The 144,179-nt window shown below is 41.7% G+C and overlaps 2 protein-coding genes and 4 long non-coding RNA genes across 10 annotated transcripts; 2 read left to right on the forward strand and 4 right to left on the reverse strand.

Moving 5' to 3' along the window:
* The first annotated feature begins 28,574 nt into the window (after nt 1–28,574).
* On the forward strand, nt 28,575–64,080 carry TDRP (testis development related protein). 3 transcript variants are annotated; one of them, XM_083495780.1, is made up of 4 exons: nt 28,575–28,595; nt 30,157–30,363; nt 58,762–58,865; nt 59,653–64,080. In XM_083495780.1, the coding sequence occupies exons 2-4, from the start codon at nt 30,256–30,258 to the stop codon at nt 59,996–59,998; spliced, it is 558 nt and encodes a 185-aa protein (XP_083351906.1). In that variant the 5' UTR covers nt 28,575–28,595; nt 30,157–30,255; the 3' UTR covers nt 59,999–64,080. The 3 variants fall into 3 exon arrangements, with proteins under 3 accessions (XP_083351906.1, XP_083351904.1, XP_083351905.1); XM_083495778.1 differs by lacking the exon at nt 28,575–28,595 and adding an exon at nt 29,271–29,456; XM_083495779.1 differs by lacking the exon at nt 28,575–28,595 and adding an exon at nt 29,649–29,764.
* LOC310703514 lies at nt 62,036–67,929 on the reverse strand. Its single transcript, XR_014524210.1, has 2 exons — nt 66,531–67,929; nt 62,036–64,259 (listed from the first exon to the last, which is right to left on the reverse strand). It is a non-coding gene; the product is annotated as an uncharacterized lncRNA (long non-coding RNA).
* A 3,595-nt stretch (nt 67,930–71,524) lies between these two features.
* Nucleotides 71,525–89,218, reverse strand: FBXO25 (F-box protein 25). 3 transcript variants are annotated; one of them, XM_083495692.1, is made up of 11 exons: nt 89,044–89,218; nt 87,465–87,607; nt 82,716–82,816; nt 81,570–81,619; nt 80,953–81,045; nt 79,447–79,540; nt 78,795–78,979; nt 76,721–76,903; nt 76,059–76,202; nt 74,229–74,255; nt 71,525–72,660 (listed from the first exon to the last, which is right to left on the reverse strand). In XM_083495692.1, exons 2-11 carry the CDS (start codon nt 87,599–87,601, stop codon nt 72,571–72,573), a joined length of 1,104 nt encoding a protein of 367 aa, XP_083351818.1. In that variant the 5' UTR covers nt 87,602–87,607; nt 89,044–89,218; the 3' UTR covers nt 71,525–72,570. The 3 variants fall into 3 exon arrangements, with proteins under 3 accessions (XP_083351818.1, XP_083351819.1, XP_083351820.1); XM_083495693.1 differs by having other exon boundaries at nt 89,027–89,104; XM_083495694.1 differs by lacking the exon at nt 74,229–74,255.
* On the reverse strand, nt 76,999–78,562 carry LOC310703493. The gene is made up of 2 exons (XR_014524190.1): nt 78,483–78,562; nt 76,999–77,869 (listed from the first exon to the last, which is right to left on the reverse strand). It is a non-coding gene; the product is annotated as an uncharacterized lncRNA (long non-coding RNA).
* Nucleotides 89,219–112,907: 23,689 nt separating the features above from the next.
* On the reverse strand, nt 112,908–137,066 carry LOC310703437. The gene is made up of 4 exons (XR_014524112.1): nt 136,972–137,066; nt 115,570–115,707; nt 114,610–114,728; nt 112,908–113,666 (listed from the first exon to the last, which is right to left on the reverse strand). It is a non-coding gene; the product is annotated as an uncharacterized lncRNA (long non-coding RNA).
* LOC310703478 lies at nt 118,825–129,880 on the forward strand. Its single transcript, XR_014524172.1, has 2 exons — nt 118,825–118,883; nt 128,823–129,880. It is a non-coding gene; the product is annotated as an uncharacterized lncRNA (long non-coding RNA).
* Nucleotides 137,067–144,179: the final 7,113 nt, after the last annotated feature.

Genomic DNA, 144,179 nt, shown 5'->3' on the forward strand with positions numbered 1-144,179 from the left:
GAGGTGCTTTGTCTCTCTTTTCTGTATTTGATTGCCTTTCCATTAAAAGGTATATGGTGCTGTGCAAAAGGCACACTCCTCCTTTTCCCCCCTTAAGGCTTTGCCATCTATAATCTTTTCTGTGTCTCTATTCTGGGTGTTCAAAAGCCACTTCCTCTACAGTGATTGCTCCTTAAATGCAGTTCCTCAAAGGCTCTCTATAAAAATTATTCCCACCCACCCCAATTTCTTTTTGACTTCTGCTTCTCTGTGTACCTCCAGGTACAGTACATTTGTAGGAGCAAGGCCTCCGGTTCTGTATGGCATTACAAAAAAGCATTGTGCCTTTTATGGATCAGACGTTCAGGGCTGCGACTTAGGGAGGGCGCAAGCACCCCCTCTACCTTCTTCCCAGTGTTTGATGATCTATTATTTGTTAGGACCGTGTATAATTCTGGCTAGCTAAGGGGTTCTTTCCACTAAGATAGCGCCTTCATATTAGAGTGCTTCTATAAGTGAGCACAACAAACACTTGCTCAAAATCTTAAAACACAGTGGGGCTTCCCACATTTTTTTTTCCTTTGCAACTTTGTCCATTTTCAATAGAGGGAACTTTTGGACACAAATAAATATTGGCTTTCCCCCTCCAACACAGAAATTTATTTGCTTCTTCCCTACTGCCTCTGAAATGGCACCCCTGGAGACGACAAGAATACCGAAGGACAGAACAGCCTCCTAGCGAAGCTTGGAGAATGAAACATCACAGAATAGTCCTCAGGTTTTCTATTCGGTTTTTGGTTTTTTTAATCGTAGCCCTTGTTACAATAAGTGTTAAGTTTAAGGTTACCAGATTTTTTTTCAATGAATCCGGAGACACTTTTCAACTTCAGCAGGAATGATGGGATTTTGTATGGGGACTGATTTGTAAATCCGGGGACTGTCCCCAGGAAACGGGGACATCTGGTAACCTTAGTTAAGTTACAACATGAGAGCGAGCAGAAGGGGTGAGCACACTGTGCCCAAACGTCATCACCATTCTCGTCACCATCCAACTCATGGAAAGCAATCTTTTGAAATAGGGAACATCCTTTACTCACGGAGGCTCTCCCCCCCCCCCCAATTAATGGCCCCTGGAGAATCAGGGTTGCAAAATACATTGAAATACCCTCCAAGTGTCCCGATGTTCCAGGGACAGTCCTGGAATTACAAAAGCCATCCCGACTTCTGATTTGATCCCAGATTCTACCTCTTTCCTCCACCAGTGCTGCCTCAGCTGAACTCGGGGAGGAGGAGCTGACACATGTCCTGAGTGACAGGAGCTGTGAGAGGGCATCCTGTTGCCTCTCCATGGCCTTTCTGCTGCTGGTGGTCTCTTCCCATGGGAAGCTCATAGTGGCAGCTGGAGAGCAGGTTGAGGAGGAAGAGAAGCAGACACTGCCAAGGGCCAGCCCCCCGTGATGTGCCAGCTCTGAGAGACAGGCAGGAGGCAGGGCCGCCCTGGGGAGCAGAAAGGGGAATGATGATGATAATAATAATAATAATAATAATAATAATACCCCACCCATCTGGCTGAGTTTCCTCAGCCACTCTGGGCAGCTCCCAATCATGTGTTAAAAACAATACAGCATTAAATATTAAAAACTTCCCTAAACAGGGCTGCCTTCAGATGTCTTTTAAAGATAGGATAGCTGCTTATTTCCTTCACGTCTGATGGGAGGGAGGGAAGAAGAGTGGAGCACAAGAAGTCTTGATTATTTATTTTTTGAAAAAAATGCTTTGTGCACCCATATCTAATCTTGCCCCTTTCTAAAATTTATTTATTGGCTTTTTTATAAATATTTTTAATTAATTTTTTATTAATAATACTCCAATTAATACAATACCGAATCATACCACAGCATAATGCAAATAATGAAGCCAATTATACATTCCAAACTATAAATTTTAAGAAGACTTTCCATGTTCTGGGAAAGCTGCCAAACGCCATGGCGGACGCACTCTGTGTGTTTTACTTATTGTAAATCTACCAAAGACTAAAATAAAACAAAATCAGGATTAAGGGGTTTTCTCAGGATGGCGGAGGGTGTGCTCGCTGTATTTCATTGGTGAGCTGGTGGTGGCAGTTGCTCTTCTTCTGATAGGAAATGCTCAGGGGGGGGACACAAAAAACGGGGTGTCAAAGAGGGTCAGTTGTGGGGGAGTGAGAAATGTCCCTATTTTCATCTGAGGAATGTTGGAAGGAATGATAGAAGACCTATACAAGTAGACAGTACTCCTTGTTTTACAAGATGGGAGTGATTGTCACTGTCCCTCTCATGTGGTGACACCATTTGGTAAATCCTGAAGCAACCTTGTGCATCCAGGAGGAAATGCCTAACTTCATTTATATTTTCGAAACAGACATAATGCCGCTTTCAGCCCTAGAGAAACATGTTTCACTGAAGTATTGCTGCTGACGGAAGCATGCTCACTTGTTAATCAGCCTGTTATCAGCACAGACTCGTAGTTCCAAGTCATTCAGTGGTTTGCATATCAGAAAATGAACTGGAGCTTTTGTCAAGGTCCTCCTGCGCTGCCAAGTCAAGATCATGAATGATTCAGGGAGACCATCTGGTTCTATGGAATTTCATGCATCTTGGCTAAGTGACTGTAGCGCTCGTTTTTACGGTTACGAGATATTCTAAACGGAGAGATTTGGAGGATGCCTTCGGGCATGGGGTTCCTGTGTGAATGTAATTGAGGCACCTGATGCTTCATCTTTAAGAGAGTCACACAAACAAATATTTTAATCTTCCCAGATCTTCTGAATTAACACCGAGCAAAACTGCTTGAGAAAAAACAAGCAGCGGAAGATCAAGTGTCTGCAGCCAGCAGCTCCTTTTCTGGAAGAAAATATATGAAGGATCAGCCTTGAGGCCTCTGTTCAGAACTTTGATGACATTGCTTCCAACAAAATTATGGCTTCAGCTTACTTTACTTCCCTTTAGCTGGCAAAGGATGCACTTAAAAATAAAAACAATCAATGCAAGTGCCCAGTGCATCTGGCACCTGTTCTAGAAAAATGCTTTTTTATTATTTCTATTTTCTATTTTTACACAATGGCTTCTTTCCACATCTCAATGCACTATCAAAGCAGGATCTCACTAGACTATTCCTTAGGGATGTTGAAGAAAGACAGTTGGGAATCGTATGACAATGGCAACCACCGCCAAATATTGGCTTACCCTTTGAAAACAGATCAGCAAAGTGGTATCCACTTTGCTTGTTTAGCAGCCTGACTCGTCAATTCCTCCTGGCTACTACTTTTTCAATGCACACACAGAACTTCCTTGAGTGAAAGGATTTCTCTATTCGCTTGTTAGAGGACACAAGTGCACAAAGTCACAAAGAGATGCAAAAGTACAGCTACCCCTTCCATTGAAGGGAAGTGTGCTTTAATTCAGCGGTAGAGCATCTGCTTTGCATCTCCCTGTAGGGCTGGCAGAGACCCTTGTCCGAAATCCAGGAGAGCCACTGCTACACAATACTGGGCAAGATAGACTTGTTGTCTGATTCAGAGAAAGGCAGCTTCCTCTGTTCACTGAAGTTCAGCACTGAAGTTTGTGATAGGGACCTGAGAGATCCATAACTGGAAATGGAAATTTTTCTCCCTCCCCCCCTTTTTTTGTCAGAAAAACCCCATAGAGAATGTTTTTGTTGGGTTCAGAGGACCTGAGACTCTTGCGTCACATCCACACCAGACCTTCATAGCACCCTTATACAGTGGTACCTCGGGTTACAGATGCTTTAGGTTACAGACACTTCAGGTTACAGACTCTGCTAACCCAGAAATAGTACCTTGGGTTAAGAACTTTGCTTCAGGATAAGAACAGAAATTGTGTGGTGGTGGCGTGGCAGCAGTGGGAGGCCCCATTAGCTAAAGTGGTACCTTGGGTTGAGAACAGTTTTAGCTTAAGAACAGATCTCCAGAACGAATTAAGTTCTTAACCTGAGGTACCACTGTACCTCTTTAACAGTCATGGAGAATTCTGGGAACTGTAGTTTAAGGGTGCTGACCTCACAGAACCCCCATTCCCAGCACCCTTAGAAAACTACATTTCCCATAATTCTCCCATGACTGTTCAAGTGGCATAAGAATGTTCTTAATGCCTGGTATGTGAGAAATAAGAAGAAGGATGCAGAATAAGCTTAACGGCTGTAGGGATTAATGTCTGGATTCTTCTCTTCTTCACTACTGGCCCAAAGAAGAATCCATTTCAGAATCGCTTTGGCTAGCTCAAAGTAAGGGTTGTTCAAATAGTTTTAAACAAATAAAATAACCATTTTCCTTAAACCTCAGGGTGGGTGGGTGAGGAATGCTACCATCCTCAATATTGACTGACACATCCAGACTATAATTGCCAATATTGACACCACATTCTTGTTACCACTGAGGGTTATTGCTCCATATCTAGACACAGGGAAGGTCATAACACCAATGTAAATTCCAATTGAAATGTCAAGTTGTTATAAGCTGGTTATTTAAATTAATATTTTTTTAAAAATAGTGGGTGTCAACTGCTGGAAGGAAGGAAGGTTCCAGAGTTACATAATCGCTTTTTGACACTCGCTCTGGCAGTGGATACATAAAGGAGGTATCAACATAAAGAACAGAACATTTAGATTTCCAGGAGAGAGAGAGAGAAAAGGTTTGCTCTTGCTACTCAGAGTGGGCGGGGTGTCACCCAGATAGAATGAAAAAAGTGAAATAAATGCAAGCTGAAGTCCTTTAAATCTTATTTTATTTTTTATTTTTATTAGCTAGGCCCCTAGGGCATTGACTGAACAGTTAGAATATTGCAGAATGCATCGATCTAATGAGCATTTTAATTGAATGGTTCAGGTGTTCAACCTGTAAGCACAACGGACCTAAAGACAGCTGGGGTTGCATGCTATTGACGGAGAGGTATGCAGGGAAGGGATACTGATCGCCATGGTATTATTCCATTATTTCATGCTGCTTACTGCTGCATTCCAGTTTTCCCATACATTCAGAAACAAACCTGAATGTTGCTATATGCCAGTAAAAAATGGATGCTCAGACCTTTGAGTAGCTTCTGTGCTTCTGTTCCCAAATGGAACTGAACACCACCCTTGCGCATATATTTCTTCAGAATACACATATTTCCTCTCTGCTGATCCCACATATCACTACATTTTTAAAAATAAATTTTATTTAACATAATTGTTTCAAAATATAAGCAAAACACAGCAAATACGTACACACATATACACTTCAAATAAGCACATATACATGAAAAAAGAACAAAAGAGAAAAAAGAAGAAAAGAAAGAAGAAGAAGAAATAAAGAGAAAAGCAGAAAAGTTGGAAGAATTTCTTCCAAATGTATTCTACAAATATCTCGATATGAAAATAATAATAAAGTTTCATTGATTGACTTCCATTGCTTACACTGCACTTCCTATATACATTTTTTGATGTTACACAGAACATCCACACAAATACCACAACTCATAGAATTTAAGAAGTAAGAACATAAGAAGAGCTCTGCAGGATTAGTCCAAAGACCTATCACAGTCTGGCATCCTGATGTCACACTGAGGCCATTTTAAGCTTCCTGTACCTGGCAGAGATAATATTGCTGCCCCACTCTTAAGCATTTCCTAGCTAGGTATTTGGATCTAATACTGGCATTCTTTCAGCTAATTAGCTATGGAGATAAACACTAATGTTATTTTGCACTCTGATGCTATGACTGAATAGGTTTAGGCTTCCAAACATGCATATGGAGAAAGCATTCAAAATAGTCCTCTGCTTTCTATCATGCATAAGGGAGAACTAAAAAAATTAAAATACAGAATTTCCATAGTCTATGGCTATAGGAATCTCTTCTGATTTTAGCATCTAGCAATTTGATTCCTGAAAATCCCAGCTTTCACTAAAATGTTTTTTTAATGCTTTATTGAAGTTAAAGAAAAGCAATGAACAGAAATTCATCTAGAAAGAAAACAGTAATAAATGTTACATCAAACTACAATAAATTCTTCTTACATCTATGACTACAGTGGTATCTCGGGTTAAGTAATTAATTTGTTCCGGAGGTCCGTTCTTAACCTGAAACTGTTCTTAACCTGAGGTACCACTTTAGCTAATGGGGCCTCCTGCTGCTGCCGCGTGCACAATTTCTGTTCTCATCCTGAAGCAAAGTTCTTAACCCGAGGTACTATTTCTGGGTTAGCGGAGTCTGTAACCTGAAGCGCCTGTAACCCGAGGTACCACTGTACTTCCCGTGACTCCATCATGCATCTACCACTTATTTTTTTCTAACACACTATCCATTTTCCTTTATTAATTTCCATTAAAGACTTATTCTCCTATAAGTATCCTCAATATCGCAGAAGTCATTCAAGACCTGCCATTGACGTCATATTATTACGATGTTCCTTAAGGTATTTTCTGTACATGTCCCATTCTTTAATAAATGTCTGTTCACTATGACCTCTCAGTTTCCCTGTCATTTTTGCCAACACGGCGTATTCTAGCAGTTTACTTTGCCACTCCAGTTTATTCAGGATTTTTTCCCCTTTCCAATTTGTAGCAATTAATAATCTTGCAGCTACCGTGGCACACAAGAATATTTCCCTCACTTTTTTTGGTATATCTATGCCTAGTATTCCCAGGAGGAAGGCTTCCATGTTTTTTTTTAATAAAGGAGATCTTAAACATTCTTTTGAGCTCGTTACAGATTACATCCCAAAATTCTTTATTTTCTTACAGGTCCACCACATATGTAGGATTGAACCTTCCTCTTCCCCACATCTCCAACATTTACTTGAAGTGTTTTTATATATTTTAGATAATTTTAATGGCATCAGGTACCAGCGGAATTGCATCTTCATAAAATTTTCTTTCTTGGCATAGCATGCGGTGAACTTCATATCTACCTTCCATAGCTTTTCCCCAGGCATCATCCAGTCAAGGAGGAGTCGGTACATTTTAGAGAAAACTCCCTCTAAAATGATTTCCCCCCAAGATCTCATAATTGTGGAGATAGGTGTGAGGAACAGAATGTGTGCAAAATGACCAAATTATTTCCCAGTGTGACCTTATCACACATAATTACCTTCCTGCAAGGATCTGACACTATTAATTAATCTCCTCATCAAACTCCAGAATATGAGGGGATGTTCATCTGTAATTTAATAATAGTTCCACTGAAATATTAAAAATGTGTTCACATACTTGTCCGCCTGTTCAAATTCTTGCTGTTCCATAAACAGGCAGATTTTGTTATGAATCACACTTTGCATTTGTGGTGACTGTCAGAAGTTGCAGTTGCAAACGAAACACAGGGCTCTTACTCAGTGAATTCCTTCCATGTGTGTTTACATGACAAAGGAAGCAAGTGAGAGAAAGAGTAAGCAAGCCATGCACATAAAATAAACCAGCGAGTAGGATTTAGCAGTCTGGTTGATTTCTTATTTCAAAAAGTGTGATACACTCAGTTAAATGGTCCTCAGGGTTTTGCTCATGCTCATAGGTCATAGATTAGATGATCACCATATATGACAGGGTATAGCCAATGTGCTACTCTCCAAATACTGTTGGAATCCAACTCTCATAATTCTTGACCATTGGCCATGCTAGCTGGGTCTGATAGGAGTTGGAGTCCAATGATATTTGGAGGGTACTGCATTGTAGCCAGTGGGATGGGGCAGGAATATGGCAGCAACTCTTAAGATTTGGCCTCTGAACTATTTGTTATCTATGTGTTTTCGTCAGAGGACTCGCACTCTCAGTTTCATTGCTTGAAATGACACAGGATGATAGAGGAATATTCATGGTGGCTGGGGGCAGCCGCCAAGACCACCAGTCTTGAAAGACCTACATTGGCTCCCATAATGTTTCCGAGCACAATTCAAAGTGTTGGCATTGACTTTTAAAGCCCTAAACAGCCTTGGCCCGGTATACCTGAAGGAGCGTCTCCACCCCCATCGTTCTGCCTTGACACTGAGGTCCAGTGCCGAGGGCCTTCTGGCGGTTCCCTCACTGCTATAAGCAAAGTTACAGGGAACCAGGAAGAGGTCTTTCTTGGTAGAGGCACCCGCCTTGTGGAACGCCCTCCCACCAGATATCAAAGAGATAAACAACTACCTGACATTCAGAAGACATCTGAAGGCAGCCCTGTTCAGGGAAGTTTTTAATGTGTGACATTTTAATGTATTTTTGGTCTTTGTTGGAAGCCGCCCAGAGTGGCAGGGGAAACCCAGCCAGATGGGTGGGGTACAAATAATAAATTATTATTATTATTATTATTATTAAGGTCAGGGTTAAACTAAATGGCCTTTAAAAAAAACCCAAACCCCTTCCTATCTTGCAATTCTAAAACCTTGCATTGTTTTTTTCTCACAAGCACCTAGTTGTCCACTGTGGGAACTGGATGCTGGACTAAATGGGCTGTTGGTCTCATCCAACTGGGCTCTTCCATTTTTATGGTGCAGAGCTAACCTTCTTTAATAGAATGCTGCACGTAGGAAGCTAACTTCTACCAGGTCCATCAATGATGATGATGATGATGATGATGATGATATTTATACCCCACCCATCTGACTGGGTTGCCCCAACCACTCTCGGCAGCTTCCAACATATATAAAGATATAATAAAACATTACACATTAAAAAGCTTCCCTATACGGGGCTGCCTTCAGATGTCTTCTAAAGGTTACATAGTTACCAATCTCCTTGACATCTGATGGGAGGGCATTCTAGCTCACTCTGACAGGCTGTGGCTATTCAGGGTTTCAGAAAGGGGTCTTTACCATCAGCTGTGCAGGCCTATTTTAGAAACACTTTCAGATTTAATTGCATAATTCCAAGTGATGAGGAATCCATTGATTGTTGGTAACTTGCAGGTGCAAGGCAATATCCATATGCTGAACACACTCAGCTCTATTTCTCCATAACCTCTGAATCAAGGGAGGCCATTTTGCTTGCTTTCTGCTTTGCTGCACAACTATTCAGTTCTGGCATAACAATGGTGTTATGCATAGCAGCTGCTGGACAACGAGGACCACAGTATTGTTAGTGATGGTTATGATATAAATGCTATTGATGGTTTTGAACTGCTCTTCTAGAAAAATCTGAATAGTGTTGGCTGTTCCTTTTAGACTCCAAATATTATCAGTTCCTAGAAAATAGCATAATGCATTCTCTGTAAAAGAGCCATCATAGAATAATTATGCCTGGTATTTAATCTCTGTGTTATTGCCTGAGAAATTAATACATTTGCCAAAGAAAGAGATAAACAGTGAAACAAAAATGTCAGAGGCAGTGATTCACAGAAGTATGTCATTAAAGGAAACTGAAATTTTATATTCTGTCATATCCTTTTATTACTCCAATAACAGCATGTTGCACATCAATTTATCATAAATCATACTACAGATTTTAGAGTGAGGATGCAGTTTTATGAAAATGAGAGTCTAGTAGCCTCATATCAACCCAAAAAACAAAACAAAAAACCCATACACTATGGCAGGTGAATTATATATGCAATTCTGTTAAAATAGAGAGATTTATCATCACAGATTTTTTTAAAAAACAAAACACCTAGAACAACTGAGACACTTATATGGGAGTAAAAGTAGGAACACCATATTTATTTAATAGAGTCTAGCAAATCAATGAGCTCTCTCACAGGTAGGGATATATGGGTTCCATCTCATTCTGTGTTCATTGCAATCAGTGCTGATTTCGTTCTGCTACAGTTCAGCTTTGACTAAAACCTATGTTATTTTTCTCACTACCCCTAATGGCCAAAATGAATGCACTCACTGTTCTGGTTAGCTTATTAAGGGCAGGCTGTAGGTTGGGAAGTAACACTCATCACAGAAACACCAAGAGAAGCAGCTGCAGCCATTGCAAACATCATTTCCCAGAGCGGTTCCAGGGTGGTGCTGGTGGGGAAGTCCGGGAGGGCAACTTGCCATGGCCTCCTCAAACCTCGTGATGGGCCTGCTTACAGTGCAATTCTACATAGAAGTATGCCCCATTGAGTTCAGTGGGCCTTCCCCCAAGGAAAATGTGTTTAGAATTGCAGCCTCATGCTGATTCAAAATGGTATCCAGTTGTATCCAAATATAGACAAAAACCAGCTCCTTAATCTCAGGAACCATCATGAGGAATCTTAAGAGGTGACCAAACTGAAACGTTCAAAAATTTATAGCAGATAAATGGATCTTCAGGCTGACATTCAGAGGAGACAATTCTGGCTCTTTCTGTTAGGGCTTGAGGTATGGAGTGGTGCCAACATTATTCTCTGGACCACTAGGCCTTCTGTTTTACTTATAATAAATTGGCAAGACCTGCTGCTTATGTACCATTTACCTTAACCCCTATGCCTCTCTAGGACACGCACACATCCCTCATCCTCCAGCCTATTCAACTACAGTGGTACCTCAGTTCAAGAACAGTCCTGTTTACGAACAAATCGGTTTACAAACTCCGCAAAACCGGAAGTAGTGCCCCGGTTTGCAAACTTTACCTCGGTCCACAAACAGAAACCGAATGGTGGAAGTGTAGCACCCTGCTTGTGGTTAACGCTTAGCTGGAATGAAATATTCAACGCAGCAACAGAGAAATTAAAATAATAATTTATTTGTCAGACAAATAAATGAGAGGCACAGTGGTATATGGTTACCAAGCTCTGGCCTGGCCTCCTGCCATTATGGCCAGCCCTTATATTCCCTTAATCCAGCCCCCTTTGCTCCTCCTGTGGCTGCCTCTGTCCAATCAGCCTGGTTGGATTTCCTATTGGCTGATTGCTAGAACCAATCACAAAAGATACACCCATATCCTCCTGTCCTTATATGGAGGACAAAGAGCTATATATTGTTACATCTATAAATGACAAATAAGTAGTAATATATCTTACATGTGTCTCAACAAGGAATCTTAATTACCAGCTCACCTCTTGCCCTCCTTGCCCTATTGCCTTCTAAAACAAATGGTTAATCTTAAATTTTTATCTTAAACATATGTCAAGGATCTTGAGTTTCACATCAACATTGAAAGATCTCCTTCATTTGAAGGTTTCCAAACAAATGTCTGACAGCCATATATCAGGACCGCCCGGATGGCGTCTTCCTGTCTGGCAAGAGGGCTGGGCTGGTGGCTGACTTAATTTCAAGATAAATACAACTCTTCTAGCATTTGTTAAATCCTTTGCATAATTACATTTAAGACAATATATTTAATACACAACACAGGTAGCCTCTTAAAAGGAATAAGGCCTTTGTAAAGTAGAAGTAGAAAAGGGAACTCAGTAAAAAAGGAACACAGTAAAAAACCGCTTTAAAAGAAGCCTCTTCAGTTTACATCCCCCCCCTTCAGCCAGCTGTTTCAGCCAGCTGCTTTGTTTTCATTAGCTCTTCCTCAAACTCTCTCAGTTTAAGAAAGAAACAGCTTTAAAAAGACTTCCCAAAAATGCTTTAAAAAGACTTCCCAAAAAGCCTCTCTTTCTGCCAGCTAGATGCTTCTCCATTTGGTCTTGGCCTTTTTAACCTTGGAAAGAAGATCTGGCTCATTTTACTGGGAGGCACATTGGCATTATTTTACTATTTACTCATTCCTAATCATGTTTATCTCTGCCTTTTTTATCTTCTATAACATGTAGGGTCAGTGTCCTTACTCAGTCTGTAATTTCAGCTTTTACGACTTTGAGAATTGTTTTCTGCTATCAATCAAGGGGCCCCTTGTCTAGGAAGAAAACACTGTCAGTGTTTTCTTAAGCAGCTAGCCTTCTTGCCTGGCATGAAACTTTTAAAAGTCTAAGCCCTCTTTAATATACAAGTCCTGATCAAACATTAATAAAATGCAGGCTTATGCCTGATGCCTCATTCCCCCCTTTCAAGCTCAAGGACCTTCATCCCAAGTGTCCTTGATAGCTTGACCTTCATCATGTTCCTGAGGTAAAGCTCTGTATAGGGCCATGATATGAGGTAGAGTTTCATTTGAAACCATCTTGCTAATTGTACTTCTAAAACATGAAATGATACATGGCATCATACATAAAACCATTACCACTACTGTCAAGAAAAACAAGCAAGACAATAGTATCCCTTTGAGTCCTGTGACATTAGGTAACCAATTGGTGAGCCATCCCATATCCCATCCTTCCCATGTTTGTACTGGGACATGTGCTATATTCTCCATCTTTGTGGCCAACACACGGATTGCCTCACCATTATCAGAAATGTTAAAGCAACAGGCATTCCCTGTCAAGTTCAAGACTCCACATAGGCCTCCCTGCTTGGCAAGTACATAATCCATTCCCATTTTCAGCTGCAAAATGGGGCTCTACTTTCATCCAACTGTTGTGCAATAAGTCTCAAACTCTGGGCCGTTACATTGGTTACAAGTTCCACTACTGCTTGCAATCGAATTATTCTGTTTAGATTATAAATAGGATCCCGTGCCCCTTGTATGAGCTCACCAGGATTCCAGGAGGCAGGATCATAATAGGCTATAATGCGCTCTGGTGGCCAATCATCAGTATCGCTCCAACTTTGGGTACTTCCTCCTGCTATATGAGAAATATCAGCGTTTCTTCGTATTCGCTTAGCTGAACTAGTGGGCAAAATCCACATTGGTGGTAATACCCATCCCAGGAAACAAGTCCCACTCCATTTGGAAGGGAGTTTCTTGTATGCCCATTCTCCACATATCCACCACAACCATCGGGTCTGAGGGTTTTGGTATGTGGAGTGCATAAGGCGAAATATCAAAAGGGGTATAGAGTTCACAGTGCAGTATGTTAGATTGCCTTTCTCTGTCACAGTTATGTTCCATACCACTTTCCATGCATGAATAAAAGGAGGTGCACAGGGCAAGGCATTCCGAGTTCGATAGGTAGTATCGTGTGCCCAGGTATTCTTAATATTATCCCAAGTATAGTGACAATGAGAAGAGCCTATCATGGTAGAATCAGCTGCATCTGATGATTTATGTACACAGAATTCCCCTTGTACAGGTATAACTCGTAATGGTTTAGTTGAGTTCCATCCGGGGAAATTCTGTATTTCTATTTGGTGTGGTATTTCGCTTACCATACCAATGGCATCTAATGGTATCGGTAATAAGGGCATACCTCCCTCTGAATCATCTGGCCCAAGAGAGCAAACAAGGCAATTGGTCCTATTTGCAACACTGGCTACCATTTCAGCTAAACCTACCCACATATTGTGGTCATAGCGGAATCCATATTTAGCAAATTTGGTCAGATTCAAGGACCCTTCCCCTTCCCAAGGGATCAGGATTAATAATAAAATCATGTTGATGTCTAGCATATGCATTCCTTCCACAAAAGATTACCTTATTGTGATAGCATAAATATTAGTCCCAATATAATTCCCCCAGTGACAGGAATGGGGAACCACCAAGACCAAAACATATCCCAAGGATCCCCAATGTGTAATATCCCTGATAATTGTTCCACAAGGGGGCAGTCAATCAATTGTATAAGAGAATCTTCCCTCTCACAGTCGCTGGTTCAGACGCTCCTCAAGCTTCAGGCGTGCGCAGGTCAGCCAGCTTCCAGGTTTGTGGCTGCAGCAGGCCGGTCGTCTAATGTTGCCCGTGACCTAGCCCGTTCCCCGTAGGGCTAGATACAGGGGTTTTTGGAGAGAGTCAGTTTTAAAGGATTAGAGGGGTCACCTTTGCACGTCCAACTGCCTTCGGACTTCTTCAAACGGGAGTGATGAATCCAGGGGGTCACCTCAGCTACCTTCACCGCTGTTGGAGTAGAGAGCAAGACGGTGTAAGGTCCACGCCACTTAGGTGCAAGTGGATCACGTTTCCACTCTTTCACCCATATGCTATGCCAGCCTGGAGCTGATGAATCGGCTTGGCAATGCTGCACGGCGTGCGCTCGAGGGCCCACCTGTTAAGATAAAAAAACAAACAAACAAACACGGGAGAGAGACAAAAACACGGGAGAGAGATTGCACTTGTCCCTGTGTCACATGGTCTCTTATTTGTTTGAGGTCAGTTGGACTATCCTGAACAAAGGAGGGCGGCCTCCCATACAGGAGCTCAAAAGGTGACAACTTAAGTCTTTTTGTGGGTGTGCACCGAACACGAAACAGTGTTATGGGTAACACGTCTACCCTCCTGAGACTTTAGACATATTAGTGGGCTTCTGGCATGCCCTGCAGATACCTTGCACAAGCGTCTGGCGATAGGTGGTAAGCCTGGCCAGGTGAATTGCATTGTTTGGATCCCAATTAGGATCTTCCAAGGGAAAGTTTTCCTGGAGATGACGGTCAATATTATAAATATTTCCCACTCTGGCCTGCTCACGCAAATATATCTGTGCCTTTTCAATTATGTCTCTCCTTTCCTCAGTGGTGAAGAGAGTATTCAGGAGCTGGCGACAATCTGTCCAAGTAGGACTATGAGTATTTACTATTGAGGTCACCAAGTCCATCATAGCCTGAGGTTTTTCTGCGAAAGATGGGGTGTTTTCCAATTCATCAGATCCGTAGTTGTGAATGGAATATACTGGAGGATCGAAGTTCGAGGTGGCCGTGGTCCGGGTTGCCCGTTAACCAGCACAGGCTCCTCAAGTGCATCAAATACTCTTCTGAGAGGGGCTACCACGTGATCTTTCTCTTCGCTTTGCTCTAGGGGCCTCAAATCATAGGGGATGGTATTTGTCCCAAGGCGTTCTTTTAGCAGCTCTATACGCCTGGCTGTATTGCTTGCTGACCGATTAAGGTCTCCCTGTAACTTCTGTAATAATTCTCTAGGACTTAGATGTACAGGGGTTTGGGGTAGGCAATCAGTTGTTCCACTAAAGGAGACTGTAGATGGAGTTCTACTGGGACTCACAGATGGAATAACCACTTCTGCTTGGGCTTCATTATAGGCCTCCAATGCCTCCTGAAGATATTTATCATAATCTATCAAGGAATCAAGTTCTGTGACTCCAGCCCCATTATTCATTCCACTTTCTTGCCTTGGGGTTACAACTGGTGGAGTGTTTGGATTAGGCTCCCTTCGATGTGGAGCATAGGGTGGAGGTGGAAGCAGCTCTTCCTCTGGTCCCTCAAAAATGGGTTTGAGTTTATTTGGCAAGATTCCTTTCCTAGCTTTGGCTTTTACAGCCAATAATTTGCATCGTTGAACTTTGCATTCCCTTATCCATGGAGGATTTTTATTTAATGTGCTCAGCCAAGAATCTATATATGAAAATTGTTCTGGGCACCCTCCAGTTTCTTTGGCGATGTTAGACCAAAGTTTGCTTACTAAATTTATATCAAAGGTTCCTTGAGATGGCCATTCAGTATTTTCTTTTGGCCACTCTAGTTCACATAACGTTCTCAAGCGTTCTGGCGTCATTTTGACTCCATATGCCCCTGAGAAGGCTTTCTTAAAATTATTTAACATACATTCAAGAGGTGTATTTCCCCCCTTTGAACCCCCAACTCCCATTGTATGGCCCTGTGAAGTATCCACTCAGTCACTCACACACACACCTTACTGGTAAATGAAGTAGTACTCACTCCACACTTAGGTCAGCTACACATTGTACTTTCTCACACATGCAATGCGCTAGATACTTTACCACACACTACCTCCCAATTTTCCTTTTCCCTACACCAGATCACCATCTGATGTACCCAGCCACCTAGCGTACTCAGTTCCCCTTTACTGAGACGCAGAAGTTTGATCAGGACTTCTCTTCCTCCCAATTAATTGGAGGGCCAAAACCCCTTAGTGCACTTACCCTTAGCTGGTTCCCTGTTTATTTCTCTGGTCCCCCCGGTCCGTCGCCGTCAGTGGGCAGGGTATCAGACAGACGAGACTGCTGCGTTCCCCTGGAAAAAATTCTTCCAGTGCGCGATGGGTAGGCACAGTTGTCCTCTCTCTTGTACCCCGCCCAGTGAGGCGAAGGGGCTGCATTCCAGCAGACCACTTATCCGAGTCGCAGGCACCATAAAATGTATCACCCTGCTTGTGGTTAACGCTTAGCTGGAATGAAATATTCAACGCAGCAACAGAGAAATTAAAATAATAATTTATTTGTCAGACAAATAAATGAGAGGCACAGTGGTATATGGTTACCAAGCTCTGGCCTGGCCTCCTGCCATTATGGCCAGCCCTTATATTCCCTTAATCCAGCCCCCTTTGCTCCTCCTGTGGCTGCCTCTGTCCAATCAGCCTGGTTGGATTTCCTATTGGCTGATTGCTAGAACCAATCACAAAAGATACACCCATATCCTTGGCCTTTTTAACCTTAGAAGATCTGGCTCATTTTACTGGGAGGCACATTGGCATTATTTTACTATTTACTCATTCCTAATCATGTTTATCTCTGCCTTTTTTATCTTCTATAACATGTAGGGTCAGTGTCCTTACTCAGTCTGTAATTTCAGCTTTTACGACTTTGAGAATTGTTTTCTGCTATCAATCAAGGGGCCCCTTGTCTAGGAAGAAAACACTGTCAGTGTTTTCTTAAGCAGCTAGCCTTCTTGCCTGGCATGAAACTTTTAAAAGTCTAAGCCCTCTTTAATATACAAGTCCTGATCAAACATTAATAAAATGCAGGCTTATGCCTGATGCCTCAGAAGGGCACTGGTGGCGAGAGGCCTCATGAGGGAAAGCGCACCTCAGTTTAAGAACGGATTCGGTTTAGGAACGGACTTCCAGAACGGATTAAGTTCATAAACCGAGGTACCACTGTATAGATCACACCCTCCAACTCCTTGAAGACAAAATCTAGGACACCACCTTCCTGTTTTTTATTATGAGAGGACAGTGGCCATTTGGGTTGGTGTGATCTCACATGATTTTGCACTGCAGTCCCCCCCCAAAAAAAGTGCTTTTTCAGGCACCCCAAAAGTGCACACTTTGCAGCACTACGTGAGATCGCAGCCCCCTGAGAACACTTTTTTCAAGTGCAAAATTGCACGAGATCATAGCAATCCAAATGGCCATTCTCTTGTGATAAAAAACAAGATGTCCCAGTTTTTCCAGGACACTTGCAGGGTATGCTATATCTGCCTCTGAGCAGATTAAGACGGTAAGTGTCTGGATGTCAATACCACTGTGATAGATGCAGGGCTCAGCACAAAAGACCAAGGGCTCAGGCACCATGGGCTACCCTCTGACATTGCCCCTGAAGTTCAGCATCCTTAGCTATCCATCAAAATATCAGGCAATTTGGAGAGGACGCCTGCATTCAGATCTGCAGAGGAGAACAGAGGTTTCATCGCACAAACAATGTGTGACCATTCAGTTCTGAGACCTTCCAGCAACTCTTGGAATGTTCTGTTTTGTACACAGTGCCGTGTGTTCTCAATAATACGTATGAGGGTAAATGTGGTTAAAAAGAAAATACTGTTGCAGTACATTCTGTCATCTTTCTTAATGCAGTTAGAGAAGGGCGCAGCTGGAAGGAAGCTTGACAGATTTCCAAGCTCCAGGGTTGCCAGGTCAAAATATCTAAGTTAAGTGAAACGGCAGTGCAGTTGTCTTTGTTCAGCACAGCTTTGCAGAGCCAGAATGTACTGAAACAAGAGTTGGTCATTCTGTCCAGCGCAAGGGATGTCTCTTACAAACAGGCTCTTTTCTTGTGGTCTCAAGCAGCCCCAGCTACAAATTCTAAAGCAATGCTTCCTAACCATTTTGGTATGATGACTCACAAGTTTGTTGTCACATTGATTTTTATAAAGTCAGTGACCCACTTGTGGGTTGCAGCACACAGATTGGGAACACACTGATCGGAAGCACAATTACTGCAGGAGAAACAAAAGCTAACATATGGGGACCTATGTACCCTCCCAAATTGCTCCAGGAAACTCTCCTACAACCTATCAATCACAATGACACTCACTGAGAGTGACTTCACATGGAAAGCAGAGAATGACAGAAGGCAATGGCCAAATTCTCTGTGAATCCACCTTATTTGGGACACAATGTATACCTGTCACCCATTGCATTAAGACTTTGTCGCTGAAATGTTATTGTTTGATTGCTGTTTTGTGGTTTGACATTTAACATATGTTTTATTAACTGCTTTGTGGGCCTGAGGGTCAAAGATTTAGGATATAAATGAATCTATAAATAAATAAAATAACACTGTCGAGACACAGTGCATCGCCTCCTTTGTTGCAGTGTAAATAGCTAACTAATAATACCAAAGAGTAGCAAAGAGTAACATTCCAAAACCTAGAGAACTTTGCCCCCAATTTGACTTTTGTTATTCTTTCCTTCATGGCAGCTCCTGCATGTTTGGTAAATTATAGCTCAAAGCACTTTAGTAATTTATTAATTTTCATCTATTATTTATTGCTAGTGTTATTTTTCATCGGTGAGGAGAGATGCTCTTTCAAGTAAAGATGTTTAGGTCAAGGCCCTTTAATTATTTCAAGATTAATGATGCTATCTTAATCCCAAACTGCCATTTGAATATTGGAGAGGGGCACAGGCATCTGGAGAAGTAGTCTTTATTGCAAGCTAAAGTAAACAAAGCGGAACCCAGATGATCTGACTTGCAGTGAAAGTGTCTGACTGCTAGCTAAAGCCAGCACAGAATTAGACTCACTAATTCCACATAGTCATGTGATGGTGGCATCTTAATCCTCTTCTCAACTAAGAGGTTAACCTTCTTCAAACTCTTCTGAAAGTATTATAAGAAGCTAATTTATGTGATGTGCTTTCCCATCTTTGTGCCAAAGTATTATCGGGGAGAATGCTTTTTCCAGTCTGGAAGTGGGGCAAATTATTATGTTTGTGAGAACTCATCATTGCATGTGAAAAGCCTGATGTTGTGTGTGTGTGTGAAGGAAGAGTCCTGTCAGCATGGCATTTTTAAAGACTAGGCTCTGTATTTGATAATGAGAAAATATGCATGTTTCACGATATACATTATGTTTTCTTACCGGGTAAATTATATTGAATGGATGTTTCATCATCACAATCAACAACAACAACAACTAGTATTATACATAAAAGTACTTTAGATTAGTTGAATAATCTACAATGAAGGATTAGAATTCAATTAGTCTTCCCTCAACCTGGAATCCCACTGAACTGAAGGAGGGAGCCCTTGTACAGTTGAGAGCTCTGTGTGCACATTGGAATATTAACAACACCAATAGCAAGATCTCAGCATCCCTGTTCCATAGCCTCCCATAATATTACAAATTCTGCCAGAAACTGGGGGTGACGACAGTGGCAAACAGCAGGGCAAAGTAAACCTTCAGTCACCTTATGTACCCATCTCCATTTCAGCCTGTCTAACCCATCTTAATTCTGTCACTGTAATCTGAGGTTCTGTGAGATGGTTTGGCACAAAGTTTAGAAACTAAGATATCCTTTTAAACACTGTCATACGTAAGGCTGCGAGATTACAATGCTGCTCTCACATCTTTAAACTATTCCATTATCAGTATGATGCAAATGTCTTAAAATATCTTTGTTCATTAGCCAACCTGTTATTGTGCAATAAAAAAAAAACGTTCTGTAGCATCTTAAAGACATAAACAGATGAATGGATTTTTGTGGACCTAGAAACTGTGCTGGGAGAGAAAAAGAGAAAAGATAAGAAAAATACAGAAGATGCAGTACTCTGATCTAATCAGAGTTAGTTATGCCCCTAGACGCTTGACATTGTGTAGGGTGCTCTTTCTGAAGATATCTTAGAGATGCAGTGAAGGGGAAAGTGAAAAATGTCAAAGCATTGCCATGCCCTTCAGTAAGCAAAAGAAGAAAAGAAGCACATGAGCTGTTGATGATTGTTGACATGGTATCCTACCCTTCCTCTTGAAGGAGCCCAGGGTAAAAGAAGAAGAAGAGTTTGGATTTGATATCCCACTTTATCACTACCCGAAAGAGTCTCAAAGCGGCTAACATTCTCCTTTCCCATCCTCCCCCGCAACAAACACTCTGTGAGGTGAGTGAGGCTGAGAGACTTCAGAGAAGTGTGACTGGCCCAAGGTCACTCAGCAGCTGCATGTGGAGGAGCGGGGAAGCGAACCCAGTTCCCCAGATTACGAGACTACTGCTCTTAACCACTACACCACACTGGCTCTCTGGTAGCTAACAATTACAACACAAACAAAATGAGCATAAAACAAACTTTTCCTTTCCAAATGCTAATATTTTTAGAATTTCAAAACTCAGTACATAATGACCTAGTTGCAAGGGATGGGGGCTGCCGGGGCTTATATTTTTGAGAACATATTTTAGCAGAGTGCAGATGCCAGAGTGTGGTACTTGAGCAGCCAACAGTGTTTTGCATGAGTCAGCAGTGTCGTCAGCCTGTACCTATGCAGAGTACTACCAATAACTTTCCAAGCATCATATTGTTGTGGCTATATCCTGATGGTTTTGTGTCTACTGGTTTAAATGGAGCTAACCTCCAAACAAGTGACTGAGGATCACTACTGAGAATTAAAATACAGACTTTCAGCACTACTGAAAATGTTCACATGGCACAATGGGTATTTTCAGCTCAGTCTTGTTTAGAATTGGTCATAGTATCTAAACTATGGAATTATGAATAGTAATATATGTAGGAATATGTATTGGAATTATAAGTAGCATATATAGTATCTTAGAAGAACTTGAAGTTCGTTCTTTGCAATATGCAAGAGAAATAATGCTATACTTTATTAACAAATGTTTCATAGCAGTTCTCCAAGTAAAGAATTCATTAGGTTAATGCCACATACTAGGAGTAGATTTCTTTCTTTCTTTCTTTCTTTTTTGTAGGCTTAGTAATTACTGGGAGGGCTGCTATTTATGTTTGTATAGAAAACATGCTCTGACATCAGCTTCACTTGTTAGGAGGAAACACTGTTGGGACATATTAATGTGTTCCTTGCTTTGAATTATACATTTTAACAAAGAAACTTTCCTAAAATGAAAAATGAAAATGTCACCCAAGAAGCCTATTCCGTTTCCTGATGTTGACCACAAGTTTGTGTTTGTATCTGTAGCTGGAAGCTATGATAGCTATTTGTAAGATGTAGGGATTTTCAGCAAGGGGTCAAAACACTGTGACACCAAGGAGCATGCTGATTTTAATTACCAGTGTTGGCTTGTTGTGGGATGATGTCAAATAAACTTGCAAGGTCATTGGCACTTCAGATATCCTTGCACAATTACTTCTGGATTAACCCTGTAACCTAAGCAAGCTAAATCTCTTCTACTGAGAACCAATGATACGACATCGGCATTTGATAACACCTATATACCTTAGTGCCAGGTTTGTTCTAGGGTCATTGCTAGGTTCTTTTAAGTCTCTGGGCACAGGCGAATGGAGGAGCTGAAGGAAGAGGAGAGGGGGGAAGAAAAGCTGTGAGTGGAGGGGAGCACTTTCCCCATCCTTTGGGCTTCCTGGAAAACTGAACAAACCTGCTATACCTGGAACTGGGCATGGAAAGTGCAGAGTTTGCAGAATGAGAGTTTGTTTGGACCCTGGGTGAGAACTCAGAAGCTGAGTGGGAAGGTGTGTCAGAAGGAAAATGAATTGAGAGTGATTTTTACATATTAGTAACTTTGTATGTAACTGTGTGTTTTTGTAATATTTTAAGTTGTCTGTTGCTACTTCAGTTTTTTGCACATTGCTTATTTTTAACATATTAAGTGGTATAGAAATTAAATAATTACTCAATAATCAACAAACGAACTTTGTGTATGCTAACTAATGTCTATAGATGACGCTGGGTAATTTAGATGGTGGCTTAATAAGATCTTATCAGCACTGTGTTTACACAGCCATTTAAAAAAGAGGGGAGGGGCAAGATATTTGTGGCTCACTACAAAAGACCCAGGGCTCAGGTTCCCTGGGCAGGATCAGCTGCATGAGGGATGGGGAGTGAACAGAACTATGTGTATGATGTAATAAAGCCCTGCAGTCCCTAAGCTGGTGCACTGGAGGCTGCTGTCTCAGAGTGTTGAAATAAGAATCAGTTGCCAACCTGGTCAGATTTTGTACATGGAAAGGTCCTTCAACCTGGATGTCAAAATGTCTTGGACTGGTTCTGCTCTTGGATCACTCCCAAAAAATGCCCCAGGCTTTGTTACCTTTGAACTAATTCTGCTTTCCACAGTTGATCATTGCAGTGACAAATGGAGATGAAATGCTCTCCACCATTTTGGCATGATGGTGTCATTGTGTAGGGACACTGGAAAGGGCCTTCTCGGTGGCTGCTCCCAGACTTTGGAATTCCCTTCCTAGAGATGTTGAAGGTGAAGACCTTCTTGTTCCAACAGGAAGTCTCAAAAAGGCTACCACATTGAATTTTTGGTAATGTGCACATTTATTTGAATATTTCAAAAAAACATATCCTCCCTGGAAATTTCAATATTAATCTGCTTCCATTGACAGACCTGGTGCTCAGAGGGGATTTTTAAGCAGACGACACTGGTCACCGAAACCGTGACTTCCCCAATCTCATCCAATAAATGTATTCAAAGTTTATCCTGTATCACCTGTGTCTAGTCATCTCGGATTTATTCTAGCATTCAAAATCTCTGAACAGCTTCCGTGAAGCTATCAAAGCCTTACATATTTTCTATATATCTTCCAAAAAGTATATTGATTTGAGGCCAAGGAAGAATGAGATTGAATCTTGGGCAGCAGCTATTTTGCAGTACATAAAATTGTTATGGCTTTGAACACAGGCATCTCACTGCTACAAACTGTTGTATTGCGACAAAACGAGTTTCCCCGCCCTCCTTAGAACAGGAAACTGACAGTTTTTCTACAGAACCCATTTATCCCTTCTAACCTTGGGAATACTTTAGATAACTGTACTTTAAAGAAGTTACAGGAAACCTTTTACAATATTTTGCTATCTGTTCCTCAACTGGAGATATTCAAGTGCAGTGTTTCCTCCCCAAACCTGGCCAATATCCAAACAAAGAACAACACAACTACTTTCATTCACCGAAAGTGGTCTGGACAAGAGTTTTTCTCTAGAGCAAGGCCCCCCCTGCCACGTGGCAAACTGCTTTTAAACTTGAGGGGAACTTCACATATAAAAGCAGTTTATATGTGAGGGTCTGATGCTGAAAAATATTTAAGGACACAGCTAAGTTAGTTCTTTAGGTCCGTAATAAAGCTACAAATTTACAGCATGAATCAGTTTCACCACCAAGACCATCTCTATGCATTTCTATCAGGCTCAGTGGAGCATCTTCCTTCACCTTCCATATCAGGCCCTCATGTGATCAATGATCCTTATTCACAAGAGGAGGAAATGTCTGTAATAGGGATCAATCTCTTCTGCTCCTTCCCAGAGTTCCAGTCTGAAAATCACTCCTGTCCTAAAATAATGTTTTCAATAAATATGATTAAACTGAGAGGTTGCTTCTCTAAATAGCCAACACATATGGGGGGAAACCCCATTAAGTTGACTTTCATGTTCTGCTGAGAAACTTTATTTTTATTTCTTCTATTTATTAATATAATTTCTAAGCTGCTCTTCCTCAAAAGAGACCCTACAAATTTCTGAAATAATAGGGGTACCAGTGCCTTTAGACCCCCAATTGTGTCTTCTATGAATTCTGGGAGTTGAATATGGAGTTATTATGTAAACCACATATATTTTTTTCTATTAGTAGCTATTCGTATAACCATATCACAGGGCTGGAATGAGTCATTGGGCTTTTCCTTAAACATTTGGTTCAATAAAATAAAGTTTATCCTTTTTTCAGAAAAATTGTCTCATAAATTAAGGTTATCTTGTGATGCACCTAAACCTATAGATATATATGACAAGTTGATCACAGAGATGACATGTCCCAATGGAATATGTTTTTATTCATAGCACTTGTTTTGTATTCTCTTTATATCAGATTGGTTTTTGTTGCAACATCTAATTTATTGTGTGGTCTCTTGAGAATGTACTTTATTTTATGTGAGAAAGGCTGTGGACCCAGGGGTGTTTTTTTTGTAGCTTTTCTTTCTTTTTTGTTATTTTATACATACATACATGCATATGTATATGTATGTATATAGTGGTACCTCAGGTTACATACAATTCAGGTTACAGACTCCGCTAACCCAGAAATATTACCTCGGGTTAAGAACTTTGCTTCAGGATGAGAACAGAAATCGTGCAGTGGCAGTGCAGTGGCAGCAGGAGGCCCCATTAGCTAAAGTGGTGCTTCAGGTTAAGAACAGTTTTAAGTTAAGAACGGACCTCCGAAATGAATTAAGTTCTTAACTTGAGGTACCACTGTGTATATGTGTGTGTGTGTGTGTGTGTGTGTGTGTGAATACACCAAATTGTTATTTTAACTTCATAATAGAGTTTTTAAAAAGGAGATCTTAGAGTGATATCCAAATGTGGACAATTAAAAACACGAATTATATAATAAAATGAAAATATAAAAATGTCATTCCACTTCAAGTACTGTAGTCCAATCAACTGAACAAAACTACAGCAGAAATCCTGCATCACAGAAAGTCAGGTAATGCCATTCTGACCTGGATGTCTGCTTTAAAAGGTATGTCTTCACACCATACCAGAATCTCAAGAAGGAAGGAAAGACTGAATTGGGATGGGAGGGAACGCCCCACAGATGGGGATACACACCCCAGAAGGTCCAGTGTCATGAACAGCCACTAAGTTCATAATTGTTATGATGATAACTTGGACCATGGAGATCTGGGTTCAGGTCCTACCTGATCACAAGTGGTCTCTCCAGTTCCATTAGTAGCCGAGACTGGTTTCCTTCAGTAATTTAGAAAGTATGTGGTGGAACTATACCTGTTTCAGAGATTGAAAACACTGCATTTATCTACTGCATTTATCCTTTACAAAAGGATAATATAGTTGCACTAAGCATGACACAATGCTCTCATCTCATGAAGCTACTTTGCTTGAAGCACTGATATTAATCAGAGAGAAGAAGAAAAAACTTCCTGGCGATTCATACTGTTCCATCACCTTAGAAGTATGTGAAGGCTAAAAGAACAAAATGTCTTCCCCAAGGCAAAATATTTACGCACACAGAAGAAAAAGAATTTGTAAGTTTACATGTCACTGGAACCAGATATAAGACTATTATTTTAGCACCCACTTAAACATGTTTATCCACAGGAGGGAATGTTTTAAGAGTTTGGGGTTTACAGGCCTAATATTAAACATAAGATGAAGGAAGATTAGAAACAGAAATGAGAGATGAACCCACAAGGCTTGGTACTTAACGCAAAGCATGGACTTTATGGAAAAACTAAAATAAAAGAAAGAAGAAAGAAAGAAAGAAAGAAAGAAAGAAAGAGAGTTTACTTTTAAGATTGATTTACTGCACGCTGGAAATGTTATATGTTGTCTATTTGCTTCCTTAATATTTGTGCATTGAGCCTGAATGAGGAACAAAAGGCGTTGCAAGATATTTTCATAGTAATTTAATTACTGTGGAAAGTCTCTAGCCTAGTGGCACAGCATACATTTTGGATGTAGAAGATTGCAGGTTTAATGGAAGGGCTTCAAAAGACTCCTGTCTGAAACCCTGAAGAGCTGCTACCAAGTTAGCATAGACAGTGCTGAGCTAAATGGACCAGTGGAGTGATTTAATAGAAGAAAGCTTCATATGATCATACCTCAAAATATTATTACTGGGCAATCCCCAGGGCTGGCCCGCCCATGAGGCACAGTGAAGCAGCCGTCTTGGATGGCAGAATCAAATGGGGAGGTAGAAATAAAGAAAATTAACTAACTACCGTATTTTTCCGTGTATAACATGCCCCCATGTATAACACGCCCACTATTTTGGGGGACTCCAAATAAAGAAATCCCCCATATGCACTATCCGTGTATAAGACGAGCGCCCCCCCCCCATTTTAAATTTGGAAAAAATGGGGGGGGGATATAGTTTTACACACGGAAAAATACAGTCAATAAAATAAATAAAATAAACTTTCAGAGGAGTAACCTTATTAGTCTGTTTTAGCAAAAATAGCAAAGTCTTATAACTTTGTTGCAGCATAAGCCTTTGTGCACTAGACTAGAGCTTACTTGATGATATGCATAAAGTGTTTTACACACACACAGAGAGAGAGAGAGACAAAGTTATACATTGTAAAAAGATGGTCAAATAACCATGAAATGCAAGATGTGCAGTCTGTGACAATTCGATGTAAGATTAAGTGTATACCGGATTTTTAAGAAATGACTTTTCTTAACAGCAATAACAAGTAATAATGCAATGTTCCTAACTTTGTCATGCTGTTTGAACACCTGCTACAAAAGAAAAGAAAAACATTATTTCAATTAAGACCTAAGTAAAGTTGATCAAACATACTAATAAATTGTATTTCAGCAATTTCTAGTTCAGAGAGTTAAGAGCTGGAGTTATCAAAGTAGTTACAAGGGCTTAAATCTGGCTGAAATCGTTGGAAAATTAGCTCTTTTTGTTTCATAAAATCACCTGAATGTGGGGTATAGGTTTTAAAAATTAGTAAAGCAGTTGAAACCTTTATTTTATTTTTTATTTTTTGAATTTGGAGTGAACCAGTGATTATGCACAGGATTTTTTAAATGGAGAAATTATACAATCTGTAGAAAAGATAATTAGAAGTAGGTTACTGCATGACCCAATTATGTTCTTATTAACCTAAAGCATACTACCATAGAAACAGGAATTAATTTCAGTATTATAACAGTTGCACAGCTTTGTAATGTTAGGTACTGGAAATCATTTATTAAAAAAACCACCATCACTAGGCGAATGGAGCAACAAATTTTATAACGTTGCTGTAGCTGAACAATTTATAATAGCAATAGTAGTAGTAGTAGTAGTAGTAGTAGTAGTAATAATAATAATAATAATAATTTATTTGTACTCCGCCCATCCGGTTGGGTTTCCCCAGCGACTCTGGGCTGCTTCCACAAAGATTAAAAATACATTAAAATGCCACACATTAAAAACTTCCCCAAACAGGGCTGCCTTCAGATGTCTTCTAAATGTCAGGTACAGTGGTACCTCGGGTTACATACGCTTCAGGTTACAGACGCTTCAGGTTACAGACTCCGCTAACCCAGAAATAGTACTTCAGGTTAAGAACTTTGCTTCAGGATGAGAACAGAAATTGTGCTCCGGTGGTGCGGCGGCAGCAGGAGGCCCCATTAGCTAAAGTGGTGCTTCAGGTTAAGAACAGTTTCAGGTTAAGAATGGACCTCTGGAACGAATAAAGTTCTTAACCCGAGGTACCACTAAAATTGTTTATCTCTTCGACATCTGATGGGAGGGCGTTCCACAGGGAGGGCTCCACTACCGAGAAGGCCCTCTGCCTGGTTCCCTGTAACTTTGCTTCTTGCAGTGAGGAAACCGCCAGAAGGTCCTCGGTGCTGGACCTAAGCTACACACAGTTACAGCAGGACACCTCACCCCAAGTGGTCCACATACATTAATTACTGAAGAGAGAAACCACATTCCTCAAATATATTACTTATCTTTTTAATTTGTTGTGATGCTTACTAAGTGGGTAAGAAGATATTTCTGTATTTGCTGGAAATTAGTTGGATTCAATACTGATAATGAGCTTAAATACAAACTACTTTTATACCCTGTATTTTTTATGTTTATATATATATATATAAATACTAGCAAATGGAAAATGGATCACCATGGGAGCTGTCCTAGCTTGTATGGGAACTCATGGGATGGATAAACAGTGAAGGACGAGACAAAACACCTTCAATGTCTCTTTGGTCCATGGAGGGGGGGGGGCGGGAGTAACAACTTTGGGAGGAGCTGTGTTTTAGTTTCTTGCAGAACAAATAACACCAAGCAGCCTTGTGACACACCTTGTAGGCTGGCTCTTTGATTCATGAGCAGAGTCTACAAAAATCGCAGCCTGGCTCCTGCCACACCAAGCATGCAACGCCCTTTTCACATGCCACGGGACACCTTGTCCGTGTGCAATGTGCAGGGCCGGATTTAGGTTTGATGAGGCCCTAAGCTGCTGAAAGTAATTGGGCCCAGCTGTCCTTTGTCAACAACAAATTGTTGCTGTTTTTGGTGTTGGCTATATGCTATATGGTAATTTATGGACCTAATAGGTATGTAAAGCCATTTGCCACTGTTGCTGTATGTAGGTTTTATTTTATTTGTTTTTTTATCTTATATTTTGGAAATGTACATCTAGGCCTTTTTTCCCTTTAAATTTTTTTGGGGGACCCCAAGAAAGTGGGGTCCTAAGCTATAGCTTGTTTAGCTTATACATCAATCCGGCACTGTTCATGAGCAGAGTCTACAAAATCGCAGCCTGACTCCTGCCACACCAAGTGTGTGACACCCTTTTCACATGCCGCAGGACTTCTTGTTCGTGTGCAATGTGTGTGTTATGTGCGCACACACACCCTTCTCTTTGCCTACCAGCCTTTCTCAACCTGTGGTTCCCCAGATGTTGTTGAACTACAACTCCCATCACCCCTAGCTAGCAAGGCCAGAGCTCAGGGATGATGGCAGTTGTAGTCCAACAACATCTGGGGTTGAGAACCGTGATGTGTCCCTGCTCACAAGTTCGAGACACGCATTGAACTCATCTGGAGGAGCTGGATGGAGCTGGGGGGGGAGCGTTGTGTGAACATGTAGGTGGGAGTGTGTATCTATATATGCACAATGTTGGGGGGGAGAGTGGAGAAAGGAGGAGTGTAATTGGGAGGTGCTGCTGAATGAGCTAAGTGAGCCCTGTGCTCCTGGTTGTGAGTCAGAAGGGGGCGGGGGCTCGTGGCATAGAAACTGGGGTGTGTGTGCATAGCAGGCAACTCCTAGAGACCGAGGGGGCTAATAAAATATTTGAGGTGGCTGGGTCGCACCTCCTCCCCCCCCCCATTTTTTTTGATGGGCATTGCATTGCGTGTGTGCCCTGCCATGTGATTGATTAGGCAAGGCGGCGCTGACCTGCCTACCCCCACCCCCACTATTCCATTCAAGCTGGCACCCCTGTGTGTGTATGAGGGAGGAAAGGGGGAGGGGGTGCAGGGGTGCCAACTTGAGTAAAATATGGGGGGGCAGGGAAACGCCACCCTACATAATGGATCACAATTACGCGCACCATTTGAACGGCAATGGCTGTCAACTTTGACGAGGCCAAAAGGGACCTCGGGCCCTAGGAGTTGGCGACTATGCCAGGGTGGGTGGGAAAAAGGTGATGCGTCGACTTTAAATATATATTTAAACACACGGGCAGAAGGAGGACCAGCTCCGGTTATCAGGCAGGCTTCACCTCCTTCCACAAGGCCCAGCGGTTGCCATGGCGACGAGGCAAGCCCGCTCGAACGCCCTCCCTCCTTCCCCTCGCGCGCCCGCCACCCCAACGGCTCTCGCTCCCCTCGCGCCGCCCAGTCAGCCGCAGACATGGCAGCGGCCGCTCGGAGGCTCCGCGCTGCTGCTGCAGCTGCGGTGCTGCTGGCGGCTGGGACGGCGACGGCCGCGAAGGAAGGTCACAGGTGAGGCGAGCGGGGCGGGGAATTGAGGTGGCAAGGCAGCCCCGGCCAGGCCTTCTCCTCCTTTCTTTTCCCTTCCCTCCCATCCTCTCCCCTCAACTCTCAAACAGCGGCGCCCTCTCAGGCTGAGGAGCTCCTACCGCCTCTCCTTCCCCACCGGAGAGGAGGAAAGGGAGGCGTGGCCGTGGGGGGGGTCGGGACTCAGCCCCACACTTGGTGCCTCCTCCAAACCCCTCATTCCGGCATCGGGGCTCCTTCCGGACCTCACCACATAAAACGCGTTTTGTTTCGGGCTCTTTGGCTCCCCCTGAGTATGTACAGAGTGCATCCCACCCCCAACCCCCACCCCCTTGCCCACATCACAGCCACATTGGGGAGGTTTCTGCACTTCTTGCTTGAGGGGATCAAACTTGGGCCCCAGTATTTTTAAGGTGGGGGCCGTGAACTGTGAGGCAGGGGAGGTCTGATGGTGTGGGTTTTGTTTTTTTAGTGGGGTGCACTGCCTGCACAGGGAAGGGGTTGTGTCCCCCCACTTTCTCACACCTTGTGCCTGTCCCATGTCTATCTTGCATTGGGATCCCCTTTCCTAGACCATGTGTCTCTGTGAAAGCTCATTTTCTCTCAAGAAGGGCTTGTTGAGCTGAAGAGCAAAGTCATCTCCTTTTTTTTATAAAAAAATTGACCCTCTTTCTTCTACTCTCAGGAATAAATAAGACAGGAGTCGCCTGTCCGCTACACCTCTTCCTGCTCCCCTCCCCTCCCCCTCCCCACATCCCTCTCTTCTCCTCGCCACCCTCTAATAATGTGGAAACTCAACAAGAGCGGCAAAGTTCTCCTGGATGATTCTCCGGAGGAAGAAGAGAGCCAGTCCCCACCTCCAGCGACACCAGCAGCTACCTTCTCAGCACAGGTAAAAGGCACCAGACTGCTGACTCTGTGCATCTTTGTATTTTTAGTACCTTTGCAGCCCTGGCGTCTGTCACCTTTCCTTCAGTTTTGTAGGACAGTCTCTTTCTCTCCTTCCGCCACCCCTTTTTACCCATGCCAGAATCTTGGCATTTTTATCTCTGATCTGGCGTTATGAGTAATCACTTTCCATTCCCCTTGGATGCCTTAATAATGAGTCTTGTGGCAAGGAGGAATCAGTATGAACCACTGCTGTTTTGTACATACCCTCTGGGAAGCTGGTGTCAGTCTCTCTCTAAAACTTCATGCTCAGCAGTGTTAGGACTCCTGTAGTCCAGTGACTTCATACTTAAGGCCACTCTCTTTTGTCCCTGTCTTCATCCTTAGGCATAGTCAGCGAAGGCACAAGCTCAGTTAAACACAGCAAAAACAGTAGTGCGTTCTGGCATAGCTGTCAACGTTTTCCCTTTTTTAAAGGGAAATTCCCTTATTCGAAATAGGATTCCTCGCAAGAAAAGGGAAAAGTTGACAGCTATGCGTTCTGGTCTGTTGAAAATTTTTACGATTCTGTTGAAAAGCCTTATGATTATGATTAAAGCAAAGAGGCTTAAGATTTTAGATGGAATCTCCTTGCATTTTAACATAAGTTGTTTATGTTTGAAATATGTAAGTAGTTTTGTCTCAAGTTTCCTTTATGTTTAAAGTCTCTTCTTTTACCTTTTTGTACAAATGCAAGTTCCATATCTGCACTATAGTCTACTGAAAGCATTACAATTTATTGTTACAGTTTACTTTTTAAACAGAAGGGTGTGAAAGAGGAGGAAAATGAATTATATCATAAATGGATGGATGTATGACTTATGTCCTGATCCAAAACTTTGATTTCAAAACTTATTTAACTTAGTGAAATGTAAGTGGCGTACCTGGAGTATAAGTTTAGATCCATTAATTATAAATAGTTCATGTATTAAGACGCTACTAATTTAATTGGGATGTATGGGGTTTTTTTTAAATGTAAAGTTTAAAGAATTCTGAACAGTACAAAATGTTGAAGGTAACTTGGGCAGTATCCAATGCTCCTGTTCTTCTAGCACAATGGATGTGTACTAGCAGAACTTTTCCACCCTCTTCTCTCTACTGCAGCCCTTTGTGTGCCCCTAAAATCAGATCCAGAGGGTTGGGGACCCCTTTAAAGAATGTTGGGTTGGGGGGAGGGGATGGAAGAATTGGAAATAGAGGTGCCACTGCACTGAAGGCACTGCTTTGGAGACAACCTCTTGTATTTAAAACTTTTAAAGGTTGGATTTAGGTTAATGTTTGAAAATATGAAGATTATTTAGAATTAAGAAATATTTATCCGACTCTGAATCCAACCATTTAGGTCTCAGTTCCAGCACTTCATATTTTGACCTGCTTTAAAAACAAAATCCTTGTAAAATACTCATAATCAGGAAATATCAGCACTGAAAAACAGGATAAAGACAAGTGAACAATTTGGAGACTGAATTGGTGGCCTGCACATTCTCACCCCAATTCAGATAAGAAGAGTCATCATGTGTAGGCTTCTATTACATATCACTTGTTAGATCAGGAACTGTGGTTTCAGATAGGATGTGAATCTAAATGCACATCCAAATTTGGACATTCTCTATCCAAGCTTCCACAATGCTTTACTTTTCCTCATACAGTATCTACAACTCCACCCACATTCTGCATAGGACTAGAGGTGTGTCAGAATGCTTATTTGTTGCTGAGCAAATTCCTTTTACTAGAACTGCAGCCCTATGCACATTTACTTAGGAATTAGACTCACTGAACTCAGTGAGACTTATTTCTGAATAAACATGCAGAGGATCAACCTGCAGATACATTGCAAAGAGAACTGCTGTCCTGGCTCTACAAGCCTGAGATGCCACAGAAGTTGTGAAATCAAGTACGTGAGGCATCCTAATGCAGAATTAGTTCACTAACAACAAGTACTCGCTCCTTGTAATTCCAAGCTTCTTGTCTTAGATAATTCTGACAACAACAATAATTACCTGAATGTATGTTGTATGTAATTGTTCATGAGGAATATGATTAGGATTTGTTGATAAAAGATAATGAAGCTGCTTGCCTGTTTTGCTGGCTAATCCACAACTTGGTTACAGTAAAGTGCTTGGATTTAGGTTGATCAGAAGTTTATATGAATGTGGGCTGTAGATAAGCAGTAGCTTGCCTGCAGTGTGGAGGAGGTAGAAATGGGAGAGTGCATGTCGCTCCCCTTCTCCTTGGATTCAGAGATGGGCAGAGTTGGGTGGGATTGGATTCTATTACAGTTGTACTTTCAAAATTGTTTGCTTTGGTCTGCTTTGGCATTTTTGTTAAAAAAGTTTTCCATTACTAGGTTCTATAATAAGTACATTTTTGAATAGCAGATTAATGTTCAAAACATTCAGTAACTAAGCCAGTAATAAAGTGCTATCATAATGCCAATAACATGGAGAGCTGTCTGCTTGGTTTCCAAAGACCAACAGAGAGCTACTACTGTGAACAGTAACAAGGACTCAACCTGCCATCCTTAATCTCCTCATTGGATAGTAGGTACAAAACAAATGTGGCTTGAGACTCATTTGCTTCTAGAATCAATGGTTAACTGGCTACTAGAAATGGTTGACTACTAATCCCAGCCAAAATATGTGGACCTTTCCGCTCTACTCAATCAGGAGATTTGTTCCTAATAGCAAACTAGCAACTAGTGAACTCAGCTTTTTCATTTTTTGATGTGTAGCAATCTTACTCCTCCAGTCCATGACATGTTTGCCGTCTTCCATCACATGACACATCCTCAAGGCTGTGTGAGACAAAGGCATTCCTTAGTGAAACCTACTGGTTGTGCATTAATGAGCTATTTCGGAAAAAACTGGGGAAATGAAACTTTACACAGTATTAATAACTTCAGTTTAATCAACTGATATTATACTCTGCTTCCCCTCATAGGTGCTTGATGTGAAATCATACATGTTGCCAAATAATTTGAGGAAACACATTTCATAAACCTATCTAATGTCTGGGATCTTGGGATAGCAAGAAGCTTTTTAATGGTCTCCTCTATATCATGGTTGCACAATTTCTCCTTTATGTAGTCAGCATCTGCATGTTACTCCACAATTTTCACCTGAAGTCGTTGCCAAATCTTCTGTTATATAGAATCATAATCACTGGGGGATTTTGCCATATCATTTTAATATAACATCAACAATGAATGTTGTAAAAAAGCATTCTGATGGAATGAAAGCAACTATTTACCGTGCCAAAATGGACACATGAGGACTAAGGGCCAAACTAGTCAAGTTCCTGTCACTTTAAATATGGTTAAGTGTGTGTGTTGTGGAGAGAAAAGTGTAGTTAAAAGGCATACTTGATAAATTGGTGTGGATTGTATTTTGGATTTGCAGTAGATCTCCTAATGCATCATTTTATTATAAGCTGTTTCATTATAAGCTGTTTTGATTGGTATAATAAAAGAAAAAAGTGAAGGGTATACTACTGCTGGCCCTGGATGCACAAACGGTCATATGGAGACACCCCATAGAAGCTTTTAAATAGCCTTCCTGGATCATTGCCAGGTTGCTTTAACATTGCTGTTTCATATAGCATTGTAGCCACATTGTAATCCCCAAGTGAAGGTCTTTATCGCTTCTTCTGGGCATTTTGAACTTCTTTGCTGTCCAGGCTACTCCTGGAAAAATGGGAACAGAGCCATATCTGGAGCCATGAAGAACAAGATACTGGGTATTCCCAAGGGAGGTGCATGAGACTTTGTCCTGGAGTGTAGGGACTGGATGCTATATTGCATGCCCCAGTATTATGGCAGCTACTGGCGTCTATGGGGAAGCTCAGCACACTCTTCTTGCTTTCAGGGCCACAGGACTGCACCCGTCATCTTTTCAGCTATTCACTTAATCAAAAAGGTTAATGTTACAGACACAGCAATAAGAGAGCCAGCAGGATTTCAGTCACTACTATGCTCAGTCCGAAATAAAACATCCCAGCTCCTTCATATTCAATCATATTAATGGAGTTCCTGTATAGATAGTGTGTGTGTGTGTGTGTGTGTGTGTGTGTGTGTGTGGAGGGGCTGTCTTCTAAAGCTGCTTATATATTATAGAGTGGGAGGCTGTGATTGTCCCTGCTAGTGTACTGCAGCCTGTGAAAGTTGTCAGTGATGTGTCAAACTCTAATACTTGTATTGACAGGGTGTGTTTTTTAATTTAGTTAATGTAATAAGATAAATATTGAAAGCAGACTTTAATTTTGAACTTTGAGAATGAGCTGCCAGCTTGATTCTCCTACCCTGAAATTAAAGAAAGTGAAAAAGATAGAAAAAGAGCTGAAATTTATTGATGTTTCCCTTTGACCTGTTTTCCTTTGATCTTGTATTATGTTGTACTTAAGCAGCAGAAGTGCAGAGACATGTTTCATATTAATTGCAACTTATGACTGCTCAGTGAATGTTTCATAAGTTGGCCATGCAATTTTATCTGTATATTAATTAATGACTTTAAAAGTTTTTTTAATACAATTTTGACACTAGCTTTTATGTTAACTGAAAGAACTTCAAGAGAGTCCCTGAGGGTATAGGAGGAGATCAGTACCTTCCAGATGTACTTTAGAAAGATACATCAAATGAGAGTAATGAAGTCAGATTTTTATACAGTACGCAACAAATAAATTGTTTGAATTGGGAAAGTAACATTTTGGGCAAAATCCAGATGAAATTACCTGTAAATAAATTCTCTTGAAATCGGAGAATTCCAAATGTGAACTACATGCATTGATAAGATGTGCCTAATATTCCCTAGATTGCACAATTTGTCTTTTTACCTTCAGAAGTAGCGTGTGATATGCAACAAAAATTCCTTTGCAATGTATTTTCACCCCCTGTAAGAATTCAGAGCTCCTGTTCCAGCCAATCAGCCACACCTTCCTCCAGGACACTAAAGATTGCCAATTCACTCTCCCTATCCCCCACATTTCTCTATTCCCCCCCCCCCCCCAAAGTCAACATTCCCTAGTTCCTAAAGGCTACTGAACATGCTTAGTCCCCCCTGGACTGATTTGGGGTGATGGTGACTCAGCCCTTTTTGGTGGTTTCAAAAATCCCCCCAACAGTATTATTTATTAAATTTATATGTTGTCTAACTTTCAACTAAAACAAGACTGACACAAATACATTGTAAAAAATCAATGCAATAACACTGATGCTACAATGTTGTTAATTCCTTCCTCTTGTTTCTCACTTCCTATTTTTTTTTTTTTTTTACTGCAAACCTGCCAGCACAAGACTTTGTGCTTACTATTAGAAGTGATATTCTGCCAGCAGGTACTTTTAACACTTGTAAAGTGAGGGAAAGGGAGTTGAAGGAGTGGCTGCAAGCACAAGTGTAGAAGTGGAGTGCTTGCCTGGGTTGGGGGGGCTGTTTTTTGTTTTACCCACCACCACCATCACCTTACAAGTGCTTAGTCATTATCCCTATCTCAAGGCTGTCATGTTTATCATAATCCTGAGGCTATGTCTTCTTAGTGTCCAAAATTCTAACTCTTAAGTACAATCCCAAATTCTCTATCAGAATTAACTATGCCAATAAAATTCTTGACTTATGTACTGATATTTTTGCTTCATTTAATTCCTGTCAATCAGGCATGTAACCTGAGAGTTGTTTTCATCTCTCAGACCTACACTTTTTTGTAAGCTTAACTCATTTTTGCCGACCTTGTTGTTTTGTGTAGCTGTAAGAATGAGATATTGTGCCCAAGATCAAATATTTCTGAGCACTGTGCTCTAGTAGTGGCCCACTGCTAAGATCTTAGGGAAGCCTACATCTGGGAAGGAGATGCTTTATTGAGATGGATTAATTACTATCCCTTCGTCTTAACCACCCTTTTGTGAGTGGTAAAACTGCTTGTAAGAAGTGTGTGGTCTAAGGCAGAGGCTTGGTCCTTAATATAGGCAATAAAAGATACTGTGGTCACATTTACTGACCAATGTGACCACAGATCCCTTTTCAAGTTAGAGAAGGTTGCTCCAAGATGCCTTTTGTTTTAAGTACTTCCAGGCTGGGCAAAGCTTTCCTTGGAGACAGGAGCTCCAAAGTGTCATAAGCAAAAAGTGGGAACTGATGCTGTATTCTTTCAGGAAATATACCGTATTTTTTGCACCATAACACTCACTTTTTTTCCTCCTAAAAAGTAAGGGGAAATGTCTGTGCGTGTTATGGAGGGAATGCCTATGGGTGGCATGCCTACGGATTTTCCTCCTCTAAAAACTACGTGCGTGTTATGGTCGGGGGTGTGTTATAGAGCGAAAAATATGGTACTTTATCCCTATGTGTGTGCATGGCATAATATAAGGGCTGGAATTGCCTTACTCTTCTTCTTACAGATTCATAGAGTGACACTACATGTTACTTCAGCAAATACATTTGCTAGTACTGGGGCTGGGGTATCCAAAAGGAAGAATCAATGGTGGGAAAGGATTATTTGAATCTTCATTTGCCTGCATTTTCCCCCCACCCCATGCAACTCCTACCTCACAGGCTTTTTCTCTCACTTATTTCCACAGACTTTCCCTCACTCTTAGAACTGGGGGGCAGGCGGGTGGGGGGATGGTCCACTGGAAGGATTGCGGGTGAGAATTGTCAGGCGGGAACATGTTAAGTAATACTCTCCTGTCCACTGATGCCCCTCCCCACTCCACTGTGCATAAGCATTATGGGACAGACACAGAATTGTGAATTTTCTAAACCAAATAAAAAAAAGATATAAAATGCTTAACCAGGTTTCCATTTATGATTATCCAGACAAGGAATTCTCTATTTTTACAACCAATAAATTTGTGCAAGAGAGAAGGTGCAGGAGAGGAACATATTGGAAAGGATAAACTTTATTTAGGATGCCCCCCCAATTTTCCAAATCAGTTATATCTTGATTAATGGTGCGCTTTTGAATTTTAACATCCAGACCTTGTTGTATGAGGGTCCACAATTTGTTTTTCGGTGCAGACCCAACTATTAAAGTGAATGATCAAACAAGACTGGTTTATTATTTAACCATGAAAGAAGCAGAGGAAAAGTAGATCTAGAGTGTAATCTGTATACAAAAGAGATCTGTGTGCTTGTTGAATTAATCCCTCGAGCACCTTATGGTTTGCAGAATACTCAAGAAAAGAGCATTTGCACATTCCTCTGGAAGCACGCTGAATGTACTGGCACTATATTGCCAGAAGTGGAAGGTTGTTGCCAAGGCGTTAAATCAGGATTTCTTTACTGCATAGAAAGCAGCCATTAGTTACCTGTTCATTAACAAAAGAATGTTAAAATGTTCAGTAGTAAAAACACTGTTCAAAATAAAAGTAAGAGGCAATTTCAAGCTCTCGTCATAACCAAAACATACTAGCATAAGGGAAACTAAATATTAGATACACAGATAAAAAACTAATATCCTCATAATATTTGGGGAAAGAAATACAACATGTTAATAGATATGTGTTACCATTAGGGCACTAGCTTAAAATAGGCCATTGAAAACATAGCTGCATATCCTGAGTGTTGCCCATCACATCCATTGGTGTGTGGGAACTTTGTTGCATACTTGGGCCTTCCCTGCCTGCAATAATTTCTAATGGAGGAATATACCATTTCTTTGGAAACACTGATCTGCTTCTTATGTTGGAATGATTAGAATGGCTTCCGAGCATGAGGCCCAAAAGTGTATTTGAGAATGCATGAATCTCTTGAATTGATGTAATTTGCAGAACGTTCCTGCAGGAAACATTCCATATTTAGATGTGCTTGAAATTTCCTCATAACCATTGCATTTGCTACAGAATCATCACCCTGGTTTTCCTTCAAGGAAAGTAATATAGATTACTACTGCTCATAGGGAAGAACTCTGAATGAGAACTTGGCTTGAATGCTGTGGACAGAATTGCTAATCAGTAGTAAGACTCTTCCCTAAACATAATGCCCCTGCCATTTTATTGTTGTCATATTCTGTGGCTTACCTCAGACAGAGATAAAGAATGCCACATATTGAATTGTTATTACTACTTCCTGCGGTGCTTTGTTTTTATTGGAAATATGCGTTTAGTCTTAGAAACAGGCACAGCCTGTTGAGCAGGCTTGACCCAGGCAACTAAATTTATGAGAGCTACATGGATTTTGCTTGAGGAAATATACCCATCAGTGTGAAAAGGCCATCTGCAAAATATGGTGCTCAAAATAGTTCCCTGAGGTAATTTATAACTACATCTATTGTAATTTTTTGAAAATCTGTTACTATGTTTTACTTCTCAGATAGGAGCAGGAGTGTGAGTGTGTGTGTGTGTGTGTGTGTGTGTGTGGTCCTTCACCTTTTCCTTACCTGGTAATTTTACACTCAAAATCCCCAAGCTCCTCTTTCTACCATCCAGGGGGAAGATACCCATGACCCCATGGAAAGGCCAGTAGCTTTGAGAGGGGTTTTTTTGTTGTTTGCAGAAAAATAGCATTTGGGAGAAAAGGTTTAGGCAGCCTTTCTTCCCATAAAAGAGCAGCATAGGAAACCTAATATAAAAGTAAAGGTAAAGGACCCCTGACAGTTAAGTCCAGTCACGGACGACTCTGGGGTTGCGGCGCTCAACTCGCTTTACTGGCTGAGGGAGCTGACATTTGTCCACAGACAGCTTCCAGGTCATGACTAAGCTGCTTCTGGCGAACCAGAGCAGCGCACGGAAACTCCATTTACCTTCCCGCCGGAGCAGTACCTATTTATCTGTTTGCACTTGATGTGCTTTTGAACTACTAGGTTGGCAGTTAATATAGGGATGCTTAAATATATTCTCCTGAGCACTGTGGCCTAAACCACTGAGCCTTCGTCTTGCCAATCAGAAGGTCAGCGGTTCGAATCCCCGCAATGGTGTGAGCTCCCATTGCTCGGTCCCAGCTGCTGCCAACCTAGCAGTTTGAAAGCACACCAAAAAGTGCAAGTAGATTACCACTCCAGTGGGAAGGTAAATGGCGTTTCCGTGTGCTGCTCTGATGTTGGTGTTCCGCTGCGCTAGAAGCGGCTTAGTCATGCTGGCCACATGACCTGGAAAAACTGTGGAGTGGACAAACACTGGCTCCCTTGACCTGTAAAGCGAGATGAGCGCCCCAACCCCAGAGTCGTTCGCAACTGGACTTAACTGTCAGGGGTCCCTTCACCTTTACCTTTACGCAATTAAAACATGCAAGTCTCTATAGCTGCTTTACATTAAAAACAAAATCTGCCAGAAGACATGTCTCCTGTACAGCATTTAGTTTTTTACCAGTGTATATCCGAAAGTGAGGCTATAGAAAGGCACTGTAGATCAGAAGTATCCCTGAGATGTTTCTGCAAGGTTGGGAGGGTTTATCTGGATCAGTGGTAGCAATTTGCTTTGTTTATTTTTTCTTAGGCATAATGTTGCTCTTCAGTAGTTCAAATGGGTGTGTACAGTGATCTTTTTTGTTTGTTAAATAGCAGTCCTTCCAATGTTATTCAGAGCATAACGTTTACTGAGTGACTTTCAGCCTGTCATTTTCTCTCAGCCTAACCTGCCTTCCAGGATTGTTGTGAGCATGAGGTAGGAAAGGGAGATATTATTAAGCTCTGTAGTGAGTATATGTTTAGAAATATGAGGTAAGCATGAGTGAAGGTTAGCACCTGAGATACCATCTACAACAACTGTAATTGGAGAGGAAAAGTTTGATTTAGGAAATTTCCAAATTGCAAAAGAAAATGGATTGTTATCAGATCTGAACTGGATATAAACATTTGAGCAAGCTGCAGAAAAGTTAGAGGAATCTACCCTTTTCAGTTTTTACAAATAACCTCTTATCTAAATGAGATCAGGAAAAATTACCAGCTAGATAGAGAAAATACTTACAGTGAAACTATATTATAAAAATCTATCAAATGCTCATAAAAATATTGTTGGAGAACATTACAAAACATTTATTAGAAAAACCAATACAGTGAAGTGGAAAGCGTTTTATATTTTATATACTATAACTGTCATTATATCTAAAGGCTGTAGGATTGTCCAGCTTGTTTTGAAGGTTCATTTGGCTGCTCATATTTAGCTAATCAGGAAAATATCAAGGTATATTTTTATAGTGATATGAAGATAGTTTTAAAAGGACTTGAAGTGCATTTCATGTTGTGCCAAGCCAGGAATAGAATGGAAAAGTTGGTTTTACAGTGCAGTACAATTCTGAGCCTCTGGCTGCATTTTCTTTGAATTACACACTTTGGTACCTGCATTAATTATAATAATGGGTTTAGCCAGAAAGGTGTGCTGTTTCATCTTTGATACTGGATATGGTAGCATAAAGTTCATATACAAGGGAGTGTCTCCATTTTGTTTAAATCAGAATACTACTCACTTTTCCAAAGTTTGGTTCATTAGTCTATAGATGTAGGGAGAAGGTGGTAGCTGAATGCAGCCCATTTATTACATGCACACGAATTTAAAACATGGATGAGATAACGAGCAAGGAACAAATTGTACTACTTAAATGCTTACCAAAGGAGGCTGTGATCTGAAGCATATATGTTTGGAAGCAACTTGCATCAATTATAATGCACTTCAAAACAGAAATGGTTAGAACTGGAATGCCAATGTGTAATATATAGTGGTGCTTTAATTTAGCAGATTAGGACTCCCTTAGGTGATTCTAAGCACATTTCAGAAAAGCTATGGCAGCATCTATTGCTTGCATACAAACTGTACTGACAGTAGACCTTTGTAAAACTGCTACCTGGGCATAGATCCACATATTTAGAAAACATTTTTCTTTGGCTCCTGTTCAGATGCCAAATTTGGAAGAACAATTTTACAGTCGCCGTTTGCCTTGTACTCCTCAGTCACCATCTGGAGAGTATGCTGCTGTTTGAGCCTCCATCTGTGCGGCTATTAAGAGTTGTCAATGAAAGGGGAAAATTGTTACTGATAACCGCTCTTTTAATGAGAGATACTCTGTATACCATTTCAGAACCTTCTAAGTTAAAGGTTGCTCAGTTTAAGACTGAGTTGAGATATGAAAGAACTGAGATACTGTATAAGCACCCAACTCTTCCCTATATTTATTTGCTCTTACACATGTTTGAAGGTGAAGGGAATGCTTTCTAATGGATATTCTGAATTGGCTGTGGTTTCAAGCCGCAGAAGAGTAGTTACATGTTAGAAATTGTGATGGCTATAAAATCATTTTTGAAGACCAAGCATCATGTGGTAAGCACAATTGCTGCATATACATCCAGAACTATTTGTGGCTACTGGTCATTGCTTCACTGACCCTGACCCATATTCCTTAGTGACCTACCCACCCACCCATTTAAAGCGATACATCCTGGCTGTCTGGATTCTTGAATCTTAAGAGGAACTTCTGCTGGGGAATCTTTTTAGCATATTAAGTGAAGGGGAATACTCCTTCATCACTTAACTATGGGACACTGGTGAACACAGACTTTTGCTAGAAGCTGGTGCCCCAGATGCTAGTGAGAAAGCTTTTGAGTTCCCCACAACACTTTTAAAGTTGGATATTAAGCAAAACAGCAATAGTGGGGAGAGGAGAGAACAGCTGGACATGATGTAAATGATCGTAAGTCTGCAGTCTGTAACAGTCTTAGGACAAAGCGCAGGAGATGCCACAGAGACATAATAAGACCTAGGGGCAAAACAGATTTCAGGTTGCACCAAGGACAATTTTGATGAAGAAGCAACAATGGCTGTTCCACTATCTGTATGTGTAAAGACCAGCAGTTAGTTGGATCTAACTTCCAGCACTCAACTAGTTCTACAGTTTTTGTGTGTATTGGAGAGCGCCGAAAATAGTTGACCAAAGCTACTACTGAAATATAGAATTTAGCTTTTGAGCATTCAATGGCCTCTAACCATTAGATGGCACTACCCAATTTGGCTTGTAATGATTCTTTAGAACAGGGGTCAGCAAACTTTTTCAGCAGGGAGCCAGTCCACTGGCCCTCAGACCTTGTGGGGGGCCAGACTGTATTTTGAAAAAAATCAACAACCCAGAGTGAATTCCTGTGCCCCACAAATAACCCAGAGATGCATTTTAAATAAAAGCACACGTTCTGTTCATGTAAAAACACCAGGCAGGTCCCACAAATAACCTAGAGATGCTTTTTAAATAAAAGGATACATTCTACTCATGTAAAAATACGCTGATTCCCAGACCATCCGTGGGCCGGATTTAGAAGGGGATTGGGCCGGATCCTGCCCCCCGGCCTTAGTTTGCCTACCCCTGCTTTAGAAGGTACACCATCTAAAATTATTATCCAGCTCTACTGCTGCTTCGGAGAATCTCTGTATGCAGAAAAGGTGCCCAGCACAGTGAAGTGTATATTTGATTTAAATTGAAGAATGGGAGTTTCTATGGAAGAAAGTAAACTATGGACATTTAATCTATGCATTTATAGAAATATCTGTGGTTCTAATTAGTGCTTAATCATTATAAAAGTTTCATAAACTCTCTGAAACTGAAAACTGATTACAGTTTCTAATTTTTCTTTTTCTTTGAAGAATAAAGATCCATGTCTTCATAATGAAGTTACATCCTCTGTTTCACAAATTGCAACAAAGGTATAAGCTTAATATTGAGATATGAATTCAAACTTGTTTCACACAGTATTTCCTTTTCCTGGATATTTTACAGTGCACCAACTTTATCTTGGTAGGCTGACAAACAACATTCCTCTATTACGTCTTCAGTGACTCGACTTAATTGTTTTGGTATTAGAGTCACAAGCATTTTGGCCTTTGGTTTTTCATATGTTCATCACATGGTTTAACATTTGAAAAAAATATGAATAAATAAAGAATCCTAATAGGAGTTCATTAAAACAGTTGCAGCACTGATTTATTTTGCCCTTTGAATCTTAATTTTAATGCTTTGATGTTTAACCTTTGTACTGAAAGAGCTAAGATTGCTGTGAATAAAATTACATATGGATATGTAGTTAACAGGCTGATCTTAAACTTCATATTTCAACTTCTAGCAGATTCGCATTTAGGAAGAAACACAACAGTAGCTATGTTTTCACAAAACATTCTATTATGGCAGTAATAGAGAAATTTTTTTGGCACGACAAGCCGACCTGCAAGATTGCAGGTACAAATATTTCGAGTCCATGTGTCAGTATAATTAAATAATACACAGTAAAAGGTCAAATTAAGTGTGTGCAAGTAAAAATTTGACATTTTCTGACTTTCAGATGATTAATCTTAGAGTATATTTATTATTATTATTATTTTAAGTATAATTTTTCTTCTTTTCAAAATTAGAAATGATAGAATTGCAATGCTTTCTTTCCTCTCCACTCATGAGATTCATGAATCACCAGCTGGTGTCTTTTTTACAGTCTTAATTATAACATTTACTGCCTGAAAGTACTGAAATAATTAACACTCGAGACTGGGATTACACAACAAGGTTCTTATAATAATGTAACTTTTACATAATGTGGTGTTATATGAGCATGGCTGCTGCCTTCCATTTCTGATTTTTCAAAGTGCTCTGTTCTAGTGGCACATCACCTGAACACCTGAATGCCCACTTTAGGCTGCAGATCATTTGCATGCCCAACAAAGTCAGCCTGAGAGTGTATCTTTCCACAATACCTCCCACTTCTGAAACCTTTACTTTTAAGCTTACTCTTTTTTTTCTTTTTTTAAAGTCGTTTAGCAATTCACAATAAAAGCCACAAAAGGATATGGAATGTCTCCCATTCTTCCCTACTTCCTGTCTTCCATACGCATTCCTTTGAAATGTGTTATTCTTAGGTGTTCTCAGAGTAGTGCTTTTCCTTTTGTTCTGAAGTTTGAATGAGGCCTCTAGGTGTTTGTATTCTGTTATTATTCTGAAATGCTGCCAATTTCAGCATTTTAATCTATGTTTTAATCTAAGACTCAGATTTTTACCAATTCATTATTCACAGGAATGTCTTGAGGACACATATTGTCATTTCCAGAGACCTTAAACCTAGGGAATTGTCAAGTCTTCTCCTTGAATCAGTTTTCTTAGGTGCCAGACCTATGGACATGATTTTGTGAGAAGCATGATAGTTAGTGTGGAAACTGCAGTGTCACAAATAGTGGCCAAGGACCTTTAAAAAGAATATGTAAGTTCACGTTCTGTGTATGAGGATATGGGGCACAGCTGCTATATCAGAGTTTCATTCTTACTCAGTGAAACATGGTTTGCTTCTCTAGCACATGTTGTTTGCCTTTTGTAGGTAGAAGAAGCCTATTCATTGTAAGAAGTGGCACTTGTGTGACTTGGATCTGACTAGAACATTTCTTAAGAAGAAACTTTCTCAGAATCTCAAGGCAGACTTCATGAGCTAATCACTGTAAATCAAGCGTGACAATATGTTCAAACCCTGTCAAATGGTTTAATATTAATGAAGAGCTTAGGCCAATCAGTCTGATCTCGATGTCTGACACATAGGTGCTAGACCTCAGGATGCAGTCAGTGATCTAGAGTTTCCTCCTGAAGGACACCTCACTGTAAGGTGGAGTTCAAGTTGAGGTCTGACATTCAGACTGCGAGAATGAGTGAACAGGAGATATCTGGCCACATGTTACCCATTGGCTGTCTGATGCAGATGAATTAAGGTAGGCTAGCAATGGTTTTCAGTTGGTGCGTTGGGATTCACTCACAGCCTAGTCTAAGGTGCGTCACAACAGCAGTACTGCCACCATACAAATAGACGGTTAATAATAATAATAATAATAATAATAATAATAATAATAATAATTTTACCCTTCCTATCTGACTGGGTTGCCCCAGCCACTTTGGGTGGCTTCCAACATATACGAAAACATAATAAAGCATTACATATTAAAAGTCCACAAATACATTTGGGGCCACAAATTTGGGTCTATAAATATATGTTTAGGTTAGAGGTGGGTCCCAGGTCAGGAAAGCTTGAAGGGCTTATGCTAGTAACAGCCCTTTCCCCAGCCAGGAAGGCAATACTTTCTCACCAGCAACATGTATGCAAGTCTGCCCGTCCCCTTGTTTTGTATTACTTCTTTTTCCTTGTTGTTTTCTACAGAATGTTTTTGCTGGCATTTCAACATCAAATTATACTAGCTTTCTTCTTGTTTTGCAGCTTGTAACTTATGACACTGAAAAAAATATGACACCTTGTTGTGGCCCAGGACTTGTAAACATTTCCTCAGACATGATCTAGATTTTAGTCTGGCATGCACCCAGGAAACAAGATAATCCACATACCTGCTCAATAGAAGAGGGATTTTTTTTGGGGGGGGGGTCACAGTAGGGATTGCTATAGAAGATATGCTAGACCAAAGGTAAAGAGTGTTGTAATTGAGGGGAGGAGTTTGTTAGTAACAGGTAAAATTACCTACAATAGAAGAGTTTTGTATTCAGGAGAGAAATGAGCAGCATTGCAGTACTTAGGTGTCGGTGAATGCTGAATCCTAAGTATGCTGGTAAGAATTGATTTATTTAGGAATAGAACTTCAGTTGGAGACTAAGTATGAGTCTCTGTCTGTCTCTTTCTCTTTTTCTTACTGGAATTCTACCAAAATAATGTATGTTTTCAAGGATCCGTGGGCTACAATTCTATACTCACCTGGGAGTGAGCTCCATTGAACTCAGTGAGACTTACTTCTCTCTATGTGTGATTGCATTGTTAATCTGAGGTGAAATAGTTGAAATATCTGTTTCCTTTTGTGGCACAGAAAAAAATGAATTCTGTATTTATCCAGTGATGAAAGGAGGAAGGACAACTTCACTACCCAAGAGGATGGGAATCAGTTGAAAAGTAGAAGTTGCTTTTTCCATTCAGCCATTGCTAGGCTGGTCCAGGTGCATGGCTGTGTTGAAAAGAAGGATTTGATGCCAAAGCATTTTATGTTTGAGTATATCACTACTAGAATATATCTTGGAGAGCTACAACCCTAGGCAAAAAAAGGCACCCATTCTATTGAGTGATAAATCTGTGTGTTCCAGAGTCATACAAGTAACATCTAAAACAGCAGAAGCACATCACAATTATAACACTTCAGAGTCTGTCCATATTGCATTTGTAGAGTTGACAGTCTTTAACTTTACTGTTACTAAGTCTTTGTTACCTTAGTTTGGTATCAAGGGAAAGAAATGCCTCTAGTTCCAGCTCTGCATTGTTATAGCCAAACTAAGCCTTGATAAAACAGGCCTAGTTCAATAATAACGGAGTCTCTTGTCAGTTGTGGTTTTTCTTTTCTCCATAGAACAAGATTCTTACTAGTATTTCCATAATTATTTATTTAATATTTGTTTTTCAAGTCCCAGGAACAATACTGAAAACTTATGCTCGAGTTACATAAAAGAATGGAGACACGCTCCGGTACATGCCAAATGGCTATTGCAGAGGCAGTTCAGGATCCGTCCATTGTTTCCATTGGAGTTCTGCTAAGCTAACCAAACATTAAACATTAGGCACTCCAACATGGCTGTAGTGAGGGAGAAATTACTCTTTTTGCACCCCTGGATAACACTAGCTTTTGTGGTCTTTTTATTCATGTGGCTTCAGTGAAGCTCCAATGGACATTGCTCGGGCTTAGAGGATAATATTTTTTAGAAATAGAGAGAGAATTGATCTAGGTTTCGTATGAACAAGAACTGTGCACAACAGGGGCTCAAAACTGTTAAGGATTGTGAGGCCCATTGATTTCGATAGCAGTGACATAAGCATGCTTTAATTTTCTCATTAGCACCAGAGCAACTTAAAACACTTTGGTTGAATCATGCCATAGAAGTTTTTGTAACAATAAACAACAATTTCATAACATTATACTCACATTCATTAATCTGGAATAACTACCATATTATCTCTCCATGGCAGAGAGTGCCTATCAGCAGCTTCAGCTGGTACATCAACTGCACCCTTTCATAGACAGGGATAGCTAAGCAAATGATACCTGCACTATTAACCTCATGTTTAGACTACTACAGTGGTGCCTCGCAAGACGAAAAGAATCTGTTCTGTGATTCTCTTCGTCTAGCGGTTTTTTCATCTTGCGAAGCAAGCCCATTGACAGATTAGTGGATTAGCGCTATTAGCGGCTTTTAGCAGCTTTTAGCGGCTTATCGGCTGATCGGATCAGCTGATAAGCGGCTTAGCGGCTTAGAAAAGGGGGGGGAACCCCGCAGGAACTCGCAAGACATTGTCATCTTGCGAAGCAAGCCCATAGGAAATTCGTCTAGCGAAGCACCTCCAAAACGGAAAACTCTTTCGTCTAGCGAGTTTTCCGTCTTGCGAGGCATTCGTCTTGCGGGGCACCACTGTATAACATGCTCTATGCAGGGCTTCCCTTAAAGTTAGTTTGGAGGTTGCAGTTGGTTCAGAATGCCACAACCTGAATGGTGGGTGGTATCCCTTTTGGGGCACAGATCATACTCATAGGAAGGGATCTTCACAGGCTAATTTTAAGGTCTCACTGCTTACATATAAATCCTTAAACAACTCTGGACTAGGTTACCTGAAAGACTAGTTCCCCTCCATTGCGCTATAGGAACATTAAGATAATCAAACAGAACCCATTTTGTCTTGCTATGGCCTGATGATAACTGACTTGTGGTGATGTGGAGGCAACCTATTCGCTGGTGGTGCCAGTGTTCTGGAATGCAGTCCCCACTGAAATATAGGAGGCCCCAAATGTATTTACATTCCGCCAACTGTTAAAGATTCACCTGTTTAGACAGACCTTCCCTTGATCTCCCAACTTGAGTCTTCTGTTTTAATGACTATGTTCTTTTAATTGGATTTTTATTGTGCATTTTAATTATGAATAGTTATATTTTAATGCTGTGTAATCAGTTTTTAAACAACTTTGAAGCCTATTTTGGCCCATGATGTACAAAATTCATCTGTAAATACTTCCAAATATTGGTTATAAAGATGTTCATTCTTAACACAGAGAATCTGAAAGTGCTAGCTGGTGCATTAAGCTATACCGTCCATCTTTATAAGATAATAATTGCAGCGTCACTGGCTGCATTGTTGCCCCTGTGTTTCGCAAGGTGACATCCATTCTTGAAGAAAGGCGAGGCTTGGAGCAGCTCTGTACTAGGCTCACCTTGATGTAATTGTTCCAGCCTCTCGTGGCTGTCATATTGTATAGCTGCCACAAACAAATATCGTGCATTAGCTGTGTCAAGGGCAGAAGGGTGGGAGGGGGGAGCAGGATTTCCAAATCAACACAGTTAAAACTTCTCTCCTTTTGCAAACTGAGGAGGGTAGGACAGGAGCAGGTTGCTCTTCCTTAAGCTGCTTCAACGCCTAGTTCAACAGTGGCCACCAAGCTCAGAGTAACTCTACAAGAGATATGAGCCCTCTGCTAGACAACCTTTGAAAGAATGTCAGTGTGAAGCAATATTCTGGGAAGGCAATCATCTAACAGGTTCAGCCTATTGCCTACTTTGTTTCTACCCTCTCCTGGAAGCTGTAACCCTGGAAACTAGTAATTGTGAACTGGACTAAGTATTTTTGTCATCCCTCCCCAGAGGCTATGCTCAGCCCAAGGACTGAGCAAAAGCCTAATACCACCCCTTTAAGGTGGGGCTTTGTAAAATCTAGTTCCATGAGACTTCCTAGCTCATTTAAAACTGTAGGCAGGGAGGGGGCGTGCCGAGAACGTCACCCCCCACCTCTTCTGTCGAGGAAAAAGGTGGAGGAGGGATACATTCAGATTTGGGATGGTGGGAGGGGAAAGCTGGGGGGGGGCGCACCACCATTAGGACTCAGTTCGGAGGTAAGGATGGACTTGAGAGCGTGTTCTCCATGCAGTTAGTGGTTAAAAACAAACAAACACCAACAAAAAGTCCTTAAAAAGTGGGTGTAGGTTTTAAGGTGGGTGTGGGTTTGTACTTAAACACAAATTGGCCAGGAGCTTCATTCTCTGTCTTCATCAATTTATTTAAAGAACAAGCTGGTGATTGCTTTAAATTTTTGATGTGTGGTGATGTGAATCATGAGGATGAATTAGAAGAACTTATGAGTCTTGAATGAGTCTTGCTTTGGAATTAGATTTTCTTCTGCCTTTTCATTTTATTTTGTTCTAAGGGCTTGTTGTTAGAGATAATGTGTAAGCGTGGTGTCAGCTCCCTAAAAAAAAGGTCAACAACTTTGGGGTCCCCCCCCCCCTTAAAAATGTTGACAACTCTTGGAAACGGCGGGGGGGGGGGCGCTGGAGGGATCTTTGCACCATGGCGCCGGATATGCTTAAGACGTCCCTGATCGCATTGCATCCCTATTTCTTTGGAGGTACCAGAGTTCTATTCTGAAATGTTCTTCTGTAATATTCTGAATATTAATGACCTATATTTGATATTCTTCATTTCACAATATTCCCCAATCTTACTATTTGATTCACTGCATTGTTTGTGTGGGATCTTTTCCTTCCAAATGACAGTCACCTCTGTTTCCCTCTCCTATCTCGAACAAAATGCTTTCAGGGAAGGTTTGTCATGCACATGTTATAACTTGAGCAGCGCATTTGGATTTTTTTTTTTTTTAAGCTGATGTACCTTATGATTCAGGGCCTCTTGATTTCACTGCTGATACAAGTAGAATCAAAATTGTCATCTTCATTTGTTTTCCTTTAACAGTGACACATAGCTGTTCAATTTCTTGTTTCACAAGCTGTGCTCATTAAATTACAATTACTTGATGGCAGAAGATTATTTTGGGGAGCTGGGAAGTTGGCTACTGAAAGTGTAGAAACCTGCTCCAAGAAGCTGTGTGAAGTTGAAAAATAAGAAGACAAAATGGCCTCTCAAGAATCTTCAGTTAGACTTTCACTACACAATCAGTTCAAGCACACTTGTGAAAGATCAGTCATGAAAACAATATAATGTATTATACTTGCTCATCTACTACTTCTACTACTTCTGCTACTACTAGTAATAGTAATGATGATATTGCTTCATAAGGCTGAAATTATATAGTGTAGCATTGAATTATTTGAACATTCAGGGGAAATAAGTCAATTTAAATTAAGTTTTACATTTGGATTTTAAAAGGCTCCCATAGTGTACTCTAGGGGGCACCAGAATAGCACCCGTGAGAGTGCGTGTTAATTCCTTAAATAGCACCCACATATTATTTAAGTATTCCCTTAGAAATCTACAATGCATGGGATATTATTTGCTCTTCCTACTTAGTTCCCTACACTGCATCTCTATTCCTGAAACATAGCCACATTTCATTGAATTCCAGGATTGGATGTACACCTTTCCTTCCCCATTCTGGACAGAGGGGAGGTGCAAATAGCTTCTCTCTGTGAGCAAATGCAGTTCCTTTCTCCCATTGATGGTGGTAGGGCATACAAGTACCATTTTTGTGGCCCTGTCTCTTTCTCTGCTCTTTTAGATGTGCAGCTATTATGTGTTATGCTACAATCCCATGGCAGCAATTATGCAACTGGCATTGGCACCACTCTCAGGAAATTTCAAATGTGTCCACTAGCCCTCCAAAGGTTGGTGAACAGTGTTTGAATGGGCCATGAGCAGCAGTCTGAAGAGACTCAGAAGCTGAGAACTAGGAGCCAGAACCAAAGGGCAATCAGGATCTTAAGGCAACTAGGAGGAAGGGCTGGAGAACAAGCTTAGAGCCAGGATGAAGGAGCAAGACCAGATAGAGTTCATGAATGCCTTGTTCTCTAAGCCAAGTCCAGCTTGGGGAGGGAGACTAGTTCTTTATAAACCTTCCTAGCCTGCAGGAGACAATGGCCAACCTGAGCAGGTGGAGCCAGACCAGAACTGGAAAGTTCCTACTTGAGAGGCTGCAGTTATGTGGCTCATCTCATGGGGCAGTGCTCAGCAGTTCCTAAAAGTGGCCATGGATGTTGACTCTTTGGCAAGGACAGGTGGCAGTAGAATGGAATGGGAGTATGGATGGCTGACTTGGAACAGTAGAAGCAGCACTCCACATGGCAACATGTTTAAAACAACACAACCTATATGCTAGAGTAAGGTATCAACAAGCATGGGGGAACCTTGAGGTTTGCGGAAGTAAAAAATATCTTTAGAGCATGCCCCTCCCCCAAGCTAAGCAGACCAATAAAGACTGAGTGTACTTAATGGACAAAGAATGCTGGTAGAATGGAGCTACTTAAATCCTGCACAGCAGCATACCACACACACGGTTTGGTTGCACACCCAATTGGTTGCTTCCTGTTAATAGTTCGCAGCAGAGGAGCCTCTTGGTATGCCCCATTTGCCTCAGTGTAGAAGGCAACCAAGCTTGAGGTGAATTTCAGTGTGCATTCAGTAACCTTAGCCGTAAAGGCAACAAGTTTGATGTTTTATGTCATCAGCCAAGTAGGGGTGAACAGAACCAAGTGGTTCCCCTCCAGAAAATTCATGTCACTGCATGGAATGGATTGCAGAACAGCTAGAATGGATTCTGTAGTTAATTTAAGGCATGCATCAAGAGCCCTAGCTGGCCTACTCCAGGAGGCTATGTTGCAAGGTAAGCCAAGTACGGTGAAAAGATGCTTTCATACTCTAGCCATAATCAGGGCAAGCAAAAAGGTCTCAGTACTCCATACAGGGTGGTAGCATTTTTGAAATGTGCCACAATATTTCTCCAAATATCAGTGATTGCTGTGACTATTCATTGGCTATAAAGACTGAAATGTGGGCGCCAACTGATTTCTCTCAGAACTCACGAACAGGTTAGGCCCATTTTGCTTTGCACTTTGGGTTCTACAAGGGCTAGAGACTTCCTATTTTTTTTAAAAAAAGAAAGCTGGGAATCTGGAATGGCTATTCTCTCAGGCTCCTCTGTCATGCTGTCTTCTAGACCAAACAAAAAAGGAACCTATCCCACTGTAAAAGCTTTCTTATTGTAAAATAATCTGGTAATTTCCACTACCTCAAGCGAGTTCTCTTATCAGCAAAGGTGATCAGCTCTAAAGACAATTGAGAATTCCTTGGTTTCATTACAGTAGGCAGCATTCTATAGCCTTCTTTTATAACAACACTTTCAACCTGATAATATCGGTGAACAGATTAGCAAATGAGTGGCAATAGGCTTTAACTCAGTAAGAAACTTTTAAACATTTGGTTAACAGCTGGGTTTTTATTTTTTTTACTTTAAAAAATGGAGGAGCAGCTGATGTAATTTCTTCATTCCAGCAGTCATAGGTGCAACCTGAAACCTACATACCAACTAGAAGAGCCTAATTTAAATGTCTCCTACCTCCTACCTTCCATTTTAAGACTGCAACTAAATGCAGCCTCCATGCTTTCAACACCAGAGGTTTTCTCCCTCCCCTTCCCTGCTTTATTTTGCCAGCTATCCCGATAAAGAGTTATCAAGAACTCAAAAACTTCTACATTATTCTGTGACATCTTGGTTGGTCTGATACGTGTATTAACCTAATGTGGATTTTGGAACTATGCATTTAAATATCCACATTGTGGATCAAAATGAAGACATAATTCTTTAAGGCAAAGAAATGAATCAAAAATATTCATAGCTAATTCCTGATTAGTGTTGGAGAGTTAAACACACATATTTAACATTTCAAAGTCCCATCATTTGAGTTAGTAGCCAAGGCTCTCTTGCATTCTCCCTGGGTCACAATTGGTGGAGCAGAGAGAATAGACAAAAATCCCCTTTGAGAGCAGGAATCCTAATGAGGGTTCATGTTTGGCAGTTGTTCAGTTTTAATGCAAAGTTACTTTAGAGATCTAACATGCTGACATTATTGTTCTGCCAGGATTGTGGGAGGAACGAAGCAAAAACTTTTCAGCAGCACGTACTAGTATACTGTACTTATGCATTAAACCATAATTTATTTTTAACTATGGTTTAATGTGCCATTTTCTACAGCGGTGTTGTATATTGTAAATGGCATTTCCATGCGCTCTGGCTTCTGTCACGGTGTTCTTTTTTTTTTTATAAAATTTTTATTGGTTTTACAACATTTTTAAGAAAAACAGACAAACACTAAAAATGACAAACATACACGTATAGTTTCAAACATATTTTCATAAACCTCTTTTCTTGGACTTCCCCATACCCCCCCTCTCTGCATCCCAATGTCCATAGTTCAACTAGCAACTCCCAATTGTTACTTTCCAATCTCTATCATCTTAGTCCTCTTTTATAATCTGACCTTATATCCCTGTACCCCTTTGTTTCTGGAAACCACGGCATTTTAGCATTCATTAAGTTTATAGTAGTCCTTAAGATAACTTTTGAATTTTCTCCATTCTTCTTCCACCGTCTCTTTTCGTTGGTCACGGATTCTGCCTGTCATCTCGGCCAGTGTCATATAGTCCATCACTTTCATCTGCCATTCTTCCAAAGTGGGTAAATCTTGTGTCTTCCAATACTTTGCGATAAGTATTCTTGCTGCTGTTGTGGCATACATGAAAAAAGCTCTATCTTTCTTTGTCACCAATTGGCCGACAATGCCCAAGAGAAAGGCCTCTGGTTTTTTAGAAAAGGTACATTTAAGTACCTTTTTCATTTCATTATAGATCATTTCCCAGAAGGCCTTAATCTTCGGGCATGTCCACCAAAGGTGATAAAAGGTACCTTCAGTCTCTTTACACTTCCAACATTTGTTATCGGGCAAATGATAGATTTTTGCCAGCTTGACTGGGGTCATGTACCACCTGTATACCATTTTCATAATGTTTTCCTTTAAGGCATTACATGCCGTAAATTTTATACCGGTGTTCCATAACCATTCCCAGTCAGCTGACATGATGTTATGTCCAACATCCTGAGCCCACTTAATCATAGCCGATTTAACTGTTTCATCCTGTGTGTTCCATTTCAACAACAAGTTATACATTCTAGATAAATTCTTAGTATTGGGTTCTAACAGTTCGGTTTCTAATTTTGATTTTTCCACCTGGAAACCGACTTTCCTGTCCTGTTTAAAAAATTCCATTATTTGACGATATTGGAACCAATTTTCTACTTTATGCTTCAATTTCTCCTGACTTTGTAGTTTGAACTTATCTCCATCCTGTTCTAAAATTTCCCAATACTTCGGCCATCCGACCTCCATATTGAGTTTCTTCACTGCTTTAGCCTCCACTGGTGACACCCATCTAGGGGTTTTGTTTTCCAATAGATCTTTATATCTTATCCAAACATTAAACAATGCTTTTCTGACAATGTGATTTTTAAAGGCACTGTTGACTTTATCATACCAAAGATATGCATGCCAACCAAAAGCGTTATTGAAACCTTCCAGATCCAAGATGTCCGTGTTCTCGAGGAGCATCCATTCTTTGAGCCAGCAAAAAGCTGCTGCCTCATAGTACAATTTTAGGTCCGGCAGGGCAAAACCCCCTCTTTCTTTAGCATCTGTCAATATTTTAAATTTAATTCGGGGCTTTTTGCCCTGCCAGACAAATTTCGAGATATCTTTGTGCCACCTCTTAAAACATTCCATCTTATCAATAATCTGCAAGGTCTGGAACAAAAATAACATTCTAGGCAATACATTCATTTTAATTACTGCAATTCGGCCTAACATTGACAGTTTCAAATTTGACCATATTTCTAAATCTTTTTTAATTTCTGACCAACATTTTTCATAGTTGTCCTTATACAAATTCTGATTCTTAGATGTTAAGTAAACCCCTAGGTATTTGACCTTCTTGACCACAGTCAAACCTGTTTCCTCTTGAAATTTCTCCTTTTCCATATCTGTTAGGTTTTTCCCTAAAACTTTGGTTTTTTGCTTGTTCAACTTAAATCCAGCTACCTGGCCAAACTGTTGTATTATTTCTAAAACCTTTTTCGTACTAGTGTTTGGCTCTTGCAAAGTCAATACTAGGTCATCTGCAAACGCTCTTAACTTATAATGTTTAGCTCCGACCTGCACACCTTTAACCTGCTGGTCATTTCTTATCATATTCAGCAACACCTCCAGAACTGAAATGAAAAGTAATGGGGAAATCGGGCACCCCTGTCGTGTTCCTTTTTCTATCTTAAGTTCCTCAGTCACAACATTATTTACAATCAGTTTGGCTTTTTGTTCAGAATATATTGCAGCCATACCATTCTCAAAACCCTGACCTACCCCCATCCCATGAAGATTCTTCCTCATAAAACTCCAAGAAATATTATCAAAGGCTTTCTCCGCATCCACAAAGATCAATACTGCTTTAGTGTTTATATTCACCTCTAGCTTTTCCAAAATATCTATTACATTCCTTACATTGTCTGCTAGATGTCTTTTAGGGAGAAAGCCTGCTTGGTCTTTATGAATCTTCTCCATCAAGACTCTTTTAAATCTTTTTGCCAAAATGTCTGCAAAAATTTTGTAATCCACATTAAGCAGAGATATTGGGCGGTAGTTCTTAAGTTGGGTCTTTTCAGTCTCTGACTTTGGTATGAGTGAAATATATGCCTCTTTCCACGATTCAGGTGCCTTTTTTCCCTCAAGGATCTCATTACAAACTTCTCTTAGTGGTTGAGTCAACCATTCCTTCAGCGATTTGTAGTATCTGGAAGTCAGTCCATCTGGTCCCGGAGATTTGCCCAGTTGCATATTCTGAATGGCAGCCTCTATCTCTTGTTCTGAGATTCTCTGGTTCAAGTCCATCTTACTTTGATGAGAGATGTTTTGTAGTCCATATTTTCCGAGGAATTTGTCTATATCTTCTTCATTTTGCGGGCCTTGGGTATAAAGTTTTTTGAAATAACTTAAAAAGCAATTTCTGATTTCATTGGGTTTGGATATGTTCTTTCCATCCACCTCTAGGCTTGTAACTGTATTTAGTTTCTGCCTTTTCTTCAGTTGCCATGCCAAAAGTTTGCCACATTTATTTGCTGATTCAAAAGTCTTTTGCTTCATTTGCCTTATCTTCCATTCAATCTCTTGGTTCATCAATTCCATATATTGTGTTTGATATAATTTGATCTCTCTTAAAATATCCTGAGACTTTGGTTTTGTTCTTAATTTCCTCTCTCCTTCCTTTATCATTTCCAGAATCTTCTCTTTTTTCTCATTTTGTTTTTTCCTCTTTATTGAGTTTTGTTGAATCAAAAATCCTCTCATCACCGCTTTACTTGCGTCCCAGATCACTCTTTTCTCCACGTCGGTCCTCAAATTTATTTCAAAATAGTCTTTTAGGGTCTTTTGGGCCTTCGTGAGAATCTCCTTATCTCGAAAGAGGGTGTCATTCATTCTCCATCTAAATTGACCAGTTATTGTGAGTTTCATCTCCATCTTCACGGCGTTATGGTCGGAGCAAGTTTTTGGGCAGATTTCCACTTTCTTAATCTTTGGAGCCATTCCACTAGTAACCCAGATTTGATCGATTCTGGTCCAGGTCATCATTGCTTGGGAGAAAAAGGTTCCCTCTCTCTCCAGAGGATTCCTTGTTCTCCAAATATCTATCAAGTCCATGTTTTCAGTCATTTCGAAAAAAGTCTTAGGGAGTCTCCCTTCTTTGGTGACTGTAAGTCTTTGTGCCTTGTCCATATTGGTGGAGACCACGCCATTCATGTCTCCCATAATTATCATATTGTAATCCAGATAGTCCATCAAAGTTTCATGAAGTCTCTTAAAGAAGTCGGATTTGCCTTCGTTTGGTGCATAAATTCCAACAACTAAGAATTTTTCTCCTTGTACTTGTATCTCCACAGCCAGATATCTCCCTTGTTCATCTTTGAATATCATTTTTGGAGCCCATTTCTCCTTCACATATATTACAACTCCTCTCTTCTTAACTTTGTCTGATGAAATAAATTCTTGTCCTAGCCTTTTGTTTGAAAGTAATCTCCTGTGGGCTCTGGTTATGTGAGTTTCTTGTAAGCATATCAAGTCCAATTGTTCTCTATTCAATATATGAAATACTTGTCTTCTCTTCAAAGGCCCATTGAGCCCATTACAATTCCAACTAAGGAATTGCAGAGCCATCTTGTTATTTTCCTGAGGCTCCTCCAACAGCTCCAAGTTGTTGCTCTTCTTCTGATGGTGGTGGTTTTTGTCCAAACGAGAGATTCAGGATATCCAGTGCTCTCCTCTGTTCTGCAAGTGCGTCCACAGTCCCCTTCTGTAAGTCCTCCTGGTATCTTGCCAAAAATTTGTCTTTATCTTGAATTGTCTTTATTTTCACTTTCTTTGCCTTGTAGTCGAATGACAGTCCTTGTGGGAACTCCCACCTGAAGCGAATAGAATTCTTCTTTAGCAAGAGAACCAAGTCCTTGTAGAAGTTTCTTAAATCCAAAATGTATTTTGGGATGTCTTTAAAGATCTGTACAGCTGAATTTCCAATTTGCAAGGCCTTCTCAAAGTGTAATCCTAGTATTTTGTCTCTTTCCTCCTTGGATCTGAGTGTAATCAGACAGTCTCTCGGTGTCTTTCTATCTTGCTTTTTCCCCAGTCTAAAGGCAGTCGTAATTTTGAATTCGTCTTCCTCAAGGTCCCAGCAATCCGCAAACTCCCGTGTCAAATATTCCACAAGGCTGTCTCTTTCATTCTCCGGAATCAGTCTTAATTTTAAGTTTCTCTCTTTCCTCTGTAACTCCCACAAGGCCAAGGTTGCATCATGCTCATAGACCTTCTTGGCAAGCGGCTCTAATTTCTCCTGTGTCTCTCCAGCAGTGGCTTTGGCCTCTTCGGCAATTTGGCGCGTGGTGGCGTTTTCCTCTACCAATTTGTTTATAGATTCTGTATTCTGGTTTAATCTTGCTGATATTTCTGTTAATTTTTGTGTGTTCTCTGAAGTCTGTTTTGTCAAAGACTCCAGAGTTTGGTTTATCTTGAGCAGGGCCTCTGTCACAGCTTCCATAGAGACGGCTGCTCCTTTGTCTTGACCTGTTGTTCCTGCTGATCCGGCTGTTGCGCCTGAGATTGAGCCTCTTTTCTTTGCCTGTTGCAGCTGCAACTGTTGTTGTTGTTGTTGTTGTTGTTGCTTGATCTTGGCTCTTGTGACTATCTCTTCTTGTGGGCCACTCATGTCAAGGTCAATTCCCACGGGATTTATTCTCCCTTGGAAAATTCCACTGTCTTAAGCCGTGCCGAGCCTTACTTTATCCTCTAGAGGGAGCTTCTGTCACGGTGTTCCATTGTGCCAGAAGCGGTTTAGTCATGTTGGCCACATAACCCAGAAAGCTGTCTGCAGACAAACGCCGGCTCCCTCAGCCTGAAGCGAGATGAGCACCGCACCCCATAGTTGCCTTTGACTGGACTTAACTGTCCAGGGGTCCTTTACCTACCTTATATTTTGCATACATTAAATTTTACCTTTACCTACCTTATAGTTTGCATACATTAAATTTTACCTTTACCTACCTTATATTTTGCATACATTAAATTAATTTGTAAAACTCTCATTTTTAGGTTCAAGGAGCAGGTTTTCGAGGTTGGAAGGAAGTAACATCCATATTTAATAAGGATGATGAACAACAGTTACTTACAGGATGTAAATCTCCAAAATCTAAAGGGTATGTATAATGGGGAGTGGGAAGTGATATAAATATGGAGTAAATTATGGAAGTACCAAGGCTACTAGAGGTGTTAAGGCTAGAGTCAAGATAATCAGGTAAAAAAACAATTAAGTTTAGAAGGCAAGAGAGTTCTTACGTCATATTTATATTATTTTTCAGCTTGTAAGATTCTGTTTAAGTTAAGGATCCACATGGGGCAGAAAAAGCAGTTATTGTAGACAATCTACTGAAGTGCAGTGGGATTTTTTAAAGACAGTTGGGTGGAAGCAAAGTACATACTCTTCTTTGAGGGCCATCAGCACAAGTCAGTCTTTGTCTTTCAACCATCTGATGCAAATTCTGTAAGTTTCAATTGAAACAATATGCTCATTATGGTATCAAATAGAGGAGCAGATAAGCCCAAAATGACAGACACATGTGCATTGCCTACCTTACCTTTCACACACAGATCATCAACACTATTCCTTATAAGACTTAGGCTGGTTGCACATAGGAATCTACAGCTTCTCTTTCTTATTTGGGAGAAAGGGTAGGATACAAGTTTAATACATAATAATGTATTCCGTTCTGATAAATTCTGTATTATTTTATTCTCTGTTTAGCCATTTTTCTAGAGTAGAAATGTAAAACGTTTAAATACAAATACATTTCTAGTGAGACTTGATCAGTTATACAAGGATAACGACAAAATTGTTCTGGTCTTCCTCTGTCTTAAAAGTAAATATGTCAAACTTTCCTCCCCTAAAATGTGTTCCAATAAGAACAAATTTTTATTGTTCCCTAGAACAAGCTTAAAATTAAAAGAGGATGTGAAATCCGAAAAGAAAGCTGGATTTTGGGACAGTTTGGTGATAAAACAGAACATTCAGTCCAGAAAGCCAGACGAAATTGAAGGATGGGAGCCACCACAGATCCCTGCCAGTGATAACCTCAGCGACGCTGGAAGTACTCTGAGTGACTATCCATCTTGGTCAGGTTGGGAAGACGAAACCAAAGGCTCCACAAAATACACCAACCTGGCAAGCTCAGGAAATACGTCAAGATGGAGCATCAGATCAGCTGGAAGGTTGGTTAGCATAAGGCGACAAAGCAAAGGCAACCTTACTGATAACTGGGAAGAACTAGAATGACATACAAAATGTGAAATGTTCTGTAAGTGATGATAAGCGACATGGTTATGTATATCTTCAAACCAAAATCAAAACTGCTTAATATTGCACCTTTACAGAAGAGTATTCAAATTGTCCAACCATCTGCTCACCTTATCCTATGTTTCTTAGTTCTTCCGTTTTCCATATTGAATGAAGTCGAGCACCTACTTTGTGCCTATATTTCACACACATATTCTATAGCACCTTGGCTCGCTTTTTTAAAAAACAAAACAAACCCCCCACAATTTAATGAATGTATACACTGGTTGAATATTTGACTGCCTTACATAAGAACTTCTCTAGTTTGAAGTTCTCTCTTTCCTAGTTTTCAGACATCAAAGATCTATATTTTGAATGCTGACCTTGTTGTGTAAAAGTGCTGATTTGCCGTTTGACACTGCATTGTTTCAGCTTGATACATTGCTTTCTTTGTCCTGAACATGAACACATGATTCTCAGGCTGGAACGTCGAAGATCCTGCATTTCCCCTAAAGTCCTGAATTGCACATGACTTGTAAGAACCCCACACATACGTGTTTCTTCTTCCGTTACAAAATCTTCGCTGATGAATTTCATGTATTATGTTGATTAATCAATAATACGGCTAAAACAGGTTTGCAATCATCCCAAACCACATAACCACAGATGAATGAGGTGACCGCTAAGATCTGATTTATGTATTCCCTAAGTGCTGTAGCAGGCAACAAAAGTAGCTTTTATATGCTTGGGCTTCACATTGCAGTAACAACATACAAAAGGGCCCATCGCTTCAATAACCTAGGTCACACAGGTAATTTCTATACTAGTACAGTCTGAAATGGGTCTCTGTGTGAATTACCAATGCAGTAGGGAGCCTACCCTTATGACCATGAGTGCTGTCAGCATCTACTACATCATTTAGGAAATGTAGGAATCAGGCCTGATTGTCTGTTTGAAGGGTTATCATTGCTTTTTTCCTTCTGTCCCCATTCCCTCAAACTATGATTCCATGTTGCTCTTTTGCAGGACGTGTTTGATGTTCTCTTGGCATTTACAGAATGACAGTAGTTAATGCTCTGTCTCTGATATGTACAAGGGTTATTTAAGTATGTGTATTTGCTGTTGTGAGGTTTAGTCTTACTGGTTGCTGCTACTTTTTTATTAATAACAAAGAGCTATGCATTATAGTGCACATGGGAAGTTGGAAATGTACTATAGGTAAAGTTTAGGGTATCTCACACCCCCGAGTACTTTCACCTATTCATTTTATTTAAAATTGTCCAATTTATGAGATTGGAGTGACATAAAGGCACTGTAATTCAGTGTACTCGCACCACTGTGACAGAAGAAGTCCAATACATCAATTTAACGTCTCCTTTCAATCATAACATAAGATATACACATATGTGTTACATGTGTGCCATCTTTGCATCTGTGATAGCCAAATTCTAACATTTAGCTATATGATACAAGATAATCTGCTGCATAGAAGACAAATTGTTAATGGCCAGAATAACTGAGCACCACAACTTTCATTTCTTATGACTTGGCTCTGCGTACAACTTCCTTCAATGGCTGGAGATCTAACTGGCTCGGAATGATTTTGCCCAATTCTTCAGTTCTTGCAAAAGGAAGTCTTAGCCCTGACACTACTTGGATGAAAGTAGCAAATTGTCAGTAAAAGAGGGAAAATAGTAGACAGGAGTCACCAGAGAGCCATCTGTTCATCTAGCTGCCACTATTACTGATATGAATATGAAAAAAAAAATGTTGGAAGTGCCTTGTTCTATAATACTGCACCATAAATGCTCAAACCTTTTAATTACTTCCTTGTTCCTTGTGAACACTTGTTTAATACTCTGTAAAACGAATATCAATCCAAGATGCTAGACTTACCTGTTTCTCCCAAATTATGAATCTTTACTTGACACTGATGCTGAGCCTATGTACCACAGATTGTGTAATACCTTATTCAGCAATATGGACACCTTTAAAAAATTCAAGATTTGCTTCCAGTGAGATCAGCAATTTTTAAACAAAATGAAATGTTTTATAACTATGCAGACTATCCATTTTATGTTTTCATAATTTAATAGCCCATTCCACATAAAAAGTTGTCACCCAGTGACAACAGCTGATGGTAAAGTTTCTGTCACTGGTGGATACAACCCAAAGATTTTACAGTACTCTTGTGCAGGTTGCAGGATTCTGTGGACTGGTCTGTCACAGCTAGAGAGTGCTTGTGGAACAAGAGCTGTCATCCTGTTCTGTTCAAGTAGCCTGCAGCTTGGAATTGCACTATTAGTCCAACTCTTCTTGCTCTCCCCGTCCCGTCCCCCCCAAAATGTATTTGAAGCCAATAGCATTTGTGCTATTTTGGCAGGAGGCCACAAAAAGCTTGTATCCTTTCCAACACCAAACTGTACCCGCTTGCTATGGCAATACAATATTGTGCTTTGTAGGGCTGGGATTTTCAGCTGTCACACAACTGAACCTGTATTGAAAAATGCAGATTTGTTTAGGCAAGCTAAAAGCAGAGGATGCAAACCAGTCAAAGCTGACGCTTGTAAGTCTCATTCGGTTGAATGGAAAAGTGAAATGCATGTTTAACTTTCACACATAGAAATAAGTAAGACTTAACACTGCTTAACTTTGGCTAGACCATGTTCTGAATTTTATGTCTTAGATATAATTGCAGAATATAGCCATTTTCTTTATGCAAAGATTTCTATAGTTTACAGTCCTTTGGAGGGCCTTCATACAGCAGGAGCTGAATTGTGGGACGTTGGCACTGAGCTCTGTCTTGGGGGAAAACCCCAGGAACGATGGGGCAAATGTGGTTAGAAGCTCAGTGTTCACCACCTGTGGAAGCTTCCTTATACTGTGATAGGTAGGGGTTATGCCTTGCACATTATACTGTCAAGTGCCTGTACTTTACCTTGATGACATGTTCGTGATGCTACGGCTTGATTCCACATGAAAGAAATGTTCACACATTTGTTCTGCATTTAGATACCAATGAAGAAAAAGAAACATCCATCACTCTAGATCCTGTGTGTTGGCTTAAGCTGTTAAATAGTCTCATTTGTGCTGACGCAGTGCGAGCTTATGCACAGATTCTGACCCACTTCTCAGAAAACAGTTCCCGTTGCTCCTCTCAGTCACATGACAGGCAAGCCTTTGCTTTAGCTTCTACAAGGCCAGCAGACCGCAAGGCGTGCCTAGCCCTGCCTTTCTACCTTCCCACCACAACCTATGCTGCCATGAATAGCAGGAGCTCTGAAGGAAGCACTAGCAGCCTGCTGCTGAGCTTGATCCTGTCCCAAGCACTGATGTGAGGGGAGATGTTTCCTTCTTGATCTGTGTGCTCTGGAGGTGGGTGGCAGGCCCACAGGATCAGGCCTCAAGCGGGAATCTGAGATACATAAAGTATCATCTGATTTTTAAGCTAGGGGAGATATTTGTAAAAATGGGACACAATCCAACAAAAGTTCTGCACTTTCATACCTCATTGATTTCCATGCTATTTAATGTGTTTCTCTCTCATTGAAATCAGTGAGATGCAAGTGTCCTTCAGTTTGGCTGGATCATGCTCATATTTTCCTAAAGCATCATTCTTTAATTTTAAGGGCAGTGGTTAAATTTTAATGTAATTTATGGTTGTGCTTTTGTAGGATTATTTGTTTGAAATGAGATTACTCTTTTGTGGTATTTTATGTGTTGGGCAAATTTTTATTCTTTCAATTCTTTTAAAATATCCACGATGTAGATGTTTGTGGACCTTCCTTTTTTTAAAAAAGGCATATATCCTTCTTTGCTTTGTAAACAGTTGATTTTATGTCCTCTGGTTTTAAAGACACCATTACGATTGTATTCCAAGATTGCACATATGTAATGATTTAAATGTTTATATTGCCTTTTCGCTGCACATAAGCATAAATCTTGGCTTGAACTCCATGAAGGTGAAAACGCTTTATGTGGCTGTAACAAGTCACAATGCTCACAGTTTCTCTGGTATTTTATTAGTTTCACTTCAAATATAGTATTTTCACAGATGAATTAAAAAAAAAAGTTGAAACCAAGCTGTTGAATTATTTCAATTACATCTATTTCTCTTAAGACAGGAAAACCAGTCTGTATTAGTCACTGAGATCCTGCCCGCCCATCTGACTGCCATACTTCTCAAAGTGCCATTGGTCAATTTGTTTGATTTCACAATAGAGCTATAGAAGTCAGTTTCATGGTCCTAGAGTTTCCACATCTGCAAAAAGAACAAAGGTCCAGGGTATTACTTCCCCTGTGGTTACCATAGGTTTAGGTACTCCAATGTCAAATACTCAGCTGCAACAATGCATAAGTGTTTGAGTAAGCCATGGGCTTTTAAATCACCTCTGGCAAATGCGGATTAGTTTAACAGAGCATTTTGGAAGAAAACTACAGATCACTTGCTGCTTATTTTCTACATTCATTCGTTGCCTTCAGCCTTTCACTTACATGAAAAAATGATACACATAACAAACACAATAAACCACACTAATTTGAAAATAGCTGTAAGACATGGTAGATAAAGGCACAATAAAATACGCTACCCTCTTCCGCTTACAAGATTAAAAAGACTGGGGGGAAAGGTATTTGTCCGATGTTGAAATCACATCAAGAAAAGCACCGAACAAATTCTCCCTAGCAAAAGCACTGCAGAAGGTGCCACCCTGAAAAATACTCTCTCCCCATTCATATTGGCACAAATAAGAGAACAGCCTCTGATGATGTGAACAGGAAGAGGTTCAGTACAAGAAGTCCAGCAGATACTGGGGTCCATAGCTGTACCCTGCTTACGGCGCAAGGTACTTTAAAAAGTCACATAGCTCACAGCTCTCAGCTTTAAAAAATATGATTAAAAACATTTATCAGTTCTGAAAGATGGCCTGCATTACTTTCTCTGGTATCTGTCTCTGTTCAGGAAGGGCGGAAAACCTTGCTGGTGGTATTTATTTCTTGTTTGGCTTTGATGGGAATCTTTATGTAAATACTGGTCAAGGCGCAGTGTGGTTATGCTTCCCCTTTGCACATAGCAGCAAGTGGCCATTTATCTCAGCCAGCCATATTGTGAAGGGTTTTGCTTCCCTGAGCATTAGAAGTCAAAAAACCCCACCAGGGAGCTGCGATGTTATCCCTGGCTACTTCGTTCTTTTGTACAATGCAATAGCTACTGGGCAGCTTGTCTGATACCTGCTCTGGAGTCACCACTATGGGGGTTTGCATAAATATCGAAAATAAACCAGGGACTGATGGTTGCTTCATGACTATGTATGCAAACAGAGATCTGTGGCACCTTAAAGGCTGACAGATCCATTATGTCAAGGCAAGCATCTCCCAAACTTCCAGAGCAAATATTTGGGGTGCACGTGGGATTGCAGATGAAGGAGAGAAAGGAAAAGTCCCATTGCCTCGAACTCAAACATGGGCAGCACTGAAATCCACCCAAAATGTTGACTCCCTGACCATTCCACTACTTAATTAAAAGCTTAATGTTGCAGTTCCTGCCTGTTTTACTGCTTCCTTTTTGAGAAAGAGAGATTTTTCCACAACAGACAAGCTGGTGCTACAATTGTTTGCAAAAGTATAATGTCCCGCCCGCCAAAAGAGTCAACATGAACAGGCCTGGGGGAAAAACCTAGGATGACAAATAAAAACACAGGACTGCAACAATTTGACAATTTCTTCATCGCCTGGACTCTATAAGAAACAAGAAAATCAAAGATAGAGAGCTGGTGTGGCAGCCACTGAGGCCCTTACTAATAATGAAATTATTTGCCTTAAAATAAGCAATGCTGGCTAGTGTACCCATGTGCACAAAACTACAAACCACAGCTGCATACACACATTCAAAGTACATTCTTTCCCTCAAAGAGTTCTGGGCACTGTAGTTAACCCCTCAGAATTCCAATCCCAAGCAACCCTTAACAACTTACAATACGCAGATAATTATTTGAGGTGGGAAATGTCCTTCTAGCATCCTTTAAAGGTATATCATGCACACAGCCTTTTGCCACCGGGTTTCTTTGCAGGAAGATTTCCTTGGCACTGCAGGAAGATGCCAATCACAAAGGTGCTACACTTGTTTCTGCTTGGGGTGTTGCTAAACCGAACTGCTCTTTGACCAACCATTATGGATTAAACTGCAGCCCTCGGCTATTCGGTGTATCTCAGAAGATACCAGAATGCCCTAAAAATGCTTCTTGAGAAAGAAACCCTCTTTAAATGATCTCCAGAAAGGTTTCACAATGGTATTTTGTACTGTGTATGTTATAACCAACCCTATTTTCCCCTCCTTTGCATGCAAACTCCCTTTTGAAACATGTTTAAACAATTGGACCAGCCCTTTTTAGAGCTGTCTGATTTCCCCCCACAAAAAACCACAGCAGAATATAGCTTGGTGAGATGTGGGGAAATTCACTACATGATTGTGTACCCAGGGGCAGTTTGCAGAGGGAAGGGAAATGACCATATAAACCCAGAGAGAAAACATTACCTTGTGACCCATTTTCTGTGAACAACAACAAGAAAAGTTAAACAAAGGCCTTCTACTGATCTCCGATTTTCTTTATCCGCCCCCTGCTGCTCAAGGACCTCGACCCTCCTCACTTTCGCCTGCTGTAGACTCTGTTTAAGGTAAACAACAGACTCATGATAATGACTTGGCAGTACAGCATATGGCAGCTGTAAACAAGAAGGAAAACAAATCAGCCCTCGCTTCCCATTAGGAAGCAAGCTATTGTTTGATAAAGATCTATGGGTTGATTCCCTTCAGCTCGAAACAGCCCTACGGAAGATTTATTTTTTTCCATTTCCCCACCTCAACAGCAGAGTAATTAACATTCCTAATGTAAATAGATTTCATATAAAATAAATCAGCTGCCGCTCCTAAGAAATGTAAAAACTATTCAGATCCGCGGGACGAGGTTGTGGCATTGTCAAACATGCCCTGTTACTATTTTATTCTTACTGTTCCCAGCTGTGTATTGGGACTTGAGCCAGGGTCAATTCTAGGTGAGCATAAAAGCCTTTCCATTTGCTGGTGGGTTTTTTTTAATGAGTTTGTCCTTGAGAACTTTGATTGGCTTCGAAGAGGAGAGAGAAGAAATGCCAGGCTAGCGGGGCCTAACTGAGCTCAGCCTTCTGTTTCAGACTGAAGTCACCTCATTCAGATGCCCACAAGAAATTTCACCCAACTAAGGCCATCCTGTTTAACTAACCCCCGTCATTTGACTCCTGCAGCACGGGGTTTTTCAGAAAAAGACTCTGAAGCCTAGGGCCAAAACGAGACAGTGGGTTGGCTCCAAGTAAGTCATTGTGCAAGTGGAACGACTTCTGTTTGTGCAGTGGAACTTCCTTTCCTATCGCCACCACGCATATGTGCCTACACACACACACACACACACCACACAGAGCAAATATGCTCCAGGGTTTCCTTCACCCCCAAGAGCAAATTTGGGGGGCAGAATGTTCAAGAGAAGTCATTCCACTCACATAATGACTTAAAGTGTCAACCCTGTTAACTGAACTTAAGTCCAATTGACACGAGTGGCTCCCACTGATTTCAAAGAGATGATATATTGGGACCCACTGAAATCAGTGGGACCCATTTCAGCTAGGTTAATCTGGAGCCATTGGCTCATACATCAGAAACTGGTCTGCCAGAGAATCTCTAGAAAGGAGATGGCGTAGGCTTGGGCTGCTATTTAAAGAGTGTTAGGCACTGATAGGAGGGTGCTCAAATCGCCCTCCTTACCCAAACTGCTATTTTAAAGTAGTTTACACCACCTTGTACACCATGTATGCCATCTTGAGATCCTTGGACTATAAAGGTAGTATACAAATGTAGTAAAAAATAAATGTAATAAATAATAATAAATGATGTAATAAATATTGTCTCCTGTGGGTGGTCCCAAGACTGGAATTAATCCCCATGTGAATAAGAGGGGTTTTAAAAGAAAAGAAAAGCTCAGGCTGGAAGAGAGGTTTCAGCATCTTCCCTTCTCAATGTAGGGAAATCCCACTGGAAATTCTCCAACGTTAACTGACTGTGATCTGAGCAACTACAACATCCTACCAGAGCAGTTCAAGCCCAGCCTTTATGTGTTAATTACTCCCACACAGTCCTCTGGTTATTCCAAGGCCACTGGAAGAACATCTCTTTCCTTCTTTCTCTTCTTACCAAACATGGTAGGAAATGGACATTATTGCTACAGGAACTTTGGCACAATTGCTGGAAGTCATGTGCACATGAGTCATCCAACTCTGTTCACTCATGCCTTCATTGTACCAGCTCCAGAGGGCACACCTCTGAAGACCTTAAAAAAACCAACAACAACCTAAGAAGGGTGCATTAATATCTTTACTGTGGAAAAAAATCACTCCAGTTTCCACCCTTCTGCACCCCAGTCTTTCAACCACTGCTTCTACAGATGGTACAGACTAGCTGACTTCATTTGCTAGGAAAATGAGTATCATCCCTGCTATTGGAAGGCCCACAGCTTTGTGATAGACCTAGCAGAGTTTGCATGCATATTACCGGTATGTATACTGTAAGGTTCAAAACCATCTGCCATATAGAAACCACAGCCAGTCTCAAGAAACACCAGATGCACCAGAGGTTAGATTTATATAGACTCAGAGACACAACATGACCACATTCATACATCATGATAAACCATGGTTCTTAGCTTGCACATTACTTTTTGAGTGATACGTGCTACCTGATCACTCCTACTACGCTCCTCCCCTGGAACAATCAAGAGAAACAAACCAGGAAGGCGCAGTTAAGCTTTGCTTCTAGTTGCAACCAAACTAGGGTTCATGGTTTCTTGCTTCCCAATAAGCCATACTCCGTAAACCAACCATGGTTTAAAAAGGTGGCTAGCATTTGTGGCTTATTTCAGAGGATCCCAGGTCTGGATGTAACAGGAAGCCAAGCTTCTGATTGTGACTTGTAAATATGGCCACCAACTCAACAGCAGAAACACAGATGCAATGATGTAGGCTTTTGTTCTAATATCTTCAACATTCCACATAAAGGAGGGAATGTGCCATAAATAAAAACAAGTCAAGTGTACACTTTGTTGTCCAGGCTTGCCTTCTCTCCAGTCATCTCAAGCCATGTCAAAACTTTGCCCCAATGTCCTTTTATTTTGTAATGAGTACCTACACTCTAGGCTACCAAAATAGTTTCTCCTAGCCATATGAGAAACTATTGGTCCTCAGAGCCATTATTAGACGCATCTCAACTTGGAGTTAATCAAAATCCATTTTTCAGGACTTTGCCAAAACAAACAAACAAGCAAGACTGTGGTTAAGACCATGCTAAAGCTTGCTTCTTCACTTGAGTATTCTCCAGATCTTGTTGGACAGCCATTCCCACCACCCATAGATACTGACTATGGAGATGCTGTCAAACCATGCTGGGGGTCATGTGCACAGGCTTCCTATCCTAGCTCTATCTCAGGAGTAGCAAGCCTGTTGGCTTCTGGATGTTGTTGGGACTCCAGCTCCCATCATCCCTCACCATGGACAATGCTGGCTAGGACAGATGAGAGTTGGAGTTCAACAAAATCTGGACAGCACCACATAGACTACCTTTGATTTAACTTCCACCTCCTTCCACTGCCCTTGACTGCTCCAGTTTGCAATCAGTTTGCACCTTGGATTATTCATATTTTAAGCCTGAAAACAAGACCTGCATTTTATATAGCACCTTGTTGATCTAAGGCAGGGATAGGCAACCTAAGGCCCGTGGGCTGGATGCGGCCCAATCACCTTCTCAATCTGGCCCGCAGACGGTCCAGGAATCAGCGTGTTTTTACATGAGTAGAATGTGTGCTTTTATTTAAAATGAATCTCTGGCTTATTTGTGAGGCATAGGAATTCGTTCATTCCCCCCCCCCCAACCATAGTCCGGCCCCTCACATGGTCTGAGGGACGCTGGACTGGCCCACAGCTGAAAAAAGGTTGATGACCCCTGATCTAAGGGCAATGTGGGTTGTGGGGAAACGTATTTTATTTCCGATCAGGCTGCAACGTAAGACACTTCTTATAATGGAAAGTTAAATCCACACATGGTAAAATTGCTTAGGCAATTGCTGTCATCACTTTTCTGTCACACGGGAAACTCAAGCTGTGCTTCGTATCTTTATTGTCTCTGCTTCAAGCACTTCCCAGCATTCCCTACAGGCTTTTGTTTGCAGTTCACAAGATGGAGACATACATATAACTGTGGCCAGGACATTAGAAACTGATTGCTCCAAAATACAATCTAATTGAACTCAAACACAATCCAAGTCAGCAGCACCCTTTGTGGCCTCCAGGGATAGGAAGACCATTAGCACGGAGGACAGATGACAACATTTCAGAAGATAAGCCCTAACACCACCTTCCAGGCATAACTGAAGGTTGCTATTTTTACTCTCAGCAGCACCCCAACTTTGGTATGTTTTCCCTTCTGAGGGCAAACAAAGCCTGAATCCAGGTATCTTGCAGGAATAATAAAATAACTCATAAATCAGGCAAGCAGCATTTATGTTGGAGATAAGCAACAGGTTCACAGTACAAGTAGTTCCCTCTCATCTTTAGACACTGGTAGGTCACACAACAGATGCCCAAAGGCCTGGGTTAATATATACTTGTTTCCACCATCTGTTCCCCCAACCATACAGTCCTGCTTCCACGTTGCTATAGCCAAGTATGACTGTAGTTGCTTGGAAACTGGAATGAGCCAGGCAGAGGGGGCTAATGGGCAGTCAATCCCCTTCTTTCATCCTTTATTCATCAAGAAAAATTGTTGTATTAGGGTTGCTGTATTTTTGAGCTCTGGAGCTTTTAAAGAGATTTTTGGCATGATTTAACCCCTGTTGCCAGTTTTCCAGGACATTTGCCCCACTTCTGAAAAATAATCCAGGACGCCATTTTCAGAGGCGAATTCCAGGACATGTCCTGGAAAATCAAGACATATGTCAGCCCTAGTTGTATGCTAGTATTAGTGAGAAGAGATAGCTATTGGGGGCACTCATAGGGTCTAACTACACAAATGCATATAGCAAGCATCCAAATACTTTAAGAAAAGATTATTGTGAAAAAATGGGGAGACTAGAGAAGCAGCCAGGGTTTTGGTGTTGGATAGGTTAAATCTTCCCCTGCCTGCTGCTTCTCCATTCTAAAACCACTTCTCTTTTGGCTATTAAAAAGCCAAAGACTTGTTTGAGCTCTTAGGGAAGCCACTCTCCTTCCACTCCTCATATGGGGATAATAGCGACATCTCACAAGTGAATGTGACATGCAGTTATCAAGATGCAGAGGATTGTTATCACATGGCCAACTCAGCCACTTTCCTGTAGATCCAATAGCCACAATAAGCCAATAGGATGATAGATGCATTTTTAAGTGTTCATGCTTGAAGAAAATCACATTGATCTCAATCAAATCAAATATCAAGAAGCACTGGGTGCCAAGAAAAAGAATTCCAGACAAGAATTAATAGGCAAAAAACATGATTTATTTGTGTACAAAACTAGATTCAAAACACACTGTGGTATGCAATGAAAGGCCTGTACTCACATGTATACATTATATTGGAATGATTGTTTCAAGATTTTCAGAACACGCTGCAAGTTGTTTTAAATTTGCCCTTTCTGAACTACACTATTACATATCGAGGTGGGGTGGGGGAGTAGCATCCAAGAGAGTGCCAGCCATTATTAGGCTATTTTCAGTTCCTCTGGAGTTAGCCAATAGTTTCCACAGCAGTACCACGTAGCATTGCTGTACTTGTTACGAGAAACCACCACCATATAAAAGGATGGGACTACCATCAGAAAACTTCATCGCACTGCAGGAACCAGCAATCAGCAGCTCACATTATTTAGGACACAATTAGGTTTGACATAATTAATAAAATATATTTTAAGAAAAATAAATATTCTGCATAATGTATTTACAAAATGGAGTTGGCTTCTTTCACAAGAGGATGCACAACAGGTACACAAAACTATGTTTTTTACTGATGTGCAGAACTCAATAGCTGACATGGTATGTACAAAGAAGCCTACAGAGAATCTCCTAACATTTGTAGGATGTGCAAATTGTGCACAATTGAAATAGGATGTGAAGGGGATGAAGACAAAGATCAAATAAGCAGGTTGTTTTTGGTCACCAAAAAGGAAACTGCCTACAGTTATCAACTAAAAATCACTATAGCCCTAACAAAAATGTTGTAAATCATTGATGTATTAACAGTTCCAAAATTTGACTAAAACTCCAATGACTCCTTTTGTAGACACCTTCTCCGGCTTCCACGGTACATCTTCCCTTGCAAAATGAAATAGTCCTTCGGTTTGCCTGCTGCAAACTGAACATCTTACATGATGCTCTGGTCAGTATTCTCTCCTTTTGACCCTATGACATCCCTTTATAACTACAAAGCACATTCTGGGAAATATTGCACAAAAAGCATTATACATATACTGCATGACTGTACAAAAATATGTATGAAGAAATCACCAAGAATTAATGGATTGCACTTAAAATTTGAAGAGGTCTATGAAGTGCTGAGGAGAAACTGGCATGAAGCAGCTGTTGGGATCATTGGCTGTGCAGGGATGTCCTGTATCCTAAAAAAATGAAGGGCACAGTTATTCTCTCTTTGCATAGGCAAGCAGACTATTACTGGTTGTGAAGCAGTATCCAAAGCCAACAGTTTATACATAGTAGCTGCTACTATTTATAGATATCAAAATATTGCAACAGCACTGCCGTTTTGAGAGAAAGATGTGTATCTTGTTCAAGGTCTCCTGCTTCTATCTTTAAATCACATATGAGGCAAGGCCTGGAGCCTCTTGGGCGCTCCAGTTGTACGTACCCAGTGACCAATCCCATAGTTGCTCATGAAGGAAGTGCTTTTGTGACTGTAAGAACATAGTAAGCTGCCTCTTACAGAGTCAGACCCTTTAGGTCTGTCTAGTATTGTATTGACTACATTTACCAGCAGATCTGCAGGGTCTTGAACCTTTGGGACATTTACATGCAAAGCACGAGCTCTTCCACTGAACTGTGGTCATCCTAGAGTGTACTTGTGCATGGTCTTCCTAAAGTGCACTTGTGCATTATACAGTACACATTTTTCTTTAGGTAGGCAGTGTAAAGAATCATGCATCCTTGCTTACTGAAGTATCATGATGAGGAAAAGGGTGCAAGTATAGGCAATGTATTTGCTCTACAGCTTGCTTGCTGGAGTGCAATACACCCAGTTCTTCATCTGAAACACACAGTGGCTTTGACAGTGTAGGGTGAGGTGCAGGAGACCTGTGGTGGTGATGGTGGTCATCAAGATTAGCCCTTTTGTGCAGCAATCTGTTTTAAGACAGATGCAGAACAAATTAAAGGGATTCCAGTAAAAGTTTGATAAGGTGTTACAATATAATGCTTATATGTCCTTTTACTACTTATGCCGAACATTTCTTCTTCTTCATGTATTGTTTGCACATTCCCTTTCTGTGGTACCTCTACTTACGTTCACTTCCAGTTATGTATCCTTCAGGATACATGTGCGGCAAACCCGGAAGTATTTTTCCAGGTTTTGCTGTGCGTGCATGCGCAAAAGCGCTCTATGCGCCACACGCATGCGCAGAAGCGGCACCTCCGGATACGCACACCTTGGGATCTGACCAGAGCTCCGGAACGGATCCTGTGCGCAACCGGAGGTACCACTGTAAATGCGCACGGCTATAAACCTTGTAAATAAAAATGAAACCATGCAAATTTTTCCATGCCTATTTAAATGTAAGCCAGAATGAGTTCAATGGGACTTTCTTTCTCCTGGATAAGTGCAATATATAGGATTGCAGCCTAAATAAATGAAAGCATTCCTGGTCATTAGCAACCTAAAAAACACAGCCTTTAAACATAATACAACTTCTCAGGAGAATTAGCTACATTCCTGTGACAAAGTTTAAGAGAGGAGTTCATTGGAAACTTCATTTGATTACATCAGACACTGAATCTTTTTTATGTAAGATTTAAAAAGCAGCATTTTATAGCCAAGAAAAGAATTCTAAAAATCTCAATTAAGTGAGAGAACAACATGTTCAGGGCTGTGACATTACAGTAAGAAGGATCTTATTTGCTTCAGCTATGTAACATGGATACAGAAGAAAGGCAGGATGAAATACACATAAAGTACCTTGAGTAACAAAGCAAGGTGGTAGTCCTTTTGAGGAAGTCATGAAGGAAGAAACAGGTAGAGGGGCAGAGACGCAAAAGAGAGGAAGATTTTATTCGATAGAATGACAAGCAGCAGAGTTCAGTACATGATATACAACAGCTTTCTGCAGGGCATTCCTATCTAGACAATTTTACTGGTTAGAAAAGTTATCCTGCTTATAAGAAATGAAAAATGAAAAAAAAAGGTCAGGAATTGGCATCAATCATGTGAAAGAAATTTATTGCACTGTATGTCTGTGATAATTAAAGTCCTTGATCAGGAAACAAAAAGGGAAAATTTACTTTGCCACTCTGACCCCAGCAGATATTTAAAGAATTCGGCCACCTTCATTATCTCAAACACCAAAGATTTTCTCATAAGATGCCCGTAGGGGAACATCATATCCTCAAAGCAGTACCTGGAAGCATGTTCTGCTAAAGCAACAGAGCTTGAGTCCAAGAAAGCAGACATGAGATCTCATTGCAAGTACCTTAGAACACTATGAGAGTTAAACATCAGCAACTGCGAATGCATTATATTGACTACTTCGCCTCTCATATCTTTACCCTTTTCAGAGTTTCTTTATTACCACATTTCCACATGAGGTTCTTCAACTACCTCTGAGCTTGTATTGTATTATTTGGGTTAAAAGTCCAATAAGTGCCCATGCAGATAGACATAAGATTCTAGCACATGCTCTTACTGCAAACATGATTCAAGCAAGAGCTGCTATATGCCACGTGTAAATACATTCTTTGGAGCAACGTCTGTTGCTGCTAGATGTGCTAGTAAGTGGGATACTGGAGTACCTTGAACGTACAGCTTTTGTGAGCTTCTAATGTAATGATTAAAGGGAAACTCACGCTGGAGAAATCTACATGGTCCTGAAGCTTGTACAACTAAGAGTTTGTAAAATTGCTATTTTGCTATTTGATACCTCTGAATAAGGATAGGCAAATGTCAATTTTTGCTTCTCGCTTTTCCAGTCTTACATTCTTCATATCAGGTTGTGATTTTTCTCTTTAAAAACTTCTCTTGACAATCCACCTGCATTTTAGTGCTATTTTCTCCTAATATACATATTTTTTGCAAAGAAATTTTCCCTGTTCTACTGTATTTTTTGTCTGTTATTTTCACTAATATATGCATTTCTATGCATTTTTTGTATGAATTACTTGGCTGGAGAACTGCATTGCAAAATTCAGAAAAGTATGAATTTGGAAAATAGCTACATTTTTGTTTGTGTATTGTTTCATAACATTAAACAGATTTCCCTTCAAACTGAATTAAAATCTCTCCCCCCATCTCTATATCTGAGAAGAAAGAATCACAACCAGGCAACTTGGAAAGGAAACTTTTTGCAAATGCCCATTTGTCTTTTTAGACCACAAATCATTAAAAAGGAAAACACAGGAGCAGGCAGCATAACAAGAGCTAAGGAACGACTAAGTTTTTCAGACCTATCTATAACTCAAGTTCCCCCACTGTAATCCCCCTTTTGGTTATTACGCACAGGCTCAGGAAGTGGAAGCTTCCATTTGCAAATATTTAAGTTGCTTTCAGTGTTGTGTTTGGCAAGCCCCCGATGTGCTCTAAAAATAAATTCCCCAAATATTTAATTGTTAAACATAGTACAAAGCTGAACTTTTACATTCTGAATTTGTTTTGAAAGCTATTCATATTTCAGACCAGCAGACTATTCTAGTTTGTGAAACGGAAACTCTATATATAAGACTACTCCTCCCTCTGATTGTTTCCTCAGTTACTGAATAGTTTCCAACCTAATATTCTAGGTATTTCATTTCTTACCTTCCAGAAGAGAATACTGCAATGGCGACAGAAATGCAAGGTATCTCCATATTGTTCCTTTATAGGGTAACATTTCTGAAGTGCAAAGAACATCAGCTTCCAGTCAATATGACCTTTTTCTGACAGAATAGGGTGCCTATAGAACTGAACAGAAAGGTAACATTTGAAGGCTATTGTGCTGTTTTAACCAGCATCTGACTCAGATTTTTTAAAAAACACTATTTAGCTATGAAAAGTAATGGAAAGTCAGATGTGAAATATTTTAAGAGACTGTGCAGATGTCGACCCCTATTTCCCATCATTTTTGACCATTGCCCATTCTGGAGGGCTGTAGGGTATAGTCCCTGTGCTAAAAAAATATTAGGTTATTATTTACAAATGGTTATACTCTACATATTTGATGTGATCAAACCTAGTTGTAGGACTATGCATGCTTATTACAGAGCAGGTCCAAATTCAGGAAGATTTACTGAGCAGTAAACATCAGACTGTGCCATGCATTTACACTCATATGCACTCTTAATTGGAAGCAGTTCCACTGAAACCAATGGGATTGATTTCCAAATACATTTGCTTATAATGAACACATGAGAACACTCCCATGTGTTTTCTGTTGGTATACACAGCCTCTCTCAACCCTAAAATGACAAAGTTCCTCTAACCTGTTTTTCAGCGAAATGGTACAGGCAAAGCTTTTTCCATAACTGCCTGTCTTCACTGAGCATATACAATGTGGGAGACACTTGGCCCAAAGTGATAATGTCCCAGCAGTCTGAGAATCTATACAAGATGTTGTTCAGCATATGTAAAGGGAGATCGCAGAGTGTAAGTCCATTGGTGACCTGCTGAAAAACAAGTTAACAACAGTTAGCTATAAGTTCAAAAGTAAACTCACTATTTCAGTTTGAGCAGCCTTAGGTGTGTTTGTTTTCTCCCCCCCCCCCCCAAACACTCAAATCTAAACAGCTAAATTCATCTGAAGGTTGCAATCCTAATGCCACATAAAGGTAAGGTAAGGTAAATGACCCCTGGATGGTTAAGTCCAGTCAAAGGCAACTATAGTGTCCAGCGCTCATCTCACCTTCAGGCCAAGGGAGCAGGCGCTTGCCCACAGCTTTCCAGGTCATGCGGCCAGCATGACTAAACCACTTCTGGTGCAATGGGGCACCGTGACGAGTGCCAGAGTGCACGGAAACGTCATTTGTCTTCCTGTCTCAGCAATATCTATTTATCTACTTGCACTGGTATGCTTTCAAACTGCTAGGTTGGCAGAAGCTGGGACAGAGCAACGGGAGCTCACCAGGTCATGCGGATTCAAACTGCTGACCTTCTGATCAGCAAGCCCAAGAGGCTCTGCACCACCCGAGACCCCTAATGCCACATACCTGGAAGCAAGCCCCATCAAACTCAATGGGACTTGCTTCTCAGTAGATATGGCTAGGATTGCACTGTAATTCATCATAAAACTTGTTGAGTATACGCTTTATTGTGAAAAGAAAAAGGCAACAGTTGTTAAAGTGGTCCCCAATTTTGGACCCATTTGCCTGGATCCAAAGTGGTGTGGCTTGTCCTGCAACATCTGCTGCATCCAGATGTTGTGGAGGATGCTGTCCTATCCCTGTCTGCCAGTCTGTATGTAGAATGGGGAAGGGGCACCATCTTGCGATTTGCTTCAGGTAGTTAAGTGTCTTTGGGGCTGGTCCTAAATGCCAACTATTAATGCATTTTTAATGGTTCTGACTAAACCTATAAAATATTCCGTTAGAGGACGAAATAAATATTTTCATATAGCCACAGTACATTTTTGAAGGCTTAAATATCAGCAGCATAGCTGTCAACTTACAGATTTGAAAATAAGGGACCAGCAGCCTTGAAAATAAGGGACCAGCAGCCAAAATAAGTGACCTGCAGCCTCACCTGTTCCAGGCACTCCAGTCTTCCTGTCCTCCTGCAGTCTGGTCAAACTCATGCTGGTAGCTCCGAGAACACTGTCCAACCAACTTTGTAACCAGAGGTTCAACTGAATAGAATCTGAATCACATGCACCACAAGGCCTATGCAGCCTCAACTTAAGATGGCTCCCCGGCCTGGCTTTGCACTGCAAAGTTTGCAGCAGCACGTGCAACAAAATGGCGTCCAGCATTCAAAAAACCCCTCAGCTGGCATTAACTAGCCACACACAAGGCATGCAAGCTCCACCCCCAGTCGTTTTTAGACTTCTTATTGGGTGAGCAACACAGCCAAGCAACACAGTTGGAGCCTCCCTCCTCCCTGGCCGACAGGAAGGGAGGGAGATGAGCTGCTTCCTTTGAAATTTAAGGGACATCATTTAAGGGACATTTAAGGGACATCCATCAATAAGGGACAGCAGCGGGACATGGCACTGGAATAAGGGACTGCCCCTTCAAATAAGGGACACTTGACAGCTATGATCAGCAGATACCCAGTACTTTTTTGGAAGCAACTTGGTACAGGATGATGTCTTGAAATCAAGCACTGAAAACAAAACATTGCCTATTTCACCATCACAGTTTAATTATCTTGGTGTCCGCTCTACTCAACAAATGTTGATTATTTTTTTTAAGAAACCTGCTTCATGCCTGTTTATAATTCCGTATCAGAGAGGAGGGGGAGGACAGAGAGAGGCAGACAGATGACACCCTGGTGACACCGACAGATAAAAGGATTTCACAGCTCAAACATCACATTTAACAGAGCCATAAAAGCTGGGTATACCTTGGGTATTTGAAGATTATTGAGCTGCTGCTGCCACAGAAGGATGGTTTCCAACCGGCAAATCCAAATATTGATGTTTCCTACTAGCACCGATTTCCCGACGCCCCGTATTAATATGCACAGCGCAGAACTCAGCTCCTGAAGAAGGTCTTTGATTAGACGTGGGTTGTATTGGTCCTCCAGAACTTCAAGTGGGAATTTAGAAACACACGTGAGAATTCTTGCTTTCCTACTACATTTTACATTTATTTTAAAGAGCTGAAAAGCTGATCCATTGTCGTTTTATAATCTTAAAGGTAACAGCCAAGAATTGCTGCCCCAGCAAATAAATGCATATGGCAGGACCAAGGATCTGGGGTTTCCAGTATGATGGCCTTGTTCACAACATGGCAAGCTGAACTATAGCTTAGCTGGACCAACTAGATGTGGGAGCTCTTGGAGAGGAGCATGCAAATGTGGTGATCTGCCGCTGTCTTTTTTATTCCCACACTGCGCTAAGCCAGTGCATTCCTCCTTCAACAACCCCACTCACTGACCTGCATGCAGTTTCTTGTTATCCATGGCTACTAGGCAAGTGCTTTCTTAAAACCTAAACAGCAATTGATCAAAATGCCAAAGTGTCATTTGCAGCTATGGAAATTTGTGTCCTTACCTTTGCGAACAATTTTGTCCAAGATATTGAAATAGTTCTTTTGAGCTGCACCGCTCAATGAAGTTAACTGGGATTTTGCTATTAATTGCAAAAGCTAAAAGATAATAATTGTGTATTAGAAGATGTGTAACAAATAAGCCACAATTAGTTCTGTTCTTTAGATTCCTCAACATACAGCATAGGTGGGGGAGGAAGGGGTAGAGTCCCTTCCCTTACTCCATTTCTCCCATGTCAAGTTTTAGTTTGTTAGCTCCTTGGGGCAGGGAAATAGCAATCAGATGGGCAGGCAGATGAGCTGCCCTCATGATATTTGTGTCACTGTGGCTTACCTGCATGGGGCAGGGTGGCAGCAAGATCAGTGCTGTGCAGATGTGACAGCATGTTTACTCATAAGTAAAGTATCACTGTGTTCAATGGGGCTTTTTATTACTCTTTCTAGGCTTCTCATAGTATATGTTTAAGATAAACACACATAAACACACTTTCTCAGGCAATGTTCACATTTAAGCATGAAGTTCAGAGTTGTCGTGCCAATGTCTTCTTAGCCCTAACTGTGATTACTGCCACCGCCAATATAATAGTTGGCTTGTGGTCAAGCTCTAGAAGGGAGCTGGTTGAGTGGAGGAATGTACAACCTCTCTATTTGGCTTAGCTATGGTTGAGCAAATTATTATTATTAAATTTGTATACCACCCTTCATTCCACGATCAGAGGGTGGTTCACAACATAGTATAGTTGATCCTTAGCAGCAGTATGTCTGCATTAGCCTACAAATGTGAGCTACATTCAAAACAAAGCTACTCCCAGGAGTCACCTTTGACAAAGAAATCTGACCACCACCATCCCCGTGTCTTTGGGAACATGAATAGACACTAAACAAAAAAATAAGATCACATTTGGTCACTTGAAGGCCCATTTTGTTTGTTGGCAGAAAGTGGCAGATAAATTATAGTAAAACAGCATGAACTAAAATGCAGACTCCTAACCAAAGCTGTTTAATACATCAGTTTACAGAATGGAAATGAGTAAAATAAAGTCCAGTATCCAAAGAGATGCTTTAGGCAGGCTCAAAGATTTGTGTACAACCGATTCTGAAATTTTCATTTTCTAAATGTAGCTTGCCAGGTGACACATGGGGGATGTCACTGTAGAAACAAGTCTAAAGTCCTTGTAGGGAACACAGGTACAGCCAAGTAGTCCTTTGGTACTGTTCTATAATAGTTCAGAACCACAAAGAGCATCATGGTAAGACTCTCAGAGATATCACACAAAGGACCCCTGGAGAACTCTTTTCTGATTGCTTGAGACATTGTCACTTTACAATAAAACCCAATGTCAGTTTTTAATCTGAGAAATGGAGGCAATTCTTTGGCTCTAGTTTAAGATGAACTTTCTTAACGTTAGCAACCTTCAGAATATACAGATAATATATATATACAGAGAATATATATATACTACAGTAAGTTAAATTCAACCACAGAACTACATAGTACAAGAGCATCTTACTTTTACCACGTAATTGAACCTTCTGATGTCCTGAATTGCACTTGAAAAATCTAAGCGATTAAAAGCTTCTCCCAGCGTGCAATAGCCATGTCTCTTGAAAAGAAAAATGGGGGAGGGGGAGAAACATGTTAGAGTCACAAAAGAAGCCTTCCCGGAGAGGATAAATGTGCAAGCCTGGAATGTACCACCCACACAAATCACATAGCTGTTAATGTCCCACAGTCACCTAGCTACCCATTTCCCCAATACTCATGACATATGGGCTGGAAAGTAGAAGGAAAGAAATAAGTTGCTGCTTTGGGAGCCGTTGTTCATGCTGCCTCCTACATTCACCAGTGGCCATTCTCTCCATCTGTCTACATATGGAAAGTATTATGCAGTAGTATTGTGCTTTAGTATGTTCAAGCTAGCATATGGAAGGTATGAGGAAAAACCCACAACACTGAAGCCTTGAAATCTGAATTACTCTTCCCTATGCAACTGCTATCTGATGCTGACTCTCCCCCAACAGACTAGCTAAATAAATAAGTGTGCAGCTAGCTAATAAATACATTAGCGTGTGTGGATTAATTAAATGGATAATTACCAAAAGCACATAAATCATGCCCACCACTTACTTCTTTAGTACTTTCTTTATGAACATATATCCATTTTTCACGATAGAAGCCTAGAAGCAAGATAAGGAACACCTTTTTTAATATTCTGCTGCAGATGTATTGATTTACAAGTAAAGAAGACAAAGATTCCCCATCAAAAACTAGTAGGCAATCATAGGCAAATTCTTTTGCAAAAAGGTTCTAACAATCTTTAATAATATGTGAGGGAAAGGTTTTCCACCAATTTTTTAAAAACCAAAACTACTGTCCTGTCCACCTGTGGCACTATGCATATGAAAGCAGATTTCTCTGTGTCTATCCCTGCCTAAAGCCATGGTTTAGAGATACAAAGACAAGTCAGTGATCTTTCTACCTCCTCTTCCAGTGCAGCTACAGAGGAGTTTGGAAGCTTCCACTTCTGACTACCTGCAGTTTGTCATGTAATAGACTTCACCCTAGTTAGCAGAAACAAGTCCATTTCAAACCAAATTTTTGATGCTAGTTCATTTTCTCTAAGTGTAGTTAAGATTAGCCACAATTTAGGGCTCAGACACAACACTGTAGTTAATCAAGAATGGAAGTAAAAACATCCAATCTCAGCAATTCTGTGGGATAAGCATGGCCAACACCACATTAATGAACAATCCCATCAGACACAGTTATGTGAAGGATTGCTTGGAAGAATCATGAAAGCCACTGTGACGCAAAGAATCATGCAAGAAATAAACCAAAATCTATCTGATTTAAGGGAAGCACATTTTCAAGTAAATTTCTGTAAGTCCTGGGTACATTTTAGAAATATTTAAAATGAGCTCTTGATTTTACCTCCCACCAGCAGGCTACATGCACCCACAATCAAAATTGCACAGATGCTAGTTTACTAAAGTTCACTGTTGGTAAAAGTAAGCCTCCCTATTATTATGTTAAGAACAAAACCCTCAACCAAGATTATTTTTTCATTGCTTTCCCTTACCATTTTTACATGGAGTGTGTGCAGATGATTAGCATGTTACACATGTCATTTGTTTCCACTGAAATAATTCTTAGCTACTCTAGCATTCTCAAATACATAAGTATTTGCATTATGTATAGGTTCTGTTGAAATACGCTGGAAAGCAAACTTACACTGTCAACTATTCTCAGAACTAAAAAATAGTTTAGTCTTACACTGAGATTTTGCATTGTTCCTAAAATGATCCTTTTTCCTTTTCTTGCTTGCAAATTCGCAGTCATCAGCACAGTATATTTCTTCATCATTATCTAAGATGCTGAAAGGAAAAAAAATCTATTTAAAGAACCAATCCCTCAGATACAATTGAACAAACCACAGTATGTGAAGGTAGGAATGAGTCATTTGCATTTCAGAGTTTCATGTTGTTTTGATGGCTGTTGGTTTTACCAGTGCAACAACTCCATCCTATGCATGTATACTTGAAGGTAAATCCCACCATATTGAGTTGTGCTTACTCTCAAGTAAGTATTTGTGATTTCAGCCTAAGGATTTATGTACACTTATCTGAGCATAAGCCCCATTGAACATAATGGGCCTTTATTTTCAATCAAACATGTAAAATCACACCGTTGCTTCAAACACCTAGACCAGCAGTCTGTTTTCACCATTGCCAAGATGACGCCATATGGGAAGCCTGAAAAAAAGACATGAGCAAAATACCCTTGCCTCATTTCTGTTCCCAAGGAACTGGTGCAGAGAATCATGCTGTCTCTGCAGGTACCATTCAGAGCCTTATTCTCTACTGAAATCTGCCATTGTGAATAATTACATGTCATCTGAAAACTGGACCACCTCACACCAACTCCAGAAAAATAAAAATGAACACGTTAGGCAGTATAATATTAGTAGAGATTAAAATAGAGGAAAGATGGGTAATCGTAGGAAAAATGCCCCAAATGAACAAGAATCGTCTTTCTACCAAAAAATAAAAAATAAACATTAGAAGAGTGTCTTTGAAGGCCCACGCCATGTCTAATCTATTGGAACTATTTTGATATCTTCAATGGAAAGTACAGTCACATTCTGTTAGGTGTTTAAATCTCCATAGATCTATTAGCTCCATATTCCTTCCCTTCATTGGACCTTATCATTTGATTTTATCTATCATATTCTGGGAATACTACCTCATTCAAGTCTCCAATTATTATTATTTTTCCATCGTACAATTCAAATAACCCCTCTTCTAACAAATTGGATTAAAAAGAGGTGGATCACGTGGAGTAGTAGAAAAGCAAAAGGAACCAGGAAAAGTGTGGAAGGACAGTCATATGGTATATGCACATATGCTGTATTTAGTATGGTTGTTAGTGGGACAGGGAGAGGGGAAGGAGGGGGTTAAATATGCTCTCTGTTCCTGTTTTGAAAATGCAAATAATTTTTTTTTCAATGAACAAGTTAGAAAGCACCCATCTCAATACAGATCCTGGAGAACCCTACCTATTAACATGCCACAATTGTGAAATCCGCCTGTAGGTTCCTACTCTGCTTCCTGTTCTTTAACCCAGTAGTCTTCAACCTTTTCAGACTCAGGGCCCACTTTTAATCCAAACATGCATTGTGAGACCCTTTTCCTAACCTTTTACCTTCTATTTGCATGGTGGTAGTGCTCCTGTTGCGACCCACCTTGGATCAGGCCATGAAGACCAGTGCTTTAACCAATTACTATTCCAAATGAGGGACTTGGGTGAGGGACTTGGTTTAAAAACATTGAAAGTCTAAGTACAGAAGGTCTCCTAGATCACCCCTGTCCACATGCTTGTTGACTCACAAAGAAACAAATGCATGTGTTTATTTACAAACTGCTTTTACGTAGCCTTGTGAATCAATTACCAAGGAAGCAATTTCATTTATCATTCACATACGTAAAACACAGAAAATATCTGTGGTAAATAATGCTAAAATAATTCATATTTTTCTGTTGTGAATTATTTTGAATTATTTTAATAGTGTTGTTATATTATTATAAATCCTCTAGATATTCTTATAAAATCTACAACTACTCAGACTGATCCAGTCCCAGTAATCACTACTTTAAAAATCACCCACCACCCAAAAAACCCTCATATGCATTATGTTAGTTTTTTGCAAGCTATGAAAGGGTTCCCTCCAGATGATCAGTATTTTGCAGGAGGGCTTCAAGGACATACCCACACCATGCTAAGCCTCTTCAGCACTCAAAATCAGGGGTTGGCATAACACTACCTGTAATATGTCAAGGCCTCTGAAAGAGATGACAACCCAGTCACAATGCCCTAGAGGCTCAGTTTATTGACAATCTTTTTGCAAGTTTAAAAAGAACCTAGGATATAGAAAATAAAATTGCTAAAAATGTGTTTCATGTGGAAAGCTATTTAGAAGGTTTACAACAACTTGTAAATTAAAGCTTTTTATTTTCACACAGAAAACTGAAAGATGCACAAGTTATATCAACAAAAGACAAAGCACTCAGTTTTCCAAAACACTGATAACCTGAGATTGTTTCCTTTGCAAAGAAGTTAGCCTCACACAGATAAGCAAAACTGCTGAAGCTTTACAGCACAAAGTGTACAAAAGGAAAGTAAAATTACTTTTATCTTCCCATCTTTATTCTGACAGGAAAATTGTATACATGCATTTTCCCCCACTCACCAGTGTTCGCTTTTATTAAAACAGCTGAGTTTGTCAAATGAAGGTATTTATCACTGTCAATTCAGAGTTTTAAAAAGCACCCACAATATAGCCTGGATGTTGTAAATCACCAAGACAAGAAAAATAAAGATTTTTTTGGGGGGGAGGGGAGAGAAGGAGGAAAATCACACACTAATCTGGAGGATTAAACAGCAAATATTAAAATGTTATTGCACATCAAGAATTTAACAAAGCATCTCACCAACTTTCCAAATGAATCAGAGAGATCTAGCATAGTATTGAATAAATTTTGAAATTTCTTCTAGTTGGGCATGGGTCTTTCTTTACAGTGGCATAGCCACTATTTGATGAGCTGTCAGAGAACAGAGCTCAATTTAAAAGAGACCTCTATTTGAGAGACTGAATCATCAGAAGGGGGATTATGGTCCTTGAAGTTGGCTACCAATAGTCAGTGGTACTGGACAGGAGACCCTGAAGGCACATAGGCCACCTGATTCCCACATACTTTCCAGTGATGGTGAGATGCATCTCCACTTAAGTTATGGAAAATATTTCTAAATTTGTATATTCTGTGCAATTTTTTTCCAGCTAGAAGTTGTCCAATAGAAACCTGAATTAAGCAACAGCCTACAATCCACATTTGAAGAAGTTTAACACAGCCTTGCACTGGCAAAAACTTGTATCAAAGTCAAATTTCCCTGATTTTCTAAGACAACGGAGGCAGAGCCATTCAATTCTACCCTGCTTGCCTTACACAAGTCATGTCGCCACAGCTGGAAGCTGTGAACAGTATGCCTGTTCAAAAGTTGTTTCATTGCAAGTCATCCAGGCAAGAAACTGTTTCAGTGTAGGAGCACAGTCTCTTATATAGGTCTAGGTCTGAGCAACACCTGGCACACTGCTGACACAAAACAAATATAAGGGCTTATCTTTTGCCAGTTTGGGGAAATAACAACACAAACTAAGGGGCAAGACAAAATACCAGCCCGTGATTAAAACTACCATTTTATTATGAATACCACTTTACCATTAGAATTGTCTGGGACTGTTAACTATGTGGTTTATGCGAACGCATGATGTGCTTATTTAGATCATCGAATATCTGCATGCCACACAATATAAAAGCCATCCTAATATACACACTTCCTGATTTTTCCCCCTAGAAAGAAGGCTTGATTGGCCTATTTGTTGCCACCAGCAAAACAGGTGCTTAGGTTTTCAAACATATGCATCCTTCATGCCCTTGTAGTGAAGATCACATAGCAAGTCCCTCCAAGCCTATAATTTCAAGCTTTTCACAACAATGACCTAGTTTTACCAAAATGGATCTAATAGCCCACCTTATATTTAAAACAGGCAAGTCTCCATGACAACACTGCATCAAATAATTAGGTTGTTATATTTCTTCTGAAAGCCATATTATTTTAAATAACTAAAAAACAGCTTTTAGTTACCCTGCTCTTAAATAAAAGGTGGTGTCCCTTCTCCACAGAATAATCAGTGCATGTACCACCACACCCTATCCCTACTGCATAGGGAAAAGAACAGGATATTATTTTGCAATATTCACAGAGCGGTTACTTGTGTCATCCCACAAAATCCCACATAACCCACTGCAAAATCCAATAGCAAATTATTTTAAGTCAGTAACAGTAAGACACCTAACACTCTTTGTAGCTAGATGCAAAATCCAAGTGATTTAACAATGCTGACAAATGTTTTACGTGGAAAAAAATTATACTGCCTACAGTCCTAAGGTTTGACGTTCAAAAGCAACAGCTTTACTTCTAAAATGATTTTCACCCCAAATCCTTAAAACTATGCTTAGTTTCTAATTCCACAAACTACTGCATTTCAACTTTCTAGGCTTTAAGTGGGCACAATAAATTGTCTCTACACTCTTCTCTTACCTCCCATTCCTTGAACAAAATTTTTCAATGCTATTTGTTTTGTATCCTGGTGGCAGTAATGGTCATGTGTTGTTGTTGTTGTTTTTAAATCTAAGTGACAGCTATGCAACACTTTACATAAAGAGGGCATCAGAAACTGCCCCTGCATGACTACTGTTCCTGACTGTACCTGTAACTTGAGCATCAAATCACTACATGAATTTGAGGAAAAGGTTCCTGCCATGCTTAAGATCCGCAAATAAACAGCCGGTTTCCTCTGTGTGTTAAATACAGCCCTGAGATACATGCCCACCTAGAGAAAAATAGGCATTGATTTATAGCAGTATTAAGCTAATGAGAAGGGGCCCCTTCTTTTTCTTCTCTTACACATTATGACTGATGTTGTTAAGCTGATTGTTTTCATCCTCAAGTTCTGAGCTGCAGGGCTCACATCGCTTCCAACCATCTTCTGTCTTCATCCATCTCCACCCTGGAGATCGCCAATCCTGGCCCAGAAAAGGCATGGTTTCCTTAAAGGCAACAATGCAACTTTTAACAGTGTTGTTGTTATGTCAGCAGGATGATATTTAGAAATTAACATCAAGAGAAACATTGTGGCAAAAGATGGCAACAAAATAAAAGACATAGCCATGAAGATGAGAATATAAATGGCTATTAACCAATTTGGTCAGAGCATGCCTCCTTGTGTGCAGTATTACGCTAAACATTTGTGACTAGTAGGCCATGGACTCCCAGCACTGGAACCTACTTTCTCCCCTCTTACTCACCTTCATGAAAGAAGGGTGGATCGACATCACTTGTTCCCAAACACCTGCTCCAGGCTTTTAATGTACATATTTATTTCCCCAGGCCTTTTATGAACCATAATACTGGATATCATTATTCCTATGAATGCTCTGAATCTGTTTCACTTGATTTTATATTGTTCTTAGGTTATATTTCTGTTTTAGTTGATATTTTTATACTGAGCACAATGCACATCGCTTGGAGGATTTTAAAAAACATAAATCTCTTTAGAAATGTTCTTAAATAAATAAAGTTTCAATGACCTCTACTCCTGGCTACACACACACAGGACGCGGGTGGCGCTGTGGGTTAAACCACAGAGCCTAGGACTTGCCAATCAGAAGGTTGGCGGTTCGAATCCCCGTGACAGGGTGAGCTGCCGTTGCTCGGTCCCTGCTCCTGCCAACCTAGCAGTTTGAAAGCACGTCAAAGTGCAAGTAGATGGGAAGGTAAATGGCGTTTCCGTGAACTGCTCTGGTTCGCCAGAAGCGGCTTACTCATGCTGGCCACATGACCTGGAAGCTGTACGCCGGCTCCCTCAGCCAATAAAGCAAGATGAGCGCCGCAACCCCAGAGTCGGTCACGACTGGACCGAATTGTCAGGGGTCCCTTTACCTTTACTTTATACACACACACGCACACACGTATATAACGTAAAATATTCTGTGTATAATATATACATATACACAGAGTCGAAAACCACACCTAAGGACAGAGCTGTAGGGGGGGATACCAACACTCCCCTCACTGCTATGGGATATGTACCCTTCCCAATAACTTTTGAGGGGACACCACATTCATTTTGGGGGAGGGGGCTATACTACAGGCCAGGGGCTTTGGGGGCCACTTAGAGGCAGGGTCTTTTTTTTATAAGAGACCAGAGGATTTGTGTAAAACCTGGGGGGGGGGAGAGGAACAAACTGAAGCCCCCCACCCATTGGAAGGGCTCTTGTCCAAAATAATGAAGACGCTAAAAGCAACACACACACACACTCTTGGCAGCCCCTGCCAGACACAGCCTCCCCCCTGCCTGCCCCTTTCTCCCCTGAGGGGACCCTCCTCTGACCGTTGGCCTTCCAACGGCCGCCTCCCCTCCCCCTCCAACGGCTCCCACACAACCTCCCCCCCCCGCCCCCACTCGCCTTCTGGGCCTCCTCACCACAATCGCTCCCAGCCAAGGCTGATACTGTCTCTATTGACCGAGACGTCGACGACAACAAGGAACTTCGCTTTCTCCGCCCCCCCTCTTCTTCGCTTTCCCCCCATTGGCCCTCCTGAGCGGCGCTTGTTGCCACCCGGCATCCCGGCCGCCGGTTGGCTGCTCGGGGCGTTGTGACGTCCCAGGTTCCACCTCCCACACATGTCACGTGACGAGGAGGGACCGGAGCACGTGTCAATGTTTTGGTCAGGAGGAGGAGGCTGGGAGAAGGAGGCGGGGAGGGGAGGGGCCACGCTCCTCCCACCGCCCCCTGGGCGGAGCTAGGAGAACTCTGAGAAGCGAGAGACGCGAGTCGTGCTGCACCGGCTCGGAGCGGCGTCGCTGCTTTGCATCGGATTGCAATTCATAGAACCCGCTTTAGGAACAACGTCCCGTAGAAGCAGCGCGTAGTAGGATGGAGCTCCGCAGAACATTTGCAGCAGCAAGTTCCATAGGGTTGTGTGTGTGCTAAATTTTGCAACCTTACGGGTGTTTCTCTGTAACCTTTCAATCTTCTTCTTCTTCTTCAGTATGTTTACTTATATCCCCACTGAAGGCGGCTTGCGGATTAAACATAGAGACAGAGAGAAAACAATCATTAACAAGAAATTAAACATTAATAGAATGTGTGTGTGTGTATATATATATATATGTACATACACACATATATACATAAATACACATACACACATCAGTTTTAATGAACATATCGGAGTGCTCTGTAAATGATAGTTAAAGCCTTTATATATCAGCCTTTTGTGCTCTTCCACACCCTCCCCGTGTTCCTGGCCCTTATTTAGGATTCTTTTAGCTTCTTTTAAATTCTTACAGACTTTTATATTCACCTTGTGTTTTAATACCTTTTAACTTTCTAAAGCACTTTTTAGATTTTAAATGCTGGTCTATGACTGTAATAAAGATTTGTGTTGTGGCGGGGGGCAGAACAAAGTTTTAGTTGAGTTTTGTTTTTTGTTTTTTACTTCATAGGGGGTCAGGTAGGTGTGTGTATCTATGTGAGAGCTTTTGTTTGTTTGTTTGTAAGTCACTTTGGGTTGCCCTTGCCAAGACAAGGCAACTCACAAATTTAATAAATAAATAAAAGAAATCTATTAAAAACATACAGTCACAAGAAAAACAGCACAGCGCCAGCCCCTCTCATTAAAAACTACATAGCAGGCAGGGATTCAGGAGCTATAGCATTTCTCATATTGAGGTGTGACAATAGGAAAGTGAGCCTCGTTGGCAGTCATGCTGCAGTTAAGAGTACAGGGCCTCTAGGGAGGTAGAAACATTGGCAACGCTGATATCCTGGCAAAGCGTAGTCAGATCCACTTTGTATTTGGTCAGCAGTTTATTAGCATATAGGCCTAATTTTGCAGCATCATATATCGCCATGCCTGCTCACCTGTATAAACACAAGAAGCAGTGTGAGAAGAGGGCACTACCTTGCTTCCGATAAACACATATTACACATATGCTTGGATTGGAATTCAAAGGAACTTTCAAGCTGTCCCTTGGTTAAGGCTGCAGTTCTTCATCCCTAACCATTGGTGGCACTGGCTGGGGTTGATGGTACTTGGAGTCCAACAACTTCTGAAGGGACTCAGCTTCCTCATCCTTACCATATACACTTACATGGGAGTAAGCCCCATTGAATTCAAGAGGACTTCTGTGTACGCATGGCTGGGATTATGCTGTTAGGCAATAATTTAACTCACAATTCTAAACTCATTTTACTTGGAAGTATATGATTTCCTTGGAAGATTCAGGGAAACTTACTTCCAAATAGGTGTGATATCAGGATTTGCTTCCTGTTAATCCCCATGCATTCCATTCTGTCCCAGAGAACCTTTGTTTTGGCAGAGAAATTTGCCCAGAGGACAACATGATTTATAAATGAACTTGAATGTCTTCTTTCTGTCGTGTATTTAAATCTCCGACTTTATAAAATGTATTCACTGACACTAGGCATTAATTATCACTGTTAACCTCTCCCATCAGATTAATTCTTTGGCTTTAGAAGGATGCTCCAATTACATATTGATCGAAAGATTCATCATGTCAATGAATGTCCACTCCAGGGATCAGTTTAAACTATAGACAAGGCCAGGGATATTAAGCAAGGCAGCCAGATTGGTAACCCCTTTATTTACTGCTGCAGCAGGACAGCACCACTAGAGTAAGGCTGAAGAAAACTGTCTCCAGAAAAGGGTTCTTACAGCTTTTATACATTTCCATAAATGGCAAAATAAATCAGAGCAAGGCACACGCGCACATCAGTTCCCTTTGCATTTGTTATATGACATCTCTTTCCTGATGTTTGAGTTTCTCAACCTTTGCCATACGTCATCCTCGAGGCCTTCAGCTGGTACGTGGCACAAGGTACTTGACTGTGTACACAACAAGCAATAAACCTTTAGTCAGAGACATTAAACAGAAAGTTAAAAATTAAACAGACAATCGCACAGGAAATTTTCTATTCTTCTCTTCACAATTACTTTTTTTTATTTGCACCTTGGAAAGATGTCATATGAATGAGCAGAAATGGGGCAGAATAGCTAATGCCAAATTAGAAACCAATGGCTGATTTCCTGAATTAATCTGAATTAATTCAAATACCAATGAAATATGCATCAGACCTCTTTAGTGTTTGGTGTGTATTGTATGTATCTAATGCAGCTTTGCACCCCCACCAGCAACTGGCAGGACACTTGACCCTACTTACAGCAGCCCTGCCCCCATGCCTCCCAAAAAACTGCTCCTGTGGGTTTGAGGATCTTGTGGAATAGTCAGGGATATGACACAGAGAATTGAAGAAGATAGACGGGAATTGGGGGAAAAAACAGGTGCATTCCTTATTGTAGTAGAAGCAGCTATAGAAAGGGAATAAAAAGGTAAAGGTAACCCTGACCATTAGGTCCAGTTGCGGACGACTCTGGGGTTGTGGCGCTCATCTTGCTTTATTGGCCAAGGGACATGGCGTTTGTCCACAGACAGCTTCCGGGTCATGTGGCCAGCATGACTAAGCCACTTCTGGCAAACCAGAGCAGCTGTGATGGCCTGGGAATCTGATTCAGAAGCCGAATCTGAGGAGTCCCAGCCTGCACAGGAGTCCCCGCCTCCAGGGCCGGCTGAGCCGGGGCAGGGGCTTGAATCTGAAGGGCCTGCACCTGTGCCGGATCCTCAGGAGCAGACACCAGATGTATCCACTCTGGCTCCGGAGGTGATTGAGGACCCATTGCCTGCAGGTGCGCCTCTCCCAGCCCTGTCAGGGGAAGGGGAAGCTGCCCCTGGGTCCAGTAACCCTCCAGCTTCTCCTGGGCTGCAGAGGCTCAGGGCAGAGAGGCGGAGGGAACTGGTTTCCCCCAGGAGGAGTGCTCGCCTTTAGGCCAGGAGAGGCGGGTCACCTGTGGGCCGGGACCACCCCTGGCCTCAGAGGAGATAAAGGCCAGTCAGCCCAGTCCCAGGTTGCGGGAGCAACGATGTTGGAAACCTGTTTCTGCCAGCACCCAGACCTGTTCTTCCGGAGTTTCTGACCACGCCCGGCTTCTTGCTTTGGACCCCGCTTCGCCCTTGATGGACAGTGTCCAGACCCTCAACCCAGGACCGGACTCTGACCACGCCTCTCGGTAACCCCCCCCCCCCGGGTCCAGCACAGCAGCGCATGGAAGCACTGTTTACCTTCCCGCTGGAGCGGTACCTATTTATCTACTTGTACTTGATGTGCTTTCAATCTGCTAGGTGGGCAGGAGCTGGGACTGAACAACGGGAGCTCACCCTGTCACGGGGATTCAAACTGCTGACCTTCTGATCAGCAAGCCCTAGGCTCTGTGGTTTAAACCACAGTGCCACCTGTGTCCCATATAGAAAGGGAATAGTACCTGCTTAAGCATTGTGCAGGATACTATATGTTAGTTTTTATATGCCTGACTGGATTGGTTTGTCTGTTTCCTTGTTTTATAGGCATTAGGGGGAGGGGCAGTACTTTTGGTCAGGGACACATTGTGCTCCTTTTGGGGTAGTTGCCCATCTTTGGTCCCCACCCTGGACTCAGCTCTCAACTGTGACTCCTAGAAGCTGTCAGCATGTGACAGCAGCCACACCCCAGGAATAATGGCTTCAACTGACTGGCTAAACCAGGTGTGGGTAGCCAATGGGTCTCAAACCCTCAGCAAGTTATGGACTTCCCCTGCATGTGAAGACAGGCTCTGGTGGATTAAGTGAGGTAGCCCATCTAAGAGAAGGAAAACTCTGATCCTAAACCTCTGCTGCCTTGTGGGATATCTTTGGGAGAAGAAAAGACTAAGAAGTAAAGCCTAAAGGCAACCAGAGTGGAGTCCCTAAGATGGTTGGATGGTGTCCTGTATGCCTCCTTCCAGTAACTCGTGCACCCAAACTGGTGCCAAGCATATTGTTCTGCTTTCTTTTAGACCACACCAACAAAACCATGAGCAGGGGATTGTTGCTTGGACAACCTAGAACCTCATACACTGCCCAGCCTTGCGCACCATGGAAAGTCACTTGATGTTGCTAAAGCAGCCCTTGATACTGGTCACTGACTGTAATAAAATGATGGGACCGCCTCTCCTGGTATGCCCCGCAGAGCACCTTAAGGTCCATGAATCATCATAGTTTAGAGGCACCGAGCCCGAAGGAAGTTAGATTATCCTCCACCAGGGCCAGGGCCTTCTCAGTGATGGCTCTGACCTGGTGGAATGCTCTGTCCCATGAGACCAGGGACCTGCAGGATTTAACTTCCTTCTGCAGGGCCTGTAAGACAGAGCTATTCTGCCTGGCTTTCAATTTGAACTTAGCCTGATCTTTTATTCCCCTTCCTTCCCTCCCACTCCCCTCTTTATGAAGATTACCCGCTCTGGGATCCCACAGCTAATTCTCCCCTGGTCTCCTCGCTGGCCCAAATAGGACTAATTTAGCCAGCTAGCCCTGGTGATCATCTAGTATTTATTGGATGGATTTCCCCCCTAAATTGTTTTTTTTAATTCTGAATTTATTGTTATTCATGTTTTATACTGTATTTTATGCTGTTTTTTGTTGCAGCAATTAAGTGTTTTAAATTTGTTGTTAGCCGTCCTGAGCCCGGTTTTCTGAACCAGGGAGGGTGGGGTATAAATAAAAATTTATTATTATTATTATTATTATTATTATTATTATTATTATTATTAATTAAAGCAGCAGTTTGACTTCACTCCACTGTCTCTCAAGAAAGATGGATACCAAGCAACATGCCCTGACCCTCAATAAAATTATCAGAGCAGCCTACAGAACACAAGAAAAAGAAACTAATATACAACTCCCCCCAGCAAAATCAGTAGGAGCTGTATAAAACATTTGAATCCCAACCAAGATCCCATGACTGGCTCAAGTGATGTTTCCGTGTTTTGCATCTGTGTCCACTTAGCAGATCTTGGAGTTCTAAATAAAACACAAAGTGGATCTCACATGCTTGAAGTCAGCCCAACTGTGTCAAGGTTTTATAACTGGATGACAAGAACTACCATGTTTGTTACAGCTGCAATAAGGAAATCCTCTTTTATTAAAGGCAAAAAAGCATTTTCATCCAAAGTAGTTAATAGGGGGAAATGTTTTCAGGTATAGGACAGATTACAGTGGTGCCTCGCAAGACGAAATTAATCCGTTCCGCGAGTCTCTTCGTCTAGCGGTTTTTTCGTCTTGCGAAGCAACCCGATTAGCGGATTAGCGGATTAGCGCTATTAGTGGTTTAGCGACTCTTAAAGGCTTAGCGGCTATTGAAGGCTTAGCGGATTAGCGGCTAAAAGGCTATTAGCAGCTTAGAAAAAGGGGGGGAAAGCGGAAAAAAATCGGAACACTCGCAAGACGTTTTCGTCTTGCAAAGCAAGCCCTTAGGGAAAATCGTCTTGCGAAGCAGCTCAAAAACGGAAAACCCTTTCGTCTAGCGGGTTTTCTGTCTTGCGAGGCATTCGTCTTGCGGGGCACCACTGTACTTCAAACAATAAAGCAGCAGAAACCAGACCTTGCACGTAACTGCACAAGGCATCATTTTTTACATCACAGTATCAACTGAGATCTTTCTTTGCTGTATTTAATGATGCATAATTTCAGCCAAACAAGTGTTCCACCAAGTGATTTACATTCATGCAGTATTCAGAAGCATGCTGTTAAGGGGGAGAGGGGAACCCGCAGAATCATATTGTACAACAATTGGAGATGCTTGTGAATTCTTCTGGCAGAAATGGGAAGCAGAGGTGGCAGCAATTTTGCGGTTATAAATCTCCGAGACGGGAGGATGGATGAAAAGCATTACAAAAGTGGAACATGCAGTCATTCATTCATCTGTCAATGGAGAATTTGGCATGGTACTTCTTTTCCTTTGACAAAAGACACTTTGCAAAACCATCAGTGTGGATTCTCTGGAAACAAGAGACTGAGATCAAGGTAGTGTTGTCCCTTTTACAAATTGCATCAGTGAGAAGTGGACCTTCTCATTTGCTTTCTCAGCCAACAGGATTTTTTTATTTTTTTTAAAAAAAAGATTAATCACAGCAAGTAAGCACAACCGTTTTGCCACTGGGAAGCACATGGGATAATCATAAAGAAATTAATTGTGACCACTTTTGAGGAGTTCCGTAAAGCACACATAGCTGAAGAAAGTTTGGTTGATGTTCTTAATAGTGGGAGAATTAATGGAAGTGGGAGAAAGACCTTTCCCTTCCTTCCATGCCGGCCTGTTTTTGGACACCAGTTGTGCCAGAGGTTGTCAAGTGAGCAGCCAGCACAGCTTTCAGGTGCCTCTTACCAGTTGCTGGAAACTGCAGGAGGGGAATTGAATCCTGTTTACATAATTGAATCCTGTTTACATGCTTCCCACTGGCATCTGGTTGGTCACTGAGAACAGGATGCTAGACTAGATTGGCCATTGGCCTGATCCAGCAGGCTATTCTTATGTTCTAAGCCAGGACAGGAGTGCTTTCTGGAAATCCAAGCCAACATTTGCAAGGGGAAGCAGGGTTGGCATCTAGATTATTTGTCCCTCTGCAGAGATCAAGGCAACTTGCTTTTCTCAGTCTTAATACTGTCGTGTAATTCTACTCAATAGTGATCCAGAGTAGATTTAAATGAATAGTTAGCAGAATGAATGCCAACCTAGCAGTTTGAAAGCATGTCAAAGTGCAAGTAGATGAATAGGCACCACTCCGGCGGGAAGGTCAATGGTGTTTCCGTGTGCTGCTCTGGTTTGCCAGAAGCAGCTTAGTCATGCTGGCCACATGACCCGGAAGCTGTATGCTGGCTCCCTCGGCCAGTAAAGCGAGATGAGCGCTGCAACCCCAGAGTCGGCCACAACTGGACCTAATGGTCAGGGGTCCCTTTACCTTTACCTTTAGCAGAATGAAAACTTAAACACGTTGCAGGATTCCCAAAATAGAATAATAAGAATAAGAATAAGAATAAGAATTTATTATTTATATCCCACCCATCTGGCTGGGTTTCCCCAGCCACTCTGGGCGGCTTCCAACAAAATATTAAAATACAGTAATGCATCAAACATTAAAAGCTTCCCTAAAAAGGGCTGCCTTCAGATGTCGTCTAAAAGTCTGGTAGTTGTTGTTCTCTTTGACATCTGGTGGTAGGGTGTTTCCACAGGGCGGGTGCCACTACTGAAAAGGCCCTCTGCCTGGTTCCCTGTAACTTGGCTTCTCACAGTGAGGAAACCGCCAGAAAGCCCTTGGCGCTGGACCTCAGTGTCCGGGTTGAACGATGGGGGTGGAGACCAAAAATTAGACCAGAGGCAATTGTATTTCTGCTACTGAAGTGCCAAATCCAACACATTCAGGTTTGGCACTGTTCATAAGAAATCCAGATGCAGCAGACTTAACTTAAACTTACAATAACTTATAATAAGTCTAAACCTTAATACTAAGCATACATGTACAGAACACCATGCCAGAAGGGAAAGAAAAAGAGAAAGTGAAACCCAGTCTCCTTCTGGGCCTACTTTTATAGTCAGCATGACCTTGACAGAAGAGATTAAGAGAACCAGGTTAAACTAGCTGTACTCAGCTTCTATGAAGGAATAACCCAAACATCATGAACCTTCTGCTTATTTCTTTCACACAGAGAAGCTTCCAGAACCCTCTTGAATTAATTAGAAAAGAAAAGATCTCTGCATATCACATCAATACTTTCTGCACTAAGAAATGCAAACTGACAAATACAACACTCAAACCACAGCACTGTGCTGTAGGGGTGAGGGACCTTTCTAGACCCACCAGCCAGATCCTTATCAGATCCTAGTCTTGTAGGCCAAATTAGACAGGTGAGTGGAGCTGCCCACATCTCAATTATATGATGTCACATATGCCTTACTGGCTCACAAGTCTCTTCAGAATCCTCACAGGTATCCTGCCTCGGTGTTCTGGACACACACACAACAGGAACCTCAGCTCAACTCCTCTGACTGATGCTGCAGAAACAAAGCACACTGCACAGATGAGGGGAGGGGAGCCACGAGCCAAGTACGGAAAAGTAAATGACCAATGAGGAGTTGGCTGCAGACATTGGCACTGGGTTTTGCATGAACAAAAAGGTTTATTACTGGACTCTTCTGTTATACCAGCAGAAGAATGCAGCTAATACATTAGAAGAATGCAGCTAAATCTGTGACGATATAAACATACTGTATAGAAATCATTTAACATGTGCTAAGCACTGTACAGAAAATTGTGAGCAGGTGCACAATCTGTTACCCATGTCTCTGTGTCATGAATGACGCTCTTGTCGTCATCTGGCTGAACTCATTTGATGATGACCGTTGTGGGTGACCGTTGGCTGTGCAGCTGCAGTTTTCTGTTACTAACTTGTCTTTCTTGAGCGATGGTGTGTTGGCACGGCCAATAGTGAGATCAGATTGCTGGTTGCGTAGTCTGAATTCGACCGCATCAAAACAATGGCTTTAAAAGGAGCCGTATGTACATATAAGCAAGCAGAGTTAATGGAAGAAATGGAGGGTGTTAGCAAAGGTTTACAACCTCTCCTGACATAAGAAAGGCAGAAAACGAGAAAGAAAGGACTGTTTCCAGAGGCATACAAATTGTTCAACAGGCAGGTTTTCCACCCGAGTGAGATTGTATGCAGGCTTCAGTCAACAGTGCAAGGCCTTGAAAGAATTACTGTATTCGAAGTCATTTTGTGTCACCTCAATTGTTTGTTGCAAAACAGAACTGTTCTGCATCTTCAATCATATTGTAAAAACTAGACAGACTCCTTGAAATATTGGAAGGCTTCAATTCTGAACATGCATAAGTGCTTGTTCTGACAGAGGTTTTAGCACAGGTCACAGAAATATACTTTCCATCAGGGAAGGTAATAACTGTTAAGTCATTTTAAATTTGCAGTGCAAGTACAGTGATACCTCGTGTTACAGACGCTTCAAGTTACAGATGCTTCAGGTTACAGACTCCACTAACCCAGAAATAGTACCTCGGGTTAAGAACTTTGCTTCAGGATGAGAACAGAAATCGTGCAGCGGCGGCACAACGGCAGCAGGAGGCCCCATTAGCTAAAGTGGTACCTCAGGTTAAGAACAGTTTCAGGTTAAGAATGGACCTCCAGAACGAATTAAGTTCTTAACCCGAGGTACCACTGTATCACCAAATAGTGGTTATTGTTGCAACGTACATAAAACAGAACTTTAAGCAAATTGCATATACTTAACACTAGATGGCAACAGCACGCATTGAAAATAAGGAGTTATTTCCTTTGTTTGTTTGTTTTTAAGTATGCGAAAGATAGGAGATAAATCTTTTTATAGCTGGTTTGTGTTTGTTTTTATTCACGAATATGAAATCAAATCAAAGACAAAGAAAATACATTTCTGCACTGCTCTTGTTGGGATTTCCAGTCAAACTTGTTATATTTCTCAGCTATATTTATATTTCCCCTTGCTTTGACACAACATCATCTAACCTCCCCACAAACAATTCAGAATGAATGCTAATAAAATATCCAATGCCATCTGATCTCCCTTCAAACAAATCACAATGTTCAATAAACCAGTCATCTCGAAGCTACCCATGAAAGCTTGAAAGAGGGCGGGGGGGGGGCAGGCAGGGGCGGGAGGCACAGGAACAAGAGCAGATTTGTGTGTGAGCTCCAGTTCTGGTATGGAAACTAAATTCCTGGGCTAAGCATGCATGCCTTCTTATGCAGTTTTATCCCTACCTTCCTGAGATATTATTTTGCACCTTGCTCCAGATAGACTCCAGGTTTCTAGCGCAAAACAAAGTAGCAAGTCTAAAATCTGTCCACTCCTGTGGTAACAAGTCATTGAGGGCTACCTTTCATTTTATCATTTCTTGTTTTCTGTCATTGTCATCATCATTATCATCATCAGCAGCAGCAGATACCCTTAAGATATCATATCCTAAGATCTTAATTCAACATTTAATTCCCTATCCAGGGCTGGCCTGCCCAGGAGGCAAGGTGGGGTGGTCACCTCTATGGCTGCCCACACCCACCTCCTCCTCACCCAGCCATACCTTTGCCACCACTACCACTTGCCTCCACTTGCCAGTGTGGTATAGTGGTTAAGAGTAGTAGACTCGTAATCTGGGGAACCGGGTTCACATCTCCGCTCCTCCACATGCAGCTGCTGGGTGACCTTGGGCTAGTCACACTTCTCTGAAGTCTCTCAGCCCCACTCACCTCACAGAGTGTTTGTTGTGGGGGAGGAAGGGAAAGGAGAATGTTAGCTGCTTTGAGACTCCTTAGGGTAGTGATAAAGTGGGATATCAAATCCAAACTCTTCTTCTTCTTCTTCCTCCTCCTCCTCCTCCTGTGCAGTGCTCAGTGATAGAGGAGGAGGCAGGTACACATGGCGGATGAGGAGATGGTAAAGGGGGCAGCATTTTCAGTTTTGCCTGAAAGTGGCAAGACATCCTGGGTCAGCCCTGTCCCCACTCCACATACTTCTTTGTCTTGTCACAATGCCATCACATGTGAAGGAAATCTCCTTATTCTTTTTGGCACTTCCAACATATATTTGGATATTATTATTTTTTTGTATCTGGGCTGGAGACCACTTGCTTGTCATCTTAAACCAATTCCCTTTTATTCCTATACTGAAAGAAAACTTGTGAGCATCACCTCAGATATCTAAAGGCCTGTTTCCCCAAATATTTTGATCCCATTTTATCATATAATTGCTTGCTTGCTCCAGTTTTTTATCATATTTGCTGAGCAACTGATATTGCTAGCACCTGTCTCTTGATCTTTGCTATAAGATGCCATTTAAAAAAACAAACATAAAGAATCACAGGTTCCTACACAGCTAAAATATGCTAGTACCCAGTGGAAAGAAGAGTCAATGAGAAAAGAAAAGTAACAATAATATTTAGCACTTTAGTCCTTGAAAACCAAGTCTGATCAATCTAGGATCCCTTAGATTCACCTCCAAGGGCTGTTAACGCATTAGATTCAGAAATGTATTATTGAACAAAAGAATAGATTCCTGTAACTCTAAAAAAAATAAAAATGTGATTGTAGGCCTGTCAGTTGTGGAGTTCTCCATCTCACACACAGAATAAAAATGTATTAGCAACATTCTCTTTATGTATCTTAGCAGGAGGCCCAAGGAAGTGCTACCTACAAATCACTAATGCAGATTCCTTCCCAACTCCCTGTTCATGCTTTCTTCTCAATCTGTCAGAGAGATGATAGCAGCTTTGCTCTGATGCTCCTCAGATGTGCACAATGCGATAGTCCCTGAACGGCACGTAACCAAAACGTACACATTCTCCACTCGCTTTCCTCTTGATTAAGAACCATAGTAGAAGATTCTGGGTGTGACTTGGGACGTGGTATGATTCTCTGCACCAAGGGAGGCGAAGAATAACCAGGCTAGCATATAGAGAACCCAGTGATTACCCAGAGCTGTGCACAGCAAGCCCCCTTTCTGTGCCACACCAAAATCAAAGGGAGGGGGAAAGCAGGGGGAAGGAAAGGCTGATTTCTAGCAAGGATCAACAGCTGCTTTCAGCTTTCTGATGGGGATTCAGCAAAACACCCAGAATGCACTAGGGAAACATATAGGGAATGTGTCAGGGATGTGGTCCGTTGATTCAGCCGCACAATTATCTGCATCTGATTGCACTGTCGGCCACTTGATAACCCATGAGAGGCCGCATGTAACTAGACAAGCTGTACACTCATAGAATCATAGAACTGTAGAAATGGAAAGGGACCCCAAGGGCCATCTAATCAAAACCCCTGCAATGCAGGAATAACGATGGGGAGTCCAACGAAACCTGCATCAGAGCCTGCACCAAATCTTTGATAAAGACATAGAACATTATTGGAACGTCGTTGCTGAAACTGAACCGGTATAAAGAAACCGTGTGTCCCACCTTAAAGAGAATGGTCCTCTATTTGCAGGAATACTTACATCATGTGGTATGGAGTCAATCTTGTCCGAAATCATACTTGGGCCATCCTACATGGAAGCTCTTTTCCTGTCCACGGATGTGCAGAAAATGATTGAATTTTTTTAAAGAGAGGAGACAAAGGCACCCTGCACATGTTTCCTAAGTAAGTGCTGTACAAGTCCTATTTGCGAGGAAAACAGGAAGGCTAGAAATTGCAGCCCTACCAAGTCAATATCTTGCCAGCTGCCACTACAGGTGGGAAAGGGATAGGCAGGGCTCCTAACTTTTGATGCGTTGATAAGGGGAGATAAGAAAGCAGCTCAGCCTCTGAGAGGGGAGAAAAGGAAAGAGGAATTATTATTTTTTAAATGGTCAAAGATTCCAAGTCACATCTGTCAGACCAGATTTTTTGGCGTGTGTTCTCGTGATGTGGAGCAGGTGTGACACCTGATTAATGCTTGTTGTTTTGTGTATCTGCAGAAAGCACTGAGGGCATAAAAAAGATGGCCTATTGTACTAAATATTTTAATATGCTTGGAGATTACATCAGCTGCTATTTTAAAAATTAATTTTAAGCATGCAGTTTAGTTCATACCACATATCTTTCTAGTTTGGGAGATGCCATAGCAGATCTGAGGATATTTTTTTTGGATATTCATTATCTATTATGGGCAGCTCTGGAATGCAACAAAGAAAGTGTACTAGAAAGAGCTGCAATCCCAGACATTGATTGGGGTGGACCTAAGTGTGCATGCCTGAGGTTATCTTGGACTGCGGCCAGGGTGTTGCAAAAACAAGGAAGAGAATTTCTGGCTGGGATGTAGCTTGCCTTTCAGGCTTGAACTAATGCAAACTTGTAGCCATAAAATATATAAAAACATGTTTGCTTGAAGACGGAACTGCTTAGATTGCATTATAAATGCAGTTGATTTGAACAAAAATGCCAACTCGGATTTTAACGAGTTTTGCAAATTGTTGGGCACAATATATCCCCCTTTGGTAAAATTGGCAAACATAATTTAAACAGCTCACAGCACAATCTACTAGTGTACTATATGCCTGCTCAGAGAAAAGTCACTGTGCATTCAACAGGATACATGTATCCGCATAACTGCACGTCATGTTTGTAAATTCTCCATATCGTTAGGCAGGATGATACGGGAGGGCGGTTAGCAAATAGCAACACCCTATGCATTCCATGATTAGTTAATTAATTGACAGTGACTGTGTCAGCCTTTTGAGAACAGGTGTGCTACTTGGCAGTTTCTCCAGAAAAATGAAAGTTGTGGCTGGAGTCCACTGGATACAGAATGCAAAGAGGCTAACTTTGGGATAGATAGATAGATAGATAGATAGATAGATAGATAGATAGATAGATAATAGACAGCAAGTTTCCTCTACTTATAGTTACATATGGGGAGGAGGGGGATGCCCTCAGGTGTGTTTGTAGTGCTATTGCCATTGGATTTCTCAAACACAGCCACTAAGAGATATTTTCAGCCCCAGAACATCTGTTAGCAAGCAAGCACAACCTGTTACAAGTCTATAAGAGAGCCAATGGGGCCTAAAGTGTAGACTTGTCATCTTTTCCAAAAGGAAGAAAAGATGAGCCAATGCTTATTTGTGTAAATTGGTTCATTTCACCGCTGATTGTAAATTGTCCATTGACTAGCAGTGAGCCCAGTCTTTGGGGCTTTTTTCTTTTCTTTTTTTAGACATCCAGGAGATAACACTCCCTCCTGAGACTGCCAAACTGATCGGGTGGTGACCTTTGTAAAACGAGGCCAGAATTTGTTTAAGCTAATGCTGGGAGGAGGGTAGTTGCCTGAAGCCAATGTCCATGCATCCCTCAGTTGATTGCAGGAAAGACCAGAGGATGGAGAAGAATAAGGCTATGTCGCAATGGTGACAGGGTGACCGTGAGATTATGAAAAGTGTTAAAAGTAACAGGGATATGATGCATATTGGGATGCTCACTGGAAGGACAGATCCTGAAGCTGAGGCTCCAATACTTTGGCCACCTCATGAGAAGAGAAGACTCCCTGGAAAAGACCCTGATGTTGGGGAAGATGGAGGGCACAAGGAGAAGGGGACGACAGAGGACGAGATGGTTGGACAGTGTTCTCGAAGCTACCAGCATGAGTTTGACTAAACTGCGGGAGGCAGTGGAAGACAGGAGTGCCTGGTCTGTGGGGTCATGAAGAGTCGGACATGACTAAACGACTAAACAACAACAATATCGGGATACAGGAGGTTTGCAATGAGAAATGATGGAGACTTTATAGAAAGATCCTGCAGAAAAATAGTGAGACATTTGCTGGGGCATTTCACGGCATGTGATAATGTATGGGAAATTTTAAATACTGTGTGATGTTGGCATTCTAAGAGTACACAATGGCTTGCCCCTTAAGTAGCTCAGGGCTTCTTTTGGGTGTGGGTGAGGAGAATAATAATAAGAAAAATTAGCTGCATTGCATACTATGTGAGCACAGCAATCTGTAACATAATTGACTGTGTGTGTGTATCTTCTCTGAGAATATGATTGATGACACAAGAGCCAGTGTGGTGTAGTGGTTAAGAGCGGTAGACTCGTAATCTGGGGAACGGGGTTCGCGTCTCCACTCCTCCACATGCAGCTGCTGGGTGACCTTGGGCCAGTCACACTTCTCTGAAGTCTCTCAGCCCCACTCACCTCACAGAGTGTTTGTTGTGGGGGAGGAAGGGAAAGGAGAATGTTAGCCGCTTTGAGACTCCTTCGGGTAGTGATAAAGCGGGATATCAAATCCAAACTCCTCTTCTTCTTCTTCTTCTTCTTGGTTCCATCTCAGCATTAGAACTTGAGTGGGCAGTCAGGGGGCCGAGTACAGAAAAAAGAGCTATTTAAAATTAAGCCATTTCAGAGATGGGACAGCCAGAAGTGGCTGCTTTGTACATTTCAGTGGAGTAATGAAAATTCTGTCCTAGCTGCACATAGGAAGTTGATTAATCAATGTAGGTTTCTTTCAGTTTCTCAGATTTCCATACATAAATTCAGTTTTCCACATTTCCACAGCAATTTGTGCTTAAAAAAAAAATTATTGTGGAAGTTAGTCAGGATTTGAGAGTGAATTCCTCCTAATATACACATTCTGCATGCAGTTTTGATTAATATGCACATTTTTGAAAGCAATTTCCCCCAGTACAATGCATCTAGTTTTTCTGTAGTTTTTATGCATGCTTTGCCCTAACACATGCATTTTTGCACACAGTGGCTGGCTGAATAACAACAACAGCAACAATAATATTAATACTACTAATACTAATAATTTATTATTTATACCCTGCCTATCTGGCTGGGTTTACCCAGCCACTCTTGGCAGCTTCCAACTGAATATTAAAAACAATACAGCATCAGACATTAAAAAATTCCCTAAACAGGGCTGCCTTCAGTTGTTTTTTAAAAGTAAAACAGTTGTTTAATGCCTTGACATCTGCTGGGAAGGCGTTCCATAGGGCAGGTGCCACTTATAAGAAGGCTCTCTGTCTGGTTCCTTGTAACCTCACTTCTCACAGTGAGGGAACCACCAGAAGGCCCTCGGCGCTGGATCTCAGTGTCCGGGCTGAACGATGGGGGTGGAGATGCTCCTTCATGTATACAGGACAGAGGCCATTTAGGGCTTTAAAGGTCAGCCCCAACACTTCGAATTGTGCTCAGAAATGTACTGGTTGAATAACAGCACTGCAAAATTCAGACGAGTGCAAGTTTCAAAGAACCATTGTGTTTTGGTTCACATATTGCTTCGAGAAGTGCAAATCAGGTCTCCCCCATCCTTAACTGCACAAGGCTGCTTCGGAAGGGTGTCCCAGTGCTGTGCAGAAATTTAAGCTGGTTTACTAGATTGTCCTCACATATCCTCTCCTCTGTATTCTCTGGGCATAGATTCCTTATCCCAAGAGAAGCTTGGGCCACCAATTCAGTTGGAGACATCGACTGGCCTGGGGCAGTCACCCATTTTGAATCCTTGCTCCTCTGCTGGTGTGTGGTAGGAGGATATATGGTGGTTGTTTGCTGTTAAGTAGCTCACACATTGGTTTTCACTAGAAGATGGCAGATGGCTCACAGAAACAATTTGACTCGCCTCTTGCAAGATGAAAAGGTTCTGTCGAGTCCAAGAGACATTTATTATGATAGCTTGATGCTGAATGGGATGGAGAAACAGAGCTGAGATTGCGGTGATGAGACAAAATAAAGACCCATTGAGATGTGGCATCTCCCCTGTGATTACATTGTCTCTGAAGCACCATACACCAGGTGTTTCAGCCCCAGATGCCATCAAATGCTTAATACAAATTGGAGTTTTCATACACCTCACATAAGACACCCTGTATTTTTGGTTTAATACACCTATAATATTGTAAATTATCCAGGGCACTTCAGATACGCTGTAATCACAACCCGCTTCAAACGCTCCTAATGGCACACTGTCATGTCATCTTTTTTATTACAGGCACAATTTCATGGAATCGGAAAGACTAGGTGGCATGTCTGGAGATGGAATGGGAAAAAAACCACATGGTGCAAGCAGCTTATGTGGCAAAGCTTGCAGCTGCTCCTGGAGTAGCCACTGTGTGGAATCCGTTTCAAGAAGCCTTTATGTTGGGGTTGCAACATGTAGATTGGGGGTGCAGATCTGCACTGCAAAATTAAGAGGTGTGGATTTCAAAGGATGTTTATGTCTTTGTTTGCATATCGTTTCAGAAAGCATGAGTTAATTATGCCCACCGTTAAATGCAAACTGAATCAACTTTCTTCCCCATCCCTATTCTCCACCTTGCAAATAAGTACTCGCCTGGTAGGCACAGAAAATGGGAAATAACCTGCTGGTAAGATGGCAAGTGAAGGGACGCGGGTGGCGCTGTGGGTTAAACCACAGAGCCTAGGACTTGCCGATCAGAAGGTCGGCGGTTCAAATCCCCGTGACGGGGTGAGCTTCCGTTGCTCGGTCCCTGCTCCTGCCCACCTAGCAGTTCGAAAGCACGTCATGTGCAAGTAGATAAATAGGGACCGCTCCGGCGGGAAGGTAAATGGCGTTTCCATGTGCTGCTCTGGTTTGCCATGCTGGCCACATGACCCGGAAGCTGTCTTTGGACAAACGCCGGCTCCCTCGGCCAATAAAGCGAGATGAGCGCGCAACCCCAGAGTCGGTCACGACTGGACCTAGTGGTCAGGGTTCGCTTTACCTTTACCTTAAGAGGGCAAGTGGGCACACCATCCCTCCTCAGCAGCCAGTATAAAAACCAAGGGAACAGCTAGCAGAAGGAAGCCTCTTCTTCCAGGCCAAGCACAGAAGGGCAGTAAGCAGGTTGCTGCTGCTGCTACCAGAGGAGGACTTGAGCTTTCAGTTCCTTTTCTGGTTACCTCCAGTCTATTGATATTTTGCGGGAGGGATATGATTGCAGGCTGGTTGGTTAGTGCAGTTGGTTCAGTTCAGTTGGTTAGTGCAACTGAAGTGGATCACAGTTAGGAAAGTGATGAGGGAAGGGACTAAAAATGTGGGATAAACAACTGACAGGAAGGTGTATGGCCACCTCTTAACAACAACAACAACAACAACAATTTATTATTTATACCCCGTCTATCTGGCTGGGTTTCCCCAGCCACTCTGGGCGGCTTCCAACAAAATATTAAAATGCAATAGTCTATTAAACATTAAAAGCTTCCCTAAACGATAAAGATAAATAAAGATGCATGTTTGCCTCCCCGCAAACAGATCAAAGCAAACAGTTCAGTAAAGAATGAGCATCATTTAACCTCAGTGAAAACTTTGTGCAAGCAAATTGGGAATGAAAGCTCAATAGACAGGTCATCTGGCGGTAACAAAGGTCAGCCTCCAGCATTCTACTTTTTTTGGGGGGGGGCAAGCTAGTGTGTTTTGCAGGCTTATTTGCTAAGCTGTGCAATCTTACCAAAATATAGACAGGCACAGTACTCCAAAATCCACGGCATAAAAATATCAAGAATAAAACAGCATGCTACAACACAGAACCAATTTCAGAAAAGATATTCAGAACATACATTGCGAAAGCTCGTTAGAATATCCAAGTCTTCACTGACTATGGAAAACAAGCAGCGATGGAGCCAAGGGGCTCCCTGTGGTTCCAGATTTTTCACGATCCATGTATATTCTCTATTTGTTGGGTAATATTAAATAGACGAGTAAGCTCTGTGCTGAATGATTAGGTTGCAAGTGAAATCCTGTATGCCTTTTCTCAGAAGTAAATACTGTTGTGTTCTGTGAGGCTTCCTTACACAGAACGGTGATTTTTCCTAATCCTAATAGTCCCCTCAATCAGCTTTAACTTCAGCGGTGCAAACAATCCATGGCAAAGTTAATATTCCATGAAGGGGATACAACATTTTAATGTGGGTCTGGGGGATATATGGTTGTGATGCTTGTGATTCCTTTAAAGCTCAAGAATCAAGTCCATCACAGGTAAATTGAGACAGGTCTTATTTTCGTTACTGCTCTCACCTGCCAACTACCCTGCTGTTCTGAAGTCAGCAAAGGTAAGATTTGCCGACTACACACCGAATCAGATGCATATAGTGTGGCACTGCGAGTGCTCCAGAGACATTTGCCAGCTGTTGCTGCATTGACCCCTGCAGGTAAATCCCGTACCGGGCACACACAATGAGAGCTATAAATTCAGAGAAGTATTTCATTCCTAAAAACGAGGAACACAGCATTACTGACTAGCTGAACAGCCCTGAGAATACAATGGATCCTGGAATTAGCCAAATGCGAATAGGTTCAGGCTCCCCATACCTTTGAAGTGCTGAGCAGTGGAATGAATATTGGCACATGCAGGGATGGGAGAGGAGCTAGACTTGCTGTTCTCCTTCATTTGAACAAGCACAGAATGAACAATCAGCACTGCAGTAGCACGACTAGCTGGGCAAATCATCACATTTCCCCAAGTGAGAGAATATTGCAGACCGAACGCTTGGAAAATGCAATCTCTCTGCAATGCAAGCGCCAAGTGTTGCCAATTAACAGCTCTCAGGTGGTGCTTGGTATGAAGGCCATGCTAATTCAGGCTCAAGGTTATATTAAGTTAATTTTGGAGGCTTTGAAAGGTCCTGTTTTCACAGCTCTCTCCACCTGGATGCTGTAGGGCCGGCCCTAGCATTAGGCAGAGTCTGGTGGCTGAATTTGGGTGTCATTAAAGGGTTGCAAATAGCTAATATTTTAATGTATTATCCTTGTATTTTTACTGGTGGGGATAGGGAGGGGTGTTTGTAGGATTTTCTGTTGCAATATACAGTTACTGACTTTCACTTGTGTGCATGAAAGAGTTTACCTGAGCACCGAGCTCAGGTTGCAAGTGGGTGTGGCTTCGTAGGCTCTCAGCAGCCTATGTTCTCCTCTCCCCATTTCTTCATACTTCCTGGAGCAATTGAGGAAAGAGCCATGTGGTTTGGCTCCCAGCTCAGCAAATGCTGTAAGTGAACTGAATTTCTCCAAAAAGGAAATTTCAGAGCCTGCATCTTTGCTAACCCAAAGATTATACGTAGGTACAGAACCAAGTACTTTTCTTTTTAAGTTGTTTGGAACCTTTTAAATTTTTGTTTTGGTACCAGTGGATGGAGACCTATTTGCTGTAACTTCTGGAAATTCTGTGAGTAAAACCATTTGTTTGCAAAGCTAAGTGTGATTTATTCTAGCCTAAGTATTTTGGTGGGGAACATTTGTTTAAAGGTGGGTGATAGCTGATGTAAATCTAACCAACTTTTAATATGCTTGGAGCAATTGCCAGTGTGCTTGACTCCGCTATGAGAGAGTAGGAATCTATTTTCCAAACTCTTCTCTCCTACAGTTTCTGCCTCTGATAGTAACATGGCTCACCTTGGGCACCACGCACCTCAACTGTGTATCTGTGTGAGTGTGCCTGTGTGCACAAGGCTGGCCCAATGCATTTTGGCACTTGAGGCAAACCACAAAATGGCATCCTCTTCCCTTCCAGGGAAGAGGGGGGGGGGGAGTGAAGATCAGCACCAGGAACAAAGAGGGAATAAAGATATACATCAAGATCCACTTCCCTGTGTATTTTGCTGCCTGAAGCGGTCATCTCACCTTGCCTCATGGGTGAGAAGGCCCAGTGTCTGTGCCCAGCGTCATGTATCTGGAGGATGTGACACTTTATCAAAAATGGGGTAGGGGGAGCTGGAAGCAAAGGGTAGGGGACAAGTTTGATACCCAAGAAATTTTGGACCACTCAGGTTGTTCGTCAGGGAGTATAACATGGAGAAGTTTAATCTTTTGTTATCCTATCTGCTTGTAGGAGAAAGTACCCCATTGCTTCCCAGTTTGCCTAGGGTTTCCTGATTTTTGCTGCACTTTATCAAGAGTGGACTGTTTCTTGGGTGTTTGGTATTATCCACTCCTTTCTCATTACAACAGCAACCTACCAGCAGGACTTTGAATAGAGAGGATCAGCCTAAGAAAATGCATGAAAAGGTGGATGACTCATCAAGTGTTGCATGGTAGGCTAAACAGAAGCATGACATTTTATCAGGTTTGGTGACTAGACACCGATAGGCAGGCTGTGTTCTTCAATGACGTGAAATTATAGGCCTTGTCTAGTAAAAATAGAAACTGAATGAATCAGTGACAGCTTTGGAGGGGAATTTCCTGTTCCAAATGTCAGTTAATAATACTTGATATGAAGTGTTTGATGCCAGCAGATCAAACCATTTCCAGAATAATCTGTCGTTAGAAACCAGAAGGAGAAGGCCAACACTGAAATTGAGAACGTAGAGGTAAAGAGTGATTTCTCTTAAAATGTATTCCTTCCCTGACACTGGAAATAAGCAGCTATAAATAAGTAAATAAGTAGTTGGGGCAGAAATGCAATTCATCTCACATCTGAAGGTAGATTTACTGAAATTGAAGCAATATGAGAACCGAAACACAGCCGCCTTTAGAAATTTGTTGTTCTCTAAATTTCAAAATGCAATTTTTTGGCTGAGTAATATGTGCGGAAGTACATCTTTAGAGGAAAATGCAGAAAATGCACACATTAATAAAAGCAACGCACAAAAATGTGCCACATTATGGAAAACTGCTTTGCAAAAAATAGTAGGAGAAATTTGCACTAATATGGTAGATTTTCATATGGACTTTGTAAAAATAAATAATTAATACAAACTAATGTGGAAACATGGAGAACTGAACTTGAGACTGGAGAGAAACCCAAATCGTAGAGCTTCCCCTTCTGCCAGTGGCAGCTGATGTTTGGAAAAGCATACCCTAGTCCCTTATGCGGCGAGCTTTGTGTGTAGTTTTGGAAAGAGAGACATCTATGAAATGAATGTGTAATATGAGAATGTTTCATTTCTGTATGAATTATGAAAAACAATTATGTAATGAAAGCAAATAAGCAAGACTTGGGGGTTCTGCCTATAGGGTATGGCAGCCTTGGCCTGCTTTTGCAGTAAAGAGACCAAAATAAATAAATAAAATGTGCTTTGGCTCCATTTGTGGCTTCTCAGCTCTATAATAATAACATAGGCGTGATTAGGTCCTGAGTTCTATGTTTACTTCTAGCAGGTTTACAGTAGGAAAGAGATGATTACGCCTATTCAGTTTAATGTAGAAAATATTTACTTATGAATGTCCCCCCATGCAGGGATAGCTGGCACTTGCCCTAGAATAATAACACTTAGCGCTTTTTGAGTGCTCTGAACATGGTGCGTGCATTATCTCAGTAACCCTGAGACGGGCATTACTATTATTACCCCCATATTGCAAATGAGGAGCTGACTGGAAGCTTCCCTAAGGCTACTCAAGTGAGTTCATGCTGGAAGTGAAACCTGCATATCAAGGGCTCTGGCAATTCTCAAGTCTTTCCCCTGATGTGGTAAATGCTAGTTGAATTTCACCTCTTTCCCCCTGCCATTACCTTGCAAAAGATAGGAAAATGTGACAAGGTTATGTTGTGGAGTAAATGTGAAGATTGGACTTGAGTCTTGATGCCTATGGCCCTAGTCATGTCCCCTTGCAGTGCTTCAAATTGCTCTGCTTCTGTGTCTTGGCTTGTTACACGTAACATTTTATTGCTCTTTCACTATGGTATATGGCGTATTATATAGTGTATGAGGTGTTAGAGGACCGGATTGGTTTGTCTGCTTCCTTGTTTATTTTATGGGAGTTGGGGGGGTAGTGCCTCTGGTGGGGAAAATGGTGTAGCATGGGGGCACAGGGATGGTTGCCCTGGGTGCAAAATTGTTAGGGGGCACAAAATTTCAACACCTGGTTCTGCCTCAATAATGCTGGGCGCTCCCGTTGTTGGGTTCTGTTGAAAGTGACTTCTCCATACGAACCAGGAAGTGACCTCTCTAGAGAGCAGAACAACTCTTCTTTTCTTATCTCTGTGGCTCTGATCTCCTGAATGACATGGACACCATTAGGCAGTTGAATGTGCATGCTTACATCGTCCATTTCCCTCCTTTCTACCTCCCTTCCGTGTAGCCCTGGGCACTGGCAACCCATGCTACGTCACTGGCTGGAGAAAATGCAGTGTTCCTTCTGGGGTAGTTTATCTGCCTTTGGTCCCCACCTTGCACTCAGCTCTCACCTGTGACTTCTAGAAGCTGCCAGCATATGACAGCAGCCACACCTTGGGAATGGCCTTGATGGGTTGACTAAACCAGGTGAGGGTAGCTGATGGGTCTCAAACCATCAGTGAGTTAGGGACTTCCCCTGCATGTGAAGACAGGCTCTGGCAGATTGAGCAGATGTGACCAATCGTGGGTCCAACGGTCAAGAAGGCGGTTTTTGCACATGCTGTAGAGGGAAGTGGCATGTCAATAATTCATTTAGGAATGCTTCATTGTTCTCATGCTTGTGATGCATAGTCCAAGGCAACCCCCACTTTTAAGTTTGAAATGGGCAATGGCGGTGCATGCCAACTGAGAAGAGGAGGATCAAATGAGCCTCAAGCTTCCAGGCTTCTCAGAGCTTTTGAAAAACTCCATTACATCAGGAAACATGAATATGTATTCCTAATTGCAGAGTCAAGGAGGGTCTAGTGGCTGGCCAATAGAGGAGTATCTTGTAAACCCAGATTTCAAGCTTGGTTCTCCACAGCATAGTCTTGGGACTCTGCCTACTGAATTAAACAAAAGATTGCTCAGGACTGGATTTTGACTGAAACTCAGAGTGTTCAAGGCAAGTTTAGGAAGGGATAATTTAAAATCATGTTGTGGCACCTTTCCCAGAGCTATCTTGTAAGTTCAACAGTGAGGGACATTGAAAATGTTCATTTCAAGATAACAGCTTGTGTCTTTTGAGAGCTTCGCTGGATGAAATAGCCACCAGCGCTTTCTGATCATGCAAATATGAGTACCGGTCACTGGAGGCAAAGTTCTTAAATGATAACTTTATTGTTCAATAATTCCCATCCCAGTTTTCTTAGCTACAGAGGCCCAAAGCATGAGAGTCATTGCAAACCAGCAGCGTTGCAGACTTGTGTTTTCCATGTTTCATGACTCCTTGAGATACGGTAATTCATTTGGGATTTAGACAGCAGGCAGGAGAATAATAGCTTTAGCTTTTCATTTAATGGGCTTCTTTTCCTTTTCATCATATCCAATGTCAGTAAAATTACATTCGTAGGAGCACATTTACATCAAACATGACTCACTATTTTTAATTAGAAATGCTGGCAGAAAATGATTGGGAACATGTCTTCTGGTAACGTTCATTTCACAAAGTACATTTCAATTGCTGCCTTTTTCTTTCTTTCTTTTAGGTCACCCCAGTCAACTGCAAAGTCTCCTGTTGGAAATAGTCCTTTTGGTTTCCCACATGTTCAGGACCAGAGAGAAGGGCAAAACAGCAACGCCTCATCCGTTAGCCTGGCTAGGACCATCTGCCATTCTGCTCCTCCCTCCCAAGCACAGTCATCATTGGCAGCCTTTACACCTGGCTTCCTCAGAGGCCCCCTTCAATTGGCATCAGAAGATCAGGCAACACATCAAGGAATCCTCCTCTGGTCTGTCTACTGCCAATAGCTATTTGGCTCTTTGTTGGTGGTAGAAGAAAGCAGTGCAGATCCGAGTTGGATGTGACTTTTATCAGCCACCTGTAGGGCCTTGGAGGTAGTGTGGTCATGTATATAATACTGAAAAGGAGGATATGCTTCACACACCCAGAAAGGACACAGATTTCCATAAAATGTGCACACACTAATTTGTATATATAGGTGCAAATTCAGAAAGGATGACACTCAGTTGGTTAGAACATGGTACTTATAACACAAAGGTTGCAGGTTTGATCCCCATATGGGACAGCTGCATATCCCTGCGTTGTGAGGTGGGGTTGGACTTAGGTGATCCTCAAGGTCCCTTCCAACTCTATGATTCTATGTATACTTAATTCAAATAGAAATACAATACATATCACCATACTGGGGAAGACAATGATGACCTGTATGCCTGCTCAGTCTGCAATCCAGGCATTGTTCACCATTAACGGGCAACTTTAAGGCCCCTCTTGCTGTCTCCCTTATCTTTAGGTAGACTTGGACGGGACAGAGGTCTCTCCTCCATAAAGTTGGTCATAGTAAAGGTAAAGGTACCCCTGACCATTAGGTCCAGTTGTGGACGACTCTGGGGTTGCGCTCTCATCTCGCTCTATAGGCCGAGGGAGCTGGCGTTTGTCCACAGACAGCTTCCGGGTCATGTGGCCAGCATGACTAAGTCACTTCTGGCAAACCAGAGCAGTGCACAGAAACACCGTTTACCTTCCCGCCAGAGCGGTACCTATTTATCTACTTGCACTTTGACATGCTTTTGAATTGCTAGGTTGGCAGGAGCTCGGACCAAACAATGGGAGCTCACCCCATCACAGGGATTCGAACCGCCGACCTTCCAATCGGCAAGCCCTAGGCTCAGTGGTTTACACCACAGCACCACCCACGTCCCTAAAGTTGGTCATATGGCCAACTTATTTTAAAGTCAAAAAGTGGGGTAAGTATTCTAAAAATAAATAATGTATGCATGCATCCCTTTTGGGGCTTATGATCTTTCCAATTGTATGATTCCATGAATCTTAACTATTGTCACCTGGTAAATGCAGGCTTTCGTAGATGTAAAGGACAGGGCAAAATGACAAATGGATTGAACCAGGAAGATGAATGCTTTGGCTGCAATATATTTGATGTGGAGTGGCACGGTACACAGGCCTGCAAAGGGAGAAAGCAATATGCTACATTAGTCAAAGCAGGATATAATGAAGACTATCAGCCTACAGGCTGGTAAGTAAAGGACAGGTATTGAACATGATGAAGGGTAAAAGACAGCAGAATTGGGCTACGTCCTAGATGTGTGAGTTATGGGCATGGGAAATGTCAAAATAACCTTGAGTCTGTGAGAATGATTGCCGCAGAGGATGTCAATGGCATCAACAGATTTGTCAGAGGAAATTATGGAAATAAATTAAGATTGATGCAGGTATCAAATAAGCCATCAAGCCCCCACTGTATTTAGTGTAAGAAATGACAGGAGCTAAATGAACGTTGTAGAAAGGTTTCTGAGGAGCTAGTGGCTCCAACAAATTCCAAGAAACTCTGCAAAAATCAGGAAAAATATTACAGCAATTAAAATTGCACGAGTCAATTTTTTTCATTATAACCTTAGAATAAATGAGGCTTATATTCCTAAATGTAGTGACAAAGAGCTATATATAGGCGAGGAGTATTAATTATACATCTCTTGGTTGGGGAGTAATAAATCTCAGCTGAGTTAATGTCATTAATTAACACAATTTGATAGGGGACGATATTGAGTTGTGCTGAAACCCTAGGAAAGGCCTTTAAATATTCTTTGCGATTCTGCGTTTGCCTCTTTCAGTGCTCGCTTTGCCTTCAAATTGGGAAGCTTGTTGATTCATTTTAGTGTGGGGAAACTTTCAGAATCACAAGCAGCTGAGAGTATTTAGCAGAGGAATAGAATATATTTAACATTCTGCTATTGCGTACTGTATTCTATAATACTAGGAAGTGCCTCCCTGTTTGCTCCACTTACCAACTCCATGGAGAAAGAAAAGGAAGAGAAGTCCCTGGTGGGTCATGGTGGCACCTCCTCCTTCTCTTGAGGTGACCCATAGAGAAAAAGTCAATGAGTGACCGTTAGTCATGATAGTCATTTGCAGGCCTCCAGTTGCTGGAGAAAAATAATAGGAGAAGATTATTGCCTCCATGCCTTGCTTTTGGGCTTCTAAGAGGCATGTGGACAGATACTGTGGGAAACAGAATGTTGGACTTGGGACCCTTTGTCAGCTCTTCCGATGGTCTCACTTTCTAGGAAAACCAGTGTAGATGGAGTATTTCCCAACTGGCCCAGGTGTCATAGATAGTTCTGTTCAGTGGTGGCTGGTGTCCATTGGCATACCCTCCAACATTTCTCCGGTGGAAATGGGGACACCCTATTCAATAATAATAATAATAATAATAATAATAATAATAATAATAATAATAATAATTTTATTTATATGCCATCTGGCCGGCTTCCAACATATATAAAAACATAATAAAACATTATTTTTTCTTTTCTTTTTTTTAAAAAAAATTCATTCTGTAGGGCTGCGTGTCTTCTGAAAGTTGTGGAGTTACTTATCTCCTTGGCTTGGGGGCGCATAACTCCATACCCTCCAACATTTCTCTGATGAAAATAAGAGACTTCCTAAGGAATAGTAGGACAATCTGGAATCAAATCAGAAACCAGGACAGGATTTCCCCAGGAAAATAGGGACACTTGTGTTAGGATTTTTATCCACCCAAGCTGCTCAGCAAGTAGCGCTATGTTGTTTATATCATGGGAGTACCTGAGAGCATGAGACAGGAAGTCTCAGGACTGTTGGAGTATTGCTGGTGAGTTTAGTTTCACTTCTGTGTGTTAGGCTGTTCTGTACTGATGCTGAGAGAGCACAGACATGCTGATGGATTCTTTGTATATAGACTGTTAATAAAGTATATAAATAAGTATATAAAGACTGTTAATAAAGTGACGCGGGTGGCGCTGTGGGTTAAACCACAGAGCCTAGGACTTGCCGATCAGAAGGTCAGCGGTTTGAATCCCCGTGACGGGGTGAGCTCCCATTGCTCAGTCCCTGCTCCTGCCAACCTAGCAGTTCGAAAGCATGTCAAAGTGCAAGTAGATAAATAGGTACCACTCTGGCGGGAAGGTAAATGTCGTTTACGTGTGCTGCTCTGGTTCGCCAGAAGTGGCTTAGTCATGCTGGCCACATGACTGTACGCCAGCTCCCTCGGCCAATAAAGCGAGATGAGCGCCGCAACCCCAGAGTCGGTCATGACTGGACTGAATTGTCAGGGGTCCCTTTACCTTTTTTTAAGTAGTTTTAGAGATACTGATTGACTCTTCTTCTGCTACGAGATGCCAGAAGTTGAGCGTGCTCCTCTCAGGAGGGAGGGGTCTCTTATCACCGGTCTCTCTGGACTGAGGAAGATTTACATCCAGAGCGTGACCACCAGAGAGACGCCCCAGTGTTTGGGGAAGGTGGTGGCCTTCCCGGGTATTTTTCCAACAACTTGGAGGGTGTGCATTGGGATTGGTAGGGCAGAATTCAATGAGATCAACAGTAGGTAATGACAGAGCCAATGGCAGGTACTTCCTGCACCCTTCACCCCCTGACTTACTATAAGTAAGAAGGCTGGCAAGTAGGGCACTAGCTGAGGGCAGGCTGAGGTTGGTGGGTCAGTGAACCAGCCGCCACTGGTTCCGTTCAATTTAGGGTGCCTAAAGTGCAACGATACGAATCCCCCTCCCTCCCTCCCTCTCCTCAGTTGTTCAGCACAACTTCCATTAATGATTCTGAGATACTGCTCCGAAGTTTGGAGAAAAGGCCACAGGGCGTTTAAAGATACTGACACTCTTCGGATTTTATGATCCAATCTATTATTATATAAAAAGATAGTTTGTTCAGCTTTGTCTCCAATACTTTGCTGTGTCCTGGAGCAGGATATAATTCAGTTGTGGGAAATGTCCTTATGATTCACTGACTGTTACTTTGCTCTGCACATATCTCGATAATTGCCATCTTCTGACCACACAGCTTTAGACAGAAAATATATCCTGTGCATTCATATTTCATTCACTGGAAGGCTGCAAGGGTTTCCCAGGCCTCGTTTCCCCCCTCCCTTTGTGAAGAAAAAGAATACATGTCCTGATTAATTTTAATCTATCTGAAGCCTTTTGGTTAGTAATTCTAATATCAATCAGAGTGCAATTACCATCAGTTGAGAGTGCTAATATTGATCAAGCCATAACTTGTATCATCAAAAGTTTTCTTTATTTCAAACGGCAAGCATGAAAAGCCACTGCCTTATAGTCGATGTAAGCCATGTCGCTCCATTGTGGTTCGGAGATCAACGCTTTGTGCTCTTTGAACACATTTTAGACCATTGACTGAAAAGCCAGTCTAGACAAATTCTCCTTCAGACCAACAATCGCCACCAACATTGCAATTCCTATTATACTCAGCCAGATGTGAAGGGTATAAAATTTATTTATTTATTTATTTATTTACCTACCCCTCAATTCTCCACCCATCAATGCTAGGCATGGTTCTACACTAAATGCCAGTGTTTCCTAATTATAGCTCTGATCTGACTGGTATGGTCTTTGGCTGATTGACACCCTATGCCCTTTTAAAATGTCTTGTGGAAGCAGGGAATGTTGCGGTTGTTTTTCTTATGTATTTTCTGTTTTCTTATTTATTGTGTTGTTATGTTGTGAATCACCCTGAGATCTATGGGTCTAGAGCAGTGTACAAATTTAACAAACCAAACAAACAAACAAACAAACAAACATGAAAAGTAAAGGGGAGCCACCATTTTTTTGTTTTTTGTTTTTGTTTTGGATTTGCTGGTATTGTAATTATTTGTGTGTTTTAAACAGATTTAATATATGTATATAGTTCTAATTCTATTGATTTTTCATTATTTTTTTATATGATGCTTTTTTTCTATGTTTTTAGTGATTCTTGTTTTTAATCTGTAAGCCAGCTTGAGTCATGTCAGAGAAAAAGGTAGGGTATAAAATCATCATCATCATCAACAACAACAACAACAACAACAACAACAACAACTGCTACTACTACTTGTGTGCGCTAGATCAGGTTTAGATGGTTGATATTTTGTCAGTACACACTGTGTTTGTATTCTTTTGGTTTGGATATAAGTAAATATATATTGCTTGTTTTTCATTGTTACTAGATTCCATCAAAAAATTATATACCATCATGCCAAGAAGGGTTGCCTGCAAACGTATGCGGACCTTGGACAGAGAAAGGTTCCCCAGTGAAATCCATAGATTTTCTGGTGTGTGAATTTGAGTTCTCAGAATAAATTTGCTCCAATCTGCTTAAGGCACAATACTGTCTACTTAGATGGGAGAGACATGACATGTAAAGGTAAGTGAGTAATGCAGTCATGGTGTTCTTTAATGCTGACTCCTGCCCAAAGTAACACATTGCTCTGTGAGCTTCTTTCCACCTTGGATCTTGCCCCAAACAGCTTTCAAGCCAAGGTCAGAGCAGTAGTTCATCACATTCCCAGGGGCACCACGCCATAGGAGAGAGCCTAGTTATCTGAGCTTCATGATTAATGAGCATTGTAAAGGCTGACAGGAGGGGTGGTAGGAGGTTGGATGTGGCTTAATTAACTCTGACATTAGCTGTAGAAATGCATGCGGATGGAAGCAATGCTTGAAAATTACCACTTGGATTATGGGTTTGGATTGGGCCTGTGTGCTGTGCTGGTTAGGATAACTGATCGCCAAGGCTGGGATGTGGGCAGAAGTTTGAGATGTCCTTAGAGACCAGAACCAAATGCTGGGCAACAAAGCTAGAGTAAATCAAAACCAAAGGACGATGAATTGAGGAACAAACCAGATTTTATGACTTGAAAACCAGGACAGAAGGAGCAAACTGTAAGGCAGGATTGTTATGTACTGAAGTTCTCACCCTGAGCCAGCAGGGGGATACTGTAGATAGTTCAGGTCCACATATGCAAATAAGGGATCGAAAATGATGTTCAGTGATTGGATAGTTACAGAAAATGGTTACTGCTGCGTTCTAGTGGAGCTCTATATAAGCAGGCTGGCTGAACCCTTCAGTTCACTTCTGGCCTGTGAATAAACAAGAGCTGTTTGAAGAATCGCTGTGTCGTCTGATATGTTCACCCACAACTTAACAAGGATCATGAAGCAAGCTGGAAATCAGGACCAAAGAACAAAGGCTACATCAGGGGTGAAGATTACCTCCAGTCCATGGGCCTAATTTGGACCATCAGGCAATTTTGGCCAAATCATGCAGGCATGCTATATATGACCTGTAAAAAAAAGTACAACGGTGGCTGAACTGGGCCAAAAAGAGTCTTCTGAAGCACTGCTGATTGGCTGTTTGTCAGCACTTCATGTGCAGTGCTTCTGAAGCCCCTTAGATCAGTTGATTGGTGGTGTTTCAGAACTGATAGGCTTCCAAAGCGCCGACGATCAGCTGCCTAACAGGACTTCAAAGCACTCTTCAAAGAACCTTGTGCTGTGCTTTGAAGTCCCACTCACCAGCTGATTGCCAGCACTTCACCTGATGGTGAAATCAGGTAATGGACTGGCAAGTGGTCAGATCCACTTCCCCACCCCTGGGCTATTCAGTAAAGGAAGACCTTGTTGTTCAAGCAAAACATAGCTGAAATAGGAAGCCCTCTTTTACTCTGTCCTGTCCAAGTGGATCCAAAGATCAGCATGGGTGGGTGGTGTCTGGCCGGGCATTGCAGATACTCTGGCCAATAGTCCCAAAATGATTTGGATATAACAAAAAGAGGGCAACAGAAGAAGTGTAGAACCATTAAAACTATTAAGACTGTGGAGCCATTAAGTGTAGAGTCAGACCAATTAACTATGTCACAATGAGTCTCCATGCCTACTGCCAGAAGATCCTGTAGGGGGGTGGCACTTTCCATGCTACAACCTCCACAAGGAGCAATTGCCGCATTAGGCAGCCAAATAGTGGCTGCTAACTTTAGAATATTTGCTGCAAGGGTTAGATTGCTTGTGACCTGATTGTTTCTGGATCCTCTTCCATTTACCTTTCTGTGATTTCCGCCATCTGCCATTACAATATAAGAAAATCACTTTTTCGGGAGTTTCCGGAAGGCATCTCCTTTACATATAGGAGCAAGAGACAAAAATTGACAAATCCAGGAGAAACAGATAAATTCTTAAGGAAATATAAAGAATTAAAACCGCAAAAAGAAGAGGGTAAAGGAGGGGGGGCAGGACTAGAGGGAGACCCAGAGGGGGGGGCGGGGAGCTCGGGGGGGAAGGGGGGGAGGGAGGAGGGACTGAGGAGGAAGTTTAAAAGGAAACAACAGCTGTTTTTTCCTTTCCCCTAATTAAATCACAATGGTGTTAAAGGTGTATAGTTGGAATGTTAATGGGATGAACGATAAAGGAAAAAGGAATCGAATTGAGCACATTCTGAAGAAGGAAGGTCTGGACGTCATCTGTCTCCAAGAGACACACATAGCGAGGAAACATAAAAGAACTCTGATCAATCAAAGACTGGGGAACGAATTTATATCCTCAGACCAGAGTAAAAAGAGGGGGGTGGTTATCTATATAAACAAACAAATTGAAGCGAAACATCTATTCAAAGATGAAGAAGGAAGGATATCAGCAGTACAAATAAACTGGCAGGGAGAAAAGATAATAATAGTTGGAATATATGCGCCCAACGAAAATAAGTCAGAATTTTATGGGAGGCTGGAAGAAAAGCTATTTGACTACGCCGACCAGAAAATTATACTATTAGGAGATATGAACGGCGTGGTGTCGTTAGAATTGGACAGATTGAGGGATACAAAGGGTAAAGAAGGGAAGTTACCTAGAACTTTCTTCTCTTTGGCTCAAAACTGTAATTTAGCAGACATTTGGAGGTTCAAACACCCCCTAGAAAAGCAATATACCTTCCATTCAGAACCTAATGATTCATCATCAAGATTAGACCAGATATGGATTTCGAAAGAACTAGTCCCAAGATCTGTACGGGTGGAGATCCAGGCTAGAACAATTTCGGATCATAACCCAATAAAAATGGAATTGAAAGGGCAGGAAAGCAGACTAAATAGATGGAAACTGAAGGATTATCTGTTGGATGACCAAGAGGTAGTAGAAAAGGCTCAAAACAGACTAAAAGAATATTTCGAAGATAACTTAGGCAATAATATAAAGTCAAGGGTGGTATGGGACGCAGGTAAGGCGGTGATGCGGGGTTTCTTTATTCAACAGAGCGCAATTAAGAATAAAAAAAGGGAAAAAGGGAAAAAAGAAATTATACAACAATTAGCAGAGAACGAACAGAAACTAATTAAAAACCCAAAAAATAAGAAAATAAAAGAGAACATAAAAGTCTTACAATCCCAATATACAATGTTGATAAACAGAGAGATAGAATGGAAAATCAAAAGATTGAGACAGAGGAATTTCGAACATGCCAACAAAACGGGGAAGTTATTAGCTTGGCAATTGAAAAAAAGAAAGGAACAGAACACGATAAACAGGATAGTGGTGGAAGGAGAAGAGATAAACAAACCTAAAGAAATAAGGAGAGCCTTTTTGGACTTCTATGGAGGACTTTTTAGAAATACAGAAAAGAATAAGACGAGGAAAATAGAGAGATACTTAACATCTAAGAACATTAATAAGATTCCCACAGTAGATAAAGAGAAACTAAACGCCCCAATCGAGGCGGAGGAAATAAAAGCAATAATAACAGACCTAAAAAATGGGAAAGCCCCAGGCCCAGATGGGTTTACCAGTAGATATTATAAAGAGATGGAATCGGTTTTGCTGAATCCACTACAAGAAGTAATGAACAACATTTTAAAGGAAAGAGAAATACCGGAGACGTGGAAGGAGGCACTGATCACATTAATTCCAAAGCAAGATTCAGACTTAGAGCAAATTAAAAACTATAGGCCGATTTCCTTACTAAATATAGATTATAAGATCTTTGCGGGAGTCCTGGCAAGAAGATTTAAAGCCATTTTGGTAAATAGTATCCACAGAGACCAAGCCGGCTTCTTGCCGGGTAGGCAAATGAAAGACAACATAAGAAATATCATAAATATTATAGAATACTTAACAGAAAGGTGCGACAAACAAGGTTTACTGCTATTCGTGGACGCTGAGAAAGCGTTCGATAACGTAAACTGGGAATTCCTGCTGAAGCAATTGGATCATATGGAAGTAGGTACTGAATTCTTCAATGGGATAAAAGCAATTTATGCGGAACAAAGAGCAAGATTGATAATAAATAATGTGGAGACGGAAGAAATAACAGTAACTAAAGGAACAAGACAGGGATGCCCACTGTCCCCACTGTTATTTATAATGATATTAGAGGTTCTATTAAATTCCATTAGAGACAACAAAGAAATTAAAGGTATCAGGGTCGGCCAGCACGAACACAAAACTAAAGCTTTTGCAGACGATTTGGTCGTAACAATGGAAGATCCACTGGACTCAATAAAAGAGGTACTTAGAGAATTCGACCAATTCGGGGAAGTAGCGGGCTTTAAATTAAACAAAAGAAAAACAAAAATAATAGCTAAAAATATGCAGGCAGATAAAATTGAGGAATTACAAAGAGAAATAGAAATAGACGCAACAAAGAAGGTGAAATACTTAGGGATATGGGTAACGCCAAAAAACATAGATTTATTCAAAAATAACTATGAAACGGTATGGAAAGGAGTTAAGAAGGACATAGAAACGTGGGGCCGGCTCAGACTGTCATTCTGGGGTAGAATAGCCACAATTAAAATGTCGGTACTTCCAAGAATCTTATTTCTCTTTCAAAATATTCTGATTATCAAAGGTACAAAGATATTTAAAGCCTGGCACAGAGAGATTTCCAGATTCATCTGGCAGGGGAAGAAGCCGAGAGTAAAGTTCAAATTATTGACGGATACGAAAGAAAGGGGAGGCTTCGCCCTACCTGATTTGAAACTATACTATGAGGCATCATGCTTATGCTGGGTTAAAACATGGATAAAATTGGAAGATAGGGAAGTGTTAGACTTAGAGGGTCACGATAACTGTTACGGGTGGCACGCCTATTTGTGGCATGGGCGGAAGAAAGGTCACAAGGGATTTGGGAACCATATATTTAGGGGCCCTCTGAGGGAGGTATGGGAAAGGTATAAGGATATGCTGGAACCCAGAACACCCCAATGGTTATCTCCACTAGAGGTTATGGCTATCAAAAAGACCAATATGAGAGCCAACTGGGCAACCTACGAACAACTGCTAATGAAGGAGGAAGGAAAGTGGAAAATGAGGCCGTATGACCAGGTTAAATCCCAAGTATATGATTGGCTGCACTACCACCAGATAAATGATATGTTTAGGAAAGATGTCAAAGACAAAGGCTACGCCGATAAAAATTCTAGATTTCAAACCGAGATCTTGGGGAATAATATAAAAATATTATCTAAAATGTATAAGCATCTACTGGACTGGAACTTAGCTGACGAGGAGGTCAAGGCGGTAATGACACACTGGGCTAGAGATTTCGGCCGTAACATTTATTTCGAAGAGTGGGAAAAACTCTGGAAACAACATCTTAAATTTACGGCCTGTGTGTCACTTAAAGAGAACCTAATGAAAATGTTTTATCGCTGGTACTTGACCCCGGTTAAACTAGCCAGAATGTACGGATCCTGCAACAAATGCTGGAAGTGCAAGGAAAGGGAGGGGACTTTCTACCACATGTGGTGGGAATGCCGAAAGGTCACAGGGTTCTGGGAGAGTGTATATAATGAAATGAAGAAAATGTTAAGATATACCTTTGTTAAAAGACCCGAGGCGTTCTTGCTAGGTTTGGTAGGAACGGAGATAAAGAAGAAAGATTACAAATTGTTCCAATATGCAACAACGGCAGCAAGGGTCCTAATAGCTAAAAATTGGAAACAAGAGAGTTTACCGACAACGGAGGAATGGAGATCCAAACTACTAGATTATGTGGAGATGGACAGGATGACAGGTAAAATTAGATATACAAAAGATCAGAGGTTTGTTAAAAATTGGGAAAGTTTTACGAAATATCTGGAAAGCTTAATCGATGAACAGATAACACTAGCGGGTTTCAAAGGTGCTCTGTAAGAGGTAAAGGGTAATGCCAAAAGAAAATGGACGAACGAGAATGACTTATGGCATTACAAACAAGGAAACGCGGATTTATTGTTTATTGTTATTTTGGACGATTCGTGGAACGACTGAAGGAAGTCTTATTCTTTACTTTTGGTGAAACAATATGAGTATTGATACAGTTTGTTCTGTGCTTTGACTTTTGTAAACCAATAAAAATTATGCAGGGGAAAAAAAAAGAAAATCACTTTTTCTTGCATTAAGTTCAAGACTGGTTATATCATCCGTTACTTCTCATAAACCACTGGAGAATGCCCTGCAAACTCAGCTGTCAGAGGGAATCGGGCCCTAAAATGATAATCAGTTAATTACTGCCAAAATGAAACCGTTCCTATTCCCTTTGGGTGCTTTTTGATCGATTCACCAGTCACTTTTCAAAACATATGCAAAAAAAGAGGAAAGCGCCAGGAGAAAATAGAAACAATTCCCTTATGCCTTCTGATAAACTTGCCTCTGCCACCTGCAAAATCCATGCCAAATTCGCTTGGAAGGCTAAGGGGAAATGGGAATAAGCTGCTGTTTTTTGTTTGTGTGCACAGCTACTGCAGTTGCTTAATTAAGTCAGGCGGTGAAGGGCAAAGTTCAACTTTGTTCTTTTCTCTTTTCCTATTCCAGACTTTTTCTGGGATACGTTGCGTTTTTACGCTGTATTTAGGATGCCGTTGGGAAAAGCTGTTGCACAGCCATAACAATACCCAGTGTAATGAAAGGCAGAGTGACCCTTCTTTGTTATAGCCATGAAGATTTTGAAAACCATTCTGGCAATATTAAATTATTGCATTTGTAGCCAGCGTATCTTCTGTGAGGGAACTCAAGGTGGTTGGCAGGCAGCCTTCCACCCAGGCACTGAAGAGACCCAGACCTCCTTGACCACAGCAAGGTTGATGCATCATGCGCCTTCAGATGATGTCCTGGGAATAAGCAATCTTCACCTTGAAGTTCTTGAGCACATGATGTTGAAGGTCAGAATATATCAAGCTGTGGCACTTGTTTATGTGCAGAGCAGGACTGCAACCCAAGCCCTCTTTCCCTGCCAGTGGGGCTGCACAAAGTGAAGTGCCTGTTAGGAGCTCGTCCTACACTCAAATACGACCCTGGTAGAGACACATGCCCAACTGACATGTTCCCTCCCTCCTGGTCGATCGTTCAGGAGCTTCAAAACCTTTCTTCTGCCCGAACATCACAGCGACTGATGCCAACAGACATCGGCACACTTAGGGATCTGCAGAGTCTTCGCAGCTTGTGTGACAGACCTCAGCAACTCAGCATTTTGCCTAATCTACTTTATTTACATATAAACACACACGGAGCACTGCAACATGGCTCCCTTTCTCCATAGCATCAGACAGCAAAGAAAAAGGACAATAGTGCCACTTCACGGAACACAGTAACACAAACATCCTGTCTCCGTCACTTCCCACACTTTGTGGAGTCAAAACATACACCGTCATGTGATAGACAAAAATCCCATGACTGCAATCACAGAGCAGGAATTCTAACAGTGCCCACTGCCACATGTACAGCCCTGCCACATCCAGTAGCCTGGAGCTGGTGCAGCAATTGGACCCAGATCAAGCCCCATGCCATAACATGACAGTAGTGAAAGTGCTGTAGAATCCGATAGATTCCAGGCTAGCTCAGCCAATCCCTGCCCTCAGAGTGCCCCATTTCAGAGTCTTCCACTGGCTGCTGTGGATATTCCTCAACGTGCACATGCCAGCTTAGCCACGGGAGAGCTGGGTGGAGGGAAGCTTCTGCTTAATGCAACACACCCACCCAGCCTGGTTTAGGAGGTTTTGATTGCTCCTGTTACCTATTTAGTAGATGAAGTTGAATAGTGGTACATAGAAGACCAGACCCTCCAAGTGTCCCTATTTTCCAGGGACAGTCCCGGATTTACAGACGCTGTCCCAGTTTCTGATGATCCCAGAATATCCTGCTTTTCATCGGAGAAATGTTGGAGGGTATGGAGTTATGCAACCCCTTGAGCCAAAGAGATAAGTATACAAACTTTAGAAGACATCTGAAGGCAGCCCTGTGTAGGGAAGGTTTTTAATGTTTAATATTTTATTATGTTTTTATATATGTTGGAAGCTGCCCAGAGTGGCTGGGGCAACCCAGACAGATGGGCAGGGTAGTAGTAGTAGTAATAGTAGTAGTAGTAATAGTAGTAGTAGTAGTAGTAGCAGTAGTAGTAGTAATAATAGAATAGGATGTTCCTATTTTCAAGGGAAATTGTTGGAAGCTATGGAGGACTGCTTCAGTGGCTGGATGAGAGATGAGAAGGCCTGGAAAAAAGCCGGAAAAATGGGGGTTCCCCCCCCCATGGCTTCAAAATTTCTGGAACTTTTACGTCTCTAGGCATATGTGAAGTGGTTTTCAAGCACTAGAATGATTTTTGCTTTGTGTTTTGGTGCTCAAAGTTCCTTTCCCTATAACCTTCACAAAATAAAAGTTTTGGTCACGTTCATTTTTTCAGCTGTGCTCAGGGTGGATGGAAACGGTATTTCTACGTTCTATATCAAATTTCACCCTCAAGATAAGCATAATGGCTGGGCTACAGTACAAATGCCAATTCATTCACCACAGCGCTGATAAGGGCTGCAAGCTTTGCTGCTATTGACTGGCTTTCCAAGTTCTCTCATTTGTGGAATATCTTGAGATGGCAAAGACGTTTGGTAGAGATCTAAGGATCATTGCAGTAACAGGGCTCTTCATTAAGAGAATGTGTCACAAGAGTTCCCTTTCTGTGTGAGCGGAATAAAAAACGGGTTATCCCTTTGTTACCAGACAGAAAATAATGGTTTGGCATTTGCTTTAGATGTCCCCAGCAAGCTTCTATCTACCATATTTATCATCTATCTATCTATCTATCTATCTATCTATCTATCTATCTATCATCTATCTCTTAATAAACAGATATAAAACACCTGCAGGAATGGCCTTTGATGGTTTTTAGGTGGATTTCACTTTCTCATTTGAAGTCTAGGAAGCTACTCTTGCTTTCTTAATTTTAAAGCAGTGTGTTTTGAAATGAACATATATTGATTGTTCCATTTTCTAATTCTTATTTCTTGAGGGGTCTGGAATTTCCAGGGGCCTCTCGGCTTCCCTTTGCGAGTGCCAGTTCTCCCATTGAGATGGGATGCTGGTTTCATTGATCCTCTCATTTTTCATAACAAGCCACTATTAAACACATTCTGGGAGGCTGCCCTTAACTGTTTGTAGCTGAGAAATGGAACAGGACAAATACAGTGGTACCTCGGGTTAAGTACTTAATTCGTTCCGGAGGTCCGTACTTAACCTGAAACTGTTCTTAACTTGAAGCACCACTTTAGCTAATGGGGCCTCCTGCTGCCGCCGCGCCGCCGGAGCACGATTTCTGTTCTCATCCTGAAGCAAAGTTCTTAACCTGAAGCACTATTTCTGGCTTAGCGGAGTCTGTAACCTGAAGCATATGTAACCTGAAGCGTATGTAACCTGAGGTACCACTGTACTAGGAATTTGCTTTTATCATGGAACTAATGAAAACAATGAACACGAAAATGGGAGAGGAGGGGCCTTGTAGCAGAGGGACCACAGCAGACCCAATCCAGCACCCAGGTCACCTGCACACTATGAGAGATGCATTGCATTACTACTGATAGACTTTGGGGGGGGGGAATGTCCTTGGATGTACGGTTATTACCAGGTATGTTGAATTCTGCTCCATCACTCTTGTCTGTATGATATCCTGTGGTCAGCAGTCAAAATGAAGCAGGTATCTGAAGTTAGTGAAACTCAGGAACTGATATGATCATAGCATTAAATGGCTGTAGGCTGGATAGCGGAAGCAAAGGATGTAGGCTTTGATCTTCTGGAACACTCGGGGGTTGCCTTCTTCCCCTTTTCCAATGTGATGAAAGCTCAACTTCTGCTAAGAGATCCAGTCCAATTTACTGAGCGCTAAGATGATAAATGGCTTCACTGAAAACCAGTTTGACTAGGTGAGTTTTGAAACTGTTTTTTCATGGTTTTAAAAAAGTTGAGAAAAGCTTATTATCTTTCAGAAGTAATGGAGGAAGAAGAAAATCTCCCAAAGTGAAAATTGTGATGCACAGTTCCTCTAAAGAAAAATAAAATATAAGAGCCTTGCATGTTCATCAAGTGTTAGTCAAACTCATCCATTTATTAACATTTATCAGTTTCTGAACACTCTAAAAATAACAAAGCGAAATGATTTACGATATGTATACTGCTCGGCCATTACCTTGATCCAGAGACAGTTATGCATGAACAGATCTAACAATTTTTTCCACATGGGGTGAGATCACTGGGAGAGGAACAGGAGTGCGGAGGGAGTGGACCGCCTCCGGCACCACTATTCAGGTAGGAGGACATGCGCTGCACACCCCGCGCACGCCAGGCGCCATACCCCCACAGGCTGCGCACCACGGCCCCAGAACACGCACCACGCCATGGGATGCACACCATGCCCCCCCGGAATGTGCACCACACCCACGGGGGCCACCAGCCACACCCCCGCCTGCTCTCCACCCCTAGTAGTGGAGCATGCAGCTTCACCACTGGGTGAGATCCTGCATTCTCACATAACCTGGTCATGATGCACAACCATATGTGTTAAGGCTTCTCCGCATGACAATATGTTTAGTTAGCGGTCATCCTGAGTTACTTGTGCAAAGCTTAAACGCTAGTTGCCCAGTCTTTAGTGAGCTTTCGTTCCGATTTCTTTGCTAGGCAGTTACAAGGCAATGAGCACTCATCCAGATTTGCTACTGGAGTGTTTAAACGTCTTCCCATGAATCATTTCTCCATTCCATGCTTTTGGGTGCTTTTCTCTGTCGGTTTCTTAACTACACAAAGCCCATTTTGTTTTTGTTCTTAAAGCAGATTTGCTATGTTAGGACAACTGAGACTACATTCACATGGCAGTTTCTTTTCTTTTCACAGCTTTCCTCTAAGGCTGGATCAAGACACATAAAAAGTGTTTCAGGAAAACACACTGTAAACTTCATTATGGGAAATCACGTTGGTGAAAGACGGGACTCCACAGCGCCATCTGTTGCCATGGTGTTATAATGCATATAAAACACTTTTTCTTTGCTAATGTAGCCAAGTCCTAAGTGTTCTGCATTATATTTGAGCTTTTGCACAGCTTAAAACACACTTATGGAACTATAGTGGAATATAGTGCAAACTGTGTGCTCATTTCCATGTTTTTTGCTTCCAGGGCAAGGTGGGTGGGTAAAGGTAAAGGGACCCCTGACCATTAGGTCCAGTCGTGGACGACTCTGGGGTTGCGGCACTCATCTCGCTTTATTGGCCGAGGGAGCCGGCGTACAGCTTCCGGGTCACGTGGCCAGCATGACTAAGCCGCTTCTGCCGAACCAGAGCAGCACACGGAAACACCGTTTACCTTCCTGCTGGAGTGGTACCTATTTATCTTTGCAAATAATATGAAAATGAGAGCAGGGGTGTGGACAGGAGCAGTTGCCCCTGACGGAAAATTGGTAGGGGTGCAAAATTTCGACACTCAGTGTTGCCTCAATACAGCTGTTCCCTTCCGTCACTGGGCTCCATTAAAATCCAGTTCTCCATACGAACCAGGAAGCGACCTCTCCAGACAATGGAACGACTCTTCTTTTCTTATCTCTGCGACTGCAATCTTCTGGGTGATGTGGACACCGTTACACAGTTGAATGTATGTATACTCCATCCATTTCTCTCCCTCCCAACCCCTCCAGGCAGACCTGGGTGCTGGCAACCCCTGGTATGCCACTGAATGAGAGCTGAACTTGTGCTATATTCCACTATCATTCCAGAAGTGAATCAAATATAATGTGGGAGGTAACATCATGAAAATGGAATAAACTGTTAAGTGAATGCAGCCAGTGTGTTTTAACCCACTTCAACCGTACAAACCAAAAGTTCTGGTGTGTGTCTGAATCCCTCCTGAGAACTAGTGACAGTCTTAGCATCATAGAATGGCCTTTGTAAAGTGCCCTGGTCTTTTGTTGGCATTGGCACACCTCCTTTTCCATTTTAGAGCGGTGATGAAGCTGGGACAGCGCCTACAAATGGAGGAAAAGCATTTGCACAACATTGCCCAAATGGTTGGGAGTGTTCCTTTCCTCCGAGGGTGGCTTGTGCATCTGATTTTACATGGAGAAGTCCTCTATTTGCAGCTGTCCTTGCTTCGTTTCTTGTTCTTAAATTCCATCCTTCCACATGCTGGAACCCAGAGCAGCTAACAGCCGTAGCCACAAAGCACAAGACCAGGATCACAAGACTTTAATTCAAGTTATCCACAGATCAGAAGCAACCTTTAAAAGCACAATTCAGCAGGCAATAAGCTCTCTTGTTTAAAATGTGCAGCAAAGTTCCAAGAGCCTGGTATTTGAAAGGCTGCCCAGCTGAGGTGCTGAGGCTTAAAGATAAAGAGCCACATGGAGAGAGAGCAAAGACCTTGCACTACACTGTGCGCACCTGGGAAACAAACAGAGAGGGCATCCAGGTCTCTGGGTCATAGCCTTTCCCACTATGGCGAGAGACACACTGTGTTTCTATTTAAAATTATAGAAATTATTTTTTTTATTTGCTCACACACATATAAATCAGCACGGGCAGATTTTATTTTTAATTTTTTAAAATAGATTTATTTATTTGGTTTTTCAAATTAAAGTTTTACAATCACATATCCAATATACATCATAAAAACAAGATGCCAAAGAATCTGCTGGACTTCCCTCCTCCCCTTTGTGGCTCCTATCGTTAGTCATTTCCTCCTGCATCTTTTATAATAATCCAAATCTTTTACAACTCCATTATATCCAAAATTCACCATTAAACTGCAAGTGTTATTCCAATCCTACTAACAGTTTTAACTGTTTGCAATGATTTTTAAGATCAATTATAAATTTTCCCCATTTCTTATTAAGATTTTAGTCTTCCTGATTTCTTTTGCCATTTCAGCATAATCCATCAACTTAATCTGCCATTCTTCTCTGGTTGGGGCTTCATCTTCTTTCCATCTCTGGGCCAATGACATCCACACAGCTGTGGTCGCATGCATAAATAATCTTTTCTGCTCCATTGGGATTTTGGCACAGCATGTGCCGATTTTAAGCAAACCTGCGCCTTCTTTAATCCTCTCTCTTTCTTGTGAGGGTGACCATTCTTTCAGCATGAGATCTACTCCTAAAATAGATGCATCTTATGTAAGAGAATGCAGGGACGCGGGTGGCACTGTGGTCTAAACCACAGAACCTAGGGCTTGCCGATGAGAAGGTTGGTGGTTCGAATCCCCGCGACGGGGCGAGCTCCCCTTGCTCAGTCCCTGCTCCTGCCAACCTAGCAGTTTGAAAGCACATCAAAGTGCAAGTAGATAAATAGGTACCGCTCCGGCAGGAAGGTAAATGGCATTTCTGTGCGCTGCTCTGGTTCGCCAGAAGCGGCTTAGTCCTGCTGGCCACATGACCCGGAAGCTGTACGCCGGCTCCCTCGGCCAATAAAGCGAGATGAGCACCGCAACCCCAGAGTTGGTCACGACTGGACCTAATGGTCAGGGGTCCCTTTACCTTTTATGTAAGAGGACAGAATCGAGGCTTTGCTTCAAATTAAATTCGGCCTAGAATCCATTCCCTCCTCCCGAAGAATATGTATATAAATTTGTTTCTGTTCCTTTCTTTTTTCTCTCCTTCAGCAATTTTTTCTCCCCTTTTTTCTCATTCCCTCCCCCCCTCTTCACCTGTTCACACAGTGGCCAGCCAGATGTCTCGCACTCTCCTTCCTGTGGTTTTCAGCAACTGGCGTTCAAAAGCATATTACCTCTGCCAGTGGAAGTAAGACATAGCCATCAGTGTTAGCAGCCATTGATAGCCTCCAGATACCCTCTCCATTAAGCAGTTATGGAAGGGAGCTGCAGGATTGCTCTTACAAACCATGCTGGCACCCCCAGCACTAATGTACCACAGGGCTATATACATTGGCAGCCCTGTGTTTGGCAGCCATGTGAAAGGGATCCTGTATGTTTAACAACAGGCTCCTCCTACAAAGTTGGAGCCTTGGCCAGTCAGGCACAGGAGACTGAACACAGAAGTGGGGCTTGTTCAAAGAGGGATGGCATCCATTAGTGTACCTAACTAAGGCAGGGAGTGGAGCTCTTAATGCACCACCCAAGTTTTAACTGGCATTAGCCAATAGGGAAGCGTGGTATGTAGGAAGAGGTTCGGTATGGCGCAGTGGTCAGAATTGGGTATGAACTGAGGAGACTGGGATTAAAATCCCCACGTAGGCGCGAGACCCTTAAATGCCTCAATTTCCTGGCATTTCAGAGATTTGAGTACACATGGTAACTGCTTAACAGCACAGATTAAATCGACTTCCCCCCCTCCTAACTGGATCAGACAGGTGAACATTTCGAGAAAGCCTGGCTGTATATTTGTTTTATTAATCATTCTAGTTTAGAATGAGGTCTCTTCAGAGGTATCTGAAGAAGTGTGCATGCACACGAAAGCTCATACCAAGAACAAACTTAGTTGGTCTCTAAGGTGCTACTTGACAATTTTTAAATTTTTTAAAATATATATTTCTACTGCATCAGACCAACACGGCTACCTACCTCATTCTAGTTTAGTTCAAGAGGAAGGGGATATGTTTGGTTCTAGAAAAATAACAAGTGTGTCACATTGATTTCCATACTACATCCTGGTTTCACCAAGCAACTTGCTTTCGTACTTAAATGACAAAAATGGTTTATTCTCTTCTTGGAGAGAGAGAATAAATGGAGACACTGTTTGTCCTGGGTGACACAGTGACAAAAGCCCAGAAAACAAGGTGTCAAAGGTACAAAAAAGTGTATTGTTAGGTGCTTTTCTTATTTGAAGTGTTGTTAAGTCTAGGATTGGCATAGACCTTTGTTTACAGCTTCATACATCTCTTTGTCTTCCACTCAGATCAAAGGTGGTATTTTTTGATCAGAGAGAGGGGAAAGGTGTCCTTGGTTTTTTATTTATCCTCTGTATGCTACAATCTGTATTTGGCCTTAAATTAAAACTTCACAACTCCCTGTTGTTTTCAAACCCCACCCGAAAGAACTTGGCACCAAAAATGGAGCTGAAATTTCACTAGACTGTGTTCTTTCCCAAAATTACGTAGGTTGGAAAGAGGGTTTGCAAATTCACTCTTACTGATTCTGTTCCTGATTCTGTTCTGAATGTCCTTCCTTAGGCAATGTACAAAGAGGGCCTCTCAGAGAGGTCAAACTGTGAGTCCTTTGGAAAACATGGCTAGGACAGAGCTGTGTTAAGAGTCGGCAAACGCTGCCAGCTCAAAGTGTGAGAGTGTTACTTTTTTGTGGCCTTCCACAGAGGTGTGGTATTCCTCCTCCCAACAGAGAAGCAGAAGCCGGGACCTTCCAGATGTTACTGGACTACAAATCCCATCATCCCTAACCAACACATGAAGAGCCACAGGTTCCTCATCCTTGCAATACAGCCATTAGAGACTTGCTCTGATTTCTGACATTGTCTGATACTAGGCTGTCCATTTGCATGGCACCAGCCTTCTTATGGATCTCTCCTCCCAAGGATGTTTGATGGGCCCCCTTCTGTCCCCCTTTTAAAGAAAACTGGTAAACATCATTTTATTCCACCCTCCTCTGGGGCATCCTTAGTTTTTCTTACTGTATCAAGAATATACAAAATCGGTTTGGTTATTTCATTGGCTTTGTTATTGGTTTTTAGCATTGCCGTGTTCACCTCCCCCTGCCTTACTTACCTTGATTAATGTTATTACTTTTTAATGGGTTTTATTATTGCTCTATGGCATGTTGTTGGCCACCCTAAGGGATCCCTTGGAGCCATATGGAGTGCCATAAATGTCAACAAGCAAGCAAGCCAGCCAATTAATGCTGAAATGGAATGCTCTCTTTCAGCTAATACCAACTCAAGTCCCTGATGTGGGGAGGGCAGTTGCCTATGGAGGAACTGTTTGTATGTTGCAAATAGACACTGGGAATTTCAAGGTGTGTGTGTGTGTGGCGGCATCCTAGTGTATCTTTGTGTGTCTTGTGTACTGAGGTGCATTACACATCTCACCGCGTCAGCTGAGGGTCGTTCCATTTGCAGGGCAGCTTTTGTATTGCTGCAAAAGTGTCTCCAAGTACAGAGATATTTTTCCCTGGAGGTAATGACAACCATTCAGATATATGAGACAAAGTGAAGAGATGCATGCAGCGACGCCAATGATCTGGAGACCACATTGGTTATAGAATGGTTTGTGCTGGCTTTCATATAGTATATGTGGGGCTACCTTTGAAGGTGACCCGGAAACTGCAACTAATCCAGAATGCGGCAGCTAGACTGGTGACTGGGAGTGGCTGCTGAGACCATATAACACTGGTCCTGAAAGACCTACATTGGCTCCCAGTACATTTCCGAGCACAATTCAAAGTGTTGGTACAGACCTTTAAAGCCCTAAATGGCCTTGGCCCAGTATACCTGAAGGAGCGTCACCACTCCCATCGTTCAGCCAGGGGTGAGGTCCAGTGCAGAGGGCCTTCTTGGTAGCGGCAACTGCCCTGTGGAACGCCCTCCCACCAGATTTCAAGGAAATAAACAACTACTGACTTTTAGAAGACATCTAAAGGTAGCCCTGTTTAGGGAAGTTTTTAATGTTTTATCGTGTTTTTAATATTCTGTTGGGAGCTGCCTGGAATGGCTGGGGAAACCCATTCAGCTGGGCAGGGTATAAATAATATTATTATTATCACTTATTAATTATACACTTTGCATCTAGAAGACACCAAACACTAATCTCTAATTAGAATGGGTGTAGATGGGTGTTAGAGGGATCTTTGTTGAGACCCTGGCTGTTGGCTAAGGCCTTTGGTACTGAGTTAAACTAAATATCAATCTAATATGATTCAAAGCTTTGCTTTACTGTTTTAATTGTGAGCGAGAAATCCAGCTATAGTGTTCAACAAGCACCTGACCTTTATAGCTTCGGATTGATTTAATGCCAGATGATCTGATACTGTACAAATATTAATTTACATCATCTGCACTTTGTGTTCGCTATGATTGCCTAATTTTGGAGAAAAATGAGTTTTGGTCATGCATAGGAAAGAACCGAATTACTAATCTAAATGCTTTGAATAGTCTGAATGAAAAGATGTTTAAAGGGTATGTTGTTGCTGCTGTTAATAAAAATAAATGGCCCTAATACAGAGATGTTCATTCACTGCCATGAGTTCCGGATCGTGTTACATGGGAACATCACCTAACCTCTCTCCCAGTCTGCTCCATTTGGTGTGTGTTTAGGAAATGCATGGATTCAAATTCCCTCTGAAGAGAAAACAGAAAGCACTGTAGGCTGCAGTCCTATGTATATGCAAATCTGAACTACTTCTGAGTTAACTTAACTAGGATTTTGTGATGAGAGTAGCAATTGCCAACTTGGACCTTGCATTTATCAGGTGCAGGTCCAAAGCAGGGATTTGCCCAGAGAAAGTCAAACCTGTTTCTGCCCAACTTGCCCTTATTAGATCAGGATTTTTGCCCACCAACCTGATAAAAATCGGAATTAGCACCCAGATGACTGGAAAGAACCTTTATAAGTGGGGAAATGTTATTTAAACGACATCTATTTTTCAGTAAGGAAGCTACGATTGCGTCAACAAAAACCTGAACTTGCATCTATATGGATCTTTATTTTGAAAAGGAATTGCAGTTGTGGGGGGAGTGTGAGCAGAGGATCAAATCTGTTGGGAAAGCGCAACTCTGCACTCGAAGCAGGCTGCGGTTTCTTGGTAGAGAAAGGGAAGTTTGCACATGCTCTCCTCTTCAATGACCCTGCAACATTTGTAATAATAAATGAATGATGTATAAGACGGCAATCCTATATGTACTGAACGGAATGGGACACTTCTGAGTAGACATGCTTAGGATTGCTCTGTAAGGCTATTGGGTGTGTGTGTGTGTGTGTGTGTGGAGAACCTCTGTCTCTGGTGCCAAATATCTGGCCCTTAGGACTCTACTTGGCCCCCAATCCCAGACCACATCATTTGTTGACCCTGACCCTCATCCTCCTCAGATGTTTCAAGATGTGAGTCTTCAATGCATTCAGTGTAATCACCAAAGTTTGGGGTTTCCCCCCTAAACAATGGAACTTACCTCCCCCCCGAACAATGGAACTTACCTTCAGTTCATGAGGCCAGTCTCATTAGACCTCTGAAAGGAGCATCAGCAAGTTTTGCAATTCTCTATGCCTTCACTGCAGGGCATGCAGGGAATACTAAGCAGGGGGAAAGTCTAAACTTAGAAAGTGACTGGTTTCCTCTCCATGGAGATACGGATCACACATCTAAGAAGGAGGAAGAATGCCATGTTAGGAGATTTAAGCACCAGCTCCTAGAAAGGCTGCTACTGCACTCTGCTGGTCTGTTTCGTGTCAGCCAGTAACTCCACAGAACGACACTGCCATAGGGACTTTGCTTTTTAATCACAATGAAAGGGCAGTAAATATGGGACCTCTACACAAAGTTGTCCAAAAAGCATCCACACAGTGTGCATATGGTTTGCCTCAGCATGTTAAACCAGGAGCAGCAAGCCTGAGGCCCTCTAGAAGTTCCTACATCACAGCTCCCATAATCCATGCTGAGTTGGCTGAGGATTCAACAGCATACAGATTCCTCACCTCTGTGCCCTTCCCTCAGGCAGGAAGTTCGGGGCAACTTTCCTGTTTGAGGGGAAAGGTTCCCCGCTTCAGATCTCAAGCCGAAAATTCACTTAGCTGCTCTTTGTGTTAATCACATTTGTGTTTCCTACCTCCTCCTGTGTTTCCTGAGGCAGCACGCATGGGATGTACCCACATTCTAGCCTCGCTCTGTGAGATGGGGTGGATCGAAAGATCATGGGAGGCAAAGGAATACCTGGTACATGTGCCAGGCCTTCACGGCATATCTCACTGACAAGGATATCAGCGGCCTGTGGACTTGGACCAGGGATAGCCAAGAAGCCATCTTGTCCCATATATCCCTGTCCAGCAATGGCGTTCCTCAGATAAGGCACTGCCAGGGGCACAGGCTGCTAGGGGACAAGCCTTTTTGGGGGGCCCCTATGTTTTTGTGGTCGGGGCTGCCCTCCAATGTCCCAAAAGTGCAGAGCTTCCAGTGGCCGGTTCCTTCTCCTCCTCCTCCTCCTCCTCCTCCTCCTCCTCCTCCTCCTCCAGTCCTGGAGAGGAAGGTGGGTTGGAGCAGCCTCTTGCCAGTCATTGAGTTGCATGGTTGCCATGTTTGGCTCCACACTCAGCTCTTCGCGACATCCTAATGTCACATGCGTGGCATCAGAACATCACATGTGCGATGTCGGCCCCCCTAAATTAGGCAGCTGGACGGTACTACTCTGTTGCCACTGCTGAAGGGAAGAATCAACAGCAGAGGCGGTTTTAGGGTAGCGGAACTGGTTTTGGTCACACTGGACCCTGCACTGCAGGGGGCACCACAACAATGCTGTAGACTGGAGTGTGAGAGGTGAAGGGGCGCCAAAGTTTGGCATTGAAGAGGGCGCCACTGAGATTTGAGTGCTCGACGTCCGCAGACTGTTCGGTCTACTTCTGTATATGGAATGAGGGACATCATCTTGTCCTTTGCCCAGGACACTAAATGTGTTGGGTTGGCCAACATTCTTCCATCTCTCTCAGACACACACACACACACACACACACACACACACACACACGTGCTTACCTTCTTCCTCCCAGTGCAACCACATTTCCTATCCTCACACAGCCAATAGCAGAAGTGCTGGAGGAGTTAACCGGGCTCCCACATCGATCACGGTGTACAAAGGATTGCTGTCTCTGTGCCATTAGCAGTGCAATCTTGCTGCATTAGAATTGCTGGGTGGGACAGGTTAAAGCCACCCCTCTCCAGCAATCTCTTCTCGGGGCAGCAGAGAAGAGGTGGGCTGGGCTGCCTGGCACATGGTGGACCTCAATGAGAGTGATCAAGGGTTGCCTGTGGCCCACTGGCTGCCCATGCATGCATTTCAGGACATTAAGAGGAAAAGCCTGCAATATTGTTGTGCATTTAACCGCAATGATAATTGCACTTCCAGCTGATTATGGAAGATCAATGCTTCAGCAATGCTAAATTCCCCAAGCATGGAGCTTCCTCATAACCTCAGAAATTATCTCTCACTTTCAGACCAGTCCCCCCTGCTTGCTCCGCTTGGTTTTCAAAACCACCAGATTGTCGGAGCCAATTTAGTGGAAGCCGAGATACAAAATGAAGAAGACTAAGCTAATGAGAAGTGCAGGTGTCTGGGGGGGGGGTGAGTGGGAGGCATAAAACATTTCTTCTTCAAATAAAGCTCAAATCCAGTGCATATAATATATGTTTGTAATTCAGGAAGCCAATGTTTTCTGCAGAAGAAAAGAAAGAAAAGGCAAGAAAATCATCTGGTTAAGGGTGGAACTTTTAAAAAGCACAATGTAAAAAATGTGCTCTTTAACAAACTATTAAGCCTGTATTTATTCTAAAACATGGCCCTGGATTTGAGCTCCCAAAGCAGCTCCCCCCCCCCCCCCCCGTTCCTGCCTTCACTCTACAGGAATTTTTCTAATCTCCCTACAGCACATGAGGTAATTACATCTAACCAGAATATATCAGCACAGACAGTTTTGATTTCAGGCTAATCTCTCATTCCAACCAAGTAGAAGTCATTGCATATCTCGCTTTTTATGCTCTCACATTATGAAGTGAAATGCCTTGGACATTTGCAAAACAGCATTATTTCAAGACCAGAAGAATATGGCAAGCACAATTCCCCTGGTATCTCATTTGCTCTTATCTGCAGGGAATTCTTGACAATGAGAATGTGTCTGTAGTAGGCATTGAAATTAGCATAGCATAGCACAGCTTCCCATCTCTGCTCCAAGGCTTCCAATTCCAGGAGGCAATCTAGGACTACAGTGCAACCATGTGGTCAAAGATATCTAAATCCTAGAATAAAACAGGCTTCAAAAAGCTGCTAAGCCACTTGTTTTGTGAGCGAAGCTGCCCTTCAAAATGAAAAGAAGCATTTCGGGAAAAACCTGTTGCTTAACTTCTGGCAAGTTGGGGTCACTTTTGCCCTTTCCACAGATGCCATACACTGTTGGCGTGTTTACTGGAAAAAGGAAGATTTCCCTCAGCACGTAAAACCAGGCATATACAAAATGATTAGCCACAGTGGAAATCTGACAAAATAGATGGCGCTCTGGAAGCAGACTTCTGTTTGTGCATCCAGGTGGTCGTCTGAATTGCAATGTTCATCTGGACCTGGCTGGAAGATGCAGGCATGTATGGACATTCCTACAAGAGCCACTGGTTGTTGCTCTAGAGCAGCGTTTCCCAAACTTGGGTCTCTGGCTGTTTTCGAACCACAATTCCCATTATCCCTGACCACTGCTCCTGATAGCTAATGATGATGGGAGTTGTAGTCCAAAAACAGTTGAAGACCCAAGTCTGGGAAAGCCTGCTGTAGGTGAATATTGCTGCAGGTGGACTGAGACAAGAACCTGAGCAGTAAGTGATGAATTGAATGAAAGTTCAGGAAAGTTCAGGAAAGCTGCTCGAGTGTGGATATGACTGTTACAGCAGGGAGGAATTCTTCTTCCTGCTTCCCTACACTTTTTGTAGAGCACACCTTCCTGTGTAACTGGGTGCAGGCTGCCCAAGGGCGGGAGGTACCAACTTTCAGGAAATGTGGGGGTGCCAGGGCCCCACAGAGTTGGCACCTATGTAAGTATACATGGCATATATAGGCGATTACTCCAGAACGGTATTCGCCAATTACTTTTACTTGCCCTTTCTCCTATTATTCCATATAATAGGAACACCATAGGATCCTGCTCTTTTGTTCTGGAAATATATGACTGGAGAAGTGTGTGTGTGTGTGTGTGTGTGTGTGTGTGTGTGTGTGTGTGTTATTGGGTTATTGTTCTTATTTTGATTTTTATATATTGTGATCATTTATGTGAAACACCCTGAGACCTCTGCGTATAGGGTGGTATATAAATTCAATAAATAAAATAAAATATACTGTAGATACCTATGATTAATGGCAACTCTTTTATTGTTCATGTTGGAGTCAGTTGTTTCTGCACATTAAAGGTAAAGGGTAAAGGGACCCCTGACCATTAGGTCCAGTTGTGACCGACTCTGGGGTCATCTTGCTTTACTGGTTGAGGGAGCCTGCATACAGCTTCCAGGTCATGTGGCCAGCATGACTAAGCCGCTTCTGGCGAACCAGAGCAGCGCACAGAAACACTGTTTACCTTTCCGCCAGAGCGGTACCTATTTATCTACTTGCACTTTGACGTGCTTTCAAACTGCTAGGTTGGCAGGAGCAGGGACTGAGCAACGGGAGCTCACCCCATCGCGGGGATTCGAACCGCCGACCTTCTGATCGGCAAGTCCTAGGCTCTGTGGTTTAACCCACAGCGCCACCCGCGTCCCTCTTCTGCACATTACTTCTTAATGAAGCATCTCCTTGCATCTCCACCTACTGATTGAAATCAGATAAAATTTATTCGGCTGAAGTTATTACTCTTTGCAGTGATAATGGGAGTTTTCGGCATGCACCGGATAAGTTAGGAACAAGGTGCATAGGCTTTGGGAAAATGTTCAGTTTGTCATAGCCTTGACTGATCCAGGATTGCTTTCTGGCTCTCAGAGGTCCAGTGCTAAGTATATAAATGGAGAGACAGGCAAAACCCACAGAGATTTTTTGTTTTTTTGTGTGCCTCATGTCACAATAGAGTGTGGTACAATCAATGACATCTATATGACAGACAAAATAGTTATTTGTTTGAGGAATGCCCATTTTAATGCATTGTCAGGTTGTCCAGCCCACTTTGGGAAATGGTGTGGTTATAAATATGCTAAAGACACTATGAAGAGCTGCGTTAAAATCTGGAGTAAAACAGTCACACAGATAAACATGTGTGGTGGCTTTTATCCACAAGCAAGCATGATGAAGAGCAACAGGCAAAATCAACATTTATAAAAAAGAGTCTGCCTGTTCACAGAGTGGAGTTAAGTCATTCATGGATTGATGCAATGAAGTTGGACTGCACTGGCCTCTGTGCACAGCTATCATGCTGACTGGGGATGATGGGAATTGTAGTCCCAAACTGGAGGGTTCTTGGTTGCCTAGAAAATAACCTGTAAAGGATAGCATGTGGCACTGAATGCAACCACGAATTCAAACAAGCAACATGGGTTTGCATAGCCTCAGACCTAAGACATAGGCTGAGATTTTTGCATTGCAGTGGGTTGGACTAGATGACCCTACGATTCTGTGATATAACACTTGCAGAATATGATTATTGGGCAGCATAGGGATTTTTAAAAAAATGTGATAAAAGATAGCGATCGGAAGAGCAGCCGCCTTGTCACAGCAGCTGGTGAAATTAAATAATGTTACATTACATACCATATTGTGAGCTTTTAGGTCCGACTGTGCTTAATGGTTATGCTGCCAATGTTAGCAGCAGGACCAGAACAGATTATGAGCAGCTGAAGAACTTGGCGAACTTGCGAGATAATCTGAAAACAGTGATCCCAGAGGAGAGGACTTGGGAAATCAGGAGTGCTGTTATTACATGAAGGAATGTTGTATAACATATGCCATTTTTTTAAAAAATGAAATGCATACAGTGGTACCTCAGGTTACAGACGCTTCAGGTTACAGACGCTTCAGGCTGCAGACTCTGCTAACCCAGAAATAGTACCTCGGGTTAAGAACTTTGCTTCAGAATGAGAACAGAAATTGTGCGGTGGCGGCGGGAGGCCCCATTAGCTAAAGTGGTACCTGAGGTTAAGAACAGTTTCAGGTTAAGAACAGACCTCCGGAACGAATCAAGTTCTTAACTTGAGGTACCACTGTATACTGAATTTTGTGGTTGCTGTTTCAACAACAAGAAAGAGAGGAAGACACCTCACGACATCAATCTAACAGCACGGTCTAAAAACCATGCCGAAGTTTGGCAATGCTATCTGGAGAGGTGTCTGAACTTATAGAGAACAAACACAGAGAAAGATAAACTGTCCCCCCCCCCAAAAAAAAATATAATAGAGGAACAATGTGTGCCATTGCATCCCCACCCTTTGTGTCATTGGCTGGGTGGGGCAACAAAATGCCCTGCATGATGCTGACATAGAATCATAGAGTCAGAAGAGCTCTACCGTCTGCAATGGAACCCGGTGTAGTTCTTTCAGGGAAGGCATTCTATGCTGGCAGTAGGCCACTCTGGATGTTGGGATTTCATTCTCTCCGCTGCTGATGTGTGATTGTTTTCATCACATGTCTGTGTTGACATTCCATACTATCGGAGTCATGAGAATGGAAGTTCAGTTACACTGTTCCATTATGTTGTACTTTTGCTTTTTTTCTGTTCTCTCTCAGAGAAGAAGGAGAAGAGGAGCCATGTTTCCTTTGTTCTGTAACACATGATCTTGTACATAATAAATTAGCTGAGATTCCACACCTCTATGCCTAGTTTCTGCTTGGACTCTGCTACAGTATTGTGTGCACATATCTGGCGTGCTCTGGTCCATGGGGTCATGAAGAGTCGGACATGACTAAACGACTAAACAACAACAACAATCATCTTTGGATATGTGTCGCAGTAGTGCATTGGGACAGAGAAGTGATGGATGATCCCAAGGGGCACATGAGGGGGAAGGATGCAGCTGCCTGGTGTTTTCCCAAGTCAGTCACAAAGCCCAGAGCGGTACACCAACACTGGTTAGCAGCTTAGCTGCTAGATTCTGGACCTGCTACAGCTTCCAGATCAGCCTTAAGGGCAGTCCCACATAGAGTGCATTGCAGTGATCTACCCTCATGGTTACCTGTGCCTGAACCACTGTGGCTGAACTGTTTATCACATGAATCAATGTATGAAAGCGACTAAGCATTTGCTATAAAATCAAAGTGTCGGTATTTGCCACAGACTTAGACATTCTCTAAACCCATGGATTTCAAAGTAATATGGAGACCTAATTTTGTGTTGTATTGTGACCATAAAGCCCAGTGATCATGTGCCAAACAAAGCACATGCATAAATACTTCTGTGGATACATTTTTTTTAAAAAAAGTAAAATTTGAAAAGCATGAAGAACAGAAGGGCATGTGGAGTAAGCAGAATGTGAATTTGAGTAGTGGGTTTTCCAAGGGATCTCCTGTTGTGGCATGCACAATAACAATAGATGTTCTCCAATAGGAACATTTATACTACAAGCATACTTCCAAAAATGCCATGCAGACACCATTTAATTAGTGACAGAACTGTTGAAAAAGAGAGGCTGAGAAATAGCTTCCATATATTATGCAAACACCATTTTAGACCATGGAAACCAT

The sequence above is a fragment of the Podarcis liolepis genome (assembly GCF_965112155.1).
Source record: "Podarcis liolepis genome assembly, chromosome: 3".
Taxonomy (NCBI): Eukaryota; Metazoa; Chordata; class Lepidosauria; order Squamata; family Lacertidae; genus Podarcis; species Podarcis liolepis.

Excerpts from the sequence above, each read along its gene's own strand:
- TDRP (XM_083495780.1), top strand. The coding sequence starts at position 30,256 with ATGTGGAAACTCAACAAGAGCGGCAAAGTTCTCCTGGATGATTCTCCG. Across the intron at positions 30,364-58,761 it reads CAGCTACCTTCTCAGCACAG|GTTCAAGGAGCAGGTTTTCG; the intron begins GTAAAAGGCACC and ends TCTCATTTTTAG. Across the intron at positions 58,866-59,652 it reads AAATCTCCAAAATCTAAAGG|AACAAGCTTAAAATTAAAAG; the intron begins GTATGTATAATG and ends ATTGTTCCCTAG.
- FBXO25 (XM_083495692.1), bottom strand. The coding sequence starts at position 87,601 with ATGCCTTTTCTGGGCCAGGATTGGCGATCTCCAGGGTGGAGATGGATG. Across the intron at positions 79,541-80,952 it reads GGTTCAATTACGTGGTAAAA|CTTTTGCAATTAATAGCAAA; the intron begins GTAAGATGCTCT and ends ATTATCTTTTAG. Across the intron at positions 76,904-78,794 it reads ATAATCTTCAAATACCCAAG|CAGGTCACCAATGGACTTAC; the intron begins GTATACCCAGCT and ends CTTGTTTTTCAG.